The 144,179-nt window shown below is 43.0% G+C and overlaps 1 protein-coding gene and 1 long non-coding RNA gene across 7 annotated transcripts; both read left to right on the top strand.

Moving 5' to 3' along the window:
* Positions 1 to 29,333: 29,333 nt before the first annotated feature.
* On the top strand, positions 29,334 to 133,507 carry SLC16A7 (solute carrier family 16 member 7). 6 transcript variants are annotated; one of them, XM_081878030.1, is made up of 6 exons: positions 68,683 to 68,744; positions 69,524 to 69,595; positions 97,687 to 97,918; positions 124,930 to 125,073; positions 127,838 to 128,650; positions 130,689 to 133,507. In XM_081878030.1, the coding sequence occupies exons 3-6, from the start codon at positions 97,708 to 97,710 to the stop codon at positions 130,958 to 130,960; spliced, it is 1,440 nt and encodes a 479-aa protein (XP_081734156.1). In that variant the 5' UTR covers positions 68,683 to 68,744; positions 69,524 to 69,595; positions 97,687 to 97,707; the 3' UTR covers positions 130,961 to 133,507. The 6 variants fall into 6 exon arrangements, with proteins under 6 accessions (XP_081734157.1, XP_081734158.1, XP_081734159.1 ...); XM_081878031.1 differs by lacking the exons at positions 68,683 to 68,744; positions 69,524 to 69,595 and adding an exon at positions 29,334 to 29,714; XM_081878032.1 differs by lacking the exons at positions 68,683 to 68,744; positions 69,524 to 69,595 and adding an exon at positions 34,012 to 34,111.
* Positions 56,377 to 58,516, top strand: LOC309351740. Its single transcript, XR_014160962.1, has 3 exons — positions 56,377 to 56,679; positions 57,474 to 57,574; positions 57,606 to 58,516. It is a non-coding gene; the product is annotated as an uncharacterized lncRNA (long non-coding RNA).
* Positions 133,508 to 144,179: the final 10,672 nt, after the last annotated feature.

The raw sequence follows: 144,179 nt of genomic DNA, 5'->3' as shown, positions 1-144,179 counted from the left end.
GAAACTGAAGGTGAAGCCACAAGGCTGCAGAAGATCAAGTTTGACCAGAGGCCTGATAGCATAAATTTGTTCAAGGTGGAAATTGGAGCTTTAGGGCCATATAGATCCAAAAGATTCAAGAAACAGAACTTGAGCTCCACTTCTAAATACAGAGGCCTGCTGCTAAGAAAAATGGACATTATGGTGACAGGGCTTCTTTGAGAGTCGGTGTTGAAAACAAAGGATTGTCAAGAAGACCGGCAGAGAGAAACTAAGAGAGGGCTAAAAGCCTCAGGCGTTTGGGACACAGGCTAGAATAGATGTACTGATGGACATTGGTTTAGGGACCACAACCGGGAAAGGGAGGGGGGAATTTGGGAATCCAAAGGGTGTTAAAATATAATTTGTTTAGATCTTGTTTATATGTTTATTTTTTGTAACTTTTATGGAAGGTGGGAAAATCGCAGAAGGGAGATTTGGGTCGACTTTAGGAAAAAGATTTAAAATTAACTTAAAATTGGGGTTTTTTAGATTAAATAGATATAAGATTTTAAATAAGTACTTGTTGAGCGGACAAAAATGAAATTATAATACAGAAGGGGGAGGTGTGAGGAGGTCGGGGAAATAAGGTTTAAGAAAGAAAGGGATTGGAATTATACCTGTTTTGTTTGTTTGTGTATGTTTTCATGTTGGTTTGTGTTTATGTGTTTATAATTGGAAACTTCAATAAATATTATATTAAAAAAAAAAAAAAGATTTCCACAAATTCAGATGCTACAAAAACAGAGGTCTCTTAACCTGGCAGTGAAAAAACATGCAACATAGGCATCATTTTGGAGAAGGCATCCCACAACTAGGGTGCCAGCACTGCCAGAAACCAATTACTTTGGTTTTACACAGCACACTTCCAATAAAGAAGGCAGCTGAAGAAGAACTTCAGCAAAAAATCTCAAGATATGGGTCCCAAACTGTTTAGGGCTCAGATAATAGTTTGCTCAATACTTATGTAAGTATATCCTAAAGCCCTCAGCCACAGTGATAGTTCACATGAACATTTTCCCAACATAGGTTTCCTAGCCTGCCAAAGCAGATTTTGTCTAGCATCCCAGAGTGCAATTTTATGTGAATTTTTTTAAAGCAATGATGCTTCTGTTAACCCAAAATTAATTAGATTAATAAGAGATGGATGAGAATGATGCCCGACTGGTTTTTTTCTGGCTTGTTGTGAAACATCCAGGGTTCTGGCCAAATTTATGTTTTCCAGTCTGTGGACTCTGCCGGTTTGTACAACCCAATCATCATGCAAACTCAGTTTCAATTGCTATTGCCACAGCAGCCTTGAGGCATCATAGGAACATTCTATTTACAAGGCAGTTTTGGGGAAGACTCATAATGCAGCAAGAAGAGTTTTACAGAGAAATAGAAATTGAAGGTTTCAGCGTAAAAAGAAATAGCTAGAGGAGCGATGAGACAAAAAGAAATGTTAGATACCATCGCATCATTTGAAACACACAAGATGTTGCAAGGGAGCAGTCAACAGGCCCTTTGCATCTTGTGCCTCAGTAATATCAGAATTCAAAATATGTTGTAGGGTGGTATTTCTAACAGGGCACTTTTAAACATATAATGTGTGGATTACATTCTTTACCCCCTTCCAAGCCCTCATGAATCCTATCCTGCAGTCAGTGAACTCAGCCACCCCCCCCCCAACAAAGTGCTCTTTTATACAGCTGTACCTTGGAAGTCGAACAGAATCCGTTTCGGAAGCCCATTCGACTTCCAAAACCAAAGTACAGCTTCTGATTGGCTGCAGGAAGCCGCAGAAGCCCCATCGGAAGTTCAGCTTCCAAAAATAGTTCGCAAACCGGAACAGTCACTTCTGGGTTTGCGGCATTAGGGAGCCAAAACATTCAAGAACTAAGCTGTTTGAAAACCAAGGTACAACTGTACAAGGATCTGAATAAGTATAACCCCTCACTTTCATAAAATAAATCAAGGTGGTTTACAAAATAAAATCCAACCAAAGCAAAATATAAACCAGTATCTGTAAAACCAATTTTTTTGTGAGCTGAACATCGAACTGATGCAACCCCTCCACTCTTTGGCAAAGAGGGAAACAAAGGGGATTGGGGGTGGGGTGAGGTTAACGCCACGGCTAGTTTGATTTTCACTGGGATTGTAGCCTTATTTGATTTCACCGATTGGGTCTGCGTTGCTCCAGGACAGGAGGAAGGAAGTCAAATGACACCGAGGTTGGTTCAAAGAAAGAGTTTATTCTGCTCTCCGGATAGCAGAAGGCACTTGCGTGAGCAAGTCCACAGCAAGTCCAAAGAAATGAGAAGTTTAATGCAGTATATATATCCTCCAGGCACCCTCTCCCTCCTTCCCATATAAATCCAAACACCTCAGCCTATGTACTCAGGTTGACATCACATATGTTCTTGCTTTGGTATTCTTAACCATAAAAGGGAATTCCTTCCTGTACTTCTGACCATAAAAGGACCTTCCTCTTCCTACTCTTATCTTGGAGGAAGAGGTCATCATCTCCGAAGACACGCTTCTGGCGTTGTTCCCGGACTTAGGTCTGTGTGTTTTTTGTGGTCAGGACATAAGATAAGCCACTGACGTGTCTTCTCTGTTCTACTGGTGCAGTCAGGGTCATCCTGCCGTCACAAACTGATCAAGGAGAGGGCTCTGAGCTCAGATGGCTTTTTGTTTATACATTGACTCAGAGCTCAAGTTAATGAATTTAACTAAGGAAAAATAGGGATCTTGGTGCAGTTTCAAACTGCCTGCACAGTCAGTTTTGGTTTGGGAAACCCATTTCTTCAGGATGACTAAGTTCTCACCATCTTGCAGGAGGAAAGAGCCCATAGACTTTGGTACATTCAGTCTCCTTGGAAGTTCAGTCCTTGCATTTCCCTTCGGGCCGCTGCTGCTCTGCAGGACCTTTGCTATCACTGGTGGACACTGGGCCTGGTGTTAGTGAAAACAAAATTAAGGTCCCTTTTCGATATCTGTATGTATCTGCTGAGAAGAGGGAATTGTTTCAGATGAAGCTTTTGGAAGGTTCACCAGAGACTACCACATTGCCATATTAAAATGCTAAGGTTAATTAAATATGAAGGGTGGTGTAACTGTGAACTCCTGACATGATTCAGGAAAGTTGGGTGTTATAAAACGACAGTTTTATAACACAGTTTTTGCAAAGATGAACACTTTCAATTAATTCTGAGTCATAGCAAGCACACAGACTTTTGGCTTGCACACATAACTGCCTGTGGCGTGGAGAGAAAGGGAGGAGATCTGCATAGTGCTGTGCTCATTCTGCTTCTCAGAGTGATGAGACGTTTCAGTGCTGCAGCACCTATCTGGGTTAGGTTTCCTTTAGAGGGAGGTCATTGGAGGCTTTTTGGTGTTTACTAATATTTGTATTAGGGACGTGGGTGGCGCTGTGGGTTAAACCACAGAGCTTAGGACTTGCCGATCAGAAGGTCAGCGGTTCAAATCCCTGTGATGGGGTGAGCTCCCATTGCTCGGTCCCTGCTCCTGCCAACCTAGCAGTTTGAAAGCACGTCAAAGTGCAAGTAGATAAATAGGTACCGCTCTGGCAGGAAGGTAAACGGTGTTACCGTGCGCTGCTCTGGTTCACCAGAAGCAGCTTAGTCATGCTGGCCACATGACCCAGAAGCTGTACGCCCAGAAGCTGTACGGCCAATAAAGCGAGATGAGCAATGAGAGTCGGCCACAACTGGACCTAATGGTCAGGGGTCCCTTTACCTTTACTTAATATTTGTATTATGCACAAATACATAGGTTGAGCATAGGTTAAAGCACAACATGGTGCTCATCCAGACTTCCTTTTGTCCTGGATTTCTAGGCACAGATCCATGCGTTAAAGTGCCATGTCTGAGCACTATTATTATTCCCCCCCCGGTGTTTTCCCCCTTGCTGATTGGCTGGTTTGAAGGATCCCTTTTGTCAGGAACCCACCCTGCAACTCTGAGGTCACTGGGCATTCCCAACAGGTAAGGTAAAGGACCCCTGGACGGTTAAGTCCAGTCAAAGGCAACTATGGGATTGTGGTGCTCATCTAGTTTTCAGGCAGAGGGAGCTGGCATTTGTCCACAGACAACTTTTGGGGTCATGACTAAACCGCTTCTGGCGCAACTTAACAATGTGACGGAAACCAGAGCGTACAGAAACGCCGTTTAGCTTCCCGCCACAGCAGTACCTATTTATCTACTTGCACTGGTGTGCTTTTGAACTGCTAGGTTGGCAGGAGCTGGGTGTGCTGGTCCCGGAGGAAGGTTACCGTGGGGCAAGGTCTGGGATCTGAGTCAAGGGTCGGCAGACAGTCCTCCACAGGCGAAGCGGGGTCCAAAGCAAGGAGCCGGGCAAGGACAGGAACTCTGGAAGGACAGGTCTGGGTCCGGGCAGAAGCAGGTATTCAACGACGTTGCTCCTGCAACCTGGGACCGGGCTGACTGGCCTTTATCTTCTCTGAGGCCAGGGGCGGTCCCGGCCCCCAGGAGACCCACCTCTCCTGGCCTTAAGGCAAGCACTCCTCCTGGGAGAAACCAGTTCCCTCCGCCTCTCTGCCCTGAGTCTCTGCAGCTCAGGAGAGGCTGGAGGGTTACTGGACCCAGGGGGAGACTCACCTTCCCCTGACAGGGCTGGGAGAGGCGCATCTGTAGGCACTGTGTCCTCAACCCCCTCCAGAGCCAGAGTGGAATCACCTGGTGCCTGATCCTGAGGATCCGGCACAGGTGCAGGCGCTTCAGAATCAAGGCCCGGCCCCAGTTCAGCCGGCCCTGGAGGCGGGGACTCCTGTGCAGGCTGGGATTCCTCCAGTTCAGCCTCTGAATTGGATTCCCAGGCCATCACACTGGGACAGAGCAACAGGAGCTCACCCCATCATGCAGATTCGAACCACCGACCTTCTGATTAGCAAGCTCAAGGGCTCAGTGGTTTAGACCACAGCACCACCTGCATCCCTATATTCCCCACAACACCTGAGAAGCATGTGAGGCCAAGCAATGGGTATCGAGGTAGGAGTACGAGTGACCACAAACACTGCCCCCCAGGAATGTGGTGAGTGGCCATTTTCTGAACTTGGCGCTGCCCCATTTTTCTGCACTAGCCACTAGCTGATGGCTTACTTTGTGCAGCCTACTTGATTCATGCAGGAATGTGAGAATTGTGGAGAAGGGCCATTTCTCAGCAGTAAAACTCCTGATTTGCCTGCAGAAGGTCCTAGGTCTAATCCTCAACATTTCTAGGTAGGGTTGGGTGAGACCTGTGCCTGAAATCTTGTAGGGTTGCTGCCAGTTAATGTGGACAGCCCTGAGCTAAGTGAACCCCTGGCATGGCTCATTATAAGGCAGCTGCCTATGATCCTAGGTTCCTATGCTAACATGAACTTTAAATCTGTGTGCCTTCAGAAATTTCATAGGGCCAGCTGCCTCCATGCTCATTTCAACAGGTGGGATTAAATAAATGCTTTCTAGGTGACCTACAGATACCTGTGAGCTCCTGCTTCTCCCATTGTTTGCAGCGGGATGATCTAAGTCTCACTTGAATCCTGACTTTGCTTTTACCATCAGAGTCTTTTATTTTCCTTTTTGCAAGTCCGGGGTTCATCCCAATAGCAATTGTTTGATGATAACTTCTGTGTTATAGTAGCAAAGCTTCATCTCTCCTGGTATTAGCACTCTCCCCTGTGTGTGCAGAATGCACAGCACTGCCCTATCAGATCAATCACGAATCCTGCACTTTCTGGAAATCCTGGGAGGAAATTTGTCGCCTACAAACTGCATGCTAGCAAAAGCTACCTGGCAAGCTGTTGGAGGCAATGTTTTGCCAAGCCGAGTTGTAAGGAGCAAATTATTGCTCCCACTTCGCCAATCATTCCATGCAGAATGCTTTCCCTGAAGTTGAAATTTCACTGATTATAGTCAATAGTCCTTTGACTCACCTCGTTCATGGCGTTCCTTGAAATTTACTGTCTACAGTTAGCATGCTTTGTGCTTGCAAAGGGGTAAGTGCCCTCCACAACTAGGCACAGCTGTTCAACGCAGCTCTCTTTCAGGCTCAGGGAGTCTCTCCTGTGATCTACAATTTACTTTTGTTGGCTTGAAGCAACCGTCAATTTGAAAGGGATTTTGCAGCTTGGTAACTGAACTACGAGATGATGTTGGGGAAAAAAGCAGAAACAGCAGCCACCACCTGCTGATCTGGCTCATTTTGTGTTTTAGCAAAGTTTCCAGCTAACACGGGCTATTGAAATTTGAACTGGAAGAAACGTTTCTAGATTGTAATCAAGAGAGGTCTGATCATCACCTCCTGGAAGCTTAATCTCCTCAATGGAGATGAGGATGAATGGGGGAAAGGAATTTGAAAGAACCTATTAGTGACTATCCAGATAAAGTGTTTTCAAATGGAGAAGCATATTTAGCACTGATCTCCTCAGGGTTCTTGGAAAGGTTAACAAAAACTCAATAACTGATCAGCCAGTTATATACTCATGCAGTAGCAAAATGGGAAAGATCAAGGAAGACTGATGGAAAGTCAGTAAACCTATGGGTTAGTTCCATGAAAATGTCAACATACATGCCCACTTTTCATTTTCATACATGTTTGGCATGTTCTGTATCTTTCTAAATATAATTATCTGAAGTCTCATGATCTGGCAACAGTTTTACAAATGGCCTTACATATGAACAGAACTATGCAAGATAACTCAGAATTTCTATTCCCCCACCCCCACTCCCCAAAAAGGTTAAGTTAAAGGTGTCTCCAAGAAATATGCAATAGGTGAATGGCCCTTTAATGTATTAATAGTTTTGCTTTCTTATTTGATGAGCAGAAAATCAACTGATGTTAGGAACAAAACTTATGTTGCTTGAGTATGTTACACTGGCCACAAAAACAAAGCCCTCCCCATATATTAATGGAAGAGTGAACCAAGCACCACAAATACACTGTTTGTGAGTTTAGATTTGTTGTACTGTCGCTGCTTTCAATCTGATACTTAACCCATCAAAGAGACAACTACTGAACCTGGTTGCAAACCTTGCACTCCATACTTGAAGTGTCTCTGCCCTTCCTACTGAAAGCTGAAATTCCATTGTGTTAAATAAATAGCTCGTTGTTTTCAATTGTAATTAGAACAGCATTTGTTACTTCCGGAGGCGGCGCGTCTGGCAATGGCTGCCCTCTTCCAACTGTGAAGAGGGAGCTCCGCGGAAACGGGTCGTCTGCTACGGCGCAGCGGAGACCCACATCGGAATACCACAGGCAGCGATAGCCTGTGGCCGTGGGACTCGGCGGGCACCAGGAGCGCCCCCCGAAACGTAGAAGGGACCCCGTAAGAGGTCCCGGAACGTGGAAGGGTTGGCGCGGTGCTGTGAGTCAATTGCTCTTTCTGCGAAGCGAAGCCGTGTAGCTGCTGTCAGCGAGCGCTGTCCTCTTTTCCTGGAACAATTCGGCTGGAAATCAACAACTCGTGAGTAAGTAAGAAAGAAAGATTTGGACGATAAATCTTTGTTAATTCGGCTAAAAGCGAGAGACGAAACCAGGAAGTCCGTCTCTTGCCACTGCGTAAGACTTAAAGCAAAGACTTTGATCTTTGGAGCCTTTGAAGAGGCGTTAAAAGGCAAAGCAATTCTCACATCTATTGAAACTGCTTTAGGACTTAACTTGTTTAAAAGCATTATTTTGGAATATGAACTGTTTGATACCTCCTCCGTTTGGATTTACAAATTGTTAAAGAATCCCTGGCAGTAGGATCACCTAGATAACAGAGCTGTCAGATTGCAAGATCTTGATACTTTGTTGCTGAAGGTATTATTAACTGAACTTTACTGGAACTGTTATATTGTGTTTTTTTTTAAAAAATAATTTTTATTAATTTTCATAAAACAGAAAACACAAAATTAAACAAACAAACAAATAATACATGACTTCCCCATGCCTCCCCTTCCCTGCACCCCTGTGTCCAAAATTTTTAGCAATCCTTCATTCCTTTTCAAAATTTGATTTCCTTCATGATTTTCTTAACTTAAATATTTCCAACTATAATTCTCTAATTCTTAACCCTTGACATTTTATCAGTCCGAAATTTTGCAACAGTTCTTAAGATATGATTTAAATTTTTTCCAGTCCTCTTCCACCGTCTCCTTCCTCTGATCACGGATTCTGCCGGTCATCTCTGCCAGTCCCATAAATTCAGTCACCTTCGTCTGCCATTCTTCCAGAGTAGGTAGTTCTTGCATCTTCCAATACTTTGCTAGGAGTATTCTTGCTGCTGTAGTTGCATACATAAAAAAGATCTTATCTTTTTTTGGTACCAATTGGCCGACCATGCCCAAGAGAAAAGCCTCCGGTTTTTTTACAAATGTCCACTTAAGGACTTTCTTAATTTCATTATAGATCATTTCCCAGTAGGCTTTAACCTTTGGGCAGGTCCACCAAAGATGATAAAAAGTTCCTTCACATTCATTACATTTCCAGCATTTGTTACTGGGCAAATGATATATCTTTGCAAGCTTGACTGGAGTCATGTACCATCTATAGATCATTTTCATTATGTTTTCTTTCAAGGCACTACATGCCGTAAATTTAAGTCCTGTGGTCCATAACTGTTCCCAGTCAGCAAACATAATATCATGACCTAAGTCTTGTGCCCATTTAATCATTGCTGATTTAACTGTTTCATCCTGTGTATTCCATTTCAGCAACAAGTTATACATTTTAGACAAATTCTTAGTATTGGTCTCTAACAGTTCTGTTTCCAATTTCGACCTCTCTTTCTGAAATCCTAGCTTCTTGTCCTGCTTAAAAGTTTCATTTATCTGATAGTAATGTAACCAGTCTCGAACTTTGGATTTTAATTTCTCAAAGCTCTGTAATTTAACTTTTTCACCATCATATTCTATAATTTCACTGTATTTTGGCCAATTAGAGTCCATGTTAAGTTTTTTTACCGCTCTAGCTTCCATTGGTGACAACCATCTGGGTGTTTTATTTTCCAACAAATCCTTATATCGATTCCAAACATTATATAAAGCTTTCCTGACAATATGATTTTTAAAACCTTTGTATATCTTTGCCTTGTCATACCATAGATATGCATGCCAGCCAAAATTGTTATCATACCCTTCCAAGTCTAAAATATCTGTGTCTTCAAGAAGTAGCCATTGCTTCAACCAGCAAAAAGCTGCTGCTTCATAATAAAGTCTTAAGTCCGGCAGCGCAAAACCCCCCCTTTCTTTTGCATCAGTTAAAATCTTAAATTTTATTCTGGGTTTTTTGCCCTGCCAGACAAATTTAGATATATCTTTCTGCCACTTCTTGAAACAATCCATCTTGTCTATAATTTGCAATGTCTGGAACAGAAACAACAATCTCGGCAATACATTCATCTTAATAACAGCAATTCGGCCTAACAAGGATAATCTCAATCTAGACCATGTGTCAAGATCTTTCTTCACTTCTAACCAACATTTCTCATAATTGTCTTTAAACAGGTTCATATTTTTGGATGTTAAATTCACCCCCAGATATTTCACCTTTTTTGTTATCTCCAAACCAGTTTCCCTTTGAAAGCTATCTTTTTCCCCCATCGTTAGATTTTTTTCCAGTACCTTTGTCTTTTGCTTATTTAGTTTAAAACCAGCCACTTGACCAAATATTTCAATTAATTCTAAAACTCTTTTTGTACTGACTTCTGGCTGTTGTAATGTCAAAACTAGGTCGTCTGCAAATGCTCTTAACTTATATTGTTTAGCTCCGAGGTGTATTCCTTCAACCAGCTGATCCCTTCTAATCATATTCAACAACACCTCCAGGACCGATATGAATAATAGAGGGGATATTGGGCAACCCTGTCGTGTCCCTTTTTCTATTGAGATTTCATCCATAACAACACCATTCACAATTAATTTAGCTTTTTGCTCTGAATATATTGCACCTATACCGTTTTCAAAACTTTGGCCTACCCCCATCCCATGGAGATTCTTCCTCATAAAACTCCAAGAAATATTGTCAAAGGCTTTCTCCGCGTCCACAAAAATCAATACTGCTTTTCTATTTAAATCAGTCTCCAATAGTTCCAAAATGTCTATAATATTCCTTACATTCTCTGACATATGTCTCCCTGGGAGAAAGCCTGTTTGGTCTTTCTGAATCTCCTCTACCAACACTTTTTTAAATCTTTTTGCTAAAATGTCTGCAAAAATTTTATAATCCACATTTAAGAGTGATATAGGGCGGTAGTTCTTAACTTGATGTTTCTCAGTTTCTGTCTTCGGTATAAGTGAAATGAATGCTTCTTTCCACGATTCGGGAGCCTTTTTCCCCTCCAAGATTTGGTTACACACTTCTTTCAATGGTTGTATTAACCATTCCTTCATTGCTTTATAGTATCTCGCCGTCAGTCCATCTGGCCCTGGTGATTTTCCCAATTGCATATTCTGGATGGCACCCTCAATTTCCTGGTTCGTGATTTTTTCATTTAAAGTCCTTTTATTTTTTTCCGAGATCTTTGATAATCCATATTTTTTAATAAATTCTTCTATCTCTTGCTCGTCTTTCGGCCCTGGAACTGTTATATTGAACTGTTACACTCTGCACTTATTGAGACATTGTCATACTTTGAGACCAACTCTGCTAAATACAACTAATCTGAAGGTCTTTTGGGAAACTAAAGGCTGTTTGGACTGTGCAAATACGGAAATTTGGAAAAATGTTGAAGATTTAAATAAGGGACATTAATAATTCGACTTTTTTGACTTCTTCCCTATAACAAAGGTGGGCTCCCTCTAGAGGGCTTTGGATTTACAACTATACGTGACTTTCCTTTTGGGTTCTTTTCCTCCTAAAAGTTTATTTTATGGGCTTGTGGATTCTCATGGGAACATTTTTAATTTGACCTTGACTAGCAGACAGAATTGGAATGAGCGGTACTGGGAGACAAACAAGAGCGGCTAGAGGAAAAAAGCAAGCAACCTTGACCTTAGTTTCACAGCCACGAAGATCTTCTGCCCCCAATGTTTTGGAACTAGAAGGAACTGAACAGCTGCAGGGAGAAGACATGGCATCAGGGGGATCTGCTTCAGTATTAGATAAAATACTTGAAAAATTGGAAGGCCTAGATAAAAAAGTGGATGAACAAACGGCTAAGATTGACCAGACTAGAGACTCTGTCAACAAATTAACTGAGCAGGTGGCTTCGAATGCACAAGCAATTGGCAAATTAACTGAATCCACTGTAGAAAACCGGAAACTGGCAGAGGAAGCTATCCAGAAAACTGAGGCACTGGAGCAGGAGGTAAGACCACTCCACAAGCAGGTTGGGGAACAACAGGCCTATTTGGCTATGATCGAACTTCGGGCCCGGGAAAACAACCTAAGATTGAGGTGTGTACCAGAACTTGAACCTGAACAAGGGAATCTAATTGACTTTTTGACAAAGGAATTTTCTAAGTGGTGGCCCTTGAAGGAAGAAGAGGACTTTAAAATTGTGACTGCTTTTAGGCTTGGGAAATCAACAAGGAAGGACAAGCCCAGAGACTGTTTGATTACTTTGAGATCCAAGGAGGAAAGAGACAAGATATTAGGACTACACTACGGTAAGTCACTGGAAATTTCGGATAAAAGAGCAGAGATTTATAAGGACATTCCTAGACAACTTTTGGACCTTAGATCTACCTACCTTGAACTAACAAGGCTGTTGAGGAGTAACTCAATCATTTTGTATAAACTTAAAGCATTCGCAGATGACCTAGTATTGACTCTACAGGAGCCAGAGCCCAGTACTAAAAGGGTATTGCAATTGATCCAGGAGTTTGGTCGGGTGGCGGGATTTAAACTTAATAAGCAAAAAACCAAGGTTTTGGGGAAAAAATTGACCTCTTTAGAATCAGAAAGGTTTCAGAAAGAGACAGAAATGTGGTTTAAAAAGTAAGATACCTAGGGGTAAACATAACAGCGAAGAACATGAATCTATTCAAAGATAACTATGAAAAATGCTGGTCTGAAATCAAAAGGGATCTAGATGTATGGTCAAGACTGAAACTTTTGCTGCTATTAAGATGAATGTATTGCCAAAAATGCTGTTTTTGTTTCAAACTTTGCAGATTGTGGATAAAATGGAGTGTTTTGGGAGGTGGCAGAGAGATATCTCTAAATTTGTCTGGCAGGGCAAAAAGCCCAGAATTAAGTTTAAGATACTAACTGATGCTAAAGAAAGAGGGGGCTTTGCCCTGCCAGACTTAAAGTTGTATTATGAATCAGCAGCTTTCTGCTGGTTGAAAGATTGGCTACTTCTTGAAAACACTGATGTTTTGGACTTGGAAGGATTTAACAATGCTTTTGGCTGGCATGCATATCTGTGGTATGACAAGGCTAAAATACATAAGGCTTTTAAGAACCATGTTGTCAGAAAAGCAGTGTTCAATGTCTGGTCAAAATATAAAGACTTATTGGAAAATAAGACCCCAAGGTGGCTATCACCAATGGAGGCTAAGGCCCCGAAAAGACTCAATATGGAGGCCAAATGGCCGAAATATTGGGAAATAATAGAAAAAGATGGAGACAATTGGAGGTTGCAGAGTTTGGAGAAACTAAAGGGGAAAGTGCGAGATTGGTTACATTATGCTCAGATTAAAGAAGCTTTTAAGTCAGATAAAAAGTTAGGATTCCAGGTGGAAAAATCAAAGTTAGAAACAGAACTGTTAGAACCCAGCTCTAAGATACTTTCAAGAATGTATAACTTGCTGCTAAAATGGAATACACAGGATGAAACGGTCAAATCAGCTATGATAAAATGGGCACAGGACATAGGGCATAACATTATGTTTGCTGACTGGGAAAAGTTATGGACCACAGGTTTGAGATTTACGGCATGTAATGCCTTGAAAGAAAACATTATGAAAATGATATATAGGTGGTACATGACTCCAGTCAAGCTTGCAAAGATATACCATGTGTCTGATAATAAATGTTGGAAGTGTAAAGAAGCTGAAGGAACATTCTTCCACCTCTGGTGGACTTGCCCTAGAGTGAAGGCTTTCTGGGAAATGATATATAATGAGTTGAAAAAGGTATTTAAGTATACCTTCCCTAAGAAACCAGAGGCCTTTCTTTTAGGCATTGTCGGCCAGAGTGTGCAAAAGAAGGATCGAACTTTTTTTATGTATGCTACAACAGCAGCAAGGATACTCATCGCCAAATGCTGGAAAACTCAAGATTTGCCCACACTGGAAGATTGGCAGATGCAACTGATGGACTATATGGAACTGGCAGAGATGACTGTCAGAATCCGAGACCTCGGAGAGGAACTGGTGGAGGAGGATTGGAAGAAATTTAAGGACTATTTACAAAAACATTGTAAATTATATGAATGTTAAGAAAGATGTAAGATTCGTAATGATATGGCTCCAATAAATTAGTTATAAGGAATATAAGTATAAATGCAAAGGAGAGATAAGACAAATTTTGGATAAATAATATCTTAGAATTAAGATTTAAAGAAGAAGAGTGATTTAAATTCTAAAATTTGAGACTTAATATTGGACAATTACATAATATAAATCGAAATAAGTAAATAATTTGCTAGAAAATTTATCTGTTTAGAGTGCAGGAACAAGAGTTGTGAGGAAGTCCAAAGATGAGAATGAAATGTGGTTATTGAAAAAGAACATGTTTTCATCTATGTTGTTTATTGTTTAAAAATTTAATAAAAAATTATTATAAAAAAAAGAACAGCATTTGTTTCCCCAAAGCCCTTCAGAGTTGGAAGATTCAGGGCAGTTAAAAAGAAGTGATTCTTCACATGCAGCGTTTTGTGAAACTATGGACCTCACTCCCACAGGGAGCCAGTGAAGGCCACCAACTTGGATGGCTTCAAAAGGGGATTGGACAAATTCATGGAAGAAAGGGCTACCGATGGCTACTAGCCATGATGGATGTGCTCTGCTCTCCACGACTGGAGGCAGCAAGGCTTCTGAATACCAGTTGCTGGAAGCCACAGGAGGGGAGAGGGTCCTTGTGCTTGAAATCTGCTTGCTGGTACCCCACAGGCATTTGGTTGACCACCGTGAGAACAGATGCTGGCCTAAATGAGCCATTAGTCTTAAATGAGCTCCCCAAATGAGCTCCCATTACCTATGTGCCACCAGCAGCCAAAGAGTTTTCCGGCAAATCGTTGAGATTATATTGCAGTTCAGCAGTGCAATTCTTTAGGTGTATATTTAGCCATTCTCTTGACTTTTAGAGGGACTCAGTTCTAAGTATGGATAGAACTGCTGTCTCAACTACTAGAACTGCTGTTCTGCCTCTGCCTCAGTATACTTCTGAATATCAGTGTGGTGGTCCCGAGGGCTAGCAGTGCGGTGAGGTCCGAGTCCAGTCCAAGGTCAAGGGTCCAGTATGGAGGCTGTCTGTCGAAGCTGAAGCGGGCTCCAAGGCAGGGAGTCGGGTGAGGTCAGGAACTCTGGCAGAAGAGCAGGACAGGGTGCAGGCAGGAACAGGCTACCAACAATGTTGCTCCCGCAACCTGGGACTGGGGCTGACTGGCTTTTATCTGCCCCGAGGCATAGGGCAGCCCCAGTCCACAGGTGACTCACCTCTCTTGGCCTGGAGGCGAGCACTCCTCCTGCGGGAACTTAGTTCCCTCCATCTCTCTGCCCTGAGCCCCTGAAGCTCAGGAGAGGCTGGAGGGTTACTGGGCCCTGAGGCAACCTCCTCTTCCCCTGACAGGGCTGAGAGTGGAGCACCTGCAGGCTTCAGGGGGCAGAGCAGACTCAGCTGGTGCCTGCACCTGAGGATCCAGCACAGGTGAGGACCCTTCAGGCTCAGGCCCCAGCCCCGGCTCAGCTGGTTCTGGAGGCGGGGACTCCTGTGCAGGCTGGGATTCCTCAGGTTCAGCCTCTGAGTCCGAATCCCGGGCCATCACAACCAGTTCCTGGAAGCCACAAGTGGAGAGAGTGTTGTCATGCTCAGGTCCTCTTTGCAGGCTTCCCACAGGGATCTGGTTGGCCACCAAGAGAACAGGTTGCTGGACTAGGCGGGCCATTGATCTGATACTGTAGAGCACTTCTTATGTCAGTTCTCTTGAGTTTTGTGTATTTATTTACTTATTTTGAAAGGTGCTTGGAGACTCAGGACAAATATGATGAGTTTGCCACCAAAGTGCTGATCAAGTTGCATCCTCCTCTGTGTGCAAAAGGCTGCTTAAAATGCCGTAACATGGGTTTTGCGCAAGAGTGTCTTTTCACACAAAGGAGCACAATCAAGTAAATTAATATATAGCATGCTACAAGAACAAAATCCGACCTGTCATTTGATTCTTGCTTACGGTTCTGTGATATACTGCAGGAATTGTATGGCTGGGAAGAAAACAATTCTTTATGCATGGAGGTAAGCATTCCATCCTGAGCTCGAGGGAGTGTTGCAACGAAGCATAATTAATTATGCTAATACAAGCCGAAACTTACCAACCTCATCCCTAGTCAATTTATTTCATGCTTTGTACTGACTATGAAACATTACATTTATGTTGCAATGGACAATCAATATTATATTTTCTAAATTAGTTGTGAATGTTCTTTTTCTTCTCCCTCTTAGGCTGATTGGGTTATATTTACTTAAATCATCCCCCCTCCTCATTTCCACAGTTCCAGTTTCTGTCTAGGAAGGAAGGAGGGAGAAGAAGACTTTCCTTTCGAAGTACCAGAAAAGAGTTCACTCAGGGAAGGTCTCTTATTGACCAGTCTGTGGAAAGGTTTCTCATATTCAGGGATGAACTAGCTTTGAGATGGAGAGCTTGTGATATATGAAAGCCTTTTGGGGTGTTGGATTTGCAAAGCAGACCAAGGAACTTTGCAGGGAATATCAGTGCCCCATTCTCACCTTCCAATGAACACATGAAACCCTACTGTGGCAATGCCAAATATAGAAATTTAACAAGGATAGGATTTTTCCTTGCCCATTCCCAGGGGTACCTGAAGCCTGTCCTACATGCTTTAGTTTTTTATTTTTTTAAAATTGAAAATATTTCAGTTAAACAAAATATGGTCGTACCTTGGATCTGCCTTGTGACTTGAACATTTTGGCTCCTGAATGCCACAAACCCAGAAATGAATGTTCTGGTTTGTGAACATTCTTTGGAACCTGAACATCTGACATGGCTTCTGTGGCTTCCAATTGAGTGCAGGAAGCTCCTGCAGCCAATCGGAAGCTGCGCCTTGGTTGTTGAATGTTTTCGGAAGTTGAATGGACTTCTGGAATGGATTCCGTTTGGCAACCAAGGTACGACTGTAAAGTGAAAAAAATGGAGAAGGAAATCAAAAGCTGCATAAAAAAACCTATAATTCTATACATATTTGTCTAAGACAAAGATATAGAAGTGAAATTATTATTCCAATACATATACATTTATTTATAACCTAAATTTTTATAAATGCTTTCCAGTTATCATAATATTTGTCCATACACAGTCTATGCCTCTAAGTTCATATGACGCAAGAGTTGTCATGTCTTTTTCCATTGATTAAAGGGGGGCATAGATCTATCTTCTCAGTGGATCAATATCAGTCTTTTAGCCATAGTGAGGGCATTGCTAGCTTTCTCCCCAAAGTAATATTTAGACAATCTAGTACTTTCTAGTACTGTCATTGATGAGATGCCTGCATTGTAGAGGGTTGGATTAGATGGCCCTCAAGGTCTGTCCCAACTCTATGGTTGTATTATTCTTTTTTGTAAACTGCTTTGAGGCTTTTTACAATCAAGCAGTGTATACACTTTAAGGAATAAAAAGTGAGCTACATAAATAATAAAACAATGAAGGATGTGCAGAAAATACATCTATTAGTGAACCATACTGGAGGGAAATGCCTGCAAAAATGTGTATGTTAGTCAAATCTGCACACTAACTGCATTCATTGGGAGAAATTTGAACTAAAGTACCAATGAATGCTGGTGAATTTTTTTTGAAAAAAAATTCTGCAAATTGCTGTAGTAATGTGGAGAACTGGATTTAAGATTGGAAAGATGAGAAATGGAGAGAAGCTGAAATTGACAGACTTGTCTATTCCTAGATGCAGTCAGCATCCAGGGATGAAGGGAACTGGGTCCCAACAACATCTGGGTTTAACCCCTGTCATGCACAGGGAATGACCCAAACAAGTGCTGCTTAAGCAAAGCTGTGTATGTTTTATTAACTTTTGTTCAGGCCTTGTTTTATCCCCTTCCTGTTGTCTGAATGTGAAAAAGCAGTTAAAGCAATGCAAACAATTAAATCCAAAAAAGACCAAAGTGAAGGGAATAATTTGTAACAGAGTGTCTGCTGCTATATGGTTGATAAGCCTTCGGTGTGCGTACCTGCAAGAAATCACCAGGAGCAGGCAGTGTGTACAAACAGGCTTCTCTTGCTAGATGAATAGGACAGGAAACATCTGGCCGAATGGGAACTCTGCAGTGATTAATTTAGCCGCGAGACAGCATCTTCACTTCTATGCAGAAGGGGAGAAATGCTTTCATAGTCAAACTGCGGTCCAATATTTGTCTCTGCCGAAGGAAGCGGAAAGTTTAGCGTAGGCAAAAAAAAACCCCTTCTTTCGTTTCATTTCTTCTCTTATGTACAGATGAGGGTTCTCTAAGTCAGGCACATATTGAAAACATTGTACTCAAATTTGCATGGCAGAAGTAGCCTGACCAGGTGTAAGAATGCTGCTCACTTCAAACAGCCACCCTCCAGCTCAAAGAGGGTGACTGTGTGTTGTTTTCAACCTATTTCCAGAACACCTAAAGAGGGCAACATGCACACCCCTCAATGTGTTGTCCATATCCCCATGCTATACAACTTCTGAAGCCATCAGAACTGTGTTCACAACTTTCCATTCTTGAACCTAGTTATTGCCAACTGCTCAACTAGGTGAGTAAAATTGACCTTTCTTTTCCAACATTTCTAAATCTTGGAAGCAGCGCAGATGCTGCTGCAGCCAGAAAACCACACCAATCCTGCAAAAGTAGTACGATGTCAAAAGTGAAGGCTCGTGTTGAATCCCTCTTTCCCTTCTATGAAAAGTAAACCACAAGTATGAAGACTGTGGATGTTGCATTTTGGAAACGGGGTTGAGGAACATGAGAGGAGGGCTGGGGGGGGGTGAGCGATTAGCTCTGACCCCATCCTTGTCATCTTCCCTTAGTTGGAGGGTGACTGTATGAAGTATGGAGGCTGTGAGAATCCCAGATGTATTCCCAATAGATTGTTTACTTTGCATATAAAAGAGTTTGCATTATTGTTTCTGATCGCCGAAGGTTTACTTTAGGCTTTCTATAGGGATGCATAGTGGTGTCAAATGACCAGAGCTCAAACTACAGTGGTACCTCAGGTTACATACGCTTCAGGTTACAGAAATAGTGCTTCAGGTTAAGAACTTTGCTTCAGGATGAGAACAGAAATTGGGCTCTGGTGGTGCGGCAGCAGCAGGAGGCCCCATTAGCTAGAGTGGTGCTTCAGGTTAAGAACAGTTTCAGGTTAAGTACGGACCTCTAGAATGAATTAAATACTTAACCCGAGGTACCACTGTATGTAAAAATTAATGTAGCCAACTTAAATCATGCCAGATTTTATTAGATATGATTTAGCTGATCAGCAGCAGCACTACACAATTTCACGTTGATTTTGCTTAACTATACAATGCCTTCCTTGTAAATCTGCCATATTAAGCAGAAACTGCTTATTCAAAGAAATTAATAATAAAAAAGTGAGTTTAAAATAAAATCCAGTCAGTTCTTTCCTTTCAGAGACCAACAACATTGACTATTGGAGTCAATCAGGAAAACATGGATTTCACTGGTGTCTGGCGACTTGAGCCAATATATCCTGCAAAACAATTAGAACCATCTGTGGTTAGCTAAGCATTTGATGAAGATTATAGCCAACAAATTATAGTTTTAGCATGCAGGATGAAGAAAATGTGTTTACCTCCTGATGCGGAAAATAGTTTATGCTCAAATATTCTTACCTGTGCCAAATACAAATGAACAACATTGGCAAGGTGTTGGGAACATAGTCCTCTTGCAGGAAGAAATTTATCAGTAACTTTTATGGTCATCCTTCCATAAAATCTGAAGTGTGCCTTACTAGGTTTCTAATGTATCATTATTGATGTAGAGCAGGGGTGGAGAATCTTTTTGCGACCCAAGGGCTGCATTATGGCAAACCTTAAGTCAATGGAAGACAAGGCAAGATGCAAAAGATGCGGGTGGGTGGTGTGACAAGATTCAACAAGTGGGTGAAGCAAGAGATGTGACCCATTTTTGTTCAGTAGGCAACACTCCAACCACCCAAAAGGAAGAGGTTTCTAAGCCCCTCCTCTCAATATTTCCATCCAGGAAAACAAAGGCAGCATGACAGTTCAATGACAGATTCCAGTGATGCAAAGGCATTTGAGGTCATGGAGCAGGGCTGGTGAAGAGGTGTTACAGTATATATTATAGAAGCCCGGGGAGCCACATCTGACCTCTTGGTCTGAAGCTCCCTGTTCCTGACATGTGGAGTTCCTTTTGCATTGCTGGAGAGGCCAAGTAGTCACTTTAACCATTTTAGCAACCATTAGAGGCCAAGTAGTCATTTTAACCATTTTAGCAACCACACTGCGTGGCTGGCTCAGGTTCTAGTGTTGCAAGTCAGACTTCACTCATCCTATATTTTTGCCTTTGACTTGTGATACCTAAATGCAGAACTTTCTATTTATCTCGGTCAATTCATCTTGGTTTCAGTTCAGAGGTCCAATCTGTTGAGATAATTGTGAATCTTGATCTTGTCTTTTATGGTGCTAGCTATGTACACCTCTCAACTTCACATCATCTGTATATTTGAGAAGCAGCCCCTCTCCGCTTTGTTGTCCAAGTCATTTATAAAGCACAGAGCCTAAGATGGAGCCCTGTGGTACTCCACCCAAGACCTCCAGGTTGATACAGAACCATTAATGAGCACTTTGGGGCATGGTTGTTCCAATCTGATCCACCTAACAGTGACACCATCCAGCCCACATTTTACCAGGTTGACATCAAGGATATCATGGGAGATTGTGGTCAGGAATTTATGAAAGGTAATAAACATACCGAAGTCTTTTGGAGTCAAAGAAAATTGTACGGATAGACTGACATGGGAGGACAAGATGGAGAAGGAGGAGTCTTAATCTGAAAATAATTTGCCACGTTTGCAAAGCATAGCTTAATACGGTAACTGAAGGTGTTTTACCTTGCTTTTCAGTACCTTACAGTGGTACAGCTTGGGGAGGAAATATCACTAGATTAGTGGAGAGAGCCACTTCCCAGGAAAGGGTCGCTGATGGGGAAACTTCTACATGGCTTCATTTTCATATACTACTCTTAGTATGTGTGAATGGGGTTTAATTCTACTTTGCCAAATAACAGTGATCCGGACTGATTTTGTCAAAACCATCTTCCTCCATTTCTAAAATCTGGTCCACCTACTTGTCAGAGCCTTAAACTCTGCATCTCCAAAAGATTTGGGTCAAATCTTTTCACTTACTCCCCATTTCACAACTGAATGATATTTGAGAGAAACATGATCCTAGGCAAGGTCATTTTGTTAGAATCATATTTGTTATGAGGGAATAATGATCATACTGCCATGTCAAAGTGACAGGAGTGAGAGTGAAGGCCTCATTCTATCTAGTAAAAAGTAACGAATCAGCAAAACGCTCTGGACTGAGTGGGAACGGGTGATTTGGGCGAGACAAGCTTGAGAATAGATAAAGTGAGGCTTGTCCAAGATGAATACTTCTCTGGCAATGCAAAAGGAACTACGCACATCAGGAGTGGGGAACATCAGACCCAGAGGTCAGATGTAGCTTGCCAGGCATCCCTAATATGGTTTTGTGAGTCTCCCCAGGCCACACATCTTCACCAGTCCTGCTTCATGTTCTTGAATACTTTTGCATCACTGGAATGTGTCCTTGACCTGTCATGCTGCCTCTGTTTTCCTGGGTGGGAAGACTGGGAAGAGGGGCTTAGAAACCTCTTAGTTTTGAGTGGTTGGAATGTAGCGTATTGAACAAAGATGAATCAAATTCCTTGCTCCACCTGTGGAATGCCCTCCCATCAGATGTCAAAGAAATAAACAACTATTAGACTTTTAGAAGACATCTGAAAGCAGCCCTGTTTAGGGAAGCTTTTAACTTTGGATGAACCATTGTATTTTAATATTCTGCTGGAAGCTGCCCAGAGTGGCTGTGGAAACCAAGCCAGATGGGTGGGGTATAAATAAATAAATAAATCTTCTTCTTCTTCATCATCATCCACCTGCTTGTTGCCTCTTGCCACTACATGGCAACGCTAGAAGGTTTCTCATGAAAAAAAGAGCCCTCAGACTGAAAAAAGATTCTTCTCCCCTGGCCTACATCAATAAATATGCTGCAGAAACCTAGGAAGGTAGAAAGCACACCTGAGATTTTATGGAAGGCTATGTAGTGATACTAATCAACGTTTTTTTTAAAAGTTGCTGATAAATTTCATGAGGACTATGTTCCCAGCACCTTGCATTTGTTGATGGTGAGGGCTCTGCATTTAGGTAATCTCATGGATGTTATATTTAATAATTATTGTTTGCTGCTTTTTAAAATGGTTTCAAATTTTGGAATGTGAATGTTTAATGATTTATAATTTATTTAAATCATATATACATACAGTTGTCCCTCCACTTACGCACAATGGACTCACGCATGACTCTGTATATGCACGGTGCCAGGAAATAAGTAAATAATTCAGTTCAATGGTGGGAGAGAGCTGGAGAGTCCTTGTGGCTCGTGAGGAGACCCTGAAGTCCTGAAGAGAGCAGAGGCAGAGTGGGGCTTTGTTTAGGCTGCTCTGCCTCCCCACCTAACAGCTGGCATGCCGCTTTCATATGCATCCTCCAGCCTGCTGCTGGCCCCAGAGCTTCAAGTCTAGTTGTGGAAATTTTTGGATACAGTATTTTTGGTGTGGATTGGAGAGAGCAGCAGAGAGGGCATTTAAAGTATGTTTTGAGGGTGCCCCCCACTTTACGTGACTTCACTTATGTGTGTGGGCCCCCTGGAATGTAACTCCTGCATGAGTTGGGAGTACGTGTGTGTGTGTGTGTGTGTGTGTGTGTGTGTGTGTGTGATCCTTCTTCTTGGGATCTTACTCAGTGCAGGTAACAGCAAAATGTATTTTATAAAATAGTTGTACAGTGGTACCTCGGGTTAAGTACTTAATTCCTTCCGGAGGTCTGTACTTAACCTGAAACTGTTCTTAACCTGAAGCACCACTTTATCTAATGGGGCCTCCTGCTGCCGCGCAGCTGGAGCACAATTTCTGTTCTCATCCTGAAACAAAGTTCTTAACCTGAAGCACTATTTCTGGGTTAGAGGAGTCTGTAACCTGAAGCATATGTAACCTGAAGTGTATGTAACCCGAGGTACCACTGTACAGCCATACCTTGGAAGCCGAACGGAAGCCATTCTGGAAGTCCATTCAACTTCCAAAACTTTTGACTTCCGAGGCATGGCTTCCGATTGGCTGTAGGAGCTTCCAATCGGAAGCCACGGAAGCCCCACTGGATGTTTGGCTTCCAAAAGAACATTTGCAAACGGGAACACTCACTTCTGGGTTTGCGGTGTTCAGGAGCCAAAACGTTTGACTGCTAAGGCGTTCATCAACCAAGGTACAGCTGTGTTTATAAAATCAGGGGAAAAACACACAAGAAAATAAAAATTACAGCAATTACTAACCATCAGACACCATTCACAATAGCCTGGATAAAGATCCATGTTTTGAGCTGGTGACTGAATGCCATTACATTGGACACCAGCCAACTTTCAGGGAGCAAGGATTTCAAAAGCCTCCCCACTTCCCAGCATCCAGGAGCAGCCGCTTAACTTGCCTTGGCATTGCGCATGAGCAAAAGTTTATAATACACTTCGTACTTGACTTCAATTTACAATGTAAATACCATACGTCACAGCGCAACCAATCTGATGCCTATCATTACAAAAGAATATATCTAGGAGGCATGCATGATGACACTTGTGTAGCCGCATTCCACTGAGATTCACATCAGCATGAAGGGCAGTGCTCAGCTCTGGGCACTATGTTTTCCTGTATGCTGACATACTGGAAGTTCCCTGTGCATTCAAAGAAACTGAGCCAGAGAAGGGCTTTCCTTTTTAAAAACTGCAGTTTAGTGCTCTCTGCTTGGTCTAGGCTTTCCCCTTAGCTGCCCCACAGCTGTTACAAATACTAAGGATTGAAAACTGTGGCAGACTGTCTTGCCAGAGTGGTGCATGCTCTAGTTATCTCCTGCTTGGACTGCTGCAATGCGCTCTATGAGGGGCTACCTTTGAAGGTGACTCGGAAACTGCAATTAATCCAGAATGTGGCAGCTAGACTGGTGACTCAGAGCAGCCCCCGAGACAATATAACACGGGCCCTGAAAGATCTTCATTGGCTCCCAGTATGTTTCCGAGCACAATTCAAAGTGTTGGTGCTGACCTTTAAAGCCCTAAATGGCCTCGGTCCTGTATACCTGAAGGAGTGTCTCTATCCCCATCGTTCAGCTCGACACTGAGGTCCAGTGCCAAGGGCCTTCTGGGGGTTCCCTCACTGCGAGAAGTGAGGTTACAGGGAACCAGGCAGAGGGCCTTCTTGGTAGTGGTGCCTGCCCTGTGGAATGCCCTCTCAGCAGATGTCAAAGAGATAAACAACTATTTTACTTTTAAAAGACAACTGAAGGCGGCCCTGTTTAGGGAAGTTTTTAATGTCTGATGCTGTATTTCTTTTAATATTCGGTTGGAAGCCGCCCAGAGTGGCTGGGGAAACCCAGCCAGATGGGTGGGGTATAAATAAATTATTATTATTATTATTATTATTATTATTATTATTATTATTATTACAGAATCTTAGAACTGTAGAGAAGGAAGGGATCCAAAGGGATCTAGTTCAACCCACTGCAATGCAAGGGCACTTCTGAAACAATGAGATCATACCCTCCAACATGATGCAGCCCAAAGCCAGGACACCCCCTTCCTGGCCCAAAATTGTGAGTCATATGACCTGTGCAAGATCGCAGAGCCAGAAAAAGCACTTGTTTGGGCACAGTGCCCAATAATGTGCATTTTGGGGTGCCATGCGAGATCAAGGACCCGAAAAAGCATTTCGGGGTGAGATCCTGGACCAAATTCATGCAAGAGCAAGGAGCCCAAAATGACGATCATGCTCTCATGGGGAGAAAACAGGGTGTCCTGGTTTTTCCAGGCCAGTTGACATGTATATGATATGCCATGATAGTAGAATGACACAATGTTCCCATTAAAAACTGATTGCTTCTATCAGCATTAACGTAAGTGGGCAAAATACGGTTGGAGATGTTGATGCTGGAGTTTCAGAGTTGTGAAGCTTTCATAAATTAACACCATCACATTGGAAAGGGCAATGCATTTCTGTGACACGCTTGTCCTCTCCACAGGCTGAACTATGCAGTGGTGCTGCTTGAAATTGGTTACAGATTTAAAAAAGAGGAACTAGCAAGGAATTCTTTCCAAAACACCACAATTAAAAACAAAACACAGCTCCGCTTTATGTTTTCCATTACTTTGCCCTCTTTGGGTTAAAGGATGCAGCCTGGCACTTAACCTTGACTGCTTCTGTCTAGATCAAGTATCCATGTTTTCCGTTTTCCAGGAACTATCTGTGGTTCTGTTCTTGTCATTCGTTTTCTGCAGAGAGATACACTGTGCACGGCTAGCTGTTCCATGGAAAACAGCTGCCAATGCTTGTCATGCCATCTGCGCTGTATGACTTTGGGACATAAGCAACAGCTCTGTGGAAAAACTGTGCCAACTTCCATTCTTAGTTACAATTGCTACCCAATGGCATCAGTGGGATGGCACCGATACAACATAGGGATCTAGCCGATTGATTCGAGCTGTGAAATAATGAGCACCAAGGATAACCTTACCATCAGGTGACTCCAAGCATCTGCTTACAGTGACACATTGCAGGGGGCTTGTACACCGACAAAGGCAGTTTCAATTCTCAACACGACTTTTGCACATCCCCTTTTTGTGAGGAAGATCGGAATGCATGGACCGTCGGCAGATCTGATAGCAGGCACAATAGATACAAGCCCTCCTTTAGATCCTAGATGTCGCCCCAAACATGTGAGGTGGGATCCAGAGGCAAAGTGAATCACAGTAAATATTTCCCATGTATATCTGAATGTTGCTGCAATAATGCACAGAAGTGTGAAAAGACCCTGGAAATCATGGAAAGTGTGATTCCTGAACGCCTACCATGATGGAGCTTTTAACACTTCCTGTTGCCCAACCTTATTTAGTAATAATAATAATTTATTATTTATACCCCGCCCATCTGGCTGGGTTTCCCCAGCCACTCTGGGCAGCTTCCAATGGAATATTAAAAATACAATAAAACATCAAACATTAAAAACTTCCCTAAACAGGACTGCTGTCTTCTAAAAGTCAGATAGTTGTTTATTTCCTTGACATCTGAAGGGAGGGCGTTCCATAGGGAGGGTGCCAAAACCGAGAAGGCCTTCTGCCTGGTTCCCTGTAGCCTCACAGTGAGGGAATCGCCAGAAAGCCCTCGGAGCTAAAAATGGGGGTGGAGACGCTCCCTCAGATATATTGGTTATTAAGTTTAACTGTGGGACAGAGAATAGGTGATAACTATCTGTAGGGCACAGCAGGCATCTAGGAAAAGGCCAGATTGGGTCTGATTCTGAACAGATCCCAGTAGAATAATGGAAATCCAATGACCAAACATAACTCACATGGTTAGGTTGACATGCGCACATTAAATCTGTGCAAGAACACTAGTTGCTCATACAGAAAGAGAGAAGGCTAAATGTAGTTATGAAACAGACCATTGCTCAGTCGGTAGAGCATGAGACTCTTAATCTCAAGGTTGTGGGTTCAAGCCCTACGCTGGGCGAAAGATTCTTGCATTGCAGGCGGTCCCTTGTGGTCCCTTCCAACTCTGCAGTTGTAGGATTATGTATTTTTATTGTATCAACATAGATTATAACAAAATAAGAAATGGTAAATAAAAGAGTGCTTAAAACAAGTTTCAAATAATCACTATGTATCTAACTGATCATTATATAAGCAAACTGGGTTAAATCAGCGCAGGTGCTACATCCAAACAGCTCAGTTTTGTTTAGCATTGGGCAAGCGCAGAAAGTAGCAGCAGAAAAAGAAAGACGAAGATCTGTAGTTTTGCACGTTGCCTGGCCAGTCCTATTTAGACTGGGCTACCTGTGCTGACCTATTAATACCCTGATCAGCCACATGGAATAGCAGGTATGAAACAAATCCCGGAGTTGTCAGGTGCCAGCACCAAACTGATATACCTGCAATACCATCTTGCTTGAAGGTCTGCATCAAATAATTCTCTCTTTTAGACCATAAGAAAAATCGATAGGTCTTACTAGGTGGATTCTCGCAAGTATGGTTTACCTTTCAGAAATGTAATCTCCAGAATGCAAGAAGGTTTTCATCATGCACATGCTTCTTCAAAAGTCCCATTGAATTCAGGGAGAATTCCTTCTGAGTAAACAAACTTAGGATCCATGTCATTGGCAGCACAATCCTACACACATTCACTCGGAAGCACATTCTGTCCTGTTCAGTGGGGCTTACTCCCAGGAAAGCATGCCTAGGGTTGCAGCCTGAGTCTCTGGCTGTGTACACACCATATGCTTATAGCACCCCACCAAAGAATAACTGTAGTTTTCAAGGGTGCTGGGAGCTGTAGTTCTGCCAGCAGGTGAAGATCTTCTTCCAACAGGCTTAGGGGAATTGACTGCTTTAAATGAAAGGTCTGGAACTGTGCTGATTGTAATTATGTGTAATGTTTCAAACTGATTTTATATATGTATATAGTTTCAATTCTATTAATGTTTCATTGTTTATTGAATGGTTTATTTCTTTATTTCTTTTTTTAAGCGGTTCTTGTTTTTATCTGTAAGCTGCTTTGAGTCCTGTAAGGGAAAATGGTGGGGTATAAATAAATCATCATCAACAACAGCAACAACGGTAATAATAATAATATGTAATGTGCATTCCCAGCTATTAACAGGTGTCCTTGGGACTGTGTCACTGTAAGTGGAAAGCAGAGGAGAACTATTTTCAAACTGAAGGTACATTCCAGTTCACATAGGTTTAAAATAAAGGCAAAAAACAGGGAGAACTGCTCTGAGGGCTCCTCCAGACCACCTGTTTATTTAGCATTCATCCTGATTTGCTGGTCTTTATTGATCTTTTGTTCTGATTAGTTTATGGGGTAGTTATGTGACTGCACTCATCCTGCTTTGCTTGCAGGGTGTTTACACAGATTTGTTGTGCTGGAGTAGTAGGGAATGAGGTGGGATGCTCTTCCCGTGCCAGTGAGCAAGGAGGCCAAAGTGGCTGTCGTAGATCTCTCCATAGGGAGCACCATGGAACCTACTTTCTCTGACTTGGGTGTCCAGAAAAAGGGGGTTTTCCAGGGAGGAAAGAAGAGGTCATCACCTGTTGGTGCTGTTGAGCTGCTACAATTTGTACTGGTGGTGGCGGGCACTCCCATTCAATGGGGCATTTGCGTCTAATGCCACTTGGAGGCAGAGGAGCCAACTCCTAGGGGCCAAGGTAGCCCCCAATAAAACATTTGAGTGCTGGACCCCCATGGGCAGGGGAGGCAGCTGCCACCCCCAATCAAGTAAATAAAAAAATATATACTTAACTGACCAATCACATTGCAGATAATTTGGTTCTGCTCCCTAACAATACCTCAAGGTATACCTCCGTAATACCTCAATGGCTGCCTCTTCCCATGTGAACCTACCCAGACCCTGAGATCATCTTCTGTGACCCTCCTTCATGTGTCTCCTCCTCAAGAGGTGCGGAGGGTGGCAACACAAGAACTGGCCTTCTCTGCAGTGGCTCCCCATCTGTGGAATGCTCTCCCCAGGGAAGTCCATCTGGCGCCTTCATTATACACCTTTAGGCACCAGGCAAAAATGTTCATTTTTAACCAGGCCTTTGGTTGACCTCATTGACATCCTTTACCCTTTTAAAATGTGGCTCTTTTTGTGTGTGTTATTGTTCTTGTTTTAAGTGTATATAATGTGATCTTTTCTGTGAACCACCCTGAGACCTCTGGATATAGGGCGCTATATAAATTCAATAAAATAAATAGAATAAATCCAGGCTATGCCCACGCATCCCTCCCCCAAGTTAATGGGCATCACCATTCAAATGGTGAACGTGTGTGCCCTGTCATGTGGGGTAAGGTAAAGGTAAAGGACCCCTGGAAGGTTAAGTCCAGGCAAAGGCTTACCTGCAAACCCTGCCCCACCCCAATACAGTGGTACCTCGGGTTAAGAACTTAATTCGTTCTAGAGGTCCGTTCTTAACTTGAAACTGTTCTTAACCTGAGACACCACTTTAGCTAATGGGGCCTCCCGCTGCCGCTGCTCGATTTCTGTTCTCATCCTGAAGCAAAGTTCTTAACCCGACGTACTATTTCTGGGTTATGGAGTCTGTAACCTAAAGCGTAACCTGAGGTTGTTGTTGTTTAGTCGTGTCCGACTCTTCATGACAGCATGGACCAGAGCACGCCAGGCACTCCTGTCTTCTACAGCCTCCCACAGTTTGGTCAAACTCATGTTAGTAGCTTCGAGAACACTGTCCAACCTTCTCCTTGTGCCCCCAATCTTTCCCAACATCAGGGTCTTTTCCAGGGAATCTTCTCTTCTCATGAGGTGGCCCCTTCATGGATCACTGCCTCGCTTGAATAACTCAGAGAAGCTATGAGCTATGCCGTGCAGGGCCACCCAAGATGGACAGGTCATAGTGGAGAGTTTTGACCAAACGTGATCCACCTGGAGCAGGAACCGGCAAGCCACTCCAGTATCCCTGCCAAGAAAACTCCATGGACAAAGACAACCCGAGGTACCACTGTATTTTATTCAAGTTAGCACCAGTGCTTGGATGCGTGGCCGAGGATCCAGGGCGTGTCCAAAGGGTTGCCCCCCACATCCTGTCCCTACGATCCTGATCTAGTTATGGGGCAATTTGTGTCCCCCCCAACACCTTCAGGGCGCAGCTCAGCGTCCTTAGGCGCGCTCATGGCTCGGCCACTCGCGTGCCGCCGGGCCCTGCCTTCCCCGCCGCGTCCTCGCCTCGCCTCTTCTCCTCTCCCGCCGCCGGGAGCCTTGGAGATGTTGCGGCTCTGGCAGCAGGCGCCTCCCCGCCGCCCGGCAGCCTCCGCCCCACTCGGCGAGGGCGGCGGCGGTGGCAGCGGCTCCTGGTCGAGCCTCCCCGGCTGCCCTTGACACCAACCCCCCCCCCCCCGCGGAGCGGCAACAAAAAGCAGGCAGGGGCAGGTGGCGGAGAGGACGGCGGCGCGCCTCCTCCTCCTCTTGCTTCCGCGCGCGGCCTCCGAGCGACTCCAGCCCGAGGCGGCCGCGGCGCACAAAAGGCCCCGCGTCTTTCGTGCCGCCTCTTTTCTTTCGCGGCGGCGGCGGCCTCTGCAGGCCACGTCATGGGGAAATAAATAAATATCGCCCCATTCAGCCAGTGGCAGCGAGCAGGAACCGGCGGCGGCGGCGGCGGCGGCTGGAAGATTAGGACCAGCCCACCCAAACTAGACACACACAGAGAGGGAGACCAAGCCAGGTAACGTAAAACGGAGCCATCCAGTTCATCTTTTTTTAAAATTAACAAAATAGATGGGCAGGGCGGCCGGGTTGCTAGGCAGAAGGGGGCCGCCGTCTGTTCCAGCCCCATTGTCTCCGCCGCTTCGTGTTTGAATGTCCCTGCTTCTGCCGCCCGAGTGTGTTGCTGACTGTGTCGGAATGGTGTCGCTTAAGCAACGAGAAGAGCGCCTGGTCTGCTGCTGCCGCCGCCGCCGCCGCTACGATCGCGTTGGCTTTGGGATGCGAGGCGCCCAAGTCCGAGCTCACACTGTGGATGATGCATCACACACGGGGGAAGCGGGCAGAGCAGGCGCGAGGGGTGCGGGGTGGGCGGGAGACCCACACTATGAACGGCGTCCGCCGCCAAAGGAGCAGCGCGGAGTTGCAAGCAGAACACGGTGTCCCACCCCCCGCGCCCCCGTGGATGAGAAGGGCTTGGCCACCACCGGCCTTAGGGACGGATGGATGGGGAGCGCAGTCGGAGCTCGCCTCCCTGGCTGCCCCCGTCCGATCAGTGACCTCCAGAGATGTACCCCGTGGAGAGAGAGCGCAATGCCACTCACCCCCGTAGACCCAAGTGACAGATGCCCATCCGAACCACCATACACCCCTTAGAGCCACTCCCACGTAAGCCCCCCCAAAACATAATGTATTGGAGGGGCCGCTCTCAAAGTGGATGGGCATTGCCGTGGTGCGCGCGCGCGCGCTGCGTCGTCATGTGGCCTGGGGCTCACCTGAGCGCCCCCAACATTTCATTCAAGTTGACACCCCTGCACCACGTTGCGTGTGCGCGCCCGATCGCAACCGATCCCCCCCTCTCCTCCCCCCCCCCATCACGTTGCTCTCCGGTTCCAGTCCCTAAAGCACGCCTGCAGCTCTGCTGCTTTTCGGAGAGGGGCTCTTCTTTCTCTCTCCCCCCCCCCCCCCAAAGGAGCCATTTTGAATGGGAGAATGGGTGGCACGGTGGAGAAGGAAGCAGCTGCTTGCCTGGGCCGGGCACCGTGGCTTGCAAGAGTGGTGGGTGGGTGGGTGGGTGGGTGGGTAGGCAGAACGCGTGCCGCTACGTCGCTGGTGCGCCTTTGTGTCTGCGCTGCCGCAGCAGGAGGAGGTGGCTAAGGCGTGTGCGCGCGGGTCTCCTTCTGGAGCTCCTTGCCGAGCGCGGCCCTTGCCTCCGCCTCCGCGCCGCGAGGGGACTCGGGGTGGCTAGGATCAGGCGGTGTATTTCTGGGCAGGCAGGTCTGCGTGGGGCTGGCTTTTCTTTCTCTACCCCCCCCCCCCTCCTGCTTCTTGGCAGTCAAATCCTCCAAGGGTCAGGCGCCTGGAGCCGGATGATGCTCTTCGCGCTGGGCGGGGAGGCGGCGCGTCAGAGGCGCGCGTGGATGGCCTGCCTTTGCGCAGCGCGTCTCCTGGTTTCCAAGGCCCCACCTCGGCGCCGGCCAATGGGAGGCGCGCGGCGGCCAGCAAGGCTTGCGAGGGGATGAAGGAAGCGAGAACTCGATCCGTCGGCGAAGGGAGGGATGCCGACGTCACGAGAGAGGGGGCTTGGCCGGCAATCTGCAGCCGGTTGGCTCTGGCGGGCGCCAGGCCACGTGGAGCGCGGCGCAGCAGCCGCTGGCACCGCCGTCGGCCCGCACGCCGGAGAAGGGCACGCCAGGCTCCTCGCAGATGCAGCCTCCTCATTCATTCCTGGCGCCTCCGCAGGGCAGTTTGACCTTGCCGGGCAGTTTCCGTTGCGCGCCGCCTGCGGAGCTCCGGAGCTGTCCAAAGAAATCGTGTGCACGTTTTTTTTTTTTTTTGCGGGGGGGAATCGGCTCCACGGATCTGGAGGGAGCCTCCTTCTGAGTAAATAGATCAGGCAGTAAAGGAGGAATCTAACGTAGGATGGTGGGTTATGTCATGGACGTGTGGTCCTCAATTCATTTCATTTGCAAGGTCATTGGCTTATAGGGACCGTCAGCATAGTGGCTTTGCTGCTGGGACTTATATGTGAGGCTCTGAATAGTGGTGGCCTTAGGAGTCGACTCCAGTAAGGACACCTTAAAAACGTCATACATTTGTTGTTACTTAAGCTTTCCAGGACTAGAGCCTACTTCTAGGTGCATGAAGTGCTTTGTTCCAAAAGTATGAAAAACAAGCATTGCATCATATAGTAGTTGGGCTGAACTGGGTGGGTGGGGGAGCGGTCAATCTTGCCCTGAATATAGAAATATTTAACCAAACCAGTTTAGCCAGTTCCATTTCAACTTCACTTTTTCCTTTCCTCAAACTTAAACCACACAACCTTAATATAAGAGCTGTTGATAAGGAAATCGTTTATTTAAGCAGAGTGGTTTCTGGGGCTTTAAAGAAACAGTAACATAGAAATGGTATTTAGAACAGAAAATGTTTTCTCAAAACCATCTGAATTGCATTGTTTTACATCAGGACCCATGGCCAATAAGCGGTGCATCAATGGTGGGGAACCTGTGACCCTTAAGATGCCATTAGACTCCAGTCTCCATCATTCCTGGCCATTGTTCATACTGGCTGGGGCTGATGGGAGCTGGAATCCAGTGACATCTGCAGGGCCATAGGTTCCCCATCCCTGTAGTCAGAAGAGTCCCAAGTCATCTTGCTGCTTGAGGCAGAGGACAAGAAGTCATTCCCATTCTTAGTACCAAGGTGAGCCAGATTGGCTGTTGCATCTTCAGCATCCTTTGCTGAACCTGAAGCAACAGGCTAGCTTAGGGGCCCAAGGCAGAACACATGGAGCTCTTTCCTCTTAACATCTTGCTGCCGCATCCCAGCATTTGCCTCCTGAGGCAGCTTCCTCACACTGTCTAATAGTAGGTCTGGCCCTGCCTGTAATAGACCCTCTAGTGAAACCTGCTGATGAATCTCATCTGATTCCTTGGGCACCACAGGTCAAGATGGAGCTCTCAAGGGCTGAATGGTCCTGACATCCATTGAACTTTATCAGAAATAAAACCATACAATGCACCATAACCATGCACAGCAAAATACAAAAGGAAGATATACCGTTAATTAACACTGGAGACACACAGGTGATCTAGGCTTTTTGTTTGGTAAAGGTCGGCTGATCTTCTAAAAGAAAAATCTGAATTTGCTGCAGTTATTTTGTTTCACACAGAAGAATGGCAGCCTTCAAGCTAACAATCAAGGGCATCTCTTGTTAAATAATTCCATTTGGCAAACTTGTGAAAGAACTCTGGCTGTGACCCTTGTCACCAGACAAAGTAGCTCATACTAGGCTAGATGGTCCAATGATCCATGAAGGCTTCATATGATAAAGGTAATGCATAGAAAACACCCTTAAAAATGAGACTTGTCACATTTGTCATGCATTTTAGTAGAGAAAATGACAAGAAAAGCTTGTTGTGGGGTGGGGAGTCAAGTTCTGTAGTCCTACAACCATGTATGCAGTGGCCTCCACAGCCAGTGCAATATGGGGCCCCTGCTACTGCTACTACTACAGTGCAACAATAGATAGAGCATCATGAGTTCAGCATAGATGTCCACTCACCTGGAGCTTCCTGTGGTTTTCTGAGCCCTGCATTTCAAAACACTTGCAGAGAGGCACTCAAATGTGGGGAGAAGAATGTGCCATTGCAGACTTTTGCTTCACAGTGATTAATATACAGTGGTACCTCGGGTTACATATGCTTCAGGTTACATACGCTTCAGGTTACAGACTCTGCTAACCCAGAAATAGTGCTTCAGGTTAAGAACTTTGCTTCAGGATGAGAACAGAAATCGTGCTCCGGCAGCACAGCAGCAGCAGGAGGAGGCCCCATTAGCTAAAGTGGTGCTTCAGGTTAAGAACAGTTTCAGGTTAAGTACGGACCTCCGGAACGAATTAAGTACTTAACCCGAGGTACCACTGTACAAATTGGTTATTTAGCATGCTATTTGTGCTAGACGAAGCAGTAACTTTGCTTCTTTATACATTTTTTTTAAAAAAAAATCAATTTAAAAAGACACAAAAACCCCACACCTACATACATAAGTCACCATGTCCATAAATGACAAATCTTTTCTTTTAGTGAATTGCTATCTACCTTGCCCTGAGAGAGAGAGAGAGAGAGAGAGAGAATCTGATCTTTCAGTGCCAGTGCTGTGCTATTCATGTACAATCTTTTTTTCTAATCCATGTTGTGTCCTGGGACGCAACAGTCCCAGGGAAATAACCAGGAGTCAAAAATGATATAGTTCTCTCAAGCAAAAGACCTTTTGGGTTGTCGCCAAAGGCTGCACCTAAACTCTTATGCAAGTGCACTTGGGCTCTCTGCCCAACAGTTTGAAAACTCGCAGGCTACAGTTGTAAGCTCACAAGAAACGAAGCTTTAGCAAGAAGCCAAATGCTGACAGTTGCCTAAGGTACTAACGGAAGGTTAAAGTAAGAATGGGGTGGGGGTGGACATTCTCACATTTTACCTGTTCCATTATGTTTGCATGTGTTCCTGCAAGTTCTCATTCCGGAACTGAACGAGAAGGTATGTGCCGTGTTGAGCAGCATTGATCCAGTCAAATTTTAGCTCTTAGTTTTGGGTGCAGTTTCAAATTTTGTAGATCGTAGAGAATAGCTGGTGCGTGATATTGATAAAGCACAGTCATGTGTGTGTTTTGGACACTAGGATTTCAGTCCTAACAACATATATGTGAAAGTAAATTCCATTGAAGTCAGTGATATTTACCTCTGAGTGACTATGTTTTAATATCCCTTTTTAAGACTCCCATTTACATGCACAAGCATGTACTGGTGGGCACACCACACCCCGGGAGGAAGAGATCAAATATGTAATATCAGTGGAATTGTAGGAATTGTAATGAGATGAGATAAATTGCTTATAATAGAAGGCTACTTGGCCAACCATTGGGGCAAGTAAGAATCACTTCCAGGGGGTCATATAGAAAAGTGTTTATATATGGAAGGGAAACAGTTTTTCCTTTTTGCTTTAGACTCTCAGTGTGCCACAAATGACTATTGTGTGTACATGAGAGCAAGTATTCTAGCTCAGAATCAACATTTTGAAAAGTAACATGTGCTTCTGTTTGTGCGGCTCTTGTCAGTCCTCTCACCATTGCTTTATTGTTCTGCAACGGCAATTGTACTGTGTTGTCTTTTCCTTCTCCTGACTTTATTATCTCTGTTCCTGAAAGATAAGCTCTGTATCATAGGGGCTTTCCTGTGAAGCTCATCCTATTTTATAGTAGGCCATAGCAGGCTTATGTTGGGTTAAGCAGCTAGGCAAACTATACCTGAGTGTAGACTTTGAAATGAGCATTTGCGGCTGTTGAGGGGGCCATTGCTTATCTCATCCTCTTGTCTGGTCTTGTATCTCCTCCACCATCTCCTTATGTTACGTTCATCTTTCCTCTCTCCCCCTTTCCTCTTTTTCTTCTCATTTTCCAGAGGAAGAGGAACGTGTGTCAAAGACAAAAAAAATCATTAGTGTCCCCAGTGACGGCTCCTTTCCTAACTCAAAAGTGAGAATTGGTGGGGAGGAGACTCACAGAGGCTACTAAATATTTAGTCTAGGGATAAGAAAGAAGATAAGAAATGTATGCGTATTTGAAGGCAAACCAGAACATTCTATTCCTAGATTAGGCAGAGAGGGGAATGCAGCATTATAGCTGGGAAATTACGTCGTCTAGAGTGGCTTTAGCAATTCAAAATCGATAAGCACAGATAGGGCTATCGTAGGCTTCATTCCAACAGCTAGAAGGCCTCCAGTGTACAGAGGGAGTCACAGTTTACTGCCCTATGGCATATGGACCCCCCCCAACGCTGCTTTATGTCCTCCTCCCATATATTTTCGTTAAGTAAAAGGAACTACACTAACTAAAGCAGTTCCTGGGCTTGCTCTAGAAATACATCTGCCTCATCAGAAGCTATGGTTCTGACCTGAATTCTGTGGGTGGTATCAAACAAAGTAGTTCTGCTAGCACAATGACTACTTCACCCCCTCACCCGTCCCTGTGTTCCCTTCTACCCTTCTCAGATCTGGTGCAGAAGGTTCAGAGAATCTCCCCCAACAGATTTTGGAGAAGGGCGGGGGGGCGGAAAGAGAAAGGGGAAGTTTTGTTGTGCAACCCAAAGTCCATGTGCTAATGGAACAACTTTGTTGGATACTGCCCTACATTTGACTTCGTTGTTCAGCTGTGTTTTGATTTCCCCCGATTTTAATCTTCTCTTTTGTTTTAGTGTAAGGAGATACAAAGTATTGTGTGCTTAGTGGAAATGAATGAATCTGTCAATTTCAGTTCTCTAACTTTTTCAGTCTCCACCCCACAACTATTCAGTTATCCAGAATTCCATGGTAATTTGCTTTTAAAAAAATCATGAATTTTTGTCTGCATTTCAGTGTGAATTTCTCCTTATAAACTCATTTTTTTGTGTGCAGCTTTGACTAATATGCCCATTTTTGCAAGCAATTTCTGCTAATGCAATGCATTTTGAATGGTTATTTTCACTAATACAGTGGTACCTCGGGTTACAGATGCTTCAAGTTACAGACACTTCAGGTTACAGACTCCGCTAACCCAGAAATAGTACCTCGGATTAAGAACTTTGCTTCAGGATGAGAACAGAAATTGTGCGGCAGTGGCGCGGCAGCAGTAGGAGGCCCCATTAGCTAAAGTAGTACCTCAGGTTAAGAACAGTTTCGGGTTAAGAGCTGACCTCCAGAACGAATTAAGTTCTTAACCCGAGGTACCACTGTACATGCATTCCCATGTGCTTTCCTTCCTAATAATATTCATTTTTGTGCACAAGTGTTTGGTTAGAGAACTACATCGCAAATTTCAGAGAAGTGCGAATTTCAAAGCATAGCTGGGATTTGGTTTGCATATCAGTTTGAGAGATGTGGAATAAGTAGTTTTTTGTTAAAATGCAAACAAAATTGTACTTCTCAATCCCTAGTGGTTAGTCAGTGGAGGACTGGCAAAGGAAACTGTGTGGTTCTGATGCTACAGAAATAAAATGTATGTCCCTATCCCTGAATTTTCTGGTGCAGTCTGAAGTGCAGGTAACTGCTGTGGCTTAACGAAGCAACAGAGCCTTCTAAAAGGAAGTCTTAGCATAGGAGGCTTGTTTGGCACTTGAAGAAGCCTGTATGTTACTTGGAGCACATAAGGTCAGAGTGCTGACGCTCAGGAGGCAAAGCATTTTCATGCTATCATTCAAGAACAGCTGGGATAGCAAAGGGGATGGCGCTCACACATCAAACTCAGTGGTGCAGTGTGTTTTCTCAATAGAAGCGTGAGGCCAAGCAGCGAGGCAGTGGTGTGTGCAGTGGTGTACAGGGTGGTTGGTCAAATAGATTTACTGCTTGGCTGTCTTCTTGGGAGCAGCTGCTACATCCCACAAAGAGCAGACAAACTGCATGATGGCCTTCTTGTATCTCAAAGTTAAGTTTCTACACAACAAAGCAAGCAACACGCATCCGTATGTGCCAGACTTCCAGTTACAATTCAATATGCAACTGCAATTTCTTGTATAGTACAGAAGCAAGGAATACCGATGATGATAAGGTTCAAAAATACATACGAGATGTAATATGTGCGCATTAGGTAGGGATGACAGTGAACTTGTCGGGAATAACTGTGAGCTCTGCTTCCTGCGCAAACCCAGGTGCAAAGCCCAGGTGTGCTCAGAAAGCTCCTTAATATTCCCTAAACCATCAGCCTGATCTCGTGCCCTGCAGGTGCAGTTAGAAGTTCACTTTCGTGCCACGGCTGTAAAAAGCTCTGCACATAAGTGGAAATGCAGGCAAGAACGTGTTGCTTTAGTACTCAAAAAAGTGCTTGATTTCATTGAACTCAGTGCGCTGAAGACCGTTTTTCTTCTGACTTGTTGGTTAGAAAGGAATGGAGCTGTATGGTGAGGCATTCAGTTTGAACCCGTGCATGCTTGCTTGAGAGTAAGTCTTCGTGGTTTGTTCAGGAAAGTGGACGAAGATCAGGATTGTAAGCTGGGGAGATAAAAGTGTTAGAGGACTGCATATAGTCCTCAGCTGTTGTCATTGCAAGCTTGACAGCAAAGTACTTCTACTCCAGAGATTTTCTGCAGCAGGGGGCTCTTAACAGTTTTGCTCGTGAAAATATTGCCTCATGATAAAGTGCCATGCAAATTGGATGGACAGAAACATGCACAACAAAGCATTAGGCAGATCAAGAGAGTAATATCTGCTTTTCCATAATGGTAGATTTTAAATTTATTTCAGGTGACTGTTTATAGCAACATGAATTGCATAAGACCTTAGCGGCTGCTTAGAAACTTCTTTTAATGTCAAGTGCTGGCAGGCAGGCAGGCAGTCAACAATGCAAGGCTCAAATGCCTCGCATTAACTTTGGGGCGAGGTCACATTGTGGCCCAAAGTTTCTGTTCTGAGATTATTGTGATTATTTTTATAAGCTCCCCCCAACAAGTTTATTGTTACCTGTTGCTGTGTTCTTGTTTCAACAAATCTTTGAAGCAGAAAGAGTAATGTTTATGTCCAACGATTTTCTGCCAGACCACATAGGAGCCCAAAGGAGGGGAAGATACCAACTTCTAAATCTGAGCACTAATGTTTAGTGGAATTTGGTATTATCAAACGGCATCAAGCTCAGTGAAAGGTCTAAAGAAATTGATAAGCACACAATGCTTTGTACATCAGTAGGCATCTTGCTTGAAATTGGGAACAAATTTTTAGTTCTAAAACCTTGGTCTGGTTTTTGATATTGGTCATAAGTCTGACATTGCCTTCTTTCTTCAACGAGCCAGTATGGTGTAGTGGTTAAGAGCAGTAGACTCGTAATCTGGTGAACTGGGTTCGCGTCTCCACTCCTCCACATGCAGCTGCTGGGTGACCTTGGGCTAGTCACACTTCTCTGAAGTCTCTCAGCCCCACTCACCTCACAGAGTGTTTGTTGTGGGGGAGGAAGGGAAAGGAGAATGTTAGCCGCTTTGAGACTCCTTCGGGTAGTGATAAAGCGGGATATCAAATCCAAACTCTTCTTCTTCAATGCTGGCAAGAGGAATGTGAAGAATATTAGACCTTCTCTGTCCGCTCCCACCCCCCTATCCTGTTGTGTGAATTGGATCCCTTGGGTTGTTCTTGTTGAGCTGCCTTGTTAACCTTTCAGGTCACCACATCCAGCCAATTGTTTTTGCAGTTTAGACAAAAATCACTCTTCATAAATGCTCTGTTTCCCTGCAAACTCTTTCCTATTTATCTAGCTAAAAATGCTGCTGCAGGTTACCAACCAAGTATGCATTCCTGACCTTTTGTTATTACCACCACCCAAGAAAGGTCACCATGCTGGGTTCTGCACTTTAGGAATAGAATTGCCCGACCTGAATGCATCTAACTGAACCTCATTTGGTCAATGGTTCAGCATACTTGAGCATTTCCAAGAAGGTAGCCATTATCACCCACCCTCTACTGTGCATCATGTAGGTAGCAGAAAGGACAGAGTCTGTTGCATCAAACATCTTAAACTTCACAATAATTTGGCCTCCATTAATTATCTTTCGGTGCACTGCTTTTGCATGTACAGTGGTACCTCTGGTTAAGTACTTAATTCGTTCCGGAGGTCTGTTCTTAACCTGAAACTGTTCTTAACATGAAGCACCACTTTAGCTAATGGGGCCTCCTGCTGCCGCCGCGCCGCCACCATGCAATTTCTGTTCTCATCCTGAAGCAAAGTTCTTAACCCGAGGTACTATTTCTGGGTTTGTGAAGTCTGTAACCTGAAGCATATGTAACCTGAAGCATATGTAACCCAAGGTACCACCGTATTTTCCTACTTCATTTGCCCTTTGCACAGCACCCAAATGGCAAAGGAACCGAGCCATTGAAGTAGCTTTCCAAGTGTTCCTCTGGCCTCATATACAGCTTTGGAGAGCTAGCTCCAAATGTCACTGTATCAGGATGTGACTGCATGGCTTTTTTCTGCTTTAAGGCATGTGGAACTCATTCAGGTGCTCAGTCTCGTGTGGAAAGTGCCTAGTTCCATCTAGCAGTGGCTAGAACATCGTGCACTGTTTTCCTGCTGCTTCAAGCTTTTCCTGCAGTGGTCAGTAGTGGACTTCATGGCTCCCTTTCCATGGATTCTGAAAGACCTAGCCAAGCCAGACACTGGCGATGCTTGACTACTGTGCTGTGGAGCAGGCAGTCCCACTTTCTCTACATAATCTACCCCTTTTCTTCTCAGACTTCATATCCACGATCTATGCTAATAAGTGCATGTATGTACTTTAAAAAATATTGCATTCAGCAATATTGCATTCAGAGAGTGGCAAATCTCAACAACGTAGCTCTGTGTTAAAAGTAAAAAAAAAATTTTTTTTGCCCTTTGTGTTTTAGCTGAATAGATATTACACATAGTCATTATAGAATCAAACTACTTATGTTCAGGTGTGTTTGATTCTGAATCTATATTTTGAGCCATAATCTAATTATTTTGACAATTTTGGTCATGTGCCGGATTTAGAATTTAACTATGTAGTAATCTGACTTATCTACCCAAACACCTGGTTCCATTCAGTTCACATTGAAGTGAATTGAAATTCCAAACAATGTTTGATCAAAAATCCACTGACATAAACTGAAATGTTTATGTCAGTGGATTTTTGGTCAAACATTCATTGTTTGGAAAATTTAAAAAGCACACACATAACAAGAGGGAAGTCATGAATTTTCACTGTATGTCCACCATTTTTGTTTTTTAAAAACAATCTTTCGACCGTATTTTAGTACTTATCTAATTGAAAGATTTATGGGGATGTTTAGTTAGTCTGACAGCACCAAGCTGAACTCTGTAGCTGAGTTCCAGTCTGGTATGACTGGTAAAACAGCATGTACTTTTGGCCGTTCTTTCGATGTTGTTCAAATGATGTCAGGAATCACAGTGAACAAGAAATGAATTGTTTCCCCGTTGAACCTGCTTGAGGAATTAGAAGCTGCTATTTGAACTGTTGCTTACAAGCGTAATTTCTAGGTAACAAGCGTAATTTCTAGGTATAAATTTATCTTCATATTGTAAGTTCTAATAGTCTGGGAAGAAGAGGAGAAGAAAAAGAAGATACCCATAGGTTTTGAGAGTTACTGATTTATTTGTATGTTTTGGAATACTAATAGAAAACAGAAACAGAAAGATCATTCTCGAGAGTGGCAGCAGTTCCTGCCTTGTACAGCTGTGGGCAACTTATGGGCAAGGGCGAGAAAAGCTTCCCATGCTATTGGCTGGCCAGTGTCATCAGCCCCGGTTGGTGGTGGAGAGTGACAGGACTCCCCTACCTCTTTTGCCATTAAATTGACCAATCAGAGGCCAGTGGAGTGGGAATTTGGAGATGGGGAAGTCTGTTTCCACCCAGATCCACGTCTCCAAATTATAAAAGCCACCTTTCAACAATCCCCATTGAGCATCCCAGCCTCCCACTCTGTATAAATTTTGGCTCCACTTGAAGGTAAGCAGGTTGTGTATGTGTTTATGACCTTGTTGAGGAGTGACTCGGTTGCCATATTTGTGGCCAGGGAGGAATTTACCTGCATACCGAATGGGCTTGTTTAGAGGTTTTCCCTGCCTCGCAGCAATTGCCACAACTTCTTGGTGGGAAAAGGCATTGGGTTGCATCCTTCGTCTAATTAGGGGTGCGTGAAGCAGCTATGCCCCCCTCTTCTCAGGATCAAAGTATCAGGGCACCTTGGTTATGGAGTCCAAGGAGGAGGATTCTGTCCATATACCCAGAAAGGGGCTAACGCGCCATGGAACTCCCCAGTTGGCATCCTGGAGGGGTCACCTGTATTTGATGTGCATCATATGGGGATCCTTAACTCAGGATTGACCCTGATGGAAATAATCAGCCAGCAACCAAGATGGCATATCCAGTGCTAAAGCGAAAGCCTCCTTACATCTCTAATCAATAAAGTAACCTGTTTGATCTCCCCCCAAAGTTGCAATGTTGTTTATTGCTTCCTATGCCCCTACCTCAGCAACCTCAAGCTTACTGCGATTGGCCTGCAAAATAATTTGCCAGAAGCAATTGTTTAAGGCTTTTAATGCATTTATTTAATACAAATATATCTAATAGTTTCTCAGTCAGATTTAAGTTAAATATCTACTGGGGATAATTTGTGTGTGTGCTGCTAACAAGTGGAGTAAGTGAGAAAGCTTGGATGCATTTCTGTAGCTAACAATACTGAAATATATGTAACGTTATATGGTGCATATATTTTCACTTTGTGTCTATCTAAAATGCTGTAAATTTATTCACTAAACAGCTAAACAATAGGATTCTGCATTTTGTTTGATGAGTGCATTTGAAATTGTTAAAACAAAATAAAAAAATTTTTTCTTTGCAGTAGCACCTTAAAGACCAACTGAGTTAGTTCTAGGTATGAGCTTTCGTGTGCATGCACACTTCTTCAGATAAGAAGAAGTATTTGAAATTGTTGTTAGTCCTAGAGATGAATCCACAGGATAAATGCAGGCGACATATTCCTTATTCACCCCATCTTTCTAATGGGCTGGGTACTTTGCTCTGCTCATCACAAGTTTCTTACGGCCGTATTCTCCCCCATATAATATTAATCTCTTCTCATAAAGTATTTTGAACTTCATTTATGAAAAAAGGTCAAATAGGAGGTATCTATTATTATTCTAATCGTTGCCATAAATCAGTTCGGGTGTCACTCTGTTCCATGCAAATGAACACAGCACAGCTTGTATCCTAGCTGATTTCCTGTCCTCGTTTCCCTTCCTCTGTTCCTTCTGCCAGTCCCTTAGGAAGTTGTCTAAAAGCTGACTCTTAGCACTTTAGAAATGGTGGCACTAGCCATTTCACTCCACTGTCAACCTGAATGAAAGAATGAACGAATGAATGAGCACATTAATGAAGGGGGTGGGGAGGGGGAGAGCAGAAACTTATGAAAGGAGAAAGACAATAGGGAATGGCAAGAACATCCCTTGCACAAGGTAAGGATGAATGCTGAGCACAAATAGGGAGGGAAAGTGAAACAAAAGATTTTTTTTAAAAAAAGTTGTCTAATTAATTGCATTCAAAAACCCTCTCCTAGAGCAACTGAGCCAAAGCTGTAAGACAGGTGGGGAATAGGGTCCCTATTTTTTCCACCCTCCCATGTCAGCTAGGTAAAGGTAAAGGGACCCCTCACCATTAGGTCCAGTCGTGACCGACTCTGGGGTTGCGGCGCTCATCTCGCTTTATTGGCCGAGGGAGCTGCCATACAGCTTCCGGGTCATGTGGCCAGCATGACTAAGCTGCTTCTGGTGAACCAGAGCAGCACACGGAAACGCCGTTTACCTTCCCGCCAGAGCGGTACCTATTTATCTACTTACACTTTGACGTGCTTTCGAACTGCTAGGTTGGCAGGAGCAGGGACTGAGCAACGGGAGCTCACCCCGTCGCGGGGATTCGAACTGCCGACCTTCTGATTGGCAAGTCCTACCTGATGTCATAATGATTTCCGGTGATTGACACTTGTTAAAGCTCAAAAGGAGGTTGACGTAACCCCTGATCGGTGGTCACAGTAACCTCTTGATGGCACAGCTTTCAAAGGGCATGCCTTCAGAGGGGCTTGCTGTAACTGCCAATCAGCTGTTTACAGGGATTCCTTGTCAAGTCAGTTTGGAGGAAGTGGTTTGCCTTGAAACCATCTCCTCTGTGTGATACGTTCCCCCCCTCTGCAGACATCTGCGATTTGAGGAAGTGGTTTAAAACCAAACTGCTTCTCAGCTGCGCTTGCATCCTTTATGAGGAACTCCTTAATGCAGTCAAGCCCAGCAAGGCTCCCAGCATCGTTCACTGTGAGCTCCCGATGGTTCCTTTGCAGCCGCAACTGTACCTGCTTCACACCTGGTGCTCTTATTAGAACCGAAAAATAACTGTCACACTAAAATAGTTAACATGCTAAGAAGAAGGCCACCTAAACTACTCATTGCCATATTTTAGAGTCTCCACTACTATGAGAGCAGAGATCTTTCCAGACCGCCCAAGTGTCCTTATTTTCCAGGGACGTCCCTGATTTAGAGAAGCCATCTCAGTTTATGATTTGATCCTGGAATGTCTCACTTTTCCTTAGGCTCTCCCTATTTTCATTGGGAAATGTTGGAGGGTATGGAGTTATCCGACCCCCAAGCTGTCCGAAGGCAATCCTGTATAGGGGAGGTTTTTTAAAAAAATAAATAAATAATGTTTTATTATGTTTTTATATACAGTGGTACCTCAGGTTAAGAACTTAATTCGTTCTGGAGGTCTTTTCTTAATCTGAAACTGTTCTTAACCTGAAGCACCACTTTAGCTAATGGGGCCTCCCGCTGCACCGCTGCTGCATGATTTCTGTTCTCATCCTGAAGCAAAGCTCTTAACCTGAGGTACTGTTTCTGGGTTAGCGGAGTCTGTAACCTGAAGCATCTGTAACCTGAAGCGTCTGTAACCCGAGGTACCACTGTATGTTGAAAGCTGCCCAGAGTGGTTGGGCAACCCAGTAAGCTGGGTATAAATAGTAAAATTATCATTGTGGAATGAGACGTCCCTATTTTCATCAGAGAAATGTTGGAGGGTATGTATTTCACCCACAGCCCCATAAAGGGTTGGACATAATAAGATGAGGCTGCTGTAGCAGGCCAAAGGCCCTCCTAGTTTAGCACCATGTTCTCACACTACATTATCTGTAATGTGAGGTAATGTAGTTACAGAAGAGTTTAAGATTGAGAAAGGAACATGACAGGGCTGCCCAATCTCCCCATTGCTTTTTATATCGGTCCTGGAGGTTTTGCTCAACATGATTAGAAAGTTACAGATAGGTAGCCGTGTTGGTCTGTCATGGTCAAAACAAAATAAAAAAATTCCTTCCAGTAGCTATCTGAAGAAGTGTGCATGCACACGAAAGCTCATACCTAGAACTAACTCAGTTGGTCTTTAAGGTGCTACTGGAAGGAATTTTTTTATTATGATTAGAAAGGACCAATTGGTTAAAGGTATACAACTCGGAGCTAAACAGTATAAATTGAAAGCTTTTGCTGATGATTTAGTTTTGACATTACAGGAGCCAGAATCCAGTACTAAAAGAGTATTGCAATTAATTCAAGAATTTGGTCAAGTGGCGGGATTTAAGTTGAATGAGCTGAAAACTAAGGTGTTAGAGAAAAACTTAACAGAGATTGAGAAAGAGAGGTTTCAGAAGGAGACAGGACTAACATTGGTTAAGAAAGTGTTGGACATAATAAGATGAGGCTGCTGTAGCAGGCCAAAGGCCCTCCTAGTTTAGCACCATGTTCTCACAGTGGCCAACTAGATTGCTGTGGGAAACATGCACTCTGTGGGAAACAGCATTCTGACATCCTGTAATTTGCAGCAACTATTCAGAGCCTGTGACAATGTAGGTGGAACCTTGCCATCATGGCTGGTTTCCAAGGAACTTTCTTTCAAATTAAGCCTGACTCAGATCGCACCTGAGGGCTAGTATCCTGTGCACATTTACCTGGGTGTAATTGAACTCAGTGGGAATTGCTTCTGGGTATGGATTGCGGTACTGAAGGGGAATATTACTCCTAGTTTTCTATTAAGTAATAAAGAAATGTTCTTTGTACCATTTCTGGTAAAGGAGGCTTATTGGAAATATTTGCAGTGTTGGGAAATACCATCAGCTGATTCATGTGGGAATCCTTAAAGCACAGTCTGGAGCTCTTAAGTTGACTAACAGGAGACAAGTTATCGGCAGAAGGTGAACCCAGGATCTATTCCAGTTCCAAAGCCTTGCTTAATACTCTAGCAACATTTCAGCAAAACCACTGGAAGAACCACTGGCCAAATATTCAGTGATTTTCTTTTTAATCCTTTTACTCCTTTAAAAGTTTACACACTGAATGTTTTACAGGGGGAAATCAGCTAAGTAAATGTTTGTGTGAGGAGATGGAGGTTTTTGCCCTGTCTGTACTTAGCGGTAAAAAAAGGGAGAATTTATCGGTGTGTGCACACATAGAAGAACACAGTTGTACATAAAACAGGGTTGGACAGAGGGTAACATTATTGATATATCCCTGGGTGACTTGCTGCGGATTGGTAATAGCAGCAACAAAATGACTGCCCTGCCCCAAATTATACAGCTGATAGAGAGCTTGGAAGTTCAGGGAAGTTTTTAACGTGTGATATTTTACTGTATTTTTGGTTTCTATGGAAGCCGCCCAGAGTGGCTGGGGAGGCCCAGCCAGATGGGTGGGGTATAAATAATAATAAATTATTATTATTATTATTATTATTATTATTATTATTATTATTATTAAAAGACCAGGAGTGGTGTTTTGGGTTCAGGGCTGTTGGACATCATTTGGTACTGGTCCTCCAGATCCTAGGTTCAGAATAATTTAGTCTTACTGTTGTACCAAGCATGGAGTAACAATAATAAATAAAAACGATATTAGTAATAATTAGGGCAAAGGTTTTGTGCAACTGATATATTATCCAAAACCAGTTTGAAGACTATATTGTGATATCAGTTTCATAATTTTTGACCTGGCAATATATTATGAATCGTGATGTGTGTGTGTGTATGTGTGTGTTTGTGTTTGTGTGCTATGCAAAAATCACAACATGGGGGAAACCATGAAGCCAGCCAATGCTTCTCTCAATTCCTGCAGCCCCTGTTAACTCTGCCATTTCAGTTCTCACCTGTCTCATTGCAGGCGGCAGTGAATTACAAAGAGCAGCTGCTGGCAAAAATCACAATGCGGGAAAAACCATGCAGCCAACCAATACCTCTACATAGCTTCATCCTTATTTGAGACATCATGATATGTCAGTATATCACGATATTTAGCTGGTGATCTATTACAGTGTTGAAAACCAGATATTGCCCAGTCCTAGTAATAATAACAGCAAAGTAGGAGCGGTAAGCGTAAAGTCTTCTTACTTCTGGTGTAGACATGGGAGAACTAGTTCAATAGTGTTAGGGCTTAAATGTGATGCATCCCTTGGAACATACCGCCTGTTTTCGATGACACTTTGTGGGTTGTCCTATGAACAGGAATCGAGCTTCCTGTTGGATTATGCTCACTGGATTTAAATTGCACAAAACAAGCATGGCCCCAAACTCTCCTTTTCAGTCTTCTGAAGGGGCCTGTTGTAGGGAGACCTATATTAAGTAAACAGAAAAAGAACAGGAGGAGGAATGCTGAACCATATCCATACTTATCATTTCTGCGACAGTTAACACAGAAATAGGAGAAGGGACCCTGCCTTATTTCCAGGGTTAAGACTATACAAAGCCTTGTGCGAGATCAAATGATGGGATGGGTGGATTTCCCACAAGTCGTTCTTCAGATGTAAGAGAACTCTGTTTTCTGGAACTAGCCAGCTGGGATTCTTGGTTTCACAATTCTTACTGCTTCAGTGGGTAATTTCAATTGTGTTAGTTGACTCCTGCCAAGTTCATTAACCTTTTGTGGCTTCCCCTTCCTCCCGCCTCTAACAACTTCCAGAGAAAGGAACTGTTTGTATTTGTTTTGCTAAAAGGGTGGACTTGAATTCTTGAGATGAGCCCCGCTGAGGACGGAACTTCTTGTGTTTGGTTGAACTCTTACCACCAAGGGTGACACAGTTTTGCTCTTTTGACTCTGCCAGGAGAGAATCCATCTATTTGTTTCCTCACCTGCAACAGTGTTTATTTGGATCCTGCTGTGGGGAGAAATGGACTGTCTACTTCCTTGGCTGGAAGGAAGCCCCCAGAAACTGTTCACTATCCAGAAGAGAAACGGGCTTATTTCAAATGTCTTTGTCTCTCCCTGCAGCCTAAGGATGAGTGAGCCTTTGTGTCAGGGAACATGTCTGCTGGCGTGACTTTTCTTAGAAACATAAAGGGACAAAAGCGGAGGCAAGGAGACAAAAGAAATGCACCTTGGTAGTAGAATAGAATTGTAGAGTTGGAAAAGTCCACAAGGGTCATCTAGTCCAACCCCCTGCAATTCAGGAATGTTTTTGCCCAGCTTGGGGCTTGACCCTGCAACCCTGAGAAGAGAAAATTTTCAAATAGCTTACTTCATATGGTTCTCACTTGGAGTCAATTCTGGCAAATGCCTGGCTAGTGTAGTAGCATAGTGGATAAGGGCTAGATAAGAGATTGTGCTTTTGTGTTTGATTGCCAAACTGTGGTTTATCAGCTAGATAAATTACTGTTTGGTGATTAATAGAGAGCATGACATCTGCAAATAGTCTGAGACATTGCAATGGAAACTCCCATAAATCTCAAATCAGATCCAAATTATAATACAAAACAACAAACAAACCCCTAGCATCAAAAAGAGACTTCCATGATAAACATATCTATCCCTTCTTTATGATCTTTTCAGCCATAGGTCAAGGCAAATAACTTTTTATGCATCCAGGTTTTGGGGTTTAAATGTTCATTATGCTGCCTCTGTGCAGGAATTTCATTTTTTTGTGTGCTCTCTCTCTCTCTCTCTCTCTCTCTCTCTGTCTCTGTCTCTCGGTTATTGCTGGTTTTTCCATTGTCCCTTAGTTGGATTAATTCCATAAATTTAATTCTGTCAGTTGCTTGATCCGTTTTATCTGCCCAATTTTTCATCTGAATAAAACAATAAGTCTGACGAAGAAAAAGGCTTTCTTTGTTTTTAGATGATGTAGGGGCACATCATATCAGGCACTAGCTTTGAAGAAATTTCCCCTGATGTATGTCATAGAAGGGGAAAGCTTCTTTTAAAATGGTGCCTGCTGCTTACGGTTTTTGAAAGGAATTGCGCAAAAACAATTTACAAGTTTTTTTGTCTTCTAAAAAACAAAAACAAAATTTAAGATCTGCTGCTGTGTTCATCTGTGGGACCTTTTTGTTTTATCAAGATTTTTTTTAAAAAAAAAATAAATGAACGGAAACAGTTCATTGATTGAATTTTCAAAGTCTAGCATTCAGAAGACTTGTAGTGCTGAGCTGCAGTAGGTCACGGCCAGTAGCAGATTCCACTGAGCAACAGGTCAATGGAGACACCACTAAAAAGGGATATCAATACAGTGGTACCTCAGGTTAAGTACTTAATTCATTCCGGAGGTCCGTTCTTAACCTGAAGCACCACTTTAGCCTATGGGGCCTCCTGCTGCTGCCGCACCCCCGGAGCACAATTTCTGTTCTTATCCTGAAGCAAAGTTCTTAACCCAAGGTACTATTTCTGGGTTAGCGGAGTCTGTAACCTGAAGCATATGTAACCCGAGGTACCACTGTATATAGAAGACACTCTGAACGAGATACATATATTCCAAGATTTCTGTTTCATGACTGTCTCTGTCTGTCTGTCTTTCTGTTTTATTTCTCACCCACCTGTGAATTTAGTCCAGGACTTACACCGTAGCCTGCACTGAATTCTTTCTGATTGGTTGATCGAAACTCCCTTCTTATTGACTATCTCCTGTCATCTAAAACTTCAGCCAGGACACAGCCAGTGTCTGGGTAACATGATGAGCTTTTTGGTTGACAAGAGATGCTGCATATTGTTATGAATTGGTTTTGACTCGAACCGCAGCCTAAACAGCAGATCCTGACACCTTTTGCCTTACCTCTCAAAATACCTGGCCCTCTGTGTTGCAAACTTATGAGCAGTATCTGGGGATGTTGTCCAGCTTGCAGTTCGCTGGTTTGCAGTACTTTCAGGGTAGTAGGGGGTGGGTGGGTTAAAGGTCTGTTGCAGAGACCCGTGGCGTGTTGTTTTGATAATATGTGGTGGCTTGCTGTCTGGATTCCTGTTAAATTCAGGGTCATTATGCTGGAATAACAGCCCTGGTATCTCTTGTTTAATATGGAGCAAAGGTTAAGTATCTAATAGGTGGTAAGCAGGACTTTGCATAAATAGGGCTTGGGAATGACTTCCACGAATGAACACTGTTAAGGAATGCATCCGTTGTTGTAAACAGAGGAGCCCGCTGAGCTCTATGCTGTGATTTTGTGTTATTTCTGACATGATTTCCTTATATAGTTCTCTCCACCCTGAAAATTCTGTGCTTTTATAACCATAATAATTATACTGGATGCCCTAAAGAAATTTATCTTATGATCACATAACACTGGAAAAATACAATGTTCTCTACCTTTTAAGCTTTAACCTTTGTCCTACTTAACACAGTCAAGCATGCAGCTATTAAATAATTCTGATACCCTGTCTTATTATTACTTAATCCTGGCATGCCACTGTTATCTAAGCTAATAAATCTTCAGCTGTATGTGTTGGAGCTATGCAAATAATTCATTAAAAAGTTCTTTGTTCAATGACAGTTGCATCCTTTTTTCCCTCTTTTTTGAAAAAATAATGAGAGAATGAGAAAGGTATTCTTTCTCAGTCAAGGCACTCCTTTAGTTTCTGTTGCAAGGTTGTTGTTTTCTTCACCCAGGTTTGCAAGCCTCTGTTGCACTCACCACCCAAGTTCAGGGGGAAGATTTTCCATGACATTTCTATGCTCAGAAATGGATTCGGTCACTACTGGATGTCTTCAATCTTCCAGCTGGGCCCCAAATAAGTGGGGGTCTTGAAGTCACCAAGAGACCCTGATCTCTCAACTGCAGCATACATGCCATGGATGGATCTCTTCTCTCTTCTGATACACAGATCCCAAGGAGAGCCAGAGCCACACCAAGCAGGCTGCAATCATTTCAGAAGCTATGCTTTTGCACACACAGATCCTGTCGCAAAAAACTGCTGCTGTCTTTGCCCAGCCTAACTTTGCATGTACATGTTAGGTAGTGTAAATGACTATTGTGAGAGCCAGTGTGGTGTAGTGGTTAAGAGCGGTGGACTTGTAATCTGGTGAACCGGGTTTGCGTCTCTGCTCCTCCACATGCAGCTGCTGGGTGACCTTGGGCTAGTCACACTTCTCTGAAGTCTCTCAGCCCCACTCACCTCACAGAGTGTTTGTTGTGGGGGAGGAAGGGAAAGGAGAATGTTAACTGCTTTGCGACTCCTTAGGGAAGTGATAAAGTGGGATATCAAATCCAAACTCTTCTTCTTCCTCTATTGCTTCTGTGCAGCGATACTGCATGATCCTGGATGAACAGAAGCAGGCAGGGTGCCAGCCTAGACTACAGCCTTGGCACAGTTGGAGTCTTCCCTTCTTTCCATGTCCTCAGATGACTCAGACTGGTTAGCAAGGAAGCTTCATTCTGCACTCTTCTTCTAAGCCCAAGTTTGTGCCAGTACCTAGGCTACAAGACCGAGCCTGTTAGAAATTCCCCTTAAAAACTAGTCCTGTCCTGTTAATCAATTTCCCCTGGTGGTAAGATTCCAGTTGAATGTATGCTCACAGTAGTAAAGTAACATTACAGTTTAAAAACCAAACTGGGTGTTATAAAAGCAGAACGCCCTTTTTACTGCTATATGATAAGGGGTGGGGAACATGTAATGGCAACAGCTGCCCATGAAGTATGTGGTATCATATTCATCATATGTGTTTGGAAGTTTCAATGTAGCACATATCCTATATTCCTTTTTCATCTCCAGGACAGTTTATTAGTAGAAAAGGGACAATTAACAAGTTTAGAAGATGAACAGCTAAGAAGGATATGGTAGTAAAATAACCACCATCATATTAGGGGATTATCTAGTGTCCTGAAATATGAAGGTTGCTGTGTGAAAACCAAAGCAGCTAACAAGACATTTAGTATCAATATGTACACTCAAAATCATTATAAACGTAAACTCGTCTTTCTGGGAAAGCTTGTAAAAGTACCGTATTTTTCGCCCTATACGACGCACGTTTTCCCCTCCAAAAATGAAGGGGAAATCTGGGTGCGTCCTATGGGGTGAATGCAGGCTTTCGCTGAAGCTTGGAGAGCGAGAGGGGTCCGTGTGCACCGACCCCTCTCGCTCTTCAGGCTTCAGGAAGACATCCGCAGCCTAGGCAGCCCTGCGGGAACTCCCGCAGGGCTGTCTAGGCTGCGTATAGCAGCGTGTTTCCCGGAGCACCGGGCGCGCTGAAAGCAGAGCGCCCGGTGCTTCGGGAACGTATCCACAGCCTAGGCAGCCCTGTGGGAGTTCCCGCAGGGCTGCCTAGGCTGCGAATAGCAGCCTGCCGCCCGGCGCGAAGGGCATCCTGAAGCAGAGTGCCCCTCGCGCCGGGCAGACATCCGCAGCGTGGGGAGCGCTGTGGGAGTTCCCCGCAGGGCTCCCCACGCTGCGGATAGCAGCCTGCCGCCCGGCACGAGTAGCGCCCTGAAGCAGAGCGCCCCTCGCGCCGGGCAGACATCCGCAGCGTGGGGAGCCCTGCAGGAGTTCCCCGCAGGACTCCCCACACTGTGGATAGCAGCCTGCCACTCGGTGGGCAGGGCGTGCTGAAGCAGAGCACCCCGCGCGCCGTGCAGACATCGGCCAGCCCCACAAGCTCGGGGGGCAGCAGGGAGGTGCAGCGCCGCCATCCTGCTGTTCCTCGACCTGGTTCGGTTTCCCCGACCTGGTTTTTTTTTGGGGGGGGAAATAAAGGGAAATTTTTTCCCCTTTATTTCCCCCCAAAAAAAACTAAGTGCGTCCTATGGGACGGAGCGTCCTATGGGACGAAAAATACGGTAAACATTAGCATTCGTATTTTATGGCATGTATACCATGCTGGGTCTTTTCTAACTTGTCTTCCACAAGGCTGGTTGATGCCCCAGTGCTGAAGGACCCGATCCAAGCTGCCTCAAAACAAACCTTTCATTGTGGCACCACAAGGATGTAGATGACTGGAGTGAACGGGCAGGTATAGAGAAGCTAAGGCAAGTCTTCAGCTATGTTAGTGCCAAGTTGTGCAGGGGCTTTGTATACTAATGGTAAATTCGGTCCGTTAGCATATTGGCTTCCTATCCTATGCAAATTGTGTGGGGCTTGATATTTGTTGTTGTTTAGTCCTTTAGTCGTGTCCGACTCTTCATGACCGCATGGACCAGAGCACGCCAGGCACTCCTGTCTTCCACTGCCTCCCGCAGTTTGGTCAAACTCATGCTGGTAGCTTTGAGAACACTGTCCAACCATCTCATCCTCTGTCGCCCCCTTCTCCTTGTGCCCTCAATCTTTCCCAAGATTGATATAGACTGTGACAATAGGGGGGGGGCAGAGCAGGGAAATGTTAACCCCTAACTGCAGTCCCTGTCCCTCCCCTACATCTATTCAGAGAGTTTAGGGAGCCTTCCAAACAACATGGACAATTGTATGAGAGGGGCACAGGGAGGCTGTAGCGGGAAGGAAGAATCTGCAGAAAATCACCTCTGCTTCTCTCACACTAGCACACCTTTCCATTATATCAAAATCCATCACACATAATGATTCACACACGCCCTCTTAATAAGACTTGCTTCTTATCCTCTTAATGCACAAAGTCTGGTCTGAAAAAATATGGTCTAGTTTTCTAATAAAGTCTGACCCAAGGAGCTGCTAAATTCTCCCAAATAAATGCTACCCTGCTAGAGACTTTGCAACGCTGTGTGGCTTATATAAGGAAACTTAATTTTTATTTTACTGCTGCATTTCTGAGGTTATAGAAATGATTTTCTGTGTCACTTCCACATGCAGCACCATTGCTTTGTGGACTGAATATTATTTTATAGTTGAGTCACTCCTGCAAATATATATCATAGAATTGTGACTGTGACTCTTCTAAACAAGGGTAGTGTTTCATTCATTAAAAATATAATACTTCAGTACTTTTAATAAATGATCATTATCTCTGTGAAGTAGCACAAAAGGGTTTAAAAAGAAGTCCTTGTAACCTTCTGCACTAAGTAGTCTGAGATGCCTTTTCAGTTTTCAATTGGTTGCCTAAAATAAACAAACAGCATGCTTTATCACCGACCAATCAGGATTACAAAAGGGCTTTAAATGCTCATACTAAAGTTTCTATAGCCAGGAGAGTTAATTATTGTCTTTGGACAGAGGTCTTCTACCAGGTAATTCACCACTTTCTCTTCCAGTTTTACTTAAAGATAGCAGACAATGTTGGACCATAATAATGGATATTAATAATTAGCAGTAATGAAATGATTATGGGATGTTTTGCATTGTGCTGGCATGTTGGTGTAATTGTTTAACTGCATGTATCACATGTATATTAGGTCTTTTAGGCTGCAACTCTGTAGAAACTTACGTGAATTCAAGTTGCATTGAATTTAGTGGGGCATACTCCTGAGCAAATGTGTTTACATACCTCTAGCCCCAGCCTTTTCAAAATCAGATGTATTCCTAGTCATTTCAACATAACAAATGCAACAATTTTACTGTGTTACAGGTGATGATGGAAACCTTTTCATGAATAATTTGAAGAGTATGTGAAAGGCCTGGTTATGAATTTTTCCAAGTTCTTATTTTTATTAAGAAATAATATTTTTAAGATATTCTTGTGATATAGTTTCCTTTGGGAATCAGTCTATATATTTATTCCTTCTCTTAACTGACGGTGTTTGCCTGATTTATCAGTTCACCAAAGCCTTTGCCTAAATTAGAGAGCCTAACAATTTTCATGAAAGCTAATCACTTATGCAAAAAAAAGCTCTAAAAATTAATCAACCTCTATCTGTTTCATCAAATCGGCAATACCTTTGAGTAATTAATGGAACGCTACCTGCTACAATGATGAAATGTCTGCATAATTCACAAAGGGCTGTGGTTATTTTGCAGATTTGACAAATGAGCTTGAAAATTCACCAGTTAGGCAGGGGATTCGCTTTATTCCTTATTTGTTGATTCCTGAGATTAGTCTGAACTTTAGTTTATTTCATGACCTATTAAGACATTGCTGATTTCCCCGCATTAGTCAGGGACTTCATTTAAACTGTGAGAGTCAGGCAGAAGTAGTCAGAATTTTATGTTGCAAGCAGAAGAGCTTCTTCATTTCAGCAATTTATATACTGCTGAAACTTGCTCAAATAACCACTATTAAACATTTATTTAGTGCCAATCATTGTGCTGTATGATGTTACCAGTTACACATGGAACAACTTTTCATGACTTAAAGCAGTATTTTGATTTTAAACGTAAAACCATTTATGATTACTATTTTACAAATATAGCAATTGACAGTATACTTTTCACAGTGCAATCCCAAACATGCATACTTAGAAGTAAGTTCCATTGATCTTCATGATGTTTAAACCCAGATCATATAGGAATGGAGCCTTAGGGTGTAATCCAATTCTCTCTTACCTGGGAGTAAATTCCATTGAATTAAATGCGTAGGCATGTAAGATTGCATTGCCAGCATGTATACATCTGTAGATGGCAATAATCTGGGAAATTATCCATTGTTATGCATATTGAGACTACTTCCAGACTAGATTTAGTCAACGTATTTGTACATTAAGTAAAACCGAGTGGGTGGAGGATTTAATTAATGCATGCTGGATGGAAAGGGGGAAATGAATAGACTAGGCAAGTGAAAAAAGAAAAATGAGGACTGTAAAGCAAAATTTATGCTGGATTTCAAGGACAAAAAGTGGAAATATAAAGTGAAAGGGACGAGTGGCAATAAAAGAGACCCGACTAAAGAGCTGGATGTGCTTGAAACAGCATCCAAGAAAGATGTTGAATGGTTTCGCAGAATAAGAAGGGGGATAAAGAGACTCATAATGCAGGACATCAGAAATGAATAATCCTTTATGAAATAGTCCAACTTTTATAAGCATGCATTGCCTTGTTAAATAGATACATCTCAAGGTGAGACACCTGATACGATTTCTGCCAAGACCACTGTTATTTTCCCAATCCAGAGATCCACGTGTGCTTCTGAGACAAACAAAATTATTCAAAAACATTTATCTTAGGTCTTTTAAAAAAGGGGGTGGGTGTTTTAGAAGTTGCATTTGTTTTGGTAGCACACAATTTCATATCACTTTGGTGCCCAAACTATACACTTTTATTATAGCATGCTTACTAACAGCCTCTGAGGGTGCTGCAAAAGAGATTGGCCAGAAATCCACTGTGCTTCAAGGCATCATATTTATTTCATTTCTAGACCACCCATTGAGCCAAATCCTCTGGGCAGTTTACAGAAATATAAGCTATATAATATCATCCATAAAGCCATATCAATGCAAAAACTCAACATCCACTATAAAATATTACTAAGAAGCAGCATAAAAACAGACTAGCGTAAAATTAGCAGGTAAAACCAGCAAGAGAAAGCATTTCATGCCTTGACATTTTTCTAAAAAAATCCAACTGAAACTAAAAGGCCTTGTTGAATAAAAAAAAAAGTTAAATTCACTTGGCCTTGAAAATAACATAATATAGGTGCTAGTAAAACCTTTTGAAGGGACGTGGGTGGTGCTGTGGGTTAAGCCACAGAGCCTAGGACTTGCCAATCAGAAGGTCAGCGGTTCGAATCCCCGCGACAGGGTGAGCTCCCATTGCTCGGTCCCAGCTTCTGTCAACCTAGCAGTTGGAAAACACGTCAAAGTGCAAGTAGATAAATAGGTACCGCTCCGGCGGGAAGGTAAACGGCATTTCCGTGCGCTGCTCTGGTTTTGCCAGAAGCGGCTTAGTCATGCTGGCCACATGACCCAGAAGCTGTACATTGGCTCCCTCAGCCAATAAAGCGAGATGAGCACCGCAACCCCACAACTGGACCTAACGGTCAGAGGTCCCTTTACCTTTAAAACCTTTTGGGGGGAGATATTCCATAACTGGGGTGCAACCACCAAGAAGCCTCTCTTGATGCCTGGCCATATACAGGCTGGGAATGCATATGAGAATCCTAACATAGTAATGTTTGTACTACTGACAGAAAGTTATACAGTTGGACCTGCTGTCCTTACTGAGTAAACTTCAAAATATTAGTACTGAGCATGCCATTTGAACAGATGTTCTCTTCAGATGCAAAGTAGTTATACCACCGCTCCAGGTGAATGTTGAGTTCTAGAGATTACAAATAAATTGTTGATCATTCAGAGAAGGGTACAGTTAAGACACTGGCATCACTGCATGTATGACGTTAAAAGAGAATACGATGAAGATGTTCTATAGATGGTATATGACACCGGTGAAATTGGCGAAGATGTATAAGACATGCAATAGATGCTGGAAGTGTAAGGACAAGGAGGGCACTTTCTATCACATGTGGTGGGGCTGTGGGAAGGTGAAAGACTTCTGGGAGAAAATATACAATGAGTTAAAGAAGATCTTAAAGTATACGTTCAGAAAGGAGCCAGAAGTCTTTTTATTAGGACTAATAGGAAAGGAAATAAAAAAGGAAGACTGCAAATTTTTTAGATATGCAATCACAGCCGCAAGAGTGGTATTGGCCCAGAGATGGAGACAGCAGGAAATACCGACCATAGAGGATTGGAGAACAAAATTGTTAGAATACGCAGAGTTAGATAAATTGACAGGAAAGATTAGATACTTAAGAGACCAAAAATTCATCGGGGACTGGGAGAAATATGTAGAGTATCTGGAATGTTTAAGTAAAGGAAAGATGACGCTTAAGGGATTCAAAGAAGCACTGTAAAAAAGTAATAAGTATTGATTAAAGGGAATAGGAGGAAAAGAGATAAATAATGTCAATACAAGTTTGAGGAATGCGTAATGAAAGTGATGAATACGGATGATTTACGGGACAGCTGAGGGAAGTACGAAAGAAAAAGCAGTGATGAAAATGATGTGAAACTATTGTATATATATATATATTATTTTTCGTTGTTGTTGTCGTTTGTCTTGTTTTATGTTTAATAATAAAAATTATATGGAAGAAAAAAAAAAGACACTGGCATTCTTGCAGGATCTTGATCAGATCCAGCCAGGCACCTCTTACATTCTTAAGTGATCCTGAATATATTAGGGTAAGATGAGCCTGCTAGATCAAGCCAAAAGTCCACCAAGGTAGTCAGCAAGAAGCCAAAAGTCCACCAAGGTAGTCAGCAAGAAGAATTTGAGTGCAACTGCACTCTCTGCATGTGTGATTCCCAGCAATTGGTATTCAAAGACATACTCTCACAACGAAGGTGGAACAGATCTATTGTGGCTAGTAGCCATTGATATTCCTTCACCTTTAAGTAGAACTTTAAGATCCCCAAAGCCTGTGTCTCTGTTTAGTATTCCTTATGCTCTTAGTGCTTCCTGAAAAGTTGCTTTAAAAGTAGCACACAAATTGACTTGCCAGGATACCTTCCCGTTTTGTCAAACAGCCAGAGAGAGAGAACAAGAGACTTAGTTTTGTAGCATTTTTCAGTTCCTCCTGGGTAGCCTCAGAGGAAGGAAACATCTTGCCTGACCCACTTAGTATCAGACACATTGGGATGTAAGGTGGGTGGGATAAGCAAGAGCACACTGTGCCATAAAACCACACTAGAATAATAAGAATGTAGTTGGTTTTATGGTACTGACATTGTGTCTGACAATCCATTTTTGATCTCCTATTACAATGCAAGGAAGTAAGGGGATAAAAATTATCAGGAAACCAAGAGTATCCAGAAACTGCAGAAACACAAACAGGAAAGCGAGATGGGATGAACTGGAGAAAGCATGGGATTCTTATGCAGAAAAAAATATTCCTATTTGAAACTGATGTTGTCTATGTGCTCACAGGGCACCCCCAGGGAAGCACATAAGTAGGTTAATGTCATAACATGTTTTTCAAGAAAGGATTAGTATTAAGTTGCAGGTACAGTGGAGCATATGCTTTGAATGCTCAGGCTCCCAGTGAATGGGGCATCACAAATGATGTGAGAGAGAACAAAAAGTTTAAAATGGCATATGGATCCAGACTTACCAATAGTGGAACTCTACTAATAGGACCGGGACGCAGGTGGCGCTGTGGTCTAAACCACAGAGCCTAGGGCTTGCCAGTCAGAAGGTTGGTGGTTTGAATCCCCGCGACGGTGTGAGCTCCCGTTTTTCTGTCCCTGCTCCTGCCAACCTAGCAGTTCGAAAGCACGCCAAAGTGCAAGTAGATAAATAGGTACTGCTCCGGCGGGAAGGTAAACGGCGTTTCTGTGCACTGCTCTGGTTCGCCAAAGCAGCTTAGTCATGCTGGCCACATGACCCGGAAGCTGTACGCTGGCTCCCTCAGCCAATAAAGCGAGATGAGCGCCGCAACCCCAGAGTCGTCCATGACTGGACCTAACGGTCAGGGGTCCCTTTACCTTTACAGTACTAATTTCCACTGATTTCTTGCAGCCCCCTGTTTATCCCCAAGGTTGTTCCTGGGGCGGGGGGTGTATGGACAGATCTATGAAGGTCGCCTTTCCTTTCCTCCAGCAGCAACCTCTGCTGGCTCGGAATCCCTTGCATAATGGAAGGATCCCTTCCATTCACAAAAGGGCATGGCTGGATATGTCCCAGAATCTTTGGATGCCCTGATATATACAGTCACATGTAAAATATGACAATGCTTTAGTATGGGTGATCTTTATCAGACATAAATTTAGTGGCAAACAGCCTATATCGTAGGAGAGAATTGAAGCCATAATGCTGCTTTCCCTTGTTTGTTCTTTTTAAAATTGAAACTACCCAAATCTTATGCCTCCATTTTGCATTTAAGCCTATAATCCTAAACACACTAACTTGGAAATAAATCTTCCGTGAATTCACTTACTATATGTGCACTTCATTTTCTTATTTCTTGAAAGGAATTCTGGACAATTAAGTCTGTCTTCCTACACATGCAGAGAACATCTAGTATGGAAACAGCATTTGGAATAATATTATGAATGCTTTCAAAAGAACAAAGAACAAACTCACTGAAAAGCTTTAAAAGAAAATACCATTGTTCTGACTTGCCTTTTATTTGTGTAGCCCGAAGTAGAAATCACCCAGGTTGTTTCTGAGTTAATTATATTATTTTTACTTTAGATGACAACATAGCAGTTGGGAAAGAGGAAGGGAGGAAAGAGAGATCAAATGGGCTTTGCTGAAAAAGATAGGATTTAAACTGTCAACTTTGTAGGTTCCATTTGTGCTACGCTATTATGTGAGGCAATGGTTCTTACTACTTTACTTGTTCTCAAAATGCAGTAACTCTCGCCTACTGAAAATGCTTCAGGGTCGAACCAATAAAAATAATTTGAATTTTCTAAATAACTATTGCTTTTAGAGGATGCATTTGAGCAAGAAGTCGGCTCCCCACTTCAAAGAATAGTTAATGGTCTTCAGATTCTTCTCTCTCCATGTGCGCCCTGAATCATAGATTTCACTGACATGCGCATGAAAATGTACCGTTCTTTGTGAGCAGGCAATTTTTACCTCAGTCTTTTATGTAGTTTTGAATAAGTGTGTCTCTATTGCAGTTATAATGAACTTGGTTGAAAATCTACGGTATGTCCATTCGTACATGGAGGATTAAGGCAAGAGGGAAATGGTTGCCATAGCAGATCAACACTATCACTGAAGGTATTACCTGCCACAAATCTGCCACGGAGATGCCCCCTCTTTGTTAGCTCTGGTGCTGCTAATGTCACTGCAGGCAACGACTGAAGGGAGAAAGGACAGTATATGAAGTATCAGAGAGAACAAGAGATAGAGCCCCTATGTATCTCAAGGCAACCTTCCAGACTGCATGCCCTGCACGTTATGAACTAGGCAGCACTTACAAAGAGCATCCAAAAAGGTGGCAATCGGGTCTGTAAGTCAATAAACCAGAACATGGTTAAATTCCAATACATGGAGAACCATGATGGAAGGAAGCATGCACCCACTTGCCCACAGCACAAGTCAATTTTTGACCCTGAGGCTTTCAGAGATACAACTCAACTCATGGCACTTTAGGGAGTGGAGCCATTTCAGACAGGTATGGAAGGGAGAGGTTGAGTGATAAGGAGAGGGAATGTCAACATTTCCATGGTCAATAGCTTCGTCGTGTCAGGAGCCCCCAACCCATTGATTTCACAGGCTGGAAGGCCCATGTTCTGTCAAGTCAAGGGTCAGCGGTTTGCTATGACAACAGGCTCTCTTTATATTATTATTGGAACGCCCTTCCACTTCCCTTTTGTGAGGCAGAAATTGGGGCAGGCTTAAAATACCTTCTGAAGATCCATCTATTTAAGCAGGCTTTTCCTTGCTCATAAGAGACATCACACTGCTCTACTTTATTATGCATTGACATTTAATTGATGCCTTATGTGTTATTTCTAATGTATTTTTGCTTATCATGTTGCATGTAGACTTTTTTTTAACAACTTTACTGTGTTTTTATGTATGTGTTTTGTATGCTTAGGAATTTGGCTATTAAGTGGTACATAAATCACCTTCCTGTTTATTGGCTGAAAATAGGAGTATTTAAAAACAACAACAACCAGGTTGACAACACCAGCCATGTAGTTCATAAACATACACAAAACACATACACAGATGCAGCCAAAAAAAGGCTTGAGAAAAAGGTAAAAGACATGCTTTGCCCAGTTACTTCTGGTCCAAGCACTGTTGCCCCTGTGTTAAAATCTACTGGGAAAGGTCAATGCAAAATGAGGAAAATTTAAACACCTTGTATACAGAAAACACTTTATTCTCAAATGCCATTATGCATTGAGCAGATCGACCAAAGAGCTGTTCGCACAGCTGCAATTCCCCATTTTCCTTTCAAAATTTGGGTCATAGTCATTAAAAGTTGCTGCATGGGAGTTTGCTATTACCTAGTCGGCAAATAATTCCCAACTTGTAGCTGGGCATTTTATTCTGGGGGGGTGAAATAGAGAGAGAGAAGAGAACTGAGAGAGCCCTCATAACTGGCTTTTTAAAGTTCATTACACCTTCATTCTGACGCAAATGCTCCTCCAGCTCTCAGATGACAAATGTTACTGAGAGATTTTTATGGGCTTGTTGCAATTTTAATTTTAGTGTGCATTGTTCTACATTTTCACTTGAGGGAATTGCATTATAATTTTCCCGCTCTTGGTACTGGTTTCTTCAGACTTCATTTATTACATTTATATCCAGAATAAGAAAGGGGGTAACAAAAAAGAAAGTGTTTCAAAAGAATGTAAGTTTTGTTAACCCCAAATGACAATAGTAGAAATCTTGCCCCAGAAAATCAGGAAAGAAAATGGTGTTTTCTTTCTGCTATTTTCTTCTTGCATACACTTGCTGTAAGAGTTTCTAAAGTCACATTTCCCCCAAACAATTGTCCAAAAAACCCCACAAAATCTAGCAACAATGAATCTTTCTTTTCCTCCTTTGTAGTAATGAAACCATATTTGTACAATTTTATGGGTCAAGTGGGGAGGGAATACCTGATAGTGATAAAGAAAGGCGGGGAGATCAGTTTTAGGTGCCATTTCAGTTTAAGAGATTTCTCAGTTCGCTTTGAGACAGGGCATTTATGGGATTGGTCAGGATGACGCACACATGGTAACTCAAACTGTGAACATGAAGGAAAGTACTGGGAGGGAAAGGAAGAGAAGGAGATATGTACAAATTGAAATTGATGCCCAAGGTTCCTTAGTAATGGATTTTTGTTGCCATTATAAAATTTCCAGGGAGAGATTAACAGCATCTTGTCTGCTTCTAGGACAACTGGAAGTGTTCTGCGGCTGACTAGGAGAGGTTACAATGACTCCCTGGGACATTTTTAATGTCATCTTGTGCCTCCAAGTCAGGGACACTCTAAAAAAGAACAATAGGGTTCAAGACTAGCACAGTCCAGCCACTGAAATACGAAATTTGGTTTACTAGAGGTTTGTGAACACATTGTGAAGAACATTTGTGCCTCTTAATACCATAATTGGAAATAAAATAATTAGAAAATGCCCAACTGATTTCAATGGGTGCCCACTAAGTATAAGTCTGGATTCAGCCTGCAAGTAGCATTTGAGCAAAAACTTAGTTGTTCCTCCTTAATTAGAAGCAGAAGCTCAGAGTTTTCAAATAATATTTCAGTAGCACATATGACTGTCTCATAGCAACCCTTCTTGCTTATATCAGCTTGACCTTCTCCAGGTCAACTGATGGTCAAAGCTTGTGGTGGCTGGAATGCCAGATGACTAAGAGCAATGCATTCAATGAGATTGCAATGGAAGTCTTTCCTAACATGTTAGTAGAACTCTTTCCCTGCCAACAAGTTCAAGAGGAGCTTTCAGCAGGTTTATTAATTTCTATTTATAAACCTTGGAAACATTCTAGCACACTGTTCGCTCTCACTGAATAAAGGAGAGCTAAATAAATTGTACCCAGTCAGAAACTGGTGGTGTATTTCTGAACGCTTTATGTTGACTTGCTATTACACAAATTGGAAAAGTCCCATAACGCTGTTTCATAGATTGTGGGTACAGTAAGCCTTGGAAAATAGATGTTAACAGAGAAGCTTATCCAACAGGTATGTGCCATTAATAAGAGACTTTCCCTAAAAAGTACATTTCACAGTTGGAAAAAACAATGGTGTGCAGGAATTATGAAGATTGGGGCTAAGGTAAAGGTTGGTACTTAATGGGGTCAGCATTGCAATCTGCAGTTCTGTGCTGCAAAATACTGGTAAAGTAAGATGGAGTGGTTTCAAATGGAGGTCCTAGAAGGCCTAGACCCTTTGACTTTCTTCTAGCAACCCCAGTCCCAAACTGCTTTTCTCCTGGTCTTTGAATGTTGGGGTCGGGTCGGGAGGGAAGGATGTCACAGTGGGAAGTGATGAGCAGATGAAGGTTCAACATGCTGCCTATCACTAGGATCCACACCCTGTTTTTTCAAGTGTTTGATGGTGACCTGAGGACCAAACTACAGACAACACTAAAACACATAGTTTGTCCCAGCTTGTTTTCAATTGATAAATGGTAACTGGAGGGACCCATTGCAGTGTGATTTTGGTGGTGGTGACAGGATCATCCTTTTACCTTCACACACCACGGTCTATTTCTGAAGCTGTTATTTGCATCCACAGCAAGCTACACTTGCTTCTGTGGCAGCTTGACTTCTAGGTTAAGTAGCAGATTTGGAGGGGTTTTTTGGATGGTGGGAACAATGAAGGAAGGGTTTTTAAACTTTCTATCACAGGCCTGATCCTGTTTAACCCTCTCAATCCTGACAGTTGCTATTTAATGTCGTTTTAAAGCAAAATAAAAGAAACGCACAAGGCCAAACCATTCAGTGTACTGTGCAGTTTGGCTCTGAGTTTGAAGAAGCAAGCCTTCTGCCATCATGCATAGTCCTAGACAGGATCATGGGAACGGAAATGCCTGAGAGCTGACAGGCAAAACTTTAGAGTTTATAGGAAGCTGAGACTGATTGATGTGGGGAAAAGCTGGAAAAGAGCAAAGTAACATTCCGAAAGTCTTAATAAAGTTATTAGGGTCCGTTGTGCTGCATATTATCTAAAGCCAGGAGAACGGCAAAGAGACATGCAGCAGGGTCCATGAATATGTATACCAAACATGACACACATACTAAGTAGAATCACAACAGACCACTTGATTGTATTATTTTGTGTAAATTTTGCCTCTCCCTCCGTTTTTGGTGTTAGGTCATCTGACTGGAAATTCAAGACTCATTAGATTGTAAATTCTCCAAGGCGGGCACTGTGACTTTCATTTGTCTGTGAGACACTTATTTTAATAATACAGTTACAGATAGGTAGCCGTGTTGGTCTGCCATAGTCAAAACAAAACAAATTCCTTCCAGTAGCACCTTAAAGACCAACTAAGTCAGTTCTTGGTATGAGCTTTCGTGTGCATGCACACTTCTTCAGATACCTCAGGCATCTGAAGAAGTGTGCATGCACACGAAAGCTCATACCAAGAACTGACTTAGTTGGTCTTTAAGGTGCTACTGGAAGGAATTTGTTTTGTTTTAATAATACAAACGTCTAAGTAATGCCTGTGAAGTTAACAATGTTTCCCCTGTAAGTTATTTCTCTTTCTGCAACATCTTGCTCCCTAATCCAGTGAATTTGTATAGGCCACTGAGCTCTGATCTGGACCCTGTTTCCCAGACTAAGGTGGGCTTCCTCATTGATTCCAGTGGGTGATGAAGACCCATATGTGCATATTTTTAATGTGAGCAGATCAATGGTTTTGATTGGAAAGCGCATGCCACCTGAGAGCTGCATCCACATCTGGACTGGGATCTGCAGTCCACAATCAATTTGTTTGGAGTTATCCCAGTCATATAAGAATAGTATAACACCAAAGAATGTAGGCTGTGGAATTTGCCTTCAAGTGTATACTAAGACTATGTAAAGTTTGATCATGTACATGTCCTGTGGCAGGGGGTTGCTGCAGAAAATGGCAAACCTTTGTCAAGTTCCCCATTCTTTCTCCTCTAGTTATGGAAATATGTAATACCATCATGATCTGCATTTCTCCATCCTTCCTCCATATCATTGACTTTTGTGGGGAGATGCAAGAAAGCTAATGATGTGGAACTCCTCATGGAGTTCACATTCTTGGCAGTAACCTCACATTCATTGTCACTTTTAGTTTTGCCCTAAGTCTCACCGAAGTTCCCTGGGTGCACATTAATGTGCATCCAAGTGGCAGTTTCCATTAGAGCTGAAATGATGGAATCAGAAGGGTGTCAAAGGGATCAAATAGCATAGGGTTTTGGAGCTAAGATTCTCTTTGGGATTGGCTATCCATTCAACACTTTCTAGATCTTGGCCTAACATTCAGACCAACATTCAGGGGCTCATATTTGATTTCACAGCTAGGAAAAAAAGCCAAGATGAAAAGGGAAAAGAATAGAAGAAATATGAAAGAGAAGGAGATAGAGAGAGAGAGACAGTGCACACTATTGTTACAGTTCAAGTAGAGTTATGTTACGGCTGTGTTTACACTAGCACGCCTATACCCTGATCTATAACTGACCTACACAATTTGCGGTATACCAGTTTGGTGCAGAGTGCATGCACAACCCAACAAAGTGATTGTCACTGCAGGTAGGCGATACTTGGAGCGATTAGCATCTGAAGTGTCAGAAGAGATGTCAACAGTGACTTATCCTGTGTTACATCTCTACAAGCTTATGTTAACCCATAGCAGCACTGGAGAAGAAGCTGTAGATGCAGTTAAAGGGGTAACAAGTAGGAAACCCAACAACAACAACAACAAAATACAGCATGCCATTCCCTTCAGGGGTTGACTAGTACAATGGCAAACAAATATTAGAATGGTTTCTGTGATGCTACAGATAACTGAGAAGTGAACAGCTATGAGCAAAGTTATATAAAAGGTAAAGGGACCCCTGACCATTAGGTCCAGTCATGGCTGACTCTGGGGTTGCGGCACTCATCTCACTTTATTGGCCAAGGGAGCCGGCGTACAGCTTCCGGGTCATCTGGCCAGCATGACTAAGCAGCTTCTGGCGAACCAGAGCAGCGCACGGAAATGCCGTTTACCTTCCTGCCGGAGCGGTACCTATTTATCTACTTGCACTTTGATGTGCTTTCGAACTGCTAGCTTGGCAGGAGCAGGGACCGAGCAACGGGAGCTCACCCCGTTGTGGGGATTCGAACCGCCGACCTTCTGATCGGCAAGTCCTAGGCTCTGTGGTTTAACCCACAGCGCCACCCGCGTCCCCAAAGTTATATAGCTCTTGTTCATTGTCCAATGGCAGGGGAAATGAGGTAGCAAGTTACAACAAAGAGGACAGATGGAAGAGCTTAAAAGAACAACGGAAAGAGAGAGAACAGAGTTATTTAGAATGATAACTTAGGAGGAGTTTAATTAGAGAAGCAGCAAGAACAAGCACTTTTAACACAAGTATAGGATGTTGCAATGCAGTTTCCTCACACCACAATGTCAAGCTGTGACCTGACAATAACCCAGAGGAGTGTGGAAGGAACTTTGGCAGTGGCTGCCTGTGTCCTTGTGAGTGCCTGTGTCCTCCTGCTTGAAGGAGAGAGGCAGAGTGTCTGGCTGACGGGAATGTCTAGGGTGAAGGGTCAGATAATAGCAGACTGCGCAAATCATGAGGAAGGGTGCATGCCGTGATAGGGGAGGCGGAGAAAATGTTTTCACCAGACACCTTGTTCAGTACAGCTGATATTTTAATGCTAGCTTGGCAGAGAAGTCAGCAATGAGCACAGAACTGACCAGATCCAAGAAAACAAGGTCCGGTGTGTTTGTTCATAATAAACACAATTGCTTGGGACTAGACTGTCATGTTGGAGAATCTCCATCCACCCCTGAACCTGGCTTTTACCTGATTGCTTAAGGAAGAATGATGATCAAAATATTATTTATATTACAAATATTATAATAAAAGTAGTGTGGAAGAACACTAAGTTCCATTTGAAACTATGTTTGTTTGTTTTTTTTTAAAAAGAGAGAAATGGACAATGTTTAAAAGATACCCAAAGGGTGCAATTCTAACCCACCTTACCTGGAAGCGAGCCCCATTGAATTCCATATGACTTACTTCTGAGTAGAGATGGGAAACCCAAGTGCCTATAAGTATATGGTATGATAGCAGATCACTAAAGAACAAGTTCCATCCCCCTTGTCTTCTACCCCCACCCTTTTTATTGCTCTTCACATGATTGACTTAACCTCAATATAGTTCAAACCTTTAGTAGTTTGGAATGAAATTATTTGTTCTGGATTTGGTGGTATGGGAGGGAGCTTTATGTTGTAAGTATGAAATAAACAATAAAAGTTTATTTTATTTTTTCAAGAACAGCAGCTAGAACCTTAGAGCAAATATTTGCAAAGAGGGAGTTTACCAGAGTCAGGTCTCAAATACAGCCAATGCAATCATGCAAATAAATCTACAGTTTACTAGTGCACCAAAACTTTTTCAAAAAGCAGTTATTACTGAAATAAAAGCCTGTTGCGCATGCATACTTGTCTTATAACCCAATCTATATATATTTAGTCACTGAGTTAAATGGCGCTTACTCCCAGGTAATAGGATTGCCTCCTTAATCCTCTGTGGTGCAACAATAGTCTAATCAAAAGAAACTAACTCCCTTCCAGTTTACAAAATCTTTCCTTCCTGTTCACCGGGAATCAAGTTTTTCTTACCATAGGCAGGCATAGGCAAACTCAGCACTCCAGATGTTTTGGGACTACAACTCCCATCATCCCTGACCACTGGTTCTGTTAGCTAGGTATGATGGGACTTGTAGTCCCAAAACATCTGGAGGGCCGAGTTTGTTATGCCTGCCATAGGAGATGTGGCAAATGCCATGTAGGGTAACTTGAGTGTTTTGTTTCAAAAGGATTTAGACTAAGCCTTAGGTTTACCTGATGCTGCCATGTTTGGCAGTGGAACGGACCCTGCAGGTCCAAAGAAGCGTCTTCCGCCAACTGTGACTAGTGGCCACAGGAGGCATTTCATTTTCACCAGGGTACACGCCTGCATATTAGAATGCAGTCCTTTTAACTACCTAGTAGACTGCCCCCATGATGGCAAAGGCACAGCCACATCTCTCTCTGCAGGAATATCTAAAACTTCAGAAGGCTGTAGACCAGTGCTGGAGCAACACTCCTCGTTTCCTTCTGAGTCTAGCACCCAGCTCAATCCTGACTCTTGTTCTACAGAGAGCTCTCCATGGTCCTGACCCCTAGCTGCCTGACCTCTGCCATGCCATACTATGTACCTGATCACCCTTATATCTTCCGGCCAATTTTCTCAATTTGAGAAGATGTATTATGCATGTTGTTTGTTAATTGTTCAAATGAAGTGCATTCACTGTTGCGTTGTCATCTGCTCCTGACAACCACCAAAAACAATCGGAGGAAGTTGACCACTTGCCTATACCGGGATCTATTTCTACAGTAGCAAAACATGTCCAGTGGAAATGTAACAAGCTTCTCTTGGCTCAGTTAACAAGCAAGTAGAGTTTCCAAGTGTGTGAAGTCTTTGTTTTCCCCCAAGTCTTGAATAACAGCCAGTTGAATACTAAGGCAAAACGCCTACCCTTAGCATGTAGGCATTGTCCAAAGGAAATAGAAAGTCACCTTCACCACTTGAATTAAGATTCAGTTGCTGTCCTGTGCATACATACATGTATCTGTTGATTTCCATGTTTTTCTTTGATTTCCATAAGGCTTACAGTGCAATCTTAAGCATGTTCTTTTTCCTTTCAGAAGTAAACATGAATCCCACTGAATTTTAAGGATTTTACTCTCAGGTAGGCATGCATAGAAGTGTAGCCTTACACTCAGTTAAGTAGTATAGGGTTGCAGCCTTAGAGTTCAGTTGTAACACACAGAGTTAAGCACTGTTACAATGGCTCTTATCTCTAAGTCAGTGTATATACTGTCTCAACTTTAACCACCTAGAACTAAGATTCCCATTATCTTGCGAACTGGGGCTGATGGAAGTTGGAGTCCAACAACATCTGAAGGGCCTATCCCTGACCTTGTCTATAAATCCCTGACCTATAGAATATTGTCACTAAGCAGTTATCCACACCTAGCACCAAAAACTCAGGTGAGCTGAAGGAAGTTCTTCTTCTCAGTGTCACATGACAGAGGAAAACAATGCAGGTTAACACCACAAATTTCCTAGTGATATTATCAAGCCCTTGGAAACTTCCAGGACTTCTGTTTTGATTTAAGATTATTCTGGACTTCCAAGAAATCAGGACAACCTGTAAAAATATTGCAGAGCCAATCTAAGGATGTCTGATATACAGTACCTTGCTCATTTACATAACTCCCTGCTAGACCCTAATATTATTCCACCCTTTGCTTAACACAGCAGTGATGGGAGTACTGGAGGGGGGAATTTCCTTTTCCTTCCCTCTCTGTTACTCCGTTGTGCTTGATAACAGCTTTGGGGAGTAGGGAACAGTGACGAGAGATGTGTCTGGGGATATTGAAAACATGAGTCAGGGTAGAATTTTGGAGCTTGTGAAGTGCAAGTTTGGAAGTGGACTTTTGACAAGACACAATATTTATTTCCCAGCTTGGCTTAGGAAAACTTCACTGGCATCTCTGCTTCGCTTACATGTGGCATCCTTCATTAGAATAATGGAAGGTAGGATTGAGCTTGTTCCTTGCTAAGTGACTAGACAGAATACTGCCTGAACGTACTGCTTGGTATTTTTGGATCTACATGGGCAACAGTTGACTTTTTAAAAAGGCTGGGAGTCCTGACCAAATAGTCCACATGCTTACTAAATGGCATACACAGAATTTGGGCAAACCCCAAATTGGTTGTATGGCAAGTCCATTGATCCGAATGCATCGTAAATGCATTTAGAAGACTGGGTTGTCCATGGATAACCAGCACGGGTGACTCAAACAAGTATACCTCAAACAAGTGGGAAAACACACCGTTTTGTGAGTCATGGTGTCTTTAATTGCATATTATGCAAGATAGATTACATACTCAGCTTTAAATTGAGAAACGACAAGAATTAACATTTTATTGCATCAGATAAAATATTGCATTCAATTAAGAACCTGAGAAGAGCCTGCTGGGTCATGCTAATGGCTCACCTAGTGCAGCATCCTGTTGTCACAGTAGCCAACCAGATGCCCGTGGGAAACACAAGCAGTACCTGATCACAGAGGTGCAGTACTTTCTCTGTTTGTGAAGCCCGGCAACTGGTTTTCAGAAGCATTTGCTGCCTCTGTCCACTAAGGCAGAGCATAGCCATAATGGCTAGTCATCATTGATCACCTATCAGTGAATTTGGCTAAGTCTCTTTAAAAGCTATCCAAGTTAGTGGCCATTGCTACCTCCTGCAGGAGCCAAGTTCCATCGTTTATTTATATTCTATAGATTAAGCCAGGCTTCCTCAACCTCAGTCCTCCAGATGTTTTTGGCCCATGATCCCTAGCTAGCAGGACCAGTGGTCAGGGATGATGGGAACTGTACTCTTAAAACATCTGGAGGGTTGAGGTTGAGGAAGCCTGGATGCAGCAATGGAGATACTATTATTCACAATGCGATCCTAAACATTATATAAACAAGCCCCGTTTTGTTCCATGGGACTTACTCCCATGTGTATAGGATTGCAGTTGTACAGTGCAATCCTATATATGTTCACTCTGAATTAAGTCCAAAAGGCTTGCTCCCAGTCAAGCAATGTGCTTGATGCATCTTTCCATCTCTTCTGTTTCTCTGCGAAAGTTACTAAGATGAATGGCTTGCAGAGCAAAACAAAAGCTTGCCTGCTGGTTCTTCTCTCTCCTTCCAGAAGCATCAAATGCCATTCCCATTTAAGCATTGCATTTGGTCCAAACGATCCCACATCATCCCCCTTCGAACTTGGCAGGGGATGATTTACATGAGCAGCATGTACGTAACATCTGGTTGGGAAGGGTAGCTGAATAACTTTGTGCAGTAGAGGCATGAAATGAAAATGGCAAGCTAGTGTACATAATTTGGGGCTCAAGGGCCCATTTTTTCCCTGAGCAAATCTGGCTAGGCAGATCTGACAAAAAAATAGTGCCAGCTTGAGACATGTTAATGTGGGCAAATATAATCAGCTCCCAATTTTAAGTTAGACTAATTCAAACAATGGGCAGATGCTGTTGGAAGACAGCAGAGTCATTTCCCATTTAATCAAACTATAGACTTGAACAGTACTTTACTAGCAATGACAGCGTTGCCCAGTGGTACACCTAAGCTTTAAAGGCAATTCAGGAGCTTCACTTATGGCACAGGCAGAAGATGCCAGGAGGTAAGAGAGGCACACTACTGAGCCATCTCAGCTTTCAAAAAGTAATTCTGAAAGGCCTCTCTTGTAGAGCGAGGAGAGCAGCTAACTCTTCACAGTGAAATAAACTTCACGTATGAAAGATTAGGCTTAAAAATAAGAGCAAACAATCTCAGAAGGATATCTTAGTATGCCATCAAGGGAAGGCAGCTGTGTTCCATTTTTAGGATATCAAGTTAACAAACGTTATGCTTTCAACAGTAGTAAAATAATAATGCAGAAAGCACTATTTCCTTCCTCTGGATCCAGCATCTTACAATACACATGGCTTTCTCCATCCAGGCAGGTTGTCATTTATCTTCTGATGTCTTCCTTTCCATAGCATAGATTCATTCATAGGTATAGTCAGCACTATGTGCTGATTCACACAGCCACCTGCTGTTGAGTCTCTTTTAAATTATGGGAATAGGGATTCACCTGTTCCCACAATACATAGTAAGGCAGCATTGGGAACACCTGGCCTAGGGGCCTCATAAGGTCAGCTAGGCCTCCCAATTTGGCCTTTGATGTCATGCTTCTGTACCAGGCTGAGGGGAAGCAACTTTTTCCTGTCTCTAAACTTTCTTCCCAAACCTCTTATGAGGGTTGTTGGCAGGCTGCCTGCATCGTACCTGACAGGGGTTTTGAACAAAGGATATCAAAAGTAAAGCCTTTCCCCTGCTCATTCTGGTCAGCCATTCCCTCCCTTCCCCCCTCCTCCCTTACTAGGCAGTGTCAGTCCTCACCACAATATCTTTTTATATAACTTTTTTACAATGGGTGTACTTTGGTCAGACAGAGCAAAGCTCCAAATGTTTCATCTAGCCCTCTTCAGTTTTCAGAGTGCCTCTGGTCTCACAGAGCGCTCAGAGACACTTGAGGGAGACCCATGCCCACTCTTTAAAATGCTTTCCTTTTTTGTCTCCCCCACCCACAAGCACTGTTGTCCATTGTGGTACCATCTTTTTTGGGGGGAAGGAAGGGACTGCGGGGTCTTAAGTCTGTGCCCAGTGGTCCAGACTTACCACCGTGACCTCCAGGCAAAGAGAATCAATGTCTGGTTGCATGTGTAAATTGTGGCCCGGTGCCATTGCTCAGACTTTGTTCTGCCCAAACAGCTGCTTTGTAAGAGAGGCAGTTTGGGATACTGGTTAGAGCAGGAGCAGAGAAGGTATTCCAGATATTGTTGAACTCCAGCTCTGATTGTCTTCAGCCGTGAGATAGTCAGTGTCTGCCCTATCCTCTATCACAGGATTGCTATGAAGAAAGGAAGAAGCTTTCCCTGCACTCCCAGGAGGAATAGGGCCACTGCAAAAAGAGAAAAATAAATATAAATTTAACACACATGGACCTCCTTACAAATCAACAAAATAAAACCAGACAGACTTCCTGTGGTGTTTCCTCCCCAGAAGTTAATACCGTCACTCAAGTGCATTTTAGAATCTCTTGAGTTGCTTCCTCTGTTATTTTGAAAAGCTGCAGCCTTGTACTGTAAGTCGCTGCTGTGACTGAAGAAGAATGATACAATAAAACAAGGACTGCATTTGTTCTGCAGAGGTGGGGTGAGGAAATGTGCAAGGCAAAAAAACCCCACGACAACACCACCTTTGGGGTAGCTGGAACACGTAAGTTTGTGCTGAGGTGGGTGCATGTATTAGAATGGAAGCATTATGTGTTTGCATATCTTTGGAGAATGGAGTGAGCTTTGTGTTTTTAGCTACATTGGTGCCTCTGAAAGAGTAACAGCAGAACATGGAATGCAACACAGAACTCCTGGTGCCAGTGTAAAGTGGCACCTCACCAGAGGGCAGCCTGTAGCTTAGTGGCAAAGCATCTACTTTTAATGCAAAAGGTTAATTTTCCCCCAAACTCCAGGTAGGATGCTTGAAACCCTGAAGAAGAGCTGCTAGTCAGTGTCCAAAGGGGTGGGCAGCTTGTGGCCTTCCAGTTGTTGGATGGACTACAACTTCCATCCAAGCGACTTTTCTCCGTAAGATCCTTGGTGCCCCTAAATGCATAAATTATTTAATCTTATGTGTTGAAACTTGCCCACATCTGATGGAAACCAAAGCATGGCTCTCTACAGTCAAGGCCTGGCTGAAAGTCCACTTTAGAACAACATCTAACTCCTTCTTAACCTCTATGCTTGAAGAGCACATCTCATCCAGATGGTATAGACAAAATCCATAGTTTGGGCATTGCTCTCGAGAGCCCTGAAGCATGTGACAAAAATCACATATTCCAATTAATCAGGTGACCACAAAAGACAGCGCTTGTTACTTCATACTCCGAGATCTTGTTGTCCTTAGGTATTACAACACCCTGTGGAACCTGTGTCAAATACCTAAAGGATTTACTACTCCCTTCCCATCGAAGAGCCTTTATGCTCGCAAGATTAAATGCTTTCCCTTCTGCAGTGACTAAAGGCAGATTCTCACAAACTCCATATCAAGCCCGTTTGTGTGCCTGCAACCAAGACGTACCAGATTCAATGGGCCACTTTCTCTTAGATTGCCCTTTATATAGCAAACCTTGCCAACTGATGCTGAGTAAAATGTTGGATCTCCGGCCCACAACTCTGAGGAGAAATCAAATGAGGTTTCTCCTGGCAGATCGGGACAAAGATACCACTGCTCTAGTAGCTTCCTTTTTAGCCACAATTTTACCTGAAAGGATTCCCAATAAACCATCCCTTCGGGAAATAGACTGGGCATAGCAGAATATCTAAGTGCACACGACCACAGTGTGACCCTATAACCGTTGACAGCTTCACCCTTGTCCTTTTAATCATCCTAGTGATTTGAAGCATTTTATATTGCAATGCCAATAAAGGTATTTGATTTGATTTGACTCCAACTTCCATCAGCCCCGCCTATCTTGGCCCAGTGAGCAGGGTTGCTGGAAGTTATAATTCAACAACATCTGGAGGTTCATAGGTTCCCCCACTCCTGGTGCAGATGATACTGGTTGACATGGGTCTGACTCTGTATAAGGTAGATTCCTGTGCTCCATGGAAGTATCCTTCACTGGGTCCGCTGAGCCCAGACTAGTGAAAAGAGACTCTGGATGTGTGGAGAGCAGCCTCGTTTACAGCACAGGTGCACATTTACACTGGACTGTTACATTCGAAGGATTTGAGAGGCGGGTGAATTTTGTCCCATATCACATGCCTCTGCTTGTCTGACGCATTTTCTGAATCATGTGACCTCCCTCACCCAAAAAAGAGAAGGGCAAGCCAAGCCCTTAAATGTATGCACCTTTTGTCATCTGTGACTTTCACAGGGAATCTTTCAGTGTCCTTTACAGTTGCTATAAAAACGTGTGTGTGTGCTGGAAACCCGAAGCTGTGTTTGTCACATGCTTTCAAGTAGGAAAGAAAATGTTCCTCTGCTTTCGCATAGTATCACATGACACCCATCCTTTATCTGGATGTAACTGGCTGAGAGTGGTTCAGCCAGGTATTCAACTAACATACGTTTCTTCCTTGTTTTGTTTTTTTAATTATTATTTAAATGGGGCCATTAGCTTACTTATTACAAGCAGTTACCCAAGTGTTTTGGATTTGATAACAGGAACTAACAGAGAGGCATGTGGTAGTTTCCAAGGAAGAAAAAAAGAAAGAAAGAAAAAAGAATCCAACTATACTGCAGGAATCTTGCAATAATAAGTTTGAGCTGCTCCTGCAGTTTTGCCATTCAAATCCAATTGTGCCTTGGCCTTGGGGGCATTTTTCCTCTTAATATTGCCCTATGACATTAATTTCAAAGTGAAATGCCATTCCCACGTCATACTTGGTAGAATTCCCTCCCGTAAGTTGTTTCGGTTTGTTAACGCAGAATTTTGGTGGTCCTGGTTCTTTTTACTGAGTTGCATCAAATATATGTGCCGAGGCACAAGAGAAACTGTACTTTCTCAAGTTTTGAATCTTTTCTCTCTTGCCTTCTTGGTCTCATTCCCATGTGTCTAGTGTGTGTTGGTGAGCTTTTGAATCAAAAACAACCCCTTTGTAATTTCCCCATGCAAAAGTGAATTTTCCACCTTTTTTTTTTTAAAAAAAGGCACACAACATTAATAATGTTTCAAAAGCTATACTTCTGCTTTCTGCTCAATTTCACAGATCATCTAGTTTCAATACAAAACTAAATTTTACAATTAGGATGCTTTTTAAAAAGTATACTGAAACTAGCCACTTTTATTCTAAATGGGGTGGGGGGGCACTTGTGGGGCCCTGATCTGGAATGTGCTCTCTCTGATCCAGATCAGGGGCCTATGCCAGTTTCCTGACCAAGTAGGAGAAGGGTGAAATTTTGAGTAGGAAACAAGGGCTGGGTCCCAATCTAGATCAGAGCTGTGTGACTTCTTTTCCCCCCACATAAAAAGCATGCCTAAATAGTCTATTTTAAATAAACAATTCTGTTTCTCATAGGGTAGTTTGGTCCTCATGCCAGCAGTTCTAGGGCACAGATTTCCTGGCAATCACCTTCTCTTTCTCTTACATTGTTAATTATTATTATTATTATTATTATTATTATTATTATTATTATTATTATTTATACCCCGCCCATCTGGCTGAGTTTCCCCAGCCACTCTGGGCAGCTTCCAATCAAGTGTTAATAACACTTCCCTAAACAGGGCTGCCTTCAGATGGTCTTTTAAAGATAAAGATAGGATAGCTGCTTATTTCCTTCACATCTGAAGGGAGGTGTTCCACAGGGTGGGCACCACTACCGAGAAGGCCCTCTGTTTGGTTCCCTATAACCTCACCTCTTGCAATGAGGGAACCACCAGAAGGCCCTCGGCGCTGGATCTCAGTGTCCGGGCTGAACGATGGGGGTGGAGATGCTCCTTCAGGTATACAGGACCGGGGGTGTTTAGGGGTTTAAAGGTCAGCACCAACACTTTGAATTGTGCTCAGAAACGTACTGGGAGCCAATGCTGATCTCTCAGAACTGGTGTTATGTGGTCCTGGCGGCCACTCCCAGTCACCAGTCTAGCTGCCTCATTCTGGATTAATTACAGTTTTCTGGGTCACCTTCAAAGGTAGCCCCTGTGATGACACATATAGAAGGATACTTGACCCCAAGCACACCGTCTTGCCCCAGTGATTGAGGGGGTCTGGGCCACACAATGTGTGGACACCATGTGTGCAGGCCACGGGGCATGCTGACATCATGTGCACACGCCGTGCAATGTGCTGACATGTCATGACAAGTTTGGGAGACATCTTGCAACCTTCTGAGAAGCAGTTTTGTGCTATTTGCCCTTTATGGCATTCCCTCCAAGTAGATAAATTGAACCTATCTCTATTGCTGTTGCTTCTTTCTCTTCTTCTTCGGTACTGATAAGAGTGTTGAAGGCACACATTTTCTTTAAAGGAGGAAGGAATAAACTAACAAGAAAACATCTTTTTTATGGAAAAGCCTGTGAAATTTCATCTCATGCATGAAAGAAACAGTGAGGTTTAAAACAGTACAGTCCCTTAAGAACTGGGAAGAATAACAGCCCATCTAGAACACACATGTTGTTGCTGTTTATAATTTTTTGTTGGAATTTCTGTGAAATAAAGGGCATCTGTTTGGCATAGATTCAGCCCCAGCCCTTTGCAAAATCAGCTGAAGTTATCTGTTCCACTTTCACACTGATTAGTAGAGGAAAGGGATAGATGGAATGCAGGGAAATGAGTGTAATGCAGTCCTCATGTAATTTGAATTGTGTATGTGTGAGTGAGTGTGTGTGTGTGTGTGTGTACACACATTGTAGACCGTTTTCTTATGATTAATTTTTATCTAGTAGCTGCTTATCAGCTTCAGGTTTAAATATGAAAGAAGCTAACATGCTGCTGCAATTCCATCACAGCCCGGTGCCTGATGGAGCAACACACTGTTGTTTATTTTTTGACAGAATTATAGAAGCATAGAATTGTAGAGTTGGAAGGGACCATGAGGACCATCTAGTCCAACCCCCTGCAATGCAGGAATATTTCACCCAATGTGGTGGCCGTGACCTTATGATTAAGAGTTTCATACTCTGCCTACTGAATTTATTTTGTTTATATTTTGGGATATGTCAGGTCTGCCTCTAGATCCCAGCTCACAGAGGACCAACGCCCGGTGGATATAATATACAAAAGTCTTTATTGAAGTTTAGTTTCCATTTCAAAGCTCTGGGCACGCAGACCCACGTCTCGACGCTAGACCGGCTAAGTCCCCTCTGACTCACTGCTCCTCCCACACCAGTTTAAGATCCTAGCCCGGCTCCACCTCCTACGCTGTTCTTTCCTTCGCTGGGTCCTTCTGCCCTCTGGGGTTTCCTCCTTCCTGGACTCCTCTGACGCTGACCCCCCTTGGTCTTCCCCTTCCTTCCGGCGGGCTTTAGGACCTGGCTCCCTACCCGGGCTCCCTGCTGTGCCGCTCGCCTGTACATTTGAACTTGGCGCGCGCGCCCAGCCGGTAACCTTCCTCCTGACCGTTTCCCCGCTTCCTGATGTGGGCGTGACCAAACCTGACTCCTCTCCTCCCGCTGGTGGTGAGAGCACTGGTCCCGATTCCTGGGACTCCCCCTCCCCACTGCGCTCTGGTGGGGAAGCTGGTCCTGATTTCCAACTGCTGCTCAGGGACTCCCCGCTGGCCCCTTCCTCCTGGGGCTTCCCCCCTGGAACCCCCCTTGCTCTGGCCATCGGCGCTCCCTTCTGTGAGTCCTCCGATTCGCTGGAGAGGCTTGTGGAATAACTCTTTCCACTGTCACTGCCTGCGCCCCCCTCGGACTCCTCCTCCTCACTCTCCATTTGCTCCCCCTCCTGTGTCTCTCCTTCTGAACCCCTGACAGGATACTTAAGAAGTCTGTCATCAGGCATGCAGACATAGCAGTGAAACAGATAATATTCTAGATTATACACACAAACAATTAAAACAACTTCTTGTGTGCAACAGGCTCTTGTGCATTTAATTTTGCCAGGAAAGGGAAGCATCATGCATGGTGGTGGGACCAGAGTTGTGCCGTAACACTTGCACAAAGGGGCGGGTTCTTTGTTTGGGCAGGTAGTGGGACTCTGGTGCTAGTCATTAGCCGCCTTGGATACTGGTTTATGATATCAGGCCTTAAGCTCATTTTTTTAAAATGCTGTCAGCTTTAACAACAGCATCAAGTTTAACAAGCCTTCACAGACCGAGATTATTGATGGATGTTCAAGGTTTTAGAGTTTCAGTAAACAATGAAATGGTTTGAAGCCAAAAGATTTTGAAAAGCACCTGGAAAGTAACAAGTAGTGATGAGCTTTTGAGCCTTTTGGGGATTGAGGGCCAGTTCTGCTTCACAGCTGACTACGTGAGAGGGTCAGAATAGTAGACTGCAACAGAACAGAGCAATAGCATCAGATCCATCAATTGCAGATGTAATGTTCCTTCTTGTCTTATAACCTCCAACACTCTGTCCCATCTCCATGCTTTGTTGGCAACTGCAGCTTCAGGACTAGGGGATTACATTTTGACATCATGCCCACTCTAGTGGAAGTATTATTTGTTATTCTTTATTCAGCTTATACACCACCCTGTACCCGGAGGTCTCAGGGCGGTTCACAACAAGACCACAACATATAAAATCAAACCAAAAACGGTAACCCAATAACCCCCCCCCCAAAAAAAGCCACATTCTAAAAGGGTACTGGATGTCAATAAGGTCAACCAAAGGCCTGGTTAAAAAGGAATGTTTTTACCTGGTGCCTAAAGGTGTATAATGACGGCACCAGACGGACTTCCCTAGGGAGAGCATTCCACAGACGGGGAGCCACTGCAGAGAAGTCCAGGTTCCTCCACATGAAGGAGGGCCTCAGAAGATGATCTTAGGGACCGGGTAGGTTCATATAGGAAGATGGGGTGTGACGGGAGAACTCTATATACACAAATACTGCATACACAACATGTGCAACACAGGCTGTTGTAAAGCCCTTCCACCATGACATGGCTCTAGGCATGTTAGCTCTGAAGCAGGAGCAAAATCTTTCACCAGAGTTCTGAAGTTGAGGCAATTGTATGATTTCTGTAGGCCCTTGTAGACTGCTATCCAATTCCAGCATTTCAAACAGCTTGAATCAGACAGAATTAATGTCATCTAAATGCATCATCTGATAATCTTAAATAGAATATTTCCCTATGACAGATTCAAATGTGACATCCATGTATTATATCACATTGTATCCTTGTGAATCTGGTTCATCATATATATTAAATATTACAGTTGGTTACTATGCAATAAGGATGGATTTGATTTTAATAATTCCATGGATTTAAAAGAACTGGACGTGTTCGACTCAGGACTTGCTATTCTTTGACACAAACACAAAATCTTCTCTCTCTTAACTCTTCTATTTGATGTTTATTTGATGTTTTCATTCTCCTTCTTTATAAATGGAAAACCCTATTATTCCTTGAGCATCCTTTTCAACACTGAGACTTGAGGACTGCCTGCCATAAAGATTGCTCATTTCCTTAAAAGTTCAACTAAATCACATAGCTTCTTTTGTTAATGTACAGTATATAGTTTTGCAGCAGAGGTTTTGAAACGCTCATGCATCTTCTTGGTTACATTAAAAAAGCAATCTTTCTGTGAGTTAAAACAGAGCAGAGCACAACAACATATCCAGACCACAGATTTTTTGGTTAAAGTATTATTCCCCCCTCGCCCCCTGGTAAGCAACAATTACTGTTTCTTATCATAGCATAGCTTAGCCAATCTTGTTTAAATACAACCCTGAACCTTGCCTGACTTAACACACTGAACTCAAGTGGCTGCAGGGTCGATGAGGCCGAGCGACGCTTAGTCACAAGGATATGAAGGTGACCTTGCTCAGCTGTGGCGTCAGATATTTTATCTGTATCTTCCAATGAGTTCTCTAACTGTATCCCTGAGTTGGTAGCACAGATATTAAATATAAAGAACCTCTTATAAATAAGGAAAGCATGTTGAGAACACTGGATTCTGTGGATGGGAGATGCAATTAAAGGCCCTGAGAAATATTTATGCAGGTAGCATTCTGATATGTCACTTTTGCCAGTATAGGTGATGCCTTTTTTCCCTTCTTAAAAAATAGCGACAATTAATTCTGTCATTCAAAACAGACTCTATTCTCATTTCCTTCCCTACATTTAATACAGATGCATCTTTCCATTACATGAAGTACTTAAAAAAAAAAAAATGCTTCAATTAGCAGGCTAAAACTTCAGGCCTTTAGGAAATAACAAGTCCAGAGTGTTCCAACCTTTCCATGTCAGTGACACACTTTTAGACATGCATCATAATTCAGTTTTACTAGCAAACTGGAGGTTAAACTAACCCCTTTCCATCTTTGGTAGGAGTGCGGGGAATGTTCACGCAACATGCCTACACACTGCAGCCGACTCACTAATGTGTTGCGACACACAGTTTGGAAATTTCTGCCTTACACCATCCTCTTCTGGGCTCCATGTAACTCCACAACAGCCTAGGGGTGCTATTGATGTCCCAAATTAAGCTCAGTTTCCCTGGTAAAAGGTCTGGCTCAAGGATAGCCACTAGGAGAAGCTTTAGTAAATCAGAAGACTGGGCATTCACTTAGGATGCAGCATGAGTCAGAGGCAGGGATCCCGTCCTCAGAGATACTTGGGCCACGTTGGAAGGAGCCACACAGCTGAGAACACTGAACCTTCAATTAGTTTGGAAATAGATCAGCTACTGTTTTGTAGCCTTTCAACGCTGGTAGTTTGTTGGCAGTGGAGTGCGGTCAATGGACTAGGGGGACTAGACTAGTCCCTTAAATGTTCCCCTGGAGCCTCCTTCCCAAAGCTTGGGAAGCTTCTGCCTGGCTTAGGAAAGGAGGCACGATGCTCACATGCACAACATTGCAACGTCACATCTATATAGCCCCAAATCACCCTTGCAAGCTGCAGCCCTGACTGTTCCCCTACAAAAAAATTCACTGCACACTACTGCTTTGTTGGGCCATTTGGGATTGACCAGCTGCAGGACTTCCTATTTTCCTTTGAGGCCAGAGTGCCACTCTTTTGCGCCTTCTCCTTATTGAATTAGCATTGCTTTGAAATACTATAATAGACATTGCTTCTGTTTTCGTACTGTGGTGGCATGTGGGAACCCCTTCCTAGCTAAATCCTTGTCTAATGGGCATTTCTATATTCCAGTACATTTTGGGGGGAATTGAATTCATGAACCATGAGTGCAGGTCTGTCGAAAGCGAAGTAAATGGAAGAGTTAAAGACATGTTTTAACATGTGTCGATGACATAAAAGTGACTTAGAAGCACTTTGCTTTGGCTGGATTCAAATGCCAGCTTCGTCAAGCATCCCACTGGCTTTTGATAAGCCACTCATATTTATGTCGTTATCATTAAAACGGGAATTATAGAGGTGTCCTTTGCTATATAGCTGGGCAGAATTCAGATAAATACATCCCCATTCTGAGTGTTAGAATTTTAAAGGGCTAGAATTATCCTTATGTATCCGTAAGTGGCTGACATGCTCAGAAATGTTTTAGTACACTTTAGCTTAGCAAATGAGCAAATGGCTGCATGCTGCTCCATTTTCACCTCAAGCCAATGTTTCTCTTGGCCTGGGGAGACTTAATAAATTTGTTCACATTAAAGCACGTCTATGAAGTACATAAAAAGAGCCCTGCTGTGTCAGACCAAAGGTCCATCTAGTCCAATATCCTGTTTCTCACAGCGACCAGCCAGATGCTTCCGGGAAGCCTGCAAGCACCCTTCCCTGCTGTTTTTGCCCCCCAGCAACTGGTAGCCAGCTCAATCTCTCTCTCTAAACACGGAAATTCCATTTAGGTACTGAGGCAAGGAAAAGTTGATAGATCTGTGTTAAGCTGCATGAAGAAGAAGAAGAAAAGCCTTTAAAATATGTAGGTCTTAAAACTTTGCCACAGAGAGGGCAATTAAAAGAAACCCCAGAGATGCTTACTATGAAACTCAGGACGGGAAGAAATGGTTGGAAGTGCAACAGCAGAGATCATTCAGTTTGTAACCTAAAGGTTAAGTCTGTTATCAGTAATTTAGCTGTACAAGAGGGGTGTTGGAGGTGTTGCTTAGCAACCAGGCAGTGAGGCCTAATATTTGATGAGGGAGCATGTGCCCTGATTAGCTGGGTCATCCAGAGGGTGTTTTCCTTTGTATGTTTAGTTGAATGTATTCCTGCTGTGTATGTACAAGGCCAGATTTAAGAAAGACAAAACCCCTCTGTGCCTTTCTCCTCAAGCTATACACTGTGCTTTGTTCAGTTTCCTTAGTGAAGTGCTCCCAGAATTTCTCTTCCCTCTGGACTCTCTGGTCTCCTTTATTGAAGCAGCTTTGCTAACACCAGTAGCAGAATTTTAGATCACCCTGCCTGAAGTGGGTGCAACATATAAACAGATCTTCCTTTCTAATGCCAGAAACCCTGTATATCCATTCTCTTCCTTCAAAGAAGCGAATGTTTGGACAAAGGCATACAAGCAGAGATGTGCAATTTGGGATTGTTCAAAACTGTCGTGTTTGAGCAAGCTGTAAAGCCTTGCCTCATCTTCATCCATTGCCACACACCAAAGCCAATGTCAAAAAGGCTTTTCTTGCTTAGGCAAGTTTTATTTTATTTTTTCACAGCCAGGCTTAAGCAGGTGTGGAGTAAGGGCAATCCATTTTAATATAGCGTTGCATCTCTTTTTATTTGGTATTTCATTGTGTTGTCTTGATTGTGTGGTGTCTTTAAACTGCCGTTATGAGCTTGAAGAGCCCTAGGGGTGGGTGGAATAGAAATTGAAGTAGAGTAAGTATATGAGTGGATATTCAGCCTTCATTTTTCCCTTTCTTCACATGTGCCCTGAAATTGGACCTGTCTTTCCTACCCATATACCCCTGAACATATCTGAACACATCTTTTTGCAACCCTGCAGGGATGTCCACATGGCCCACACTCATACACTTTCACTGAATGCCATTGAGAGTGACTGGGATGACACTTGATAGTCTCTGCACTCCAACATGGGAACCAGACATGACACACACACATCTCCAGTGGCTGCACAGTCATGGAATCATGGGATTGCGGAGTCGGAAAGGACCTAACAGGTCATCCATTCTAGCCCCCTGCAATGCAGGAATCACAGCCAATCCAGCAATTAAGTGAAGAGATCGTCACAGATTATTGTATTTTTCTGTGTAGAAGAGATACTTTTTCCTTAGAAATAATAGGCAAAAATTGCGGGTCGTCTTATACACGGATAGCAGAGACAGGCGATTGGTGGCAGCAGCCGGCAGGAGATTGGCAGTGGCGATTGGGCGTGTGATTGGTTGCTGTGGCAAGGCCTGCTGATGATTGGCTGTGACTGCAGCAATTGGACGTTGATTTATGGCAGTGGCGAGGTGTGCCTGCAGTCGGCTGTGGTTGCGTCAAGTGGGCAGGTGGATTTTGGTGGCCAGCATGCAGATGTTTGGTGGCCGTGGCAATGTGTGCGATTTGCAGTGACGGGCAGGCTGTAGAGCTATTGGTGGCGGTGACCCCCCCCCAAAAAAGCTTAATAATGCTGGGCAATCTCCCCCCCAATTTATTTTTGTGGTCCCAAAAGATAGGGGTCGTCTTATACATGGGGGTGTGTTATACACGGAAAAATATGGTATGTATGTGGAAGCATGTGCATAGGAGTTCCTGCACACTAGCAGATCAGGGCTCCTACCAGCCAGGAACAGCCCCTACAAACATTCATTGTACTCATGGGAGGCCCCTTCACCCTGACACAGAACACCTAGCCAGCAAGAACATGGTCAGTGCACATATCAGGGGAAGGGGAAAAGTTAGGACAGGATAGGTGGCGAAGGCTTGCTGCCCCTTCTGTGAAACACATGGAGGGCATTCAAGTAAATTCCCTTTGTGCCCTTGACTCTGACACTTGGAGCTTCACTTGAGTGCCAAGACTGAAATTCAAGAGCTCTTAGAAAGTATCCACAGATTAGTGGGGAATTTTGATGGGTCAGGGGTTTTATATTGCTTGCTATAATACAGTTCAGTGTGAATGAATGCCTCACACTTGCCAAAAGGCTTTTAGGGACTGGACAGCCTTTGGATGACTCTGGTGTTTTTCATCTTGGCCCTCGTCCACAAAGCAGGTCAAAGCAATGAGTTATATGACTAGCTGTTGTCGTAACCACTTCACGAGCTGCAGATGGTTTCCTCTTACATAATGAAGCACTATGAGGAGGTTTTACTAACCAGTTAAACCACATATTTCACTTTTACTATTTTAGACCATAAGCCTGAGGGAAGCCACCACCAACTCTGGAGCAGATTATGAGGGTCTATGGTGTGTGTGTGTGTGTGTGTGTGTGTGTGTGTGTGTGTGTGTGTGGAGGGGTGCTGCTGCAAGGAAGAGGAGAGAAAATTCTGATGTTCAAGTGGCAGTCTGTTTCATCCATGGGACTGCACCATGGGACACAACCCTATGCTATTTATTAAGGAGGAGCTGCTATGCTATGCTCTTGGAAGATGGGTCATTGTTGACCAAGAGGTGAAGGGGAGAGGCAGCAGGGTGCTGGGTGAATACACTGCAAGGAGTGCTGGATTGGCTCTGCTGGTGTGTTTGCACCATACTGGCATCCTCACCACCCTGCCCTGCTCCTTCCTGGGAAGCAATAGTAGCATACCTAATAAGAAGTGAGCATCATGGCTCACCCTTGTTGAGCCACTTCCGATGTTGTTACACCTTCTTCTGCTCTTACGTGTGCTAATATTCAAAACCCTAAAGTACCCTGCCAGTGCATTTCCAATTTCAAGGAATGGTCTTGGGCCCAGCGAACAATTTAAAATCAATTGCTTTGGAAATCTAAATTCAACCACATCCAAATGCTTATCATTAAGAAAATGCTAATGTTTGTATTGGGGAAATTAACGCAGATGGACACGCAACGTTTGACTGGGGTCATGTGATCAAACATTTATGCAAGTCGTCAGATATTCTGGCCAATCTGAAAAATAATCAGTGAAACCATCTGTCCAGCCTGGCATCTTCCTCAGTGGCAGAGGCAGTTAGATATCGATACCACTGCGGGAGTCAGTGTCTATCTTTGCTTAACAGAAGAGTTATTTATAGCAAATGATGATGATTCTCTCTAGTTATTAGTTCTCTAGTTAATTATAGGGAGCATAATTGCCACGTGCATTTTCAAAACAATGTCAGGCTTTTCAGGTGGCACTCAAGGTAATTTGTGCAACAATAGGAAAGTATTATGGACAAAGCACAGACTAAATGAATTTTTGTAGGAAAACCATGGCATTGCAGGCATCCATCACATTTCCTGCATGCAGCAAAAATGCAGCTTGGGGAAGTGGTTTTGATAAGAAAGATGACTCTCAAAAAATAAACATAAAAACTTTTCCAAGTTTATTTATTTATTTAAATTGCATTCTCTGGCAGTTGTTTTGCACTTTAAGAACACCTGAGGAAATCATTCATTCGATGTCGTGCCCTGTGTAAATTCAGTGCAGTGTGCTTATGTGTTCCCCCATCCCCTTTCCTGGTGTAAAGGCATAGAGGAGATTGGAAGCTTTTCTCTTGGTGTTCAATGAACTGCTGTTTTTTTGGTTAAGTCCAGACTCAGACAAACCATGGTTAGTATTATCTATGGCTTATTAATAAGACAGGATCATAAACCATGGTTCGATCCTGGGTTATCTAAAGCCATTTTTGTGATCATCAGCAAGGAAATGAAATGAATGTGTTTATTCACATCTTTCCCCCCTGGAATTGGATTGTAATGGAAGTACTTTCTGCATCCTCTTTCCTTTCCAACCTCCTACTGACAGTTGCATAAAATAAATGGGTCAGCATAAACCTTTAGCTAATTGTGGGGGGAAATAAGTTTTTTTGTTGATGATGTAGGCTTCCTATATCTAAGTTTATGGTTTAATCCCACAGAGCAATTAAACCAAGAAAATGAATGCACATGCACACAAGTATATATACAACTAACTACAAATATATTTGCATACATGGTACACTGATGCCCTTTTCCTAAGAGAATAGCTTTTTGTTGGAAATGTCTTTTGTCATTTTTGCCCCTACACATCCTATACAGTACAATTATTGTTGGCATCCATCTGTCTTGAAAGACAATGGAGTGCACCTCCAGGGGTGAAGTCAAACTGCTGTGTTTGTAGTGACCTTCCCAGGGTGCAAGTCTGGATAGTGAATATGGAGGTCCCAGGCTGCCCAGGCAACCAGACCCCTCCTTGGCCTCGCTGATGTGGTCCAAAGGAAAACAGAGAATATGTTTGGCACCCCATTGGCTGCAGGAGTTGCAGACTACAGTGTATACACAGTTCATGCTTATACAATTATGCATAGCATAGCCCTAAATTTTCACGGCATTAGCCTTTTGATTAAAAACTGCAGTTTCGAAGGGTGCAACTATATGTGAAAGTAAAAACCGCATATCTTCCTTCTATTCATAGCTATAATCCCCACTGTCAAAAAAAACAACAACTGCAGAATTAACAGTTCAACCGTATACAGGTCTACTCAGAAAAAACATCAATTGATTTCAAAGGAACTTGCTCCCAAGTAAGTAAGTAAGGGGGTAGAGGATTACGTATTAAAAGACCCTTTTGTTAACCCCTGCCGTTATCCAATAATGCACGTGCTGTTGTGTGTGGTGCACATAAATACCTGGATTTTAAAAATCTGGACAAATTATTTATTGCTTTTGAATCATTATGGGGGGGGATGGAGACAAAAACATCCATGATATTTGTGCCCCCCCCCCACTGCGCACACAGAAAAAGTGTGGGTAAGCATCCTTGTAAAAGTTCATGTTCATCATATCTGAAGATTCTAGGAATAACAAAACCATCCCTTGCAGAACTTTCCTTCTGCCTTACATCATAACGAACACATTTTTTCAGTAGGAGCAGTTTGTGAACCCATCTTTCAGTTCTTATCCCAGTGCAAGCACACTCCAGTACAGACAGTCTGGGGATTATCACTGTGGAGAGTGGGATAATAATTCTTGCTGGCTCTGCCTGACCTCCAAAGATTGGTCAGGTCCTTTGCATAGAACCTACCCATATGGAAGACATACCAATGAATTTTTGTGCATGGATGCAAGGGAGTTTGTGCGGGGAGAGCCTATGTGCACACATTTTATCCATCTTTAAGCTCTGTCCAGAAGACCCAATCTGTTTGTGCGCGTCAGGAGCAGGGTCAGCAGATGTGATCTTGCAATATTTTATGTGCACTGATTATTCCATTTTGCAATAATCTGCATAAGGCTATAATGGAGTACAATAATCAAGTGTAGCAAAATCAGATGATGTACATGCACATCTGAAATGAATTCAGCCTAAGAGAGTCAATGTAGGACACTGTTACAGTGCTAGATTTGGGTATGAAAGGACCTCAATCAAATATTTGCTCAGCCGTGAAATTCACTGGAAAGCCTTGTGTAAATCATCATTAACCCTCCATTCAGCTTCACAAAGTTGTTGGGAAGCTACAGCATGCCATGGATCCCAGGGATAAGGTGGAAAGAACATGCAGGCATTTTTTATATTCTGTATAGATTGACCTCTAGTGGAAATTTTAAAAGAAATCTATGATAGCTGTAGTCTGGTTAGATAAACAGGTATCTGAGTGTCACAAGAGAAAAACATGACTCATGCCTTTCCCTTACAGGTCTGATTAAATTTCTCTCCTGAAACTGACACCAAAGTCATTGCATAGATTGATGTTCACTGTGTCCCGCTTTCCAAAAGAATTTGCTTTTCAATTTATTATGCTTCTGCAACATATGACTCACCTGGTTTGTCCTGCAAGTGCTTTTCTTGCTGCTCCTCTGCTAACTTGAAAGCTAACTGGTTAAGGCCAGAGTGTTCACATTCACATTCACTTTTCACATTCATTTATCTGACATCAGTGTCCAGAGCATGACCAAACTTACATTCACACATGATACAAACCATGTGACTTGGACTCATGCGCTCCCCCTCTTGTCTCATCCTTCAGTGTGGCTACGAATAAGGTTGGGGCTGAAATTCGGTTCAGTTTGCATTTAAAGCAGAATCTATTAAATTAGCCTGACAATTAACATTGCAGGGGGTTGGACTAGGTGACCTGCTGGGTCCCTTACAATTCTCTGATTTTATTCTGCAAAACAATACATGAATTGAAACACACCATCCTTCCAAATTCACACTTCTCCAAATTTTGCAATGCAGTTCTCCCTCCAGGTGCGCAACCTGAACATAAACGCATGCCCTGGGATGAACGGTGCATAAAATGCATCTATTTGTGTAAATAACATGCAAGCATGCATTATATTAAGATAATTGGCTTTGCAAAAATAGGCAGGTTTAAGGGAAATTGAACACATATTATGCATAATTGCATACAAACGCATACATGTTAGGAGGAGCTTGCGCAAAATGCTGTTGAATTTTTAGGAGGTCTTTTTAAAAACAACTGCAAGCTGATGTGGAGATGTAGAGAACTGAATGCTGGGAAACAGAAGGAAACCAACATTAACAGATTTGTCATCCCCTTGCTGTGATGAGGAGTTTGGGAGACTTCACTTACTTCTGTTTACAACTAGCCCCTGCTCCTTTGATAATGTTGAAGTTAAAAATGTTGGCCATAATTCAGTTAAGCATTTATCCTTGGCACTCACTCCGAAACCTGTGGTGCTTAACTTTGGCTGGGTCGTGCCCTTAACGCTGGGGAGTTTTTATTTATAGATGTGTTATAGAACAGCCTGTATTGATGCTAAGATATTTCAGTCTTTCGATCTCCATTTGTTTTACCTGGCCACAAACGCTGGTTTATACAACAACATGTTTATGATGGTAGGGGAATGTGAAACTGCTAACGGATTGGTTTTTAAAGAAAACGTCAGAGTATATTCCCATTTGATGGGACTAAATCCCATTAAATCCAAGCACAAGTTGGCTGTGGTTTGAGCTAATAAAATGAAAGTTACATCTTCAGAGGGGTAAGAAATGGATCTTCAGTAAGGGATGCACAGAATGTATTACTTGCAGTGATACTATCAAAAAGCATTTGCTCTCGTTTATGCTATTATGTGACAAACAACTTGCACCTTCCGAAACAGAAACACGGCAAGTGATGAGTGGGATTGACAAAGTTACCAGCTCTGCACAGTGTTAATTTGAAATTCAACAATTTAGGCAATAACACTGTTACTGCCAGAAGTAGATTAGCAACATCCATCCAGCAGTTTTCTGTAATGTGATTTTCTCACTGGGTATATCCTTAGAAAGGAGCCTGTTTTGATAATGGTAACATATTCTTTCTGTATAGTCTCAGAAAATGTATCTAGGGCAAATTTTTTTGTACCAACACTGCATCAATTAATGATATGAAATTCAAAAAATTCACAGAAGAAAGTTTCTTAAAGACATGTACATCGAGCTGTTCTTATCGTTTCATATGTGATTTGGTGACAATAGGTATTTTATTAAATATTATTTTTTTATTACAGTTTTTACTTTAAGGAACTCGAAGCAGCACACCCACCCACCCAATATTATCGTCACATTGACGGATCTGCTGTCACCCACAGTTTTACTCGAGTGGGGATTTGAAAGTGGATCTTCCTGGTCCAGACTGTGCTCACATTAATTTGAATCAAAGGCGGTTGGGGGGGAAATGTATCAAAATGCAGTATTTACTAAGGAACGACATAGTGGATACAGTTACGGATTGTGATAACATTGTGTTTACACCGTTTTCCAGCAGCGGCAGCGCACCGGATGCAGAATAAAATGGCAGTGGGTCCATAGCCCTAGTCTGAAAGCTAAGCACCACACTCCTCCTCCTCTCTACAACTCAGACGATGCCAGTGTATGGTGGTCCCATTTTTGCCAATGACAAATATTCCATAGATTTCAATAGGTCTAGATTTAGTAAGCTAAGCCCCAGCATCTCGTGCCTTTTGAGAAACAGTTTACAGTGGTACCTCAGGTTAAGTACTTAATTCGTTCCAGAGGTCCGTTCTTAACCTGAAACTGTTCTTAACCTGAAGCATCACTTTAGCTAATGGGGCCTCCTGCTGCTTCCACGCTGCCAGAGCATTATTTCTGTTCTCATCCTGAAGCAAAGTTCTTAACCTGAGGTAATATTTCTGGGTTAGCGGAGTCTGTAACTTGAAGCGTATGTAACCCAAGGTACCACTGTATTTCCCATGCTTATTGTCAGAATTCTTTGAGAAGTGTGTGAGCCCTATTGCGTGCAAACAATGAGTTGTGGGCAAAGCCTTTTGAAGTTTCAGTGATTGGAGGGAGAGGACTATTGCCCTCGTGTTCTGCTTCCTACAGGTATCTGGTTGGCCATTGTGAGAACAGAATACAGGACTAGATGGACCAGTGAGCAGCCTCTCCTACATTTTCCCCCCAATGCTGCCCCAAGAAGCCAAATTATTATTATTATTAGGCCATGTGGGGGCATTCACAAGGTGACCATGTATGAAACATCAGCCATACCTCCCATTCTTTGTGTGAAGTTGGCCTTAGAGACCCACTGGTGTGTGTATTAAGGCATAGGAAGCAGGGAGGGAGACATACTTGTTGAAATAAAAATGGGCTAAGTATGTTCTGCATACAGAAGAAAAAGAGAAGAGTTTGGATTTGATATCCTGCCTTTCACTCCCTTTAAGGAGTCTCAAAGCGGCTAACAATCTCCTTTCCCTTCCTTCCCCACAACAAACACTCTGTAAGGTGAGTGGGGCTGAGAGACTTCAAAGAAGTGTGACTGGCCCAAGGTCACCCAGCAGCTGCATGTGGAGGAGCGGAGACGCGAACCCGGTTCCCCAGATTACGAGACTACCGCTCTTAACCACTATACCACACTGGCTCTCTTACACAGAAAGATGCTAATAATTTCTAGGGATGCTAGACTGGAAGTGCGACACTGTGGGCTAGATAATACAGGGGTCAGCAAACTTTTTCAGCAGGGGGCTGCTCCACTGTCCCTCAGACCTTCTGGGCGGGGCGGACTATATTTTGGGAGCTGGGAAATGAATTCCTATGCCCCACAAATAACCCAGAGATGCATTTTAAATAAAAGCACACATTCTACTCATGTAAAAACACCAGGCAGGCCCCACAAATAACCTAGAGATGCAATTTAAATAAAAGCACACATTCTACTTATGTAAAAACACGCTGATTCCCAGACTGTCCGCAGGCTAGATTGAGAAGATGATTGGGCCACACCCGGCACCTGGGCCTTAGTTTGCCTACCCATGGATAAGAACATAAGAAGAGCCCTTCTTACATTCCCACATGCCCCAATACCAGATTAATGTTTATCTTCCGCCCTCTCCCATTGTGGTTGCTTTGACTTCATATGGCCTACATAAGCAAAAATCTCCTTGGCTAAAGAGAAGGAAGGGGGCCTTTTAAAAAAGTTTTATACAATGGCTTTATAGTGAAAGATTAAGGCATCTTGGGAGTTGAAAACAATTTGTGTGTATATATTAGTAGGTAGTTCTTTAGTTCTCAGACCAAACACATAGTAAGTTTGCAATTCAACATCCTTTCCCCCACCCTCCCCAGAAATAAAGTATAGACTGACGTTTTTCCTTCCGTGCATTTATATTTTCCTTTGCCCCAGTAATTTTAGGGGTGTTTTTTCCCCTGTGTACTTCAAATGAATTCTTTATATTGTCCGACTTTCAGGTGGATAAACACACATTTTTGACTACGTAAATGTCACTTTGTTTAGTTTGCCATGCTGAGGTAAAACATCCCACCACTCAGTACTTGCTTAGTGATTTCTTGTGCCTTTCCAGGCTAACTACATGGTTTCGTCTATCGCACAAATCCCATTCAGTTCTGTTGGAGGACTTAAGGAGGACTTCCTGGTGCCTTAAAACTGTTGTTAAATCCCAAGGAGATTCCAAGCTAATATTTGTTAAACACCCTTCTTTCTTTAAATGTTGACGGCAGTCCTTTTAAACTGCCCTTAGCTGCTGTAATACAACTTGGTGTACTTAATGCTTGTGAGGTACAGGGATTTAAGGAATAGTAAGAATGATTAAAATAGACTGATAAGTGGATCAGGATTTCTGCTGCAGTGACAAGCCAACAGTTTGGACTGTAAAGAGAAAGGTTAGCTGACCCTATTAAAGCAAGTGTGGTGGAAAGGCTCTGAACAGTTTTGGGTTTATATTATTTTATTTGTGGGTAGGCAGGACCAGGGAATTGTCAAACAGCAAAACGGCATTTGATCAGCTTTATTCTTATATTAACCATTTCTGCCAACTTAAGGAGTAGTCCCCATGCTATTGGTGTCCATATCATCTTCTCAGCTTATTTTAGCTCCCTTAATCACTGATCCTTCGGGCAGCTAAATGAATGGGAGATCTGCTCTTTCAAGTCCCATTCATTTCAGTGCGCCCCCTTGTGGTTGTTTCCCTTGCTTGAGCTTGTCAAGACTGAGCCATGGGCAGCTGTTGGAGGTGATATGAGTCTGGGAAAGGGAGCTGAGGAATACACCTGAGTACAGAGCCAGTTCAGAGCCCGAGATTACTTCCTTGCCAGGAAAATGTTCCTAGATGCAGTTTGTTTAGCTCACCCCATAGGACAGCTGCATGCAAAACCAAAGGTTCCTGGTTCTAGGAATGTGTGCAGTTTGAAATACAAAGCAAGACAGAGCCTGTACTTTGTATAAGTGGGGTTCAAGTCAATTTGGTGAGCAGTTTTCTCCACTGTACATTGTTGCCGTGTCTTTGGAAACACGTTGAACAAGTTTATTCCATAGATTCTTAAGTCACTGTGATCCTTGCAGCTCTATCAGCCAGTGAGGAACTGCAGAAGTTGCACACTGCTAAACATAAAGGGCCCTTGATATTATCAGAATTGTAGCCTATCCTACAATAAATACGGAGGATTTGTAAAAAAATAAAAAAAAAAATATGGGAGAGAGTTGAGCATTTTCAGAGCTTCTCCTGACAAGCTATTTATTGTATTGAGAGTTGATTTTGTCAGCTGGCAAGCAGAGGAATATTAATGAAGCATTTGCAGACAAGCAGTCTAAACAGGTTGATCATGATTGACTAGAATCTACAGTGCATGATATCAAGATGAATTATTTGTCATGGCTGTTTCTCTGACCTTGTTATTTCAGTTTTCATCCTTTTAAAATGTTTGGTATGGTATTCATTGCTGCCTGTCTTTGTCAACCAATCCTATTGCTGTGGTTCAGACATATTTGCTCATTTTCAATATGGATCTCAATTATACCTATCGGTCCCAATCCAGCTGGTCTCCATTGCATCTACCCATCCATTCATGCCAATCCAAGCTAGGGGGCAATATGATGTGTGCAGAAATCAGAATGTTTACAGCTGGATGGGGTACCATCCGTAGTGGCCAGTGAGTTGTTGTGGAAGGAGCTCTGTTGCTCCCCTGGCTTGCCAACACAGCAGGTCACTGGTGCTTCCAAAGAGTGCAAGGGAGAGGGTCAAGTCAGTGAGGCTTGGTGTGGTGCAGGCACAGCATAGATGAAGCATCAGGAGCATCAAACAGCAACCTGCTGTGTTGGGAATCCAGAAGAGTAACAGAGCACCACCTCCCTCACCACCTCACTGGCACCTACCAGGTACAACGCATACCCAAGGGTGCTGTGTGCACCCTTCTTCTTCCTGATCGGTGCATGCAATGCCTTCCAAAAGCAAAATGATACTACCCGGCTGTTCGGGAGAGGAAGTAGGAGATGGAATCAGTCCCAACCATTGTCTTTTCCCTGTCAATCAAACAGGTTCTGTAGGGACTTTCAACTTAAAAATAAATAAATAAATAAATAAATAAATAAATAAATAAAGGGAATTGTACTGTGTTGGTGCTGACCTTTAAAGCCCTAAATGGCTTCGGTCCTGTAAACCTGAAGGAGCATCTCCACCCCCATCGTTCTGCCCAGACACTGAGATCCAGCGCCGAGGGCCTTCTGGCAGTTCCCTCATTGCGAGAAGTGATGTTACAGGGAACCAGACAGGGGGCCTTCTCAGTAGTGGCGCCCGCCCTGTGGAACTCCCTCCCTTCAGATGTGAAGGAAATAAGCAGCTATCTTCTCTTTAAAAGACATCTGAAGGCAGCTCTGTTTAGGGAAGTTTTTAATATTTAATGCTGTATTGTTTTTAACACTTGATTGGAAGCCGCCCAGAGTGGCTGGCGAAATGGGCAGGGTATAAATAATAAATTATTATTATATTATTATTATTACATCCAGCCTTGATTTGTCTGTATGAGTTCTGTTGTATCAGAGCTTTCCAGTCCCATTGCAAATAGAATAATTCATTTGAGGCATATTGAAATTTAGCAGCTATACTTTTTTGTTTGTTGTTTGTTATTGGGGTAGTGATTTTCTCATTAGGCAAGGTGTCTCTGATATATCATTAAACAGGACTCATCATGTTTTCTAGTAGAAACACTGGGAAAAGAATCTCTTCATTAGTCTGCAGAAGGCTCCGGTGATGGAAGGCTCTGTTCCTATGAATGCTCCAGTGCACTGATTTACATGGTGTTATTTTTGCAACAATTGCAATTATCGTGTCAATTGTCTTCGGACATGTTCAACCCATGATGATACTCCACATTACACTTTTGTGTGTGTGTGTGGACAGGTATGGACAGTATCTGTCAGCACAGATTAAACAAGATTAAATTAATAGTCATCTGGACACCAACAATGGGGAGAGAAATAGCCCGATGCTTTTAGGAATCTCTGTCATAGCTATCCTGTGTGTAAGGACTAGTTTTCTCAATTGGTCCCATTTTAGACTACAGACAGGTGCTCATGTGAGGAGCTACTCCTGAACATAGAAAACTAACTTAGTGGGGAGAAGGTTAGGACTGAGCCCCCATTTCTGACATTTAGTTTTCTTTTTGAGGAGCATTCAAGTTGAGCACATTCTGAAATAAGGACCTACACTTACATTACCTCCTCTAGGACAAGTGAGGACTGAAAATCAACATTGGGAACGTGGGGGGGGGGGAGGGAATCAAATCACTCTTACCCGACAGTCAAAATGGGGGAATCAAAGGCCATGCTGGGGGGTGGGGAGGAAGGGGCCAGCTGTGAATCACTCCAGGTGGATGAAGACCCTAGAAGACCCTAGAGGGCAGCCACCACAATTTCAATTTTGTTGAAATATGGCATCCTTTTATAAAACACTTTACTGGCTAATCTGAAGAATGGCAACTACCAAAATCACAGATTGGACTTTAGCAAACTTGACTAGATTGATCCGCCCTGGAAGGGGGCAAGTTGGGATTTTGTTTTTGTGTCCCTTTCTCCCTCTTTTTGTAATTGTTATATATTAGAAATCAATAAAACTATATTTTAAAAATATTCCTCCTCAGTGGTGGGAGGAGACCAACAGTGTCCCCTATTCTCTAAGAAACAATGGGGGTGGGGCTGTGAGGAGGAGGCAGATTCAGCCTCCAAGGAGTGCATTGCAGCCATCATTGCCACCTCAGAAACAACAGCATGAAATACATTCCTTGGAGGCCAGATCTGCTGCCTCTGTGGATCCTGCCAGCCAATGCGGTCACCTCACGTCGCCTCATGGGCGAGCCAGCCCTAACCTCCTTGACCTCTTATATCTAAAACAGGAAGCATTCACTGTACAAGTACATATCCCACAACTGCCCCTTTTTGACCGGTACATTCCGGATTTACACAAGCCACTCCTGGAATACCCCAGACATTGCCAGTAGCAACAAAGGCTTCCCCTCCTTACCTCTGGTCAACATGGCAGTGTCCAGACACTGAAGCTGGCTCACCACTCTACCTTCCATTTTCCCTCTCTATGTTTCCTGTGGAGGTCTGTGGGTGGGGAGTTAAAGTGTGCAGTGATGGTGGCAGATAGGCAGGCATGCGAGTTAGCTGGACGGTGATAGCAGCTTTGAAAGGGATGGTGGAGGAGCCGCCACACTAAGGAAGACTCAGGAAGAGGCCTAAGGACATGGGCACACAGGAAGGGCAGGGGACAGATATCTCTCTTTTTGTGTGTGTGTGTGTGTGTGTGTGTGTGTGTGTGTGTATGTGTATACATATACATATACATATACATATACATATATATATAATATCATTAGAAGTTTACATTCAAACAATTTATACAATCATTTTATGAGATTCTCTGAATCTCACGACTTCCCCCCTTCCCCTGCGTGGGTCCTTGAAACAAAATTTAAAGCTGCATATCAGTACATTCTCCACAATTTTCATTTTTCCAAATTATCTATAATCTTCATTACTTTACAAGTGTTTCTTGTAGTCCAGCTAGGGTTTTAATTTGCTTACAATGTTCTCCTAAGTGATAAAATTTCCCCTTGTCTTCTTGATTCCTGAGTCTTCCCTTTAGTTTTGCCATTTCAGCGTAGTCCAACATCTTGGCTTGCCATTCTTCCCTTGTTGGGATTATCGCTTCTTTAGGGGACAGGTATCAGCTGCAGCTGGAATGTGGAGGGAGGAAAGTGGGAAGGGCGACTGTTTTCTGGGGGAAGGGCAGTTGGGAGGGAGGTGGGCAACTCAAACAGGGAATTGGGCGCTGTGTAATTCAGTTCTTTATTTTATCCCAGTTTTGTTACTCATTATATAACCAATCTTTATTTTCAGATTTTATAGCACTAAAGGTCACTTTTCACATTTCACATAATGAAATAATGTTTCCATCAAGCCCTTCAGGTTTCCAAAAATGTTGTTTCATATAGTCTAATTCAAGCCATGTTCTGAATGAAGTTTGGATTTTGGTTTATATTGGAAATGCTTTTACAATTTTGCATGCATGTATGTATATACAGTATGTCTTTTAAATGGTTTTAATCTTGAGGTTTTACTACCTTTGCAAGTCACTTTGAGTATTATTCTTCATGAAAATGTTACCTAAAAATAACTATTAAAACGTGATGCTCCCTTAAGGCTGAGATCAAGCATTATTTTACATTTTAATAGAAGTACTAGATATAGGCCAGGCCCACATATGGTGCAAATCAACCACACTTCACTGGAGATGGTGAAGCTGGGTAGATTGATACTAGAAGACCCAAAATGTCACTTTACCATCTGTGATTAATTGCTAAATACAACCGCAGTGGCTTGGATCAGTGACCTGGAAAAACTACAGTATACCTAATAAGGTTCTTCCAGTAACCCTTGCCAAGGTTTTCACCCTCCCTGAAGGCTACCTTGGCTTTTATAGATGAGTAATTGCACTACATCATCCACTGACAGTCTTACTTGAGAATCTGCTGCTGGCTAAAGCATTGGATAATAGTTTTGTATTATTGTATTGAATTGGCTACTATATATGGACAGTATGCTGAAGAAAGAGGAAGCTATTTCAATAACCTTTTCAACTTTCTTTTTTTATTCCCCGCTGCAGCCTACCTGTAAAGATTAAAAAATGCCGCCCGCAACAACGACGCAGTACGCTCCCCCAGACGGTGGATGGGGTTGGGTCGTGGTCTTTGGCAGTTTCATCTCCATTGGATTTTCTTATGCATTCCCTAAAGCCATCACAGTCTTCTTCAAGGAGATACAGGAGATCTTCGGAACATCATATAGCCAGATAGCTTGGATATCATCGATCATGTTGGCTGTCATGTATGCAGGAGGTATATGAGAACCTAACATTTCTTCTTTTTTGCCTGTCAGATGGTCTTACAATATTAAGCAAAGTTCTGCTCCATGATTTTGCAGTTCATGGCTTCTCTAGATGTGTTTTCATAAAGAACCACATATTGTTTTCTTCTGCTTCCTCTCCTAAACCCTTCCAATAACTATCACTCTCTGAATGCAGGAGCATTCATTTCAAACAATGATGCAATTGGTTTTGCTGTTTGGTGGGTGGCGCTGTGGGTTAAACCACAGAGCCTAGGGCTTGTCAAACAGAAGGTCGGCAGTTCAAATCCCTGTGATGGGGTGAGCTCCCGTTGCTCGGTCCCAGCTCCTGTCAACCTAGCAGTTCGAAAGCACACCAAAAAGTGCAAGTAGATAAATAGGTACTGCTCCAGCGGGAAGGTAAACGACGTTTCCATGCGCTGCTCTGGTTTGCCAGAAGCGGTTTCATCATGCTGGCCACATGACCCGGAAGATGTACGCTGGCTCCCTTGGCCAATAAAGTGAGATGAGTGCCGCAACCCCAGAGTCGGTCACGGCTGGACCTAATGGTCAGGGGTCCCTTTACCTTGCTTTACCTATAGTGCAGAAGTGAGGGCAGAAGGCCCACTGGGATCTACTAGTGGTTGGCTGTGTGATTTAAAGTAGATCAGCAAGGATTTCTGATTCCCTAGTGTGTAGCAGAGGTAAGAACAAAATGACATCAAGGAAATAAGGGGAAATGGCCAGGATAAGGTATGGATTTTTGTCTGGAGTGGCTGTGGAATTCAGTTTAGCTCTAGTACTTTAATATAATTTCTGGTGTCATAGGTTTGTTTGTTTTTTAATTCTAAGTGTCTTTTGTACTCTGCCTGGCAGATCCTAGGGTTTTAGGGAAACAGCAACTCCAAAATAGATTCCAGAAGTCTGAAGTCTGCCCATCCCTGATATAAGAGATGGAGAAGTTAAGAAAGGGGAGCTAGGTGGACTACCAAAACGCTTTCTGTAAGCAGATGCTGAGATCAATAAATCAAGCAAAGCACAATCATGAACCAATAGATGGAACAGGGTATCAAGTTTTATGGATTGATAAAAACAATAGGAATAGTGAACCTGGAAAGTTTACTGCTGATGGACATGTCACACTGATACGGAAAGTAATGGATAATAGAAGTCATTTAATAAAGTAACAGAACAGGCAACTGACTTTGACCCTCAGCTGTTAAAATAGTAGCAAAAAATAGAAGTAACTGTTTGTTTTGCTTTTTTAATGAACAAAATGAAAGATGATTAGGATTTGTATCAGCCTTACTCTGCCTGAAGTCCTCAACGTGTTTTGGCATGCTGGTTGGGATGATAGGAGTTGAAGTTCTAAACTTATGAGGTGCACCAGGTTGTGGAAGGCCGATTTAAAATATGACCGATTAATTTGCTACTTAGCAATTTGCTACTTTGCTAAGGTTCATGGGGTACCTTAACTTCCCCCCTTATTGGAAAATATAGCATTATCAAACAACTCAAGTAATACTGTAATTTGATTCCATTTTTCATCAGCATCATCTTTTCTGGTTGACTGAGAATGTTAGAACCCTGAATCTTCACCCTGTTGGTTTCCTGTCTGTCTTCTTGATCACTTTGCTTGCAACCACCCCTGATGCTAATGGATAAATTTCATGCTGCCTCTCAGTTTAGCAGTGGCGTCGACCAGTTTCCCATTGGTGTCACTATCTCTTAGGATAGGAGAACAACTTGAGAACTTCAGAACAATTCACCTTTTTTGTAGTATTTCGTTCCACCTTATACTGTACAGTACATAGAAACCCAGAAATGTTATCTTCCTGTCCAGAATAAATATCAAGCATAAAAATAAAAAATAAAGGATTTTGAGCAAGCTCCACATTCTATAGCAAAAGTAACAAGTTAAACAGTGAAGCGGTTATTTTCTTATCTTGCTGTATGGCTTTAATGTGCTAGCAGCAGGTAGCCTTGCCAAAGCTAAACATTCTTTGAAGCCACAGCCACCACAAAATAGCTTCCCAATAAATAAAGCATTAAACAATCACTGGCAGAGGATGAAAAAAAGCAAACAATTATAATAATGTTTGGGAGGGAGTTATTCCTTTGGGTTGTTGCTTTTCCTATCAAATTTGATTGTTTGATTTTTAACATTTGTTGTACTATTGCTTGAATGAAAGCAGGAAAAACATAGCGTGTCAGGTACCTTGTTTATGGCGAAGCCTGGCAGATATCTTGAAAATGTTGTGGGCACACTGTGTATCTCTTAATGCTAATTAGGAAGAACCTGAAAAACATTTGAGATCTGACACACTCATTATGATTTAGCGCTCTGCCTATTAATCTTCACAGCGGGGTCGTTGGGTAAGTGAGAGTCTAAGACTGAGGATCTTTGCTTCGGAGCCTTCAGCCTCCTGAGGTAATTAGCAGGCATCTGTGTTTCGGTAACAAGGTATTAACTTACCTTTCAATATCTGGGAAAAAATGAAACTAATAAAAGACATCCAGGAAGGAGCTAAAGGAATGTTAATTATGTTTATCACTAAACTTCATACTTCGAATAAATGTCATGAAATTATAGCAGGCCATCTGGCAAATCCATATGGTCTCCTGGATTCGTGGTTAATTCCAACAGATAGGTCAAGCACAGTGTTCATCTCCACCCCACCTCCTTCAAGAATGCAGAGGAAAGATGTGCAAAGTTGAATGAATCAAGTTCTGTATAAAAATTTCACTTTGCCCCTTAGGCACGCTGTGGATCTGCTCCTCTGTGGAGCACATTTGTCAGTAGGAGGCTTCTTTATTTTTATATGTGTTTCCAGGGCTGCTGCTTCTTTTTTTCAGCCCCAAGACTTTCTCAGTAAAGTCAGTACAAAGATCCTCAATTACTATCTGTTGGGTGTTGCCCTAAACTAAAGGTATAGTATGGCAGCTCGGTCATCTCAGGCATGCCTGACTGCTACATTAGTCTAACAACAAGTAGGAAGTAAAGCTATTTTGCTGCCATTTTCCCCCTCATTAAGTTCAGACACTTTTCAAACCTTCATTCATATGGAGGGCTAAATAGTGCCTTTCCCCTGCAAAAAAATAAATAAATAGCATACTATCATCAGGATTTGGACATACAGTGGGATGGCACAGGACAATCAGTGCACGCTTATATATATTTTGCTTTTAATTTTATACTTAAATCTCCCATCATTTCACAGGAATGAATTGCTTTTCAATTTGTTATGAACACTGGGAAATAAATAAATCCCACAGCTGTTTGCCCATATTCATACATTCGTTGCACAGATGTACTATCTGTAACGTGGGTACAAATTGCCATTGTGCAATTGCAGCTTATCTACACTTTGAAAGAAAGTAACATGCCTCTGGTTCTCATGACCAGAACACCTGGACTGTGTGTGTGATAGTTCCAAGAACCAAAGGAAGACAGAGATAGAATTTCATCTTCATTCTCCCCCAACCTCTGGGCTTCCTTTCAGTTCATGCCCTTCCATCTCTCTTTCTATTAGCCATCTCACAGCCCAAAAATTCCAAATGGTATGTGCTTTAGAAGCAGGATACATTGCAAACAAAGAGGAAGTATCTGCAGATTTACGTGATCTGCTTTTCTGCAGAATTCAGTTTTCCTTCTTTGATATGTTCTTTGGATACCATATTGCATTTTACAGTGGAAACCATTATAGCTTTGTCACAAATATCTGCCTTTTAAGGTTACCTTTAACTGCAGCGAGTTCCTGTTGTTTTTGTTCATAGGACAACTAAAAAATAGTTCAGTGATAAGCTCTTGGGGTTTATTTTGAAGGTTAATTGGAAAAAGAACATTTCATTTGGTGTGTTCAGAATATTTGCTAATGTTACTGAGTAGGTTCTCTGTACATAATGCGGGGAGGCTGTGTCGAAAGTTTAGTTAGCAAAAAAAGAGAGAGGGGAAATAACATATAATAAAGCAAGTAATGGTGCAGTGAAAATCAATAAAGGGGAATAGCCTGCCCTTCAAAACACGAGCGCTCAGACTAGTGATTGGCAGCAAGTTCAGAACAAGCAACACATTATCAGTTTATGGAACATATTGTCAAAGGATATTGTGATATCACTAGCGTGAGTGGTTCTTTAAAATGTTTTTAGACAATTCTAGAAGGCTAGGCTTATCAAACTGAAGTGGCAGAACTTCCATATTCAAGGTCAGTGCACGTTTTGTTAACATATGCTGGGAACAAACAGCAGAAGAGAATTATTTCCATCCTCTGTTCTGCCTTTATTGTAAGCTGCAAGGGGCAGCCATTGTTGGACACGGAGTGCTGAACTATGTGGTCCAAATCCAACAAGGCAATTCAGAACATTTTTAGCAACATTACTGTGAAGATAAAATGGTATGCACTGCAAAAATGACAGTTGCAAAATTCATGTAACACAAACACCAGATGGCTGCCTTTAAAAACAGAAAAGACAAAGACAAACAAAACAAAAAGTTTTTCATATGGTTAACTAAGACTCCAGAAATTATTTCCCTAAACCATCAATAGTATCTTCTCAGTTAAGACATTGGTTTTGAGAAAACAGAACAGGCAATGACTGGGAAATTGCTTGATGTGACCTTTATGTCCTTTGCTGTGTGGGACAAACTTATACCCTCTATTAGGATATGTACAGCCTTGAATTTTAAGAACCTCATTTAGTGTGCCCTTGAAAACACAACTTCCCAATTTCCAAATGCCTCCTGGGCGTGAGGGAATACTTCACATTTGGGTGTGTTTTTTTACACACAGAGAGACAGACATTTTTACATCATGCTGAATTAATTTGATATTTGCTGGTAGAGGTGACAAAGAAGTAGGAATTGCGACTTTTGCTGCCAAACCTAGACAAAAACACCATAACTAGTTTAATGGAGTGTGTGTGTGTGTGTGTGTGTGTGTGTGATCAGAATTGTTCAGGAAAAGAAGTAGAATGGAAGCATTGAAGCTGACAGCTAAATCATCCTTCCAAGATTATTAAAGTGATGCTTCTGCATTTTAAAGAATCTAAAATACTGAAGGTTGCTGGACAAATGTAGATAAGTTCAATTGTCAATATTGTATCAAAAACTTTCTCAATAAATAAATATAATTTTCAAAGAAAAAATATGATAAGCAGGAAAAGGAGAGTTTGTTATAAATGTCAAAAGGCATATCTTTATGTACCTATAGGTTAAAGTATTGGCTATGACAGACCTGGGGACGTGGGTGGCGCTGTGGGTAAAACCTCAGTGCCTAGGGCTTGCCGATCGCATGGTCGGTGGTTCGAATCCCCGCGGCAGGGTGAGCTCCCGTCTTTCGGTCCCAGCTCCTGCCCACCTAGCAGTTCGAAAGCACCCTTAAGTGCAAGTAGATAAATAGGTACCGCTTTATAGCAGGAAGGTAAACGGCGTTTCCGTGTGCTGTGCTGGTGCTGGCTCGCCAGAGCAGCTTCGTCACGCTGGCCACGTGACCCAGAAGTGTCTCCGGACAGCGCTGGCCCCCGGCCTCTTAAGTGAGTTGGGCGTACAACCCTAGAGTCGGACACGATTGGCCCGTACCTTTACCTTTTTATGACAGACCTACTTTTTCTTTTTGTTGTTGTTTTGCAGTGTAGAGCAGCCCTCAGCCAGCTACAGCCATTGCATACAATCTTCTCCAGGAGTAAGTACCACCAAAATCAGTGGGACTTGTCTCTAAGAATACATAAGGTTGTGCTGTAAATCCAGTTAAAACAATGGCATATCCAATATTTGCTAGAAAGAGCAGAAACTCCCTGTTTCAGGTGGGATGCCCTGGTACCCAGTCAGTGCTGCATTAGCATCTTAGATTTCTCCATTCATTTGTATGTATGGACAAGTTTCCCTTCTACTCCAGGAGACATGACTTCTCCTAGAGAGGATCTCATAAATTACCTCTCTAGCCATGTAATGTCTTTCTCTGCTTTTTCATTCCTGGTGACTTCAGTGGTCTGAATATTCTATCATCTCACATCACACCAAGCCTAACAGTCTACTTTAGTTCCAAGCATCCCATAGCCAGATAGTTAATTCTAAGCACAGTTGCCTAGCACTAGGGTTTATTGAACAAATGGCACTTCAGTGTACAAGTGTTGAGGAGTCTTTATTCCTCCTCCAAGAATTGCTGAGTAAACCAGGTTGTGAAAGGCAGTCATAAATAAGTAGGAGCTTCTTTAAAACACCGTATAAAGTATTAATAACCTTTAATTTGTTTAAGCTCTGTTCTTTGACATTTGCATTAGTTTTAAGGACATTTTGAGAGTGTGTAAACTAACTTGGGATGTGTTCCCATAAAATGTGACACCAAAAAAATGGAGCCTACAGTACTTATGAAAGGGTTGAATTACTGCTAGGGACTGTGAGACATCATTGTCAGCATAAGGTATATATGCAACCATCTTGGGAGACACACACATGATAAAATCATAGCATTTTAGGGTTTTTAAGGCATCTTCAATGTCATCTAGTCCAACCCCCCTGCTCAGTGCAGGAATTTAGGTACAGCATCATCTATGTGGCAGCTCATCAGCTACTTGAAGGAAGCTGCCATGTCTCCCCTTAAATTTCTCCTCTCTGGGCTCTCTTCTCCAGATACAGCTTTTCCAACAATTCCTCTTAGGACTTGGTTTCCAGAACCCCACACCTTTCTGGTTTGTGTTGTTGTTTAGTCGTTTAGTCGTGTCTGACTCTTTGTGACCCCATGGACCAAAGCATGCCAGGCCCTCCTGTCTTCCACTGCCTCCCACAGTTTGGTCAAACTCATGCTGGTAGCTTTGAGAACACTATCCAACCATCTCTTCCTCTATCGTCCCCTTCTCCTTGTGCCCTCCATCTTTCCCAACATCAGGGTCTTTCCCAGGGAGTCTTCTCTTCTCATGAGGTGGCCAAAGTATTGGAGCCTCAGCTTCAGGATCTGTCCTTCCAGTGAGCACTCTGGTTACCCTCCTCCAAATTGTCAATACTCTCTGTAAAATGTGTTGTTGTACGTATCTTCAACTGAAACAGCCTGTGTAGTGTGTGCCAAGAATGCTGTGCTGGAAAGCTGAAATCTGCCACTGTTTCTCAGTTATGAAATATCCACTTGTTTGTTTTTAAAAGTGTATTGAAGTAATCATAGGCTAGCTGTTTTCAGGCCAAGGTTCAATGGCTTCTATTGGGGAAACATGATACTGCTGAGTCACAGTACGAGCTACTGTTTGGCTCATAAGAACAGAGCGCTTTGACAGTTGTACCAAATGATGTCCAGAGAATGAAACTGTATCACCATTGCACCAATGTTTTGCCAGCACTGAGCATAGATAAGCAGGGCAGAACTGTTCGTTTAGCTAGAATCCTGGTCTTATGAGCAAACAGTAGATCTTCAGTGAACCTTCAGATGTAATACTGAAGGAAATGTTGCTCTCTTAACAGCCTGATCCTTTTGTGAGATGTGGCTGTGGTGATGCAAGCAGAAGCTTCATTTATAGAGAAATCCATGGAAGACAAGACTGCCAGTGGCTCTTAGTCAGAACGACTGCATGCTACCTCCAGGATCAGAGACAGCATGATCCTGAACACCAGAGCATAGGGGGAAAGAGATATTGCCCTCACGTCCTGCCTCTCTGTTGGCATCTGGTGGAACATTTAGGAGAAACTGGTGGATGCCAGACTAGATAGGCCTTTGGCTGGCCTTCACTTATGTTCTTATGGCAACTGCTAGTGTTGCATTTTGTACAACAGTGAAGTGTTGGTAGCTCTTTCCACTCTCCCTTCAAAACCTCCTTGGTGTATCCCTCAACAATGACAAGGCTGCACTATTTGCTTCTGAGAGCTGTCAATCTAGAGTGTTATACCTCTATTGTATTAGCCCTGGCTTCTTTTCACCCTGTGTGCCCCAAATATGTCCTTTTTGAAATGTTCTTCCACTGGTGGCACTGATTCCTATTTTGATACAAAGGCCTTCTTGTGGTGTCTTTGTGCAGAAGCCCTGGTCCTTAGCTTAGGTTTTCAGCAGAATATATTTAAAAGAGGGATAGACCAATTCATGGAGGATAAGGTGATCAATGGCTACTAGCCATGATGGTTGTTGAAATATACTTGGAGTCAAGAGTCGATTTCATGCTCTTTATTCAGCTCATAGTGGTGAGGAGGAATGGAAGTTCCCGCAGAATGTCAGCTTTATATACATTATTAACAAAATGGGCCCCACATGATTGGCTAATTCCGGGATTCTCCTGTAGGCCAATCAGGTTGCGGATTCACTTCCACCTGGAGCTGGTCCTGTGGACCAATCAGACTGCTGCATTCTGGGTCCTATTGTTCTAGGACCAATCAAACTGCATTCTGAATCCTATTGTTCTAGGACCAATCAGACTGCATTCTGAATCCTATTGTTCTAGGCAGTGGCGTAGCGTGGGTTGTCAGCACCCGGGGCAAGGCAAGTAATTTGCGCCCCCTAACCCGTGGATTTGCACCCCCTAACCCGTGGATTTGCGCCCCCTAACCCTAACCCCCAGATGTTGTGCCCGGTGCGGCCGGCCCCCCCTGCACCCCCCACGCTACGCCACTGGTTCTAGGACCAATCAGACTGCTACATTTTGGATCCTATTCAACTCAGTACATAATGGCTGTGTTCTACCTCCACTGCCAGTATGTCTCTGAATGCCGGTTTCTGGCAACCACAGCTGGAGAGAGTACTGTTGCATTCAGCTCCTTCTTGTGATCTTCCAATAGGCATCTGTTTAGTACTGCGAGGAGAGAATGCAGGGGTAGATGCTGGATCCAGCAGGCTCTCCTTATCTTCTTAAAGTTCAACAGAAGCTAGAATTGGGCTTTTAATCTTTTCCAAGTTCCCTTTGGTGATCAACATGTGCAATAAATATATTTATGGGGGAAAGCATAATCCTTTGTCATTTGCAGGGCATTAGCAGTTCACAACTTGTTGGACCCAATGTTCATTTTTCATGCACATATTTTTAGAAGGAAATCTGCCTCTCAGTTTTTCTCTCTCTAGCACAGCTTGGCAAGCTGTGCTGCCTGCTCCCTGTCATGTCTTCTTTTCTGACTTTTGTGTGTGTGCATCCAAATTACTAAAGCATTTGTTCTAAGTGATTGGATAGTTAATTTAGATAAGAGAACGGTGCTCTAAGCTAGCCTACCGTTGGCAGCCAGATCTTGCACTCACAAGATGTAATAAGCTTGGAATTATTTTTATGGTGAGAAAACATGTTTTATTCATCTAATTTCAGCTGTCCTTGCATCTGTTAGCTTCCAAGTATAAAAACAACCGCAAGTGTTATTAACTCTGATCCCATTTCCTTATATAATAAAAAATTTAAACCCTGATTCACAGACTTCTTCTGTAGTTTGGGATGCACAAGGCACTCACGCAGCTGCCAAAGAGCATAAGAGGATTTCTGCTGGATGAAACCAACGGACTATTTAGTCCAGCACCCTGTTTTTCCACAATGGCCAATGAGATGCCTATAGCAGGAATGAAGAACCTTTCATCCTCCAGATGTTGTTGGACTCCAACTGCCATCAGTCTCATCCAGCATGGCCAGTAGCTGTGGATGATGGGAGTGGAGTCCAGCAACATCTGGAGAGTCACAGCTTCCACATCCCTCTCCAGTAGGGACAAGCAGAACATAAGCACACTAGCCCTCTCCTCTCCTCCTGCTGTTTCAAAGCAACAGGCCTTTCAAGGCATGCTGCCTCAAATTCTGAAGATAGCACAGTGATCATGACTTGAAGCCAGTGAGAGCATCATTTCCCATGTACTTGTCTAATATTCTTTTAAAGCCATCAGATTTGATGACCATCACTACATTTTGTGTGAGTTAATTCCATACTCCTATGTGCTGTACGTTTGTCTGTTCTGAGTATCCTACCATTCAGCTTAATTGGAGGGCCCCATATTCCCATCTTATTAAAGGGGAGAAATGTTTATCTCTATTCACCTTCTCCACACCATGCAATATTAATTTATAATTTATTATTAACATTTATGTATAATGTATTTATGTATGTATGTGGTGCTGTAGTCTAAACCATGGAGCCTCTTGGGCTTGCCGATCAGAAGGTTGGCGATTCAAATCCCTGCGACAGAATGAGCTCCCGTTGCTGTGTCCCAGCTCCTGCCAACCTAGCAGTTCGAAAACACACTAGGGACTGCTGTGGCCGGAAGGTAAACAGCGTTTCTGTACGCTCTGGCTTCTGTCATGGTGTTCCGTTGTGCCAGAAGTGGTTTAGTCATGCTGGCCACATGACGTGGAAAGCTGTCTGTGGACAAACGCTGGCTCCTTCGGCCTGAAAATGAGAAGAGCGCTGCAACCGCAAAGTCACCGTTGACTGGACTTAACCATCCAGGGGTCCTTTACCTTTATGTATGAATGTATGTTTGTGTGTATGAATGTATCTACTCTATCATCTATCTATCTATCTATCTATCTATCTATCTATCTATCTATCATCTATCTATCTATCATCTATCACATCTATAGACCACCTTTATCTTCCAAGGAGCTTAAGGTGGTATACATAGTTTCCCTCGTCTCCATTTCATTCCATGGTACGCAGAGAACAAGAGTTAAGAGAAGTAAACATGACAGTCTTTAATTTAGTGAAACAAAGAATTAATTTTGAATAGTGTACCAGGTAGAAAGAATCAATTGAAACCAAATTGTGTAGTGTTATCTAATGGCTGGAGGGGATATAGCCCATAAAATCTGAAGTCGATCTTCAGCTGATGAGAAATCATTGTCCTCTAGGTTTAGACTGTGCCTTGAAATGCTAGGTTTGGTATTCATCAAGGCACATGCAAAACAGAGATCTCTGCGCTGGTGCATAACAGCTGGCCTAATGAAGACTTCCGGAGAAGTAAAAAACCTGCCATGCTTTTGTGACATTTTGCTTGAGCCTAATAAAGGCATTGTTCCACTGTGCCTTTTGGAGTTTTTCTACAGACCAACACAGCTTTCCTTTTTATGTGCCTTGAAATCATCCCACATTTACCCCGGAATCCGATTGGGACTTTTAATTGGAACCCAAAGGTGCTTTACCACAAATTTTCAAAAGTTGTTAAAAAATAATATAAAACTACCAGGTAATTATGACAAACATCAAAGGGCTGAAAGAAGCAACTTGCCATGAGAACTTTGCTTGGTGCAAAACACTTGACTCCCACCACTGTCACCGAAAGCAAGTGTTTGAAGAAGGGCACAGGCATGTGGCTGCATTCTCTCTGTGGCCAGTGTGGTGTAGTGGTTAAGAGCGGTAGACTCATAATCTAGTGAACCGGGTTCATGTCTCCGCTCCTCCACATGCAGCTGCTGGGTGACCTTGGGCTAGTCACACTTCTCCAGTGGCGTAGCGTGGGGGGTGCAGGGGGGGCCGGCCGCACCGGGCGCAACATCTGGGGTTAGGGCAAATCCACGGGTTAGGGGGCGCAAATCCACGGGTTAGGGGGCGCAAATTACTTGCCTTGCCCCGGGTGCTGACAACCCACGCTACGCCACTGCACTTCTCTGAAGTCTCTCAGCCCCACTCACCTCACAGAGTGTTTGTTGTGGGGGAGGAAGGGAAATGAGATTGTTAGCCGCTTTGAGACTCCTTCGGGTAGTGATAAAGCGGGATATCAAATCCAAACTCTTCTTCTTCGATACTTTATACTGAAACAAACTTCATAAAATAACTCAATTAAAGTAACATGATGTTGAAGGCTGGCTATTACTCATTCTAGGTCACGCTTCTGACATTACATGGTTTGGGAAAAGCCAAGAAAATCATATCCCATATACATTCCAGAGAGACATTGAATTGGGAACCTTTTAAAAAATGTATCTTTTTTATTTGATTAGATTCACATCCTGCCTTTCCTCCCAAAGGAGCCAAGGATGGCAAAGTGTCAATAGGTCACGTTCCTTTATGGGCAGCTTTCCAGCAGCCCCATAGCAAGCAATTCGGTCCAATAGCAGAAGTGGGTGGGACAAATGTAAAGTTTATTTCTGTGCCCTAGGTTAGCTTCTATACACCCATTCTATCTTCCAGGTGAGCAAGAGGTATCATCATACATGCACACACACATCCCAGTGAGGTTTAAAGACTCCGGGAGGATCTGAAGCATGATTATTGAGAGGCATGGCCTTGGGAGAGGGAGGTGGTTGTGATAGGACCAATTCCAAATGCATGTGTTTAGTACTTGCGCCAATAATCACTGGAACCAGACACAGAAAAGAGCATGACTTGCATTTGCTCTGGTTGCACAGAATTGCAGTTAAAGGTATTTGCACTGTCATATATATTGCTGCTTCTAAAGCTGTCAGTTAATTAAAGGTTTGTTTGTAGGTTAACTAATTGCCTTGTTTTCAAGCAGCATATTGATTAATTAAATTGTAAATTAAATGGAAACTACAGTACCATAATAAGGGTGGGTTTCTTTGGTTGTCGTTGAGGACATTTCATCTGTCAGCTAAGTGACATTTATTGTTTCGGGGGGGGGGGGAATCATCCTCCACAAATATATGTGCAGATTGTGCTATTTTTGTAGGCGAGCCATAAACAAGAAGCCATTTATAGGGGCCCACTGATTAAAAGCAGATGGGAATTTACATTTCTAATGCAATGGATTGATTGCAATGAAGACGTGCTGGATGTAATAGGAGTGCCAGCAATCATGAGCACCATCCGCTGAACATCTTGCTTGTTTTGGTTAGTGGCACTGTAGGGCAGGTGAATCACATGGCTTTCTGGATCCTAGCTTACACTTTCCCTACAAATATAAATCACTGGCAGACAGTATATACAACTGAAGCCGCAACGCAGATAGAGACCACACACTCATATACAGAACACCTCACATGCGTACGCAGCAGGCAATAGCCTTGCTTTTCGCCTCTCTTCATACAAACACACACACACACACACACACACACACAGAAATTCACTACACAGAGAGAGAAGAAGAAAAGGAAGACACACAGCCCCATCAGCTCCTCTGCCAATATGTGCCAATCAGCAGAACAGCAAAGGAGCTCCTCCTCCTCAATGCATAAGATGGCAAGCAAAATCACCCTCTCTGCTCTTCAGAGACCAGAAGTTCAGGAACACCCTTGCCTTGGAGTTCCCTTACTTTGAGACATCCTTGGGGAGGTAGCTCCAAAGAGCACTTCTGCTGCCACTTGTTTGCTGTTAAATTTTAAGGCTGGAGTTGCCCACCTTTCCAGATCAGGGGGCACATTTTGGGTTTTGAGAGTGTGCTGTGGGTGCCAGTTATAAAATGGGTGGCATGGCATGAAGCATAATTAGAGAGAGTTACAGGCATGGTGAAGCTTTCCCCCAAAATCTATTTCCTTACTAGAAAAGCCTAGGCTACAATGCCAGGCTTTTCTAGTAAGGAAATATTGTAAGTTAACAGGACTCCTGGGCCTACTGTGATTATCGGCAATTGCACAGCCTGAGTACCTCAGGCTGTCAGAACCTGATTGGCTGAGTTAGTAATACCACTGTCAGCCATATGCTTAAAATCCTTTCAAACAATGTTGATGGACCTCTTCTCAATCTTTATTTATCCCTCCTTTTAAACAAACAAACAAACAAACAAATGGAATGAAGCAGCATTGAATTGTTTTATCTTGTCCTTCTTGGCGAAAATATAAATAAACCAAATAGGAAGCGCGAGGAACCAGAAATAAGAGAACAACGATAGAGCTGAATGCTTTATTTAGATAACGACTTGCTTAAGCTCTCCACTTTAATACTTATTTGCTGCTAAACTTATCTCTGCTTCTTAGTTCCTGCTCACTTATGAGAGACTTAAGCTAGGAATGGCTGTTATCTTTTGCATGTAAAATGTATTTTCAGAAAACCAAAATCTTCTCATTATCTTCTGGGAGTGTTCCACATTGCTTTTTCCTTTCACCTTCCTGTGGTTCTATGGCAACATAGATTATCCTCCCATTGAAAAAGGGGGGGGGGACCCAGGCAGAATATTATCATCTCATAAAATCTGGGATGGAAAATGAGAGCACAGCTTGCAAGAACCTTTTGTCAAAAGCAAAACCATCTTTACATTTGCAGGATGCAGTGCAAGCTTCCTTCTTATGTTGATAGTTAAATAAAGAAACGCTGCTCACCTGATTAACAGTTGCAGGGAATCTGTATTATCCCTAACCTTGGCGTCAGGGGTCATGTAATAAAGCATCCTGGAGATTTAAAGCAGCAACCTCAGGACACTGGGCTGATTGGGACTAAAACTTGTGAGCTTTCTCTGTTTTGCAGGTGTCACCTGAAAGCAACTCCTCTGTAGTTGAGACAATTATGCAGCTGCAAAACAAGGGTACAGTTGCCAGCAATCTCATGTCTTCCCTCAGCTTAACTGAATTCAGGCACTGAAGCAACCGCATAGTATGGGGAGCTACGGCCTGGTGATAATGGGAAACTAATAAATTACTTGACCTTAATAAATGAAAAATGAAAAATGTCCTTGCCCATAGTTATAGTTCTCCCACTCCTGAATGTAGTAGTAGCAGCAGCACAGAATTAGAAACAAAGGAACAACGACTGATCTGATTGCCAGACCATTGTCCTCATTTGATAATCCTGTACATTGTATATACTAGAGCTGTGTGCCTATCAACTCTCAAAAATTATTATCCATCCTAGCAGAAAAATAGCCAAGGTGTTGGCAGGAGTAGTGGGTTGGTTGCATATAACTTCTGTTGCCAACTTTGGTTGCCAGTTACTTCTGGCATTCAAGATGTTTATGTTGACATGAACCATGAGTGATCTGGGGCCCAAATATCTGAGAAAACTTCTTCTTCTGTGTGTCTCTGCATTAAGATCAGCAGAGGAGGTTTTCCTGGTGTTTCACTTGTTAAATGAAGTATGGAGGGCAGCAGAAGGGCATGAGAGGATAGTCCCCAGGCTGTACCACAGTTTAAGGTTGCCACGGCCATACCTCCTACTGGCGCTGATTGGTGGAGCCCCTAGTGCTGGCGAAACAGCCGGCTGGCTACGAGGAGGGTGTCAGTCTCCGCCCCCAGCCAGATCACTGCAGGATCCAATGCCTGGCCACAACACCGCCCACCAAAAAGGGTATGCAGAAATGGAGTGTGGAGTAGTGGAAGTGCCTTTTCAGTGCTGGCTCCATATCTTTGCTGGTTCCACACAGTGGCGGAGGAAGCCACTCAGGTGCCTGGGACAGGGCACGCCTCCCATAGGAGCAGGGCAAGCTGCCCATAGGGGCAGGACACACCACAGGGCCACCGGAGTCTGTCTGCCTCCTCGCACTTAGCCGCCCTACAGCTGGGGGGGGGGGAGGCAGCGGGTGGACCATTTGGGCAGCACGGAGCCTGCGCACACCCAAGCCACTGTGTCTCTCCCAGGAGAGATGTGTGGCTTGGGCGCGCTGCAGGCCCCGTGATAAGTGTGCCCGGCATTTTGTCACCCCCCTCAGTGGTGACACCTGGGGCGGCCCGCACCTACTGCCACCCCCTTCCCCCGCCCCTGGTTCCACATCACTGAAGTGCATCTTGTTTCTTATATTCTTTTAGATGTCAGAGTTGGGAATGGAATGGAGGGGATGACTGACTGGAACAGTGAAAAGGAGCACTCCACATTGTAACATTTTTAGGGCAGATTCCAGTTGTCCAGAACTGTGAAACGCTGGGGTACTGCGTTCATGTGCGCAACCGATAGCATGTGAGGCTACTGTACAATGCACCACCACCAAATACCTTAAGCATATCTGCCATTTCTGTAGGTTTTCAAAATGAAAATAGGAACTGGTAAATGCACGTTAATTTCAAACTGCTTTATGCCAGAATATTGTTTTGTTCTGTTTTTTGAGTGGATGCAAAGAATGCTGTCACCGTATTATTGTTACCGCTTTCTAAACAGGAAGGCTGGGCCCATGTGGACTTAATCCCCCCCCCCCCATTTTAGCTCTCAAGTGTTCCTAAGCATTTATCTATTGCTTTGCCTCCAGTCATTTTTATCAATAGGGGAAAAAAATAAAGGCTAACCTTTAGATGTCATCGAGTTATGAAAGGAACTGCAGCAGTCCCTGTTGTCTCGTTTCTAACCTATTCGAAAACAAAGATTGTTAGGCTGGCACAAGAACAACATTGTTCTGTGCTTCTTTTCTTCTCCTTGGATCACCTATATTGCTATATAATGTTTGCACATTTCTGAAAAATATTCACTTGGAGACTCACATTCCAGCTGGGGCACAGGGAGAGTGTAAAGCAAGACTTGTGTCTTGGGAGACAGTATCCTGAGGACGTGAGAGAGAAACTTGGAGGTCTTCATCTAGCCTCTGGGCCTGATATGAATACCAATGTCTGAGGAGGCCTACTGTGAAATAGCCAAGCCAGGAAAGCTTTGCTCCAGCTTTAGTAGCATTTTAGCAATAGCCTCACCCTCAAGGCATACCATGAAGTACTCATTTATCTTATTTATTTTAAAATAATACTATTTATACCCCACGCATCTGTCTGGGTTTCCCCAGCCACTCTGGGCGGCTTCCAGCAAAATATTAAAATACAATAATTCATCAAATATTAGGGCTGCCATCAGATGTCTTCTAGTCAGGTAGTTGTTTATTTCTTTGACATCTGATGGGAGGGCGTTCCACAGGGCGGGCGCCACTACCAAGAAGGCCCTCTGCCTGGTTCCCTGTAACTTTGTTTTTCGCAGTGAGGGAACTGCCAGAAGGCCCTCAGAGCTGGACCTCAGTGTCCAGGCAGAATGATGGGGGGTGGAGACACTCCTTCAGGTATACTGGGCCGAGGCCGTTTAGGGCTTTAAAGGTCAGCACCAACACTTTGAATTGTGCCCAGAAACGTACTGGGAACCAATGTAGGTCTTTCAGGACCAGTAAGCATGGATGAATCTTGTCAATATATGTTTCCGTCAGTTTCTCATTTTCCCAGTATTAAGCTCAGTTCTCTGCATTGACACACGGGGGGGGGTACATGTGTATGCATGCATCGGTGTGTGGGACAACTGCATTTTAATCTTTAGTTAAGGATTCAGGCATTGGGACACAGGTGGCGCTGTGGGTTAAACCACAGAGCCTAGGACTTGCTGATCAGAAGGTTGGTGGTTCAAATCCCCGCAACGGGGTGAGCTCCCGTTGCTCGGTTCCTGCTCCTGCCAACCTAGCAGTTTGAAAGCACGTCAAAGTGCAAGTAGATAAATAGGTACCACTCCAGCGGGAAGGTAAACGGCGTTTGCATGCGCTGCTCTGGTTCGCCAGAAGTGGCTTAGTCATGCTGGCCGCATGACCTGGAAGCTGTACGCCGGCTCCCTCGGCCAATAAAGCGAGATGAGTCCCGCAGTCCCAGAGTCGTCTGCGACTGGACCTAATGGTCAGGGGTCCCTTTACATTTAAGGATTCATGCATGTCCCATATTCTTTTTGTAAACCACTCCGAGGGTGTTTGTTTTTCTACAATCAAGCAGTGAATACATTTTTAATCAGGGTGCATTAAAAACCACAGTGGTGGTTGGTACCAGTTGGGGCTAGTGACGGGAAGGTCAGGAGGAAGAGGAGACCGAGCGAATGACAGGTGGAAGCAAAGTGGCTAGCCGTGGGGAACTGGCTAAGAGCAGACTGAGGTAGGTGGGGCAGTGCCCCATTAGCACTGATGGACCACCCTCCCTTGGGATTAGGTATAGGCTTTCTTTAGAATGAGAAGAATGTTAGGGTCTCCCCCTCACTTCATACTCTAGAAGCATACAAATTCTATGTTAATCTCTTTTAAAAAAATAAAATGTAAAAAATTGCTTCCTTCAGCATAACTACCCGGCCAAAGATGCTTCCAGATTGTAGCTCAGGTTTTCACGAGTAACCATCCATGGCAGAGAGGAAAGGAGCACCCACTGAGATTAATGGGTCATATTTCCAAAAGCTTGGTCTCAGCAGGAAGTTTTAAATGTTTCACTAAGGGCATTTGTATAGCAAGCGACAAGGCCCCCCTCGAATCTCTCATTAAGCGCGGGAAAAGTGCATAAATTTTTATCGGCTCCATTGTTAAAAAATTTATATCATTTCTCACTTCACTGGGAAGAAGGATTGGGCTTAGCCGTTCTTGGTTTGGCATCTCATTTGCAGAAGGAGTAATCTTTTGTGGCAGCATTGCACTGTGTGGGTCACCTGCAATAATGTTTAGGTGAAACCTCTGGAACGTTTTGAGTGCAGGAATGGCTGCATGGCGCTTAGATTCACAGAAGCACAGAAGCCCTTGGGGGATTGAATTAATCACTGTTAAATGCTAAGCACGGTGAGGGCGGGAATCAGCCTGTCTATTCCTGAACAGGAAACATTTATTAATTCCACCAGGCACCTTACATTTGCCACTGAGTTTCTTAATGCTCACCCCAACACATTTTAACACTTAAATAACAAACTAGCAATTCCCAAAACATCGTAGAGGAGGCCATTTGAAAGTTGTATATTGCATGAAGATTCTATTTCTGCTTCTCAGGAAGAATATTTCAGTTAGAAAAAGAGGTCCATGGGTAGACAGAGTTGGAGTGGAGCACAGAGAACCTGAGTTTATATCTGTAAGCAGCAAAGAAGCTGATGAGGGTTAAGGGAGACTGGCAGAGAAGACTTTTGGATAAATCCTTCTCTAAGCTGTCTGCCCATCTATGAAAGACAAGCTACAGATGTCAGTCCAACATCTGGTGCCTTCAGATGTTGGACTGACATCTCCCATCATCCCTGAGCACTGGCCATGCTGGCTGGGAATAGTAATTAATTAATTAATTATTATTATTATTATTATTATTATTATTATTATTATCCCGACCATCTAGCTGGATTTCCCTAGCCACTCCGGGTGGCTTACAGCATATCTAAAAACATAAAACATCAAGCATTAAAAACCTCCTGATACAGGGCTGCCTTCAAATGTCTTCAACAAGTTATGTATTTCTTTCTTTCTTTCTTTCTTCTTGACATCTGAAGGGAGGGTGTTCCACAGGGAGGGCACCACTACTGAGATAGCCCTCTACCAGGTTGGAAGTTAGAATTCACAAAATCTGGATTGCCATGTGTTTTCCATTCAGACTCCACATCCATCCTTCAGTTTGGGAGAAAGTGGTTTGGGGAGGGTGATGGTGACATGGAAAAAGCTACAGTCGCTTTTCTCCACTCCCTGCCTTAACTCATATTTGCAGCCTGCTTTGGGTTTTGGATTAAAAAGAATATGGAGGCAAGAGTCACATAATGTGGAATTAGAAGTTCTCCCCTTGGGATTTCAAGAATGTTGATGGATCCAGTTTGAATGGGGGGTTGGTAGTGGAAGCCTCAAACCTAACGAACATTCTTAGGAACGCAGGAAGGTTCTGAATACTGAGTTAGACCACTGGTCTATCTTGTAATTACTGACTGCACTGACTAGCGCTCACTTTTTGGGGTTTCTGGCAGGGGTCTCTTCCAGTCCTTCCTGGAGAAATGAGAAGTGAGAGTGCTGTGTGCTTTTTCAAGAGGAATTATTTTTTCCACAGTGTGTCCAAAATCTATGCAGCCTCCCATCCTGTACCCTGTGAACAATTTGAACATTGCAAACAAGGGGAACACCTTGATTGCATTGACATTCCTCTAGTCAGCCACTGGTCCTTATCTGTCCAAAGTGGAGCTTGCATCAAAAAGCTGCACAGCCTTCCTTGCATCTAAGTTTCTGATTTACGCCACCCCTATTTGATGTCACAAAAGGTGCCTGTTGCCACCTCTGGGAGACACTGCACAGGTGAGTGTTTTCAACATCCGTAGTCACTCGGTGTTTCCAGTGCCATTGTATAAACAGTGGAAACAATGAGCAGAGATGATCAGGGCCTCTCTGAGCAGGCAGTGATGCTGGAAGTGATCCAGAATACACAGAAGCACTCAATAATCTTAATCAGAACATTTATAACTGAAGCTATTGGAGAGATAAAGCAGTTGCCTGAATTAAGCAGAGATACAGCTATACCCGCATCGAAAGGACTTATCAGTCTGTTTGGAATCATAAGTGTGTCGCGTGGCACCTTTATAGCACACCTCAGAATTAAATCAACACCAAGGCAAAGAAGATAATAATAATAATAATAATAATAATAATAATAATAATAATAATAATTTTTTATTTATACCCCGCCCTCCCCAGCCAAGGCCGGGCTCAGAACGGCTAGAAAGGAGATGGCGCCAGAAAGGAGCTAACTTCTACTGCTTGCCTCAATTTAGCTCAGCTTCAGCATCCCAGATAAAAAGGTAAAGGGACCCCTGACCATTAGGTCCAGTCGTGACCAACTCTGGGGTTGCGGTGCTCATCTCGCTTTATTGGCCGAGGGAGCTGGCGTACAGCTTCTGGGTCATGTGGCCAGCATGATGAAGCTGCTTCTGGTGAACCAGAGCAGCGCACGGAAACGCTGTTTACCTTCCCGCCGGAGCGGTACCTATTTATCTACTTGCACTTTGATGTGCTTTCGAACTGCTAGGCTGGCAGGAGCAGGGGGCGAGCAACGGGAGCTCAACCCACTGCGGGGATTCGAACCTCTGACCTTCTGATCGGCAAGTCCTAGGCTCTGTGGTTTACCCCACAGTGCCACCCGCATCCCATAGTATCCCAGATAGAGTGGTGCAATTCACTCTGTGTTGAGCTACCCCTGAAGATAGTTTGGAAGCTGCTGCTGGTGTAGAATGCTTTAGTCCGGGAGTAGCAAGCAAGGATCATATCGCTCCAATCCTGAAAGTACTGCCCTGGCTGCCAGAGAGCTGCCAAGTCTAACTCTAGGTCTTACAAATAACATAAAAAGCCATCAGTGACTTGGGATCCTAGTACTTGAGTTACAACCTGCAGGCAATGCCCTGATCCTTGCCACATCTGGGGAAGAGACTAGGAAAGTAATGACAAAAGACAGAGCAATCTCAGTGCCACCCCCTGCCCCCAGTTATGGAACATCTGATTGGCCCACACAGTCAAAACTTCCAGGCAACAACTGATTACATTTTTATTTAGGCAGGCTTTCAGATCACAAAGCACATTGATTTCCTGCATGTGGTTCTGTGGATATTCGTGCCTGCTGGCTTTTTATATTTTTCTATTGTAACTGTTATTTTAACATCATGTTCCATTTTACGGCTTTATTGATGTTGTGCTGCTTTGACATGGCAGAGGATTTTGCAGGTGGGATCATCTACCATCAAGCTGCTGTTGTTGACACTCAGTGACAGGTCTCAGGTTCCATCCCTGGGATCTCCACCAGGTGTTACTTGAGTACTTGCAGAGTTGCTGCCATTCCATATAGACTATCTTGGCCAATGTGGACCAAATTATCTAACTTGTTCCTATATTGCCTGTTACATTGCTAGCCCTGCATCTCAGCATGTGTCAGTTTTTCTGTCAGCCCTCAAAAGTCTTGCTTATTTGGGAGAAGTACTTGCTTTGAACATGTTTGATTTTAGCCTTTGAGATGCATAGGTAGGTATGTAATTGTTCTTGTAGGTATGTAATTGTTCTTGTATTCTTGAATTGTTCTTGTATTCTGGCTTCCCTTTGACTCAGAAATGAATGGAGTATACCTATTACCTAATACCTTTGTACTGATAAATGTTCTTCTGCCTGAGAGCACAGCAGGATATGGATTTTATGCCAAACAAATCTTCATTCCTTTCTGGGTTCTTTAAACTTATCTGCCACTACCATAATCTTACGTAGTTTGGGGAAACAAGGAGAAAAGGAAATGCTCTATATCATCTGTGTTTCTGAAAACATAAAAATTGTACTGCTTTTTCCTGTATTCTTATTTATATTGTTTAAGAAATCTGTATTGCTGATCCTAAATCTGTCTGTGCTTGACTTAAAATGCATCATATCATGCCCAAACCTTCAATTCACTAGATACACACAACAGATGTGAGCACTACTCATCATATTGAAATGTTGCAGCTTTCCCCCTCTCTCTTTTTTCTTCTTCCAAATGCTTTCCTACACATGGACCATTAACTACCCTCTTTTCTACATCAAAAGTGATGATCTCTATCAACCCAAAAAGATGGTTTTAGGGTTGTGCGACTGGTTCAGCTGCAGTGGGTGCCATGCTGCAGGGGACACCACAACAGTGCTGTAGAACAGAGTGAAAGAGGTGGAGGGCACCAAATTTTAGTATCACACAGGTCGCCACTGAAATTTGAGAGCCTAAAGTCTTTCCTCTGCAAATACAAAACATGAAAATCTAAGTCCTCTTTGGGTGAATAATGAAACAGAAGAGAGAGGGAATAGGACAAGAATGGGGAACTTGTGACCACCATATCTTGTTGAACTACAATTATTGTTAATAAGAATCAAATTTTTATAAGGCCTTTCATTTGAGGACCACAGAGCAGTTTACAATATAACAACACAAAAATGCATACCATAGTAACAAACAATAGCCCCCTCCCACAGTTTAAAAGATCATAGATTGTTTACTTAGGCAAAGGCTGAGAGAAGGGGAGTGTTTTCGCCTGGCACCTAAACGTATGTAATGAAGGCACCAGGCGAGCCTACCAGGGGAGAGCGTTCCACAAGTGGGGAGCCACCACAGGAAGGGCCTGTTCTCGTGTTCTCTGGACCTCTCATGGAGGAGGCACAAAAAAGGGCCTCATGTGATGGCTTACAACTCCTGGCATGCTTGATCATTAGCCATGCTGGATGGGTTTGATGGGAGCTGAAGTCCAGTGATATCTGGAGGGCCACAAGTTCCCCATATCTGGCATAAGAGGTATGAGGCCATGCATGCCAGCCCCAACCATGCATTGAATGGGAAGGAGGCTTCCAAGCATGTTTGGATGAATGAACTTAGATGCCTCTGCATGACCAATAACCCTGTAGTGCAGCTTTCCAATCATGTGGAGGCATCTAACCATGTTGAGAGGAATGTGGTTAGAAGCCCACTTCAGACCTTTGTGTTCAGTGTGCACCATGTGGGAATGAAAGCGATGGGAGTGGGTCTTGTGCACATGACCCTACTGCCCTTGTCACACATTCACTTCCAATGCCTGAAGAGGATTCTAAGGAAGGATATGCATGAAATTGATTTAGCCTGCAGTCTTACACCTACTTGTCAGGGAGTAAACCCCATGGAGTTCAATCAGGCTACCGGTATATATATATTAAAAGACATATGTATAGGATTTTCTCTTTAACTTCTGTTAAAACAGATTTCCCTAGCTGAAGAGCAGCAAGCCTTCATCTTGTTTCAGCGTTGCCTTTTTCACTTGGTCCGTCAAAGACATATCTTGGAGAATAGCATGAACATCATGCCAGTGACTGCAAAAAAGGAAAAGCGGGGTTGATTAAAGAGACAGGCTGCTATGTAGCAGACACCACTTAACAAATAATAAAAATTGTTAAATGTGCAATTGCATTTGTGCATGGCCATTAAAGGCTTGATTACCTGCTCGTAGCTACAATGTATTTGGATTTATATCCTTGGCATCTAGGCAAGAGGCTGTAGCATTATATTAGACTCTTAAAGTAAAAAGTAGGCACAGATTCCTTCGGGGTGGGTGGGTGGGGAGTCCACTTAGCAGGACATATGGAAACTGAGTGCATTTAAGTAATTTATTTGCTGGCTAACTTTAGCATTAGGCTTGATATGGCAGGTAACATTTTCCATATTTTCTTATTTAGTGAAATATTACCGCGTCTGTAACCCTTTGTGTATCCCACCACCAAAGCTATATTTTATTATAGTGTTTAAAAGTGTGGGAAGACTCATTTAGCCTTTTAAAGGTGCTGTCTCAGAGGCCTATGTGATGGTTTTCCCAATAGAAGATTAATATGTTGACTGAGACCATATCTACATTATACACTTCAAGCTCAAGTATAGCACTTTAATAGTCATGGTTTCCCTCAAAGAATCCTGGGCAACGTAGTTTGTTAAGAGTGTGGAGAGTTGGAACCCTGTTTCCCCTCAGGGAGTTACAGTTCTCAGAGTAGCTTAACAATCATTCCCTCTTCCTAGGGAGCTCTGGGAATTATATTTCTGTGAGGGAATAGGGTTCTCTTAACAACTCCCAGCAGCTTTAACAAACTACAGTTCCCAGGATTCCTCCCAGGGGAGGTCAAGAGTGAAAAAACTACCAAAAGGTTATTTCCACCCTTGAATAATATTGGGTTGTGTCCAATGTTAGTCATACTCAAAGGAGACCCATTGAAATTAATGGACATGTCTAACTTGGGTCCATTGACTTCGATGGGTCTATTAACATGGCTGGATCCAACACGTTTCTTGCTCAACGAGAGGCCAACATCTCAAAAGCTAGGTTGCCTTCCAATATTCTTGTGCTTGCAATCTTTTGACATATACTCTGAAACAGAAGTCCTGGGGTTTGAGATGCGACTGATTCCTTATTAGCACAGCATTCCAGTAACAAGGAGAGAATATTTGACTAAAACATATCTTTATTGCCATACAAGTTAAAGATTGTCAAACTGAGACCTCCGCAAACACTAGGTTACAGCATATTTTACTTAACTTCTCACACTGCGAATGCAAAGTTTGTTCTTTTATTGGGTTTTTTTTTAATGGAAAGCTTATACCCTGGACAACATACAGATAGATTTTCAGTAAAAACCAAATGCAGTGCTTGACATTTCACTTTATTGCAGAGTCGTTTTTAGCACTGGCTTTAAATGTTAGGCTGCTTTGGCTTCCTTTTTATTCCTTTTTCCTTTAAGGATGGTAATTTAGTACTTACAAAACTAAGACAGGTGAGATCCTCAAGGAACATATTTGGGGGTGGGGAAAACTCCCCAAATGTGTCTGACATCCCTTCATTCTTGATATTTAATACATACATTCCATTTCTAAACCCTTCAAAATTATACAGTATATTGCTCATGTGAGAAACAATGGTCCTCAAGGAACATATTTGGGGGTGGGGAAAACTCCCCAAATGTGTCTGACATCCCTTCATTCTTGATATTTAATACATACATTCCATTTCTAAACCCTTCAAAATTATACAGTATATTGCTCATGTGAGAAACAATGGTTTAACATAGCAAAATCACAAAATCACAATGCATAACAGACTGAAATAAGTCTAGTAACTGAACTTCCTTAGAAATATGATTTATGACTATAGATTTTCACAATTTGTGGGTCTACACCACTGCATAAAAAGCCTTATCTCAACAGAATAGTACTACACTGGCCTATGTACCTTCAGAGTTCATAAATGAAAATAGAATTATTTCATTTATGATTTATACCTTAGTGAGGGAGCATATAAAGAGATGCTGGACAGAGCAGTCTATTTCCAGTCTGTGTCAGTTTCACACGTGTTCATTCATAAATCCCTTTCATCTGGTTTCCAGTTTAATCTGTGCATTTCCACCCCAAGCATATTAAAATGCATACTAGCCATACTCAGAGTTGACCCACTGAAATCAATGAGCAATTGGACTTGGTTGGTTCTCACCATTTTAACGCAACATGTATGTTATCTGAATGTTACAGTTATAAACATATTTTATCCTAAAATATGCAATTTTATGTATATTGGTATATTTTTGAGACATGAACTTCTGCAATTCAGAGAAGTATGAGATGCAAAGAATAATTACATTTTTGTCTATGAATTAATCAGGGAGGTGCAAATGAGGTCAGTTTGGTGGCAAATGTTGAAAAACAAAATTTTCTTCCATCCCTCCTAGAAAGAGAAATACTCAATGTCTATGCAGATTAAAAATCTGGTTGATTTCTAAATGTATTCATATCCATTATATATAATATGTGCATGTACCAGGTGTACATAAGTCCTGTTATCTGTCACTTTTTCTGCACGGCCACTTTCTCTGTGGAACCCGCATTTCAAAATAATAAAAAAGCAATTGTTAGGCAGAACTGTCAATGGGGACACTGATCTAAAAAGACTCCAGTGTCCATGTGTGATTGCCAGAACATGGGAATTTCACATCACATCCAGCCTAAATGAAAGGGTTTCATCTGTTTAAAATGTGGGTGGAATGCAGTATTATTGGCTGAGTCATTTGCCAGCCTATATTTCAAGTGGGAAACTTTCGCCCCAGGGGCCAAGACTTACCCAAGGCCTACAGCACATCCTCTGCACCTTCCTTGGCTAATTTTGCCTAGCTGGAATGTGTCCTTGGATGGCTGTAGAAACCTGCATACTACACAAAAGTAAAAACCCCATTTCTTGCCTTGCCCACCTTTGTCTCTGTCCCCCATGATATTGGTGATATTCACCAATACCATGCATTTGCTCTATTATTTTCACTAACAGAGGTGTTTGCGCACATACTTTACCCTAGCCTATGCATTTTTACGCATGGCACTCAGCTGGAGAACTGTATCGCAAAATTCAGAGAAGTAGGCATTTCAAAGTGACTGTGTTCTGGTTTTGCAAATTTATTTGTTTATTAAAATATTCATACGCCGCTGTTCTAATCGTACAAAAATACCAGAGTGGTTTACAACAAATTTGTATCTGAAACCACACTTTTTAAAAAACAAAAAAACCCATACAATACAAATTAAAAATCCATAATCAGCTAACTATTATGGAAAGACAGGACAGAAAAGTTTTTAACATACCGTTTTGGAAAGCACCAATCAGACGGACCCACCCTTAAATATGGAACTGATTCCAAAATCAAACTGCCCCCATCCCTGCTCTTCAGACCCCAATTGCTGCCTTCATCTATCCACTCCCTGCCAGCCCATGTTATGACAGCAGCTGAAGTAGATGGCTTCACTCCACTGCACAGCAGGCCCAGCCCTGAGTAGGTTATGCATGGGCAGTTGGACCTTTCATGTTCACCTCTGTAAGGATTAAAACTGGTCTGATTCAGTGGAAGGCTGCTGCAAATGCACTGATGTGAATAACCAAGTTTCTTCATATTTTCCGAGCTGAAGGTGAAGTCTTCTGTCCCTCGCGGAAAGTGCTCCTTTTTTCCATTGCATTTATGCTTTCAGAAAGTAATTTCTCTCTTCCCCCCTCCCCTGTATTTAGGCCCCATAAGCAGCGTCTTGGTGAACAAATATGGCAGCCGGCCAGTCATGATTGCGGGCGGGATCCTGGCTTCATTTGGAATGATTAGCTCTTCATTCTGCAACAGTGTCCTAGAGCTTTATATCTGTATAGGTGTCATTGGAGGTAAGTATTAAACCGCTATCCCAGACAAAGCCCGTGGGTTTCAATTTTTTAAATGATAATTCAGCTTGTGGTGCATGTTCTTTGCACCATTCTTACTGGGTCACGTGCAGTTACAGCCCAGGCATTGATTAGCTCGTGGCAGCACTTATTATAGTCATCAGTACTCCATTTTTCTACAGGTTCTTTTAGCCTTTAATCATGTCACTATACACAGCAAGGAATACAAATCCAACTGTGCCCAAAATGCCCCAGTTGCTGTTTGCCATGTTATAAGTTTATTCCCAGTGTAGTAGAGTTTCATGTGGAAATTCTGTATAGGAGCAATGCAGTGTTTCCAAAAAAGGGGGGGGGGCTTGAGTTACAAGAGCCTGAGGATTGGGTTTGTATGATGTAACATCAGCAAAAGCCCTATTGATAGAATGCCCATTCTATTAAACTCCCGTTCATATGCATGCAGCCAGCAGACAGTTTGCTGTTCAGCACCCACCCTAACAGAGCCTCTAGATGGCTTGTTTTCTAGGCTTAGTTATACTGCCTAAGGCTGCTGCATGCTCAAGCAATGGTCTGCATTTGTGAATGAGAAACCACACACAGATCAAGAATGGCACACAGGATTGTTGTCTCTCAAACACAATCCTTTTCACAACACGATGCTGTTACCAACCTACAGGCTGAAGTTGAGGCTGCAGTTTGTCATGTCCTGTCAATTCTTTCAGCCTTGAGTCACAAAGATGCAGCATGCTGACCTGGCTGTGCAAAGTTAACTGAAAGATGCATGGATCAAGTTATGACAGGCAATCCTGTATGCTTTAAAAAAAAAATCAAAAAAATCTGTAGCAGTAGCCATGCACTGAGTAGACATGACAAGTAGACTTCTGAAGACAGAGACTGATTCAGGATCTGGCAGGCCATGATGACACTGACCTGTGCTTGAGCAGCTTGGAATAGCTTCACCATTACAGCCACCAGACTTATCGTATTTTTCCATGTATAAGACGCTCCCATGTATAAGACGCCCCCTATTTTGGGGGACTAAATTTAAAGAAAATTAGGGGAGATGGCCCAAAGTTGTTAATTTTTTTTAAAGGGGGAATTGCACTCGCGCCATCACAGCCCAGCAGAGCCGTTGCTGGGAGTTGGCAACGTGGGCAGCCGCTCCCCCCAAGCCCTGGTGGGAAGCTTCCTAGGGCATGGGCCACCAACCAACTGGCTGGCATGCACAGCTTCCCCTCCACATCACTGCAGGAAACGCTCTCTAAAGCATGCACCTCCCGCAGTGGCATGGGGGGGAGTTGCACTCCCGCCAACCAGCTGGCTGGTGTGCACAGCTTTCCCTCCATGCCGCTGCGGGAGACACTGGAAGCCAGTGTGGTGTAGTGGTTAAGAGCGGTAGTCTCGTAATCTGGTGAACTGGGTTTGCTTCCCCGCTCCTCCACATGCAGCTGCTGGGTGACCTTGGGCCAGTCACACTTCTTTGAAGTCTCTCAGCCTCACTCACCTCACAGAGTGTTTGTTGTGGGGGAGGAAGGGAAAGGAGAATGTTAGCCGCTTTGAGACTCCTTCGGGTAGTGATAAAGCAGGATATCAAATCCAAAACTACTACTCCTCCTCCCTAGAGCACGCGCCTCCCACAGTGGCATGGGGGGAGTTGCATGCCCACCAACCAGCTGGCTGACAATGCACAGCCCCCCCCCATGCCACTATCCAGCTTTTTTACATCTAATACACGTAAAAATATGGTAAATTCATTCACCTTATTCTCCCAATAGCTTTGTGAGGTAGGTTAGCCAAAGAGAAAGCAGGTCACTCCAAGCCATCCCAGCAAGTTTCATGACTATATAGAGATTTGAAGCCAGGTCTCTCCTGCTCAAATCAAACCCGCTAGCCACTGTGTTACCGGTTTGTGAGGACTTAGAATTAGGCTGTAGAATGAGAAAGAGTGTTATCCACATAGGATGAATAACATCCATAGAGGAAAGACATCTTTGCTCACAGAATATAACATGAATGCATTCAGGGCTACTCTTCCTTCTGGTAACTAATGTAACCCAGCTGTAAGATTGCTAGAGGCAGACTGGCTGCCGGCGATGCCAGGCCTATTCCGCTATATTCTTCCTGTAAGGTTCCCAGTCACAGCACCAAACAAGGAATCTGAAATGTTTGTGTGAGTCTCTCCTCCATGGGAAACCTCGGGACCCCGCAGTGATGTGGGAGGGCGTCATTTTCTGTGTAACGGCCCATGTCCATTAAGCATTTTAAGCCTTATTTTTATGTGTACCTATTCAAACCTAAGTAAAGGATAAAGCTAAAGGCAGAGGATTTATCCTTCTAAACTCTTGCCGTTTTCGTCGAGAAGGTGACATTTAATAACTTCTGTGAAATGAACCAGGAGCAAATTGGATTATAGCTTAGTAAAATACAGAAACAGTGTGCTCAAGGTCTTGATATCATTGTTCCTCTGTCACTCCGTTGTCTGCAACATGAATCGTGCGTTGCAGAGCTCTCGCTTTTATTGCACTGCAATTTGAGGGAAACGAGAGAAATTTTGTGTGGCATATCAGTGACATTAAAGCACATGGGAAGCAATGAACGCTCACGTTTATTTGCCAGCGCCAACAGCTTTTTAATATTTCTGGAGAATTACTAGCTGGCATTTTGGCTGTTTGTTGTTTATATGGGGTGCTTGGAAGGTGAAAATTTGGTACTATTCTTGGGGAATGCTCTATTTTTCATGTTTTGTGTGTGTGTGTTTTCTTTCTTTTAGGTTTGGGCTTGGCCTTCAACTTGCAGCCAGCTTTGACAATGATTGGCAAGTATTTTTACAAAAAACGCCCCATTGCTAACGGACTGGCCATGGCTGGGAGTCCAGTGTTTCTAAGTACTCTGGCACCTCTCAATCAGTTTCTCTTCAATGCTTTTGGCTGGAAGGGAAGCTTCCTCATTTTGGGAGGGCTTCTTTTGAACTGTTGCGTGGCCGGGTCTCTTATGAGGCCCGTCGCACCCACACCAGCCCCTGCGGTCAAAAAAGACGTAGAAAAGGGGAAAGGAGATTCTGCCTTGCACAAGAACGACAAGAAGTCCGTTTGGCAAACCATCAACACATACTTAGATCTCTCCCTTTTCAAACACAGAGGGTTTCTGATTTATCTATCTGGAAACGTCATCATGTTCCTTGGCTTTTTTGCCCCCATTGTATTCTTAGCTCCTTATGCCAAGCACAAGGGGATCGATGAATATTCTGCTGCGTTCCTCCTCTCCATCCTGGCTTTTGTTGATATGTTTGCCAGGCCGTCCATGGGCTTGCTCGCAAACTCCAAATACATACGGCCCAAAATCCAATACTTCTTTAGCTTTGCCGTTTTGTACAATGGCATCTGCCACATCATGTGCCCGCTGGCCGAAGACTACACAGGCTTGGTTGTGTACGCAGTACTTTTTGGACTTGCCTTCGGCATGGTGAGCAGTGTCCTTTTTGAGACCCTCATGGATTTGGTTGGTGCTAGCAGGTTTTCCAGCGCTGTAGGACTCGTCACCATTGTGGAGTGCTGCCCTGTTCTTTTAGGACCTCCGTTGGGAGGTGAGTATATCGATGATGGTCATGATAAAAAAATGGCAAGTATGCATTTGATCTGTTAAGCTTGGCTGGTTGGTGCAAGTCAATATATGAAATTTAACTCCATGCCCACCTCATTCAGATTTATTTGCTTTCCTGGCCCCACTGGAATCAAATGTTTCCTTGTCCACACATTTCCTTCTGTCTTTAAATCCTGTGTGAAAACATTTTTTTTGAAATTCCTTACTCCTTGGCCCTTTGGTTCCCTGCACCCGCCCTCCAACTTCCTTCCATGTTTCCATAAGTTCCCACCTCTCAATCAAGCAATTCATATCTTCTGGTCATCCCAATCAGATTTCTCCCCTCCCTCCATTCTCCACTGGCTTTCATCAGACAGCACACAGTCTTATCGGACATGGTGAGCTTTTTCCACAGGCTCCCCTTTCCTCACCTCTCTTTCTCTTCCACACAGCATAGGCAAAGATCCTTCCTTCTACCATTTCCTACTGTACCCTACAATATTATTGTTGGTATTACAGGTCTATCCTGCATTTCCACCATGAAGACCAAGGCAGTGTACATGCCTGGTTCCTGGGAATCACAAGTGCGGGGGGATGCTGTTGTGGGCAATCCCACAAGATGCTGTTGTCCTTTAATGCAGTGGTAGTCCTTTCTGAATTTCCTTCAACGGGTATAAGGAGGGAAGAGCAATGGATCACCAGATATTCTTATGGCTTTTATTTTTATTCAAAGTTAGGTGTGTAGACATTGATATAATTTTAATTTGCCCTGGTCTAAATATAAAAAACCATTGAACAGAACACTGAATTATCGCAATTGAACTCAATCACGACCTTTAATTGCCATGCAAAAAGAGCTTTCTTCAATTAGAAACTGGCTACTCTAGCTCTCAGTATGCCACCTAGTGGTGTATTTACCTCCTGGGTTAGTAATGATCAGTCCTGCATAGACTGCTAGTTTCTTACTGAAGATTCCCGAACTTATTTGGGCATATACGCTTTCAGAGTTTCTGCCCTTCTTACACCCATCTTGCCATTTACTTTTATTTAATGGTGGCAAACATAGCATTACTTTCTGTTGAATCCCTTGACAGTCCATAGATGGGAAGGATCCCATCTCCCATTATATAGTTTACTTATTTTATACCAATGCACAGGCAAAAGGACAATTCATAGCAACTCATAATCAATAAGCTACATCTGTGTTGCTCTGGATTGGTCATTTTTCAGCAAACAGACAGCACCTTTCCTAATGTGAATTCTCTTCCTCGTTCACTGCATGCACACACACACACCTCCAACCTTGCAGTTCTTGAAGTAAGGGGCCTTACACCAGTGAAGCATTTCCAGAGAGGTAGTTATGTTAGCCTCTTGGAACAAAAGAGTCTTGGGACACCTAAAAATCTGTCAAAATTTATTCTAGTATAAGCTATTGTTTACTCAGGCTCACTTCATTAAATGCCTAAAGTGAAATCCTAGTTAACAAGTATGCAAAGGAGAACATTTGAGGTAAGAGTCAAATGGCAATGCAATGCAAAATTACAGCCAGTGATGAGCAGAGTTTAAATATATGTTAAATTTAACATATAAGAGCAGCAGATTTATGATGATTGCCTTAACTCTTGAACCATTTGCAAGGAACAGTCAACGATAGCACAGAAATCCTGGCACTGTTGAGCTAAGTACAGTGGTACCTCAGGTTAAATACTTAATTTGTTCCGGAGGTCCGTTCTTAACCTGAAACTGTTCTTAACCTGAAGCACCACTTTAGCTAATGGGGCCTCCTGCTGCCGCCGCGCCACCAGAGCACGATTTCTGTTCTCATCCTGAAGCAAAGTTCTTAACCCGAGGTACTATTTCTGGGTTAGCGGAGTCTGTAACCTGAAGCGTATGTAACCTGAAGCGTATTTAACCCGAGGTACCACTGTAACACTATTTCTACTTGCAGAAGTTGCATTCGGACCTTCCTTTCTGTCTTCCACGAGAGAATGATTTGTTTAATCTTCAGTATTATTTGCAGGGATTCTCTTTTTATCTTCCAGGTTTGCTCGTGGACATAACGAAAGATTACAAATACATGTATTTTGTCTGCGGTGTCATTGTCATCGTTGCAAGCATCTGGCTATTTATTGGGAACGCGATCAACTACAGACTTTTGGCAAAGGAGAAGAGAGTGGAAGAGGAGAGGCAGAGAGCCCTCAAGCATGCCGATTCCAAGGAAGTGGAGCCCTTGACCCACAAAGAGAGCGAAGAGACGGTCAGCAGATCGAGCAAACTGCCAGAAAACCCATCAGAAAGAGAAACTAATATTTAATGTGTGCGCACACACAAAAAAGAGATGTGGTTCAAATACTCATATTTATAACTTCCATTAGAAGTATTTCTTCAAAGTACAGGCCAGGTTTTATAGAAATAATAATCAGTTGCAATTCTGAAGGGGGGGGGAGGAGTTTGCAGAACATAAAATAAAACCCGTCGCTTAGATCCCAATCCGTCCCCTTTCATGGAGAGAGAGAGAGAAGGTGCAGAAGGATTCGCCGTAGAACATCATAATTTCTCTCTCTCCCACTGTGCTGCCCCAGAAAAAGGTAACCATGGTGCATTTAGATTATCTGAAACTCTTGTATTTAGGGGGGTTGGGGGGAGCTCTTTAGAAGGGAATGCTTCAAAAAGTGGTAAGCTAGATCTGCTGCATTTGGGACCCCTCCTGCTCACTGGTATTCAAGCCTGGCCCTCGCAGTTTCGATGGCTGTAACATGGCCAACCACTCACAGCTAAATGAAGCCTTTCTGCACCTTGCCTGAAGCATCTAGCACCTTGAAGCTCCTCAGATGCAAAATCTGTATCCACCAGCAGTGCAGAAGTAGCATGGTGCAGCAAAGGCGTAGGTTATGCTGTAGTCCTCTGTGGATCCAGACCCCATTCTGTTCTCTGTGCAGGGACGGAATAGGATTGAGGCATTATATTGTGTTTTGTTTTGGTGTCAGAAGTATTAGGTCTCCTGTTTTTAACTTGGTGTGAGTGAGTCCGTTCAAATGCTGACTCAAATCTGGGTAGAACTTGGACGGCAAGGTCTTCCAAAAAAAACAACAACAAAAGATTCCTGCTACAAACATGTGTCTAATGCAAAAATAGGTGGTTGTCTAGGAATGGAAAACAAAGGTCTTAATCCTTCAGATATTGATCAATGCCTATTGACCTCTTCACATGGTATGTTTTGGGCCAGAAGGAGGAAAGAATGTGAAAACATGATTTTAAAAATGAAAGGTTACTGTTAACAGCTACCTGAGCGAAAAGCGCACAAAGCAAATTACTCTTTCATAGGGAACTTTCAGTGGATCAAAAGCCGTTTTCTTTCTGATCAAATTTTACTATGTGGATTTTCAAGGACAAACGAAATCAGATACAAGAACTGGTGGGTTTTATTGCTAAGCGCAATAGGTGTTTTAATTGTGGCAAATAAAGGGTCATTTCCCTCTGCTGTAATAGATTTGACACTGAAATATTTACAGCCTGATCCTAAGACTTGCAAAATAATACTTAGGATGGGTTGTGTCCAACTGCTGCATTGTTGCAATATCACAAATACGTAGATATGCTGGCACAGACGTTTAGGATCAGGGTATAACTTCTGAACAACACGTTGCCTTGTGCTCATCACTGTATTCCAGACATGTTTGAAATCTGTTTTACATTTGTAGTTGTCACTGCCACTTTACCCAGTTACCTCTGTTCTTGAGACCTTGGACTCAAAAGTGTATTTAGATACACAAAACTGACCCCCCCTAACAAAATTCCTGCCAAGTAGGAGTTAGGGCGAATCTACACTGGTTGGTTATAATGTTAAAAATACGTTATAAAAATGTGACACCAGAGGGTGCTGCAGAGCAGCGATCCATTGGCAATGGGAAATTGCATTGAGAGCTATGTAACTTTTATAATAACGTTTAATAGCGTTTTTCCAGATCAGTGTAGATTCCAGCCTTAGTCCTTTACTACTGTAGACCATGTGTGCTCAGGCATTCATAGGGCTAATAGGGACCAGATAAAATAAATGTGGGAGCTGCATACAGCCTAGTTGGTCATCCTGGATTTCTCCCCGCTGTCAATATCAGAGACAGTAAGCTTTTTCGTCTCTGTAGGTAGATCAAATTATTTGAAGGCCAAAGAAATCTTCTGGCAGTTATCAGTTCCTTATGGACCAACTTGGTCCAGAGATTCAAAGCTAGTAGGTTGTTTCAGCCCAGCGTCCACAGAAATGTACCTATTGGTCATGCAGAACATTTCCCAACACTGATGAAATTGAAGTAGCACCAGATCAGGTCAAAGTAGTATGTATTGCAGCTGGTGTGTTTGTCAGTCTTTGCAAAGGAAGTCCTCAGCCTCATCCCAGCTGCATTTCCGAACTCAGCCTGGCCAATGCATCCCCTTCCGTAAGCCCCTTTCAGGTCAATGGTGCACGTGGCCAGATCCTTCCTCCATTTCTAAGACCGTGATGGCAATGCAAAGTAAGACTGTCAATCTTGCATTCGTGCAGAGTATGAGGTGAAACGTGTGTTATACACTATAGCGGGGTCAAGCATTATGTCCTACAGAACACCACTTTAACGGTATTTCAGTCTTTCACCTTTAACAGGCATGACCAACCCCCAGGAGACTGCAGTCTACTCCCAGTATAACAAAACTGGCAGTGATCTACCCACTGTTGTTGCCAAAAGTTGCTGGCCTTTTTTTAAGGGGAGGATGGAGGATTCTGCAGAGTTGTTTAGCTTTTGGGGGGGTCGCGATAGACCTGTATTGCCCCCACGATCAACTGGTAGATTGCAGTCAACCGGTTGGACATGCCTGATCAATAAGGTCCTATATAACCCAGTATTTGATCTGCATATAGCTATGCTGTTATATTTTCCATAGAAAATGAAAATGAGCCACCAATTTACAGTGTGCTCCCCACCCCCATTATGCCTGCAAAAGACAGCCATTCTTTCAAAGATGGATAAGATGAACTGTAATCCTTGTGCTTGAGATACGCAATAGGTAAAGGTAAAGGCACCCTTGACCATTGACTCTGGGGTTGCGACGCTCATCTCGCTTTATTGGCCGAGGAAGCCGGCGTACAGCTTCCAGGTCATGTGGCCAGCATGACTAAGCCACTTCTGGAGAACCAGAGCAGCACATGGAAACACTGTTTACCTTCCAGCTGGAGCGGTACCTATTTATCTACTTGCACTTTGATGTGCTTTTGAACTGCTAGGTTGGCAGGAGCAGGGACCGAGCAGGGAGCTCACCCCGTCACAGGGATTCGAACCATTGACCTTCTGATCGGCAAGCCCTAGGCTCTATGGTTTAACCCACAGCGCCACCTGCAATGCATGCTGCTTAAACCAAGAACCAAAAAAGTAGGGTGCCCTCTCCATTCTGTGCCCCTTTAGCATTGAGTTTAACCTTTCTGTCCAGGAGAGGGGTGGAGGAAAGAGAAACTTGTTTAAGCTTCATGGAAGCAACAGCACCCACCCCTGTTTTTAATATGGATCACTCTCAGGGCCTGTTTGTTTCAGCCAGAACTTGCCGGAACTCAGTTATGGCACCTCTCAGGTGGTTGCCATTGCCATCCTAAGAGAACGAGGGAAGTGTTGATGGTGAGTTCTGGCACCTCTTTTTCTAGAAAAAAAGCGCTGATCACACCCAAACATCAGTTCACAAATATGGGGGGTGGGGGGCTTTGAATGAATAGGCAGGATGGAGCAAAGGTAATGGTGGTGGGTTGTCCTATGGTATAGCCCCTCTCCACCTGTAATCTGCTACACCAGCAACGTAACTGAACAGCAAACTATCTACACATCCAATGAGACTTATTAATAAAGCAAGGATGACTTCAGTCCCATACTAGGAAAATGTTCTCCATTATGACAGGTGGAACCGGGGTGAAAGGTTGTATATTGCAGGTGTCCTACTTGGGATTACAATGAATTTTGTACCACCATCCATGGACTCCCTATCAGTCGTGAAAAGGCCAAACACTCTCAGAGCTGGCGGTCATGTTTTAGTTTGACCAGAATATTTCCCCCAAAATGCAAAGCTTTATTTCCCCCCTGGTTGAGTGACTAGGAGTCACTCACTTACATAAGAAAAATTGTAGTGGTGTCTTCAAGGACATAATTGGGACGAGGGTTCACTTTGATCCTTGTTGACCCCAGATTCTGGGATGAGGGACCGGTTTCACCTCTCCACTCTGCTGTGCTGTAGGCCATTTATTTTATCCTATAGAACTCAATTAGCAGCCTTTAAAAACCAAGCCAAACTTTATCTGCATAGCCCGACTCTTCACCTATTTACATATATACCTTGGGTTCATTTGCTTGATGTGACACATAAATATATATAGATGATTGCCACTTTTTTCTCAATATTAAGCCATTATTCACAGTTAAGCACACATGGTATAAATTAAGTGCATTGCTGTTTAACATTACCTGCCTGCAAGGAAAATGGTAATTTGTTTTTTTTAAAAAAGCAAACCACACACGAATCTCACAATGAATGTAGTTCAAGACAATGTTTGTTTAATATATGAGGAAGAGAAGGTGCAAAGCTCTCGGGTGGATATTTTAGAACAAATGTTTTAGAAGTGAAAATTCAGGGTTTGATTCATAAAATATGTATGCACTGTTTATGCAGCACTCCTTTCAGAAAAGTAGGAACGTTTTCAAATTCATTGAAGCTCTTCTTTTTTTTTAACCTCTAAAAATTTGACTATTTGGCAGATTCTCAAGCATATTAAATATGCTAACACCTCAAGGGTTGTTTTTTTTATTTTAAAAAAGAGGGGAGAACAAGGTGACACATTTGCCCCCGCTCTCTTCTTTGCATATCTTATTTGTTGTTTTGGAATAATTTCATTATGTTTTGCTTGTCTTTATTTACATTGGTATTCTATGTACTGTAAAGGGAGAATGCAAAGCTGATCCAAAGCATCACTGCCTTTTTTGAGACCTAAGGCACTTAAAGCACATGTCTGCTCAGAGCTGAACTTGTAGTCCAGGATCTGGATAACCATGTGGATCTCCTAGATCCTTTAAAGTGGATCTAAGCTTGTTAGTTACAGCTGTAATTCTCTACTTCTTACCCCTTGACATCTTAACATTCCTCAATTTTACAACAATTTTTAAGATATATTTTGAATTTCTTCCAGTCCTCTTCCACTGTCTCTTTCCCCTGGTCGCGGATTCTGCCGGTCATCTCTGCCAGTCCCATAAAGTCCATGACCTTTGTCTGCCATTCTTCCAGAGTAGGTAGTTCTTGCATCTTCCAATACTTTGCCAGAAGAATTCTTGCTGCTGTGGTAGCGTACATAAAAAAGGTCCTATCCTTCTTTGGCACCAATTGGCCAACCATGCCCAGGAGAAAAGCCTCAGGTTTCTTAGGAAAGGTCCACTTAAGGACTTTCTTAATTTCATTATAGATCATTTCCCAGAAGGCTTTAACCCTCGGGCAGGTCCACCAAAGGTGATAAAAAGTACCTTCAGTCTCAATGCATTTCCAACATTTGTTATTGGGCAAATGATAATTTTTTGCAAGCTTGACTGGGGTCATGTACCACCTATAGATCATTTTCATTATGTTTTCTTTTAAGGCATTACATGCCGTAAATTTAACACCGGTGGTCCATAACTGTTCCCAGTCAGCGAACATAATGTCATGACCGATGTCTTGTGCCCATTTAATCATAGCTGATTTCACCATTTCATCCTGTGTATTCCATTTCAACAGCAAGTTATACATTCTTGACAAATTTTTTGTATTGGGTTCTAACAATTCTGTTTCTAATTTTGACCTCTCCTTCTGAAATCCTATTTTCCTGTCCTGCTTAAATGTCTCATTTATCTGATGGTAATGCAACCAATCTCGAACTTTGGACTTTAATTTCTCATAACTCTGAAGTTTAACCTTTTCACCATCTTGTTCTAGAATTTCACAATATTTTGGCCATTTAGAGTCCATATTAAGTTTTTTCACCGCCTTAGCTTCCATTGGTGACAACCACCTGGGAGTTTTACTTTCCAACAAATCTTTGTATCGAGTCCAAACATTGTATAATGCTTTCCTGACAATATGGTTTTTAAAACTTTTATACACCTTTGCCTTGTCATACCATAAATATGCATGCCAACCAAAGTTATTGTCATACCCTTCCAAATCCAAAATGTCTGTGTCTTCAAGAAGTAACCAGTGTTTCAACCAGTAAAAAGCTGCTGATTCATAATAAAGTCTTAAGTCCGGCAGGGCAAAACCCCCTCTATCTTTTGCGTCAGTTAAAATCTTAAATTTTATTCTGGGCTTTTTGCCCTGCCAGACAAATTTAGATATGTCTTTCTGCCACTTCTTGAAACAGTCCATCTTGTCCAAAATCTGTAACGTCTGAAATAAAAATAACATTCTAGGCAATACATTCATCTTAATAACAGCAATTCGGCCTAACAAGGAAAGTCTCAACCTAGACCATATTTCCAGATCTTTCTTTACTTCTGTCCAACAACTTTGAGAGTTTCATGCAAGTAATACCCAAAGAGCTCAGCTGAGTATTTCTCTTGAGCTCCATTGTAGGATAATAATGGCATACCCTCTGGTGCTTGGATTGTCTTTGTCATGGACTATTGGAAGCATTTTCTTCCATAATCCCCTTCTTTTTATGTCTTAGTGACTGTTCTTTCCTGCTAGAGTCTCCTTTCTTGCTGTTTCTAAGTCTGAAGATGAGTACAAAACCTCAAAAGAGCACCTATAATATATATTTCCAATGCAGTCATCAGCCAACCTCCGTCCACAATATGCAGCCATTTTGTGTACTGTAACTGTGTAAATAAGAACAGTAGCCCACCCAGTCTGATTTTTTTAGCTGTAAGTGATACCATATATCCAACTTTACTAAAATCAGCCCTTGTTAGGAGATAGTTGGAATGGAAGCAGGGTTCTACATGTACAGACCAAGCCTGAATACCTTGTGGCAACCAGCACAATGCCTGCATAATTTTCTGAATGAATCAACCCCTAAATTTACACACAGTGGCTGGGATCCAAAAGTAAACTCCATGTGCAGCCCTGGTGGTGCTTGCTTTTTTAAAAATTAACCACTGCATTTCCCACTGCTAAAGAGACAATCCATTGGTCCATATAAAAAATAGCTTACCTCTTCTGCAGTGGAATATGTTATGGCCAAAACAGTAAGCAAAATCCTCACTGCGCACAGTTCTGTTCCATGCACATATCTTCCTGCTATGGATCCCAGCCAATATGTCTAGTTTTACTGGAATGTGTAAATAATGACATTAACATGAATGTACATGAATGTATTGAAAAGGTATATATATATATACCAGAACAAATCCTTAGTCCAAAAGAATCAAAGTTGCCTGGTTCTTTGCAAGCCTTCCTTTATCAAAATGTAATCTTCATCATTCATATCTGCTGGGAATGTTTTTCTTTTTTTAATTGTGTTTGGTAAATAAAATTTATTTGTAACAGATGAAAAATACTTCAACAAATTATTATTTTTCTGCAACGCAGTACTTGATTATTCTCATCTTCAGTCTTAACTTCAAGTATTTATTAAAAGAGAGAATTGCAATATTTTATAACATTGCTGTACTACCCAGCCTCAACAATTCAATGTGGCCTGAAATACTGCTGCATATTTTCACTGCTGTCAGAGTGTAAGGAATTGCCTTTTTTAAAATGTGTGTGTATATGTTGTATAGATGATCTCTGAACAAATTGTACTCTGGGTTGTCTTTAAAAACAAACAAACCCCTGAGGTCTTGCAGCGGTTTGCCAATATGGCACCCATGGGCACTAGTGTGCTCTCCAGCACCTCCTACGGCACCCACAAAATATTTCCTTTAAAAAACATTAAATATCTCCTCCAAAAAACACAACTCACATGAGACTGCTTGTTTTGTCTGCTCATTTCCTGATTCACTGGTTCAGCCTCACATTGAGCACACATCCTTAAACTTGTCCACATTTCATTGGATGCCAGGAGTGGACACTCACTCTCCTTTCTGTTCTGAACAGAGGAGGAGTATAAAGACCTCTGTGTGTATGTGTGTGATGGTGACTGACAAAGGTGCCTTTTCCCCAATGGATGAGGTGGCAGGCCATACCATTTTGTGGTCTCCTCTCTCTTGTTTGTTCTTTTGGATGTGGTAGGCATTTTGCGTCATGCTCCTGCGGCAGCCATTTTGTGATTGCCACCAACAGTACGTTCCAAATGTAGCCCACTGGCTCAAAAAGCTTGGTGACCCCTGATCTAGGGCATTATACAGCCACAAACCATAAGCCTGTGCTGGGGCAAAGAGTTTGCCATCTTGCTTCTTGGAAGTTCAGGGTAAGGAAGGATGCCTTAGCCATGAAAACATATGCATGAGCCTTGCTTTTTTAAAAAATAAAAAAATACTCATATTAGGATTTTGAAAGCATGAAAACCAAATCCACAAACCATTTAAGCCTGATGTCACAGGATGGAATCACAGAAGAACTTGGGATCCAGTCAATGCCTCCACTAAAGGCTGGAGATGTGGAAGTTGCTGTAGGAAATTAGGGCAAGCCAGAAAAAAAAAAATGTCCTCTTTCCTTCCATTAATGAAGGCATACACTAGATCAAAATCATTCCATGAGTGTAAGGATACCATTAGATCTCACCCATAGCCTTCTTTATGGTTGCGATATGACAGTGATGAGTGAGTAATATCATTGTCAAGACAAACCTACATGAAGCATTTTCAGGTCTTGTTGATTCCACTGAAATTGATTTTAAAATGCTCGCATTTGTCTGGAGTCTGTCCACTTGCAACAGCCCTGCATATTACTCAGGTGTTTACTCAGTAGTTGCTTGGCTTCAAAAGCACCTAGGTGATTCTGTTATTTTTTGCAGGCCCTTCCAGTTTGGTAGCACACCAGGAAATCTCACTAGGAGAAGGCAGTTTTCGTTGAACACAAAATAACAAGCCTGATTTCGTATGTGGTTCTGCATCTAATGTGCAGGCAAATAAAAAATGAACAGCGCACTGTAAAGCATTTAGAAGTTTGCAGTCATACTCAACTTTGTTTTTTGGGGGGATATGAAAATATACTCACAGTTTGACCCCTGAAGCGGGCCCATCTCATACATTTTAACATCATCACTGGTGCCCATTCACTTCCCTGTCCCTCTGGGTGCAGTCCACACCACCTCTCAGAAGAAAGGACAAAGTGTACTCCGGTTGCTGCTCCTTCATTTCATTCATATTGTTTGCTTGCTAAATGAAGGGATGTGAACAGGTAGTAACAGCAAGGAGAAGGAGCGATAAGGCCTGGTGACTGGGATGGTGAGGAGACACCTGTGGTTCTCCAAAATACAGGGATGAGTGAAGTGGTTGGACAACAACCCCCATCACCCCTCATTATTGGCATTGTCAGCTGGGACTGATGGAAGTTGGGGGTGCAACACTTAACTGTAGAGCACCATGTTGGCTGTCTCTTCTGCTTTTTCCTTCAAGCCCTTTTATCCTTCTCTTAACTGTTTCTTGGTTTGTTGCCTATTCTGAAGCTTTTCTTTAGATACTTGGGGTTCCCAGTCTTCATCCTACCCCACAAAGCTAGCCCTGTCCCTAGGTCCTATGAGAAATCTTAACCCCAGTCAAGCCAATGTTTTTTCTTAAAAATGCTAAGACTGCAGATATTCTGCCTGTCCTCTGAGGACCTGAAGTGCTTGTGAGCATTCTGTGTCGTCATACCACCTCAGCTCAACAAGCACTATAGATTGCATATAGAGTAATGATGAAAAACTTTCGAAGAGAGTTCCTTTAATACTACATTTTGTCAATAATCTCAGCATATCACAGAGGAGCTGTCCACAGACAACTGAATTGCAGTAAACCCAATCCAGTGCTGCAGGACTTCCTTCATAGCATTTCCAGTCTACCATCACTGAACAAACGACCTCTAAAAAGAATGAGGACAGAAAAGGCAAGGATATGTGATGTTCTGTAGCCAGAAAGTTACCCTGCCTCTGTTCTAATCAAAGACTCAGAGATAGGTTGATTTGCAAATTAGCAGCCGCTGGGCATGGAATACACTGATGAACTATCTTTAACTTTCCTGAAAAGATGAAATGAACTACATTAGAGTTTCAGGGTTGGATTCTTGGCAGTGAAGACTTACTGTGGAGATGGTGAAGCTACAATCCAAACTTTCATCCAGTGGACTTGAATCCTGCCACTTTCATAGGCTTCCATACCTAACTTCGCAAAGATCTTTGTGATGATGTGCTAATTTAGGAATCTGGGCATAAGGTAGAGAGCATTTAGATTAATGTCACACATGTTTCACTGTCCTGGAAAGCAAGGAGTAAAGGGGATCAACCCTCAGATATGGTTCTGTGAATCAACACCTGCTCTAGACAACTTGATGACCCAGGCTGGGTGCAGAGAAATGCCCCTTTTCATGCAGGGCTTTAATAAATAAGTGTCTTTTAGTAACCCCTTTGAGAAGGAAGGAAGGGAATGAGAGAGAAGTTACTATGGGATTCAATATAATCTTGTTCAATATAGTGCAACTGGATTTGTCTGAGTTATCATGGCTTGGTTGGCTCTGGCCTGGGTTAGTTATGTGGCTTCCAGTGTTTAATATTCATGAATGCCCAAGCTAAAATGGCAGGATTGCAGTTTGTCCCACCCCCATATATTTCATGTTACTGCCATACATTTCCAAATCTGTATGCAGGTATTTGGTATGCATGAATGACTGCTTGCTTCTAGGATGCAAAGAAAGTCCATTATCACAATCAAGGGAGAGGTGCTTTTAGATTGTCTAGAGCTTTCAAGTACAGACCAGAACTTCTGCCATTTTTATTTTATAGAAACACTTCCCCTTGAAAACACACTGGATCTCCAAAACCTTTGGGTATGTGGTGTTTGCGGGAATGGCAGGGTGCTGCTACTTGAAAACATGTTTTTTTCTTCAAGAAAGAAAATGAAAATCTATTTGCACAGATTAAGTTGTGCAATTCTCTGGATTATGGCCCCTGATAGTCATCTGAATGAATCATCTTTATCATCTCTCCTTTCACACTCCACTTTGTAAACATAGTCTCATTCCTCTTTGATATTTTCAAAACAATATGAAGACACATGGTAGCTATATTTACTGTTTTATTTTTAATTTGAATGCCAGCACATTGTTGTTCTGTTGTTGATGAAGTTGTTTATTTCAACATATTGGCTAGATACCTTTTGACAACCATGTTTTTTTTCCCCTTTCACTAGAGGTGCTATTCACATTCCAAAGATGTTCAGACCAACAACAAACTTCTCTCTTTCTTGCCTCAGTACGCTGTTTCGACATGACAAACTTTTGCTGTTTATACTGTTTATTAATGTTGTATAAAAACATACACACTGTATTATGTTCTATTTAAATGCATATTTATTCTTTCTTTCCTGTTAATTCCAGGCCTGTGTTAGCATCTAATATGTCTAGAATCTCTCTATAGAATTTTGAGAAGAATATCCACAAGAAACAGATTAAGCAAGTGAAAATAAATTTCCCGTGTAAAGTTTCTGAATGGATTTGTCAGCTCTGACTGTTCTTTGCACATATTTCTGTTACCTGGGCTGTGGTTCACTGGAGAGGGTGCCTTTATTTCATGCATTGCTTACACACAGCAGATGAGCAGATTGTCATGGGTGCAAAGGCTGTGTAACTCAGTGGTCGAGGGTGCCCACCAAGTTACGTTCTGCATGCAAAAAGTCATTGCTTTCATCTTTGCCAAGCAGGGCTGTTTAAGACTCCTGCATGAAATCTCGGAGAGCCATCTCTAGGCAATATGAACCAGAGGGAGCCAATGAGTTGGCACCCAGATGTTGTGGGATTATAACTCCTTTTATCCCTGCTGGCTAGAGGCTGGGGCTGATGGGATTTAGAGTCTAGCAGCAATCGGAAGGAATCCTGCTGGTTCCCCTGGTATACATACCATGGAGTTAATCAGCAAAGCTAACAGCTAAGAGGTTGTGTCCTCTCCCCCATGCTTTTCAACATTTACATGCAGCCACTGAGAGAGATCATCAGGAGGTTTGGGCTGGGTGTTCATCAGTATGCTGATGATACCCAGCTCTACCTCTCTTTTAAATCAGAACCAGTGAGGGCGGTGAAGGTCCTGTGTGAGTGTCTGGAGGCGGTTGGAGGATGGATGGCGGCTAACAGATTGAGGTTGAATCCTGACAAGACAGAAGTACTGTTTTTGGGGGACAGGAGGCGGGCAGGTGTGGAGGATTCCCTGGTCCTGAATGGGGTAACTGTGCCCCTGAAGGACCAGGTGCGCAGCCTGGGAGTCATTTTGGACTCACAGCTGTCCATGGAGGCACAGGTCAAATCTGTGTCCAGGGCAGCTGTTTACCAGCTCCATCTGGTACGTAGGCTGAGACCCTATCTGCCTGCGGACTGTCTCGCCAGAGTGGTGCATGCTCTGGTTATCTCCCGCTTGGACTACTGCAATGCACTCTACGTGGGGCTACCTTTGAAGGTGACTCGGAAATTACAACTAATCCAGAATGCGGCAGCTAGACTGGTGACTGGGGGCGGCCGCTGAGACCATATAGCACTGGTCTTGAAAGACCTACATTGGCTCCCAGTACGTTTCCGAGCACAATTCAAAGTGTTGGTGCTGACCTTTAAAGCCCTAAACGGCCTCGGTCCAGTATACCTGAAGGAGCGTCTCCATCCCCATCATTCTGCCCGGACGCTGAGGTCCAGTGCCGAGAGCCTTCTGGCGGTTCCCTAATTGCGAGAAGCAAAGCTACAGGGAACCAGGCAGAAAACAACCTTTCTCCCTCCTCTATGTGACATCCTTTTATATATTTGAACATGGCTATCATATCACCCCTTAACCTCCTCTTCTCCAGGCTAAACATGCCCAGCTCCCTTAGCCGTTCCTCATAAGGCATTGTTTCCAGGCTTTTGACCATTTTGGTTGCCCTTATCTGTACACGTTCCAGTTTGTCAGTGTCCTTCTTGAACTGTGGTGCCCAGAACTGGACACAGTACTCCAGGTGAGGTCTGACCAGAGCAGAATACAGCGGCACTATTATTTCCCTTGATCTAGATGCTATACTCCTATTGATGCAGCCCAGAATTGCATTGGCTTTTTTAGCTGCCGCATCACACTGTTGGCTCATGTCAAGCTTGTGGTCAACCAAGACTCCTAGATCCTTTTCACCTGTACTGCTCTCAAGCCAGGTGTCACCCATCTTGTATTTGTGCCTCTCATTTTTTTTGCCCAAGTGCAATACTTTACATTTCTCCCTGTTAAAATTCATCTTGTTTGTTTGGGCCCAGTTCTCTAATCTGTCAAGGTCGTTTTGAAGTGTGATCCTGTCCTCTGGGGTGTTAGCCACCCCTCCCAGTTTGGTGTCATCTGCAAATTTGATCAGGATGCCTTTGAGTCCATCATCCAAGTCGTTGATAAAGCTGTTGAATAAGACCGGGCCCAAGACAGAACCCTG

Source organism: Podarcis erhardii (genome assembly GCF_964252035.2).
Source record: "Podarcis erhardii genome assembly, chromosome: 10".
Classification (NCBI taxonomy): domain Eukaryota; kingdom Metazoa; phylum Chordata; class Lepidosauria; order Squamata; family Lacertidae; genus Podarcis; species Podarcis erhardii.
Note: the sequence above shows the minus strand (reverse complement) of the source record. Positions and strands in the feature narration are given on the sequence as shown.

Bases quoted from the DNA above. Each gene is read 5' to 3' on its own strand.
- SLC16A7 (XM_081878031.1), top strand. From the start codon at position 97,708: ATGCCGCCCGCAACAACGACGCAGTACGCTCCCCCAGACGGTGGATGG. The intron at 97,919-124,929 runs GTATATGAGAAC...CCCTGTATTTAG, and splicing joins GGCTGTCATGTATGCAGGAG to GCCCCATAAGCAGCGTCTTG. The intron at 125,074-127,837 runs GTAAGTATTAAA...TCTTTCTTTTAG, and splicing joins CTGTATAGGTGTCATTGGAG to GTTTGGGCTTGGCCTTCAAC.